The following is a 120082-nucleotide window of genomic DNA, read 5'->3' on the forward strand; positions in this document are numbered from 1 at the left end:
ATTATTATCGTTATTATATGGATGTGCATATATTATTATTATTGCTTGTTTTATTTTCTACGTGTTTATGCTGTTATCAAATGTAGCTAGTGGACTGATTTAGAACTTTTCCAATTCAGAATGGTAAGTCCCAAAAAAACTAACCAATAACTTTTCAAAATACTTCAGTAATATGTCTAGATTATTGCACATATTTCTTGGATTTTCAATTATCGATGCAGCTGCAATTTTAGCAACACGCTTCATATAATCTTACCTGCAGCGAGACAAACTGGCAGCAGCAGCCTGAAGATCAGTCCGCACACCACCTGGGAAGCCATTCCTTAAGATGTATCAAATATAAACAGGCAGCTAGCTGTCTTATTGTGATACGCTGCTATCTGGCATTGGGGAATCTTAATGCACCCGTCCAGCTCTCTCCAAAGTCCAGGTGAGAGGGCATTGTCCCGTTGGTGTCTCCAACATCCTTTTTAGAAGTCCAAGTCCAAAACAGCGCTTTTGGTAAGTCATAGCCAACAGCGGAGAAAAGTTTAGGTACAGCTGCTTCCTCTGCCCTTAGTTTCGACACCCCATATCCAAGACCCTAAACATCTGGGCCAGTTGGATAACAAACGTTACACGGAGTTTCACACCATTTCTAACAGGGGAAAAATGTGGTTGTAACAACGATGTTGCAGTTTATCCACACTAAACTTGCTACCTGTTGATAACGGTTGGACCACGCTTATAGTAAATAAATACTTCACCGTGCTTAAAACAGAAAACAATTATGAAATACGGGCAGCAAGTTGCAAATTCATAATCTCGGTCTTGGATAGTTAACGGAGTTAGTCAAGCGTCCTGTTTCTTAATTCTCCTTTAGTTTGGTAAGAGAAGACACTTGGAAATGCGTAAAAGCGTGACTATAATTTCTTTCGGAGTAGCCTTAACAGACATCGCGCACGACCCAGCCCCGCACAGCTCTATGCTTTACCTCATATGATTACACTTTTCTCCTCCTCAATGAAAACTTCACAAGACCACCCTGTAACTGACAAATGACTCCACCATTCAGAAATCAGGCAAGAATTAGGGAAGGATGTCTAGTCCCCAATGAGGAGGAGCGGGAGGCAGACGCAGGGCAGGGCTGTGAGCGTGTGGCCTAGCCTAACATGTTGCTCGCCCCTCCTCTGAGAGAGCCGCAGGCGTGGCTACCGCATTCCAAGCCCTCCTCTGGGTCAGGTAACTCCAACCCTCACAGATTCCAAGCTGGCCGATTTTACGCGACTAACGGGAAAAGGGGAATAAGTGTTGAGCCTTGCACAGGTACAGGTCATGGACTAGCAGTTCACTATTATATAATTTTGATATGATCTACACAATCTATATAATGTTGTTATAACCATAGAGATAGAGCTTGTTCACACACACACACACGTATACATTACCAGTCCAAAGTTTGGACACACTTACTCATTACAGGGTTTTTCTTTATTTTTTACTATTTTCTACATTGTAGAATAATAGAGAAGACATCAAAGCTATGAAATAACAGTTATGGAATCATCTAGTAACCAAAAAAGTGTAAAACAAATCAAAATATATTTTGTATTTGAGATTCTTCAAAGTAGCCACCCTTTCACTTGATGACAGCTTTGCACACTCTTGGCATTCTCTCAACCAGCTTCATGAGGTACAGTAGTCACCTGGAATGCATTTCAATTAACTGGTGTGCCGTGTTAAAAGTTCATTTGTGGAATTTCTTTCCTTCTTAATGCGTTTGAGCCAATCAGTTGTGTTGTGACACAGTAGGGTGGTATACAGAAGCTAGCCCTATTTGGAAAAAGATCATATTATGGCAAGAACAGACATGATGGTCAGTCAATGTGGAAAATGTCAAGAACCTTGAAAGTTTCTTCAAGTGCAGTGTCAAAAACCATCAAGCAACATGATGAAACTGGCTCTCATGAGGACCGCCACAGGAATTGAAGACCCAGAGTTACCTCTGCTGCAGAAGAGAAGTTCATTACAGTTACCAGCCTCAGATTGCAATCCAAAACTATGCTCCACCTAGTTCAAGTTACAGACATATCTCAACATCAACTGTTCAGAGGAGACTGTGTGAATCAGGCCTTCATGGTCGAATTGCTGCAAAGAAACCACTAATAAAGTACACCAATAAGAAGAAGAGACTTGCATGGGCCAAGAAATACGCACAATGGACATTAGACCGGTGGAAATCTGTCCAAATTTGAGATTTTTTCTAACCGCATTGTCTTTGCGAGACGCAAAGTAGTTGAACGGATGATCTCCGCATGTGTGGTTCCCACAGGGAAGCATGGAGGAGGAGGTGTGATTGTGAGGGAGTGATTCGCTGGTGACACTGTCTGTGATTTATTTAGATTTCAAGGCACACTTAACCAGCATGGTTACCACAGCATTCTGCAATACGCCATCCCACCTGGTTCAAGACAAAGGAGATGATTGTGGACTACAGGAAAAGGAAGACCGAGCATACCCCCATTCTCATTGACGGTGCTGCAGAGGAGCAGGTTAAGCGCTTCAAGTTCCTTGGTGTCCACATCACCAACAAACAGACATGATCCAAGCACACCAAGACAGTCATGAAGAGGGCACAATAAAACCTTTTCCCCCTCTGGATACTGAAAAGATTTGGAATGGGTCCTCAGGTCCTCAAAAGGTTCTACAGCTGCACCATCGAGAACATCCTGACTGGTTGCATTACTGCCTGGTATGGCAAATGCTCGGCCTCCGACCATGAGGCACTACAGAGGGTAGTGCGAACGGCCCAGTACATCACTGGGGCCAAGCATCCTGCCATCCAGGACCTCTATACCAGGCGGTGTCAGAGGAAGGCCCTAATAATTGTCTAAGACTCCAGCCACCCTAGTCATAGAATGTTCTCTCTGCCACCGCATGGCAAGCTGTACCGGAGTGCCAAGTCTAGGCCCAAGAGGCTTCTAAACAGCTTCTACCCCCAAGCCATAAGACTCCTGAACATCTAGTCAAATGGCTACCCAGACTATTTGCATTTCCCCCCTCTTTTACACAGCTTACTCTCTGTTGTTATCATCTATGCATAGTCACTTTAATAACTCTGCCTACATGTACATATTACCTCAAGTAACCGGTGCCCCGTAAGCATTTCACTGTAAGGTCTACACCTGTTGTATTCGGCGCATGTGACTAATACCATTTGATTTGATTTGCGCTTAGTGGGACAATCATTTGTTTTTCAACAGGACAATGACCCAAAACACACCTCCAGACTGTGTAAGAGCTATTTGACCAAGGAGTTCTGCATCAGAAGACGAGTATACCCTTGCAGGGCAATGGGCGAGGGAGAAAGGAATTATTTTTAAATGGACAGCCCTTGCCCGGAAATTCGTCACTAGTTCATCCCGCGATGATTGTGTTTTCAGCCACCAGTACCTTGTGGGTGCTTTATATGCATTACAGTCAATTATGATTGCATGTATACTTAAATTAACTATGTAAATATTAAGATACGCCTAATGATAGCTAGTAAATTAATTAGCTAACTAACGTTAGCCTGCCTAGCTACTTCTGAAGAAGGATTTTTTTTTATTTCTACAATTTCCAAAAGCGAACTAAACAAAAACATAATTACTTTATGAGACGTGTTTGTGCATTAGTAGCGCATTAGTGGCACAATTTCTAACTTATTTACATTTGTTTTTACTTTAACTTGTACGTCCATACTGACGTTGAGGTTTTAAGTTTTGGCTGACTTTTCTTAGCGGATGTACAATCCTCACAAATTTAATTATGGGGCGTTTCAGGCCCCAAAGTGAACTTAATTGTACACTCACAAACAACGTTAAAAGCAAGGGCTCAGGGGCTTACGTTGCAAACTTCCCTTGCTTGGCTAATCTTTTGGACCGACGACAAATATGGCGACGTGGATTCCCCCAAGGACATAGGGCTGAGGGTTTACGGCCAAGGGCTGTCTACTTTGAATTTGAAACGCAGCCCCGGTGTCACGTTTACTCCCGTCCCCCTCTCCGGTGCTTGACGTCGCCCATTGTCTCATCATTACTTACACCTACCACCATCGTTACGCGCACCTGCGCCTCATGACACTCACCTGGACTCTATCACCTTTCTGATTACCTCCCCTATATCTGTCACTTCCCTTGGTTCTGTTTCTCTTTCCTGTCTCTTTGTGTTTTGTACTATGTTCTATTTATTATAAAATTTGTACTCCCTGTACTCCCTGTACTTCCCGACTCCCAGCGTACACGTTACACACGGCCTACACAATCACCTGACATCAACTCAGAGATGGTTCCGGATGAGTTGGACCGCAGAGTGAAGTAAAAGCAGCCAACAAGTGCTCAGCATATGTGGGAACTCCTTCAAGACTGTTGGAAAAGCATTCCTCATGAAGCTACTTGAGAGAATGCCAAGAGTCTGCAAAGCTGTCATCAAGGTAAAGGGTGGATACTCGGAAGAATTTCAAATATAAAATGTATTTTTTCATTTGTTTAACACATTTGTGGTTACTACATGATTCCATATGTGTTATTTCATAGTTTTGATGACTTCAATATTATTCTACAGTGTAGAAAATAGTAAAAACAAAGAAAAACCCTTGAATGAGTAAGTGTGCCCAAACTTTTGACTGGATTTGTGTATTGTATATTAAATATTGTCACGGATCCTCCAAAAATGCTGCTAACAGATCCCAGGTACTACTTCTCGTCCCGTGTATTGTTATTACGGGTCTCGTCCCGTGTATTTATTAGAAGTTTAACCTCCCTCTTTTGTTTGGGTTACATCCCTGTGTTTTTGTATATGTGTTTATTTTGAACTTCGTCCCCGTGCCTTTTCGTAGCATGTTGTATTTTTTGGGGTGGAGTATTAAAACCGCATATTATTCCTGCGCCTGTCTCCAATCATTTATACAGCGTGACAGAATAATCGACCGAAAATGGCCCGTCCAACACCGCTGCGTCCAACACCGCTGCAACTTCGGCAGCTGCAACTGGCCCGTCCGACGCCGCCACAACTCCGGCAGTAGCAACTGGCCCGTCCGGCGCCGCCACAACTTCGGCAGTAGCAACTGGCCCGTCCGACGCCGCCACAACTTCGGCAGTAGCAACTGGCCCTTCCGACGCCGCCACAACTTCGGCAGTAGCAACTGGCCCGTCTGTCTGACGCCACCGCAACTTCGGCAGCTGCAACCGGCCCATCTGTCTGACACCGCCGCAACTTCGGCAGTAGCAACTGGCCCGTCCGACACCGCCGCAACTTCGGCAGTAGCAACTGGCCCGTCCGACGCCGCCACAACTTCGGCAGCTGCAACCGGCCCATCTGTCTGACACCGCCGCAACTTCGGCAGTAGCAACTGGCCCGTCCGACGCCGCCGCAACTTCGGCAGTGGCAACTGGCCCGTCCGACGCCGCCGCAACTTCGGCAGTGGCAACTGGCCCGTCCGACGCCGCCGCAACTTCGGCAGTGGCAACTGGCCCGTCCGACGCCGCCGCAACTTCGGCAGTAGCAACTGGCCCGTCCGACGCCGCCGCAACTTCGGCAGTAGCAACTGGCCCGTCCGACACCGCCGCAACTTCGGAAGTAGCAACCGGCCCGTCCGACGCCGCCGCAACTTCGGCAGTAGCAACCGGCCCGTCCGACGCCGCCGCAACTTCGGCAGTAGCAACTGGCCCGTCCGACGCCGCCGCAACTTCGGCAGTAGCAACTGGCCCGTCCGACGCCGCCGCAACTTCGGCAGTAGCAACTGGCCCGTCCGACGCCGCCGCAACTTCGGCAGTAGCAACTGGCCCGTTCGACGCCGCCGCAACTTCGGCAGCTGCAACTGGCCCGTCCGACGCCGCCGCAACTTCGGCAGTAGCAACTGGCCCGTCCGACGCCGCCGCAACTTCGGCAGCTGCAACTGGCCCGTCCGACGCCGCCGCAACTTCGGCAGCTGCAACCGGCCCGTCTGTCTGACGCCGCCACAACTTCGGCAGTAGCAACTGGCCCGTTCGACGCCGCCGCAACTTCGGCAGTAGCAACTGGCCCGTCCGACGCCGCCGCAACTTCGGCAGCTGCAACTGGCCCGTCCGACGCCGCCGCAACTTCGGCAGCTGCAACCGGCCCGTCTGTCTGACGCCGCCACAACTTCGGCAGCTGCAACCGTCCCGTCTGTCTGACGCCACCGCAACTTCGGCAGCTGCAACCGGCCCATCTGTCTGACACCGCCGCAGCTTCGGCAGCTGCAACTGACCAGCACAGCATCCCTGTGGTCGTCCCCGAGGCCTGTGTCATTCCGCTGCTAGTGCAGTGCATCTGTCACGGATCCCCCCAGTACTGCTGCTCATTCCGCGCACCAGTTCCGGAGGCCTACGTCACCAGCCTCTAGGCTTCCCTAAACTGTTTAATTACGCACTCCTGGTTCCCATTTCCCCTGATTAGTAATTGTATATATGTGCCCTCTGTATCCCATTGTCCTGGTTGTTATTGTTCCCATGTCCGTTGGTCTTGTGAGTACCTGTGCTTTGTTGTTTTGGCTTTCGTGCTGCATGTATTGTGTTCTCGTTATTACGGTCCCGTGTATTGTTGTGCACTTGTTATTACAGGTCTCGTCCCGTGTATTTGTTAGAGGTTTAACCTCACTCTTTTGTTTGGGTTACATCCCTGTTTTTGTATATGTTTGTTTTGGGCTTCGTCCCTGTGCCTTTCATGGCATGTTGTATTTTTGGATGGAGTATTAAAACCCCCTATTATGTATTCCTGCGCCTGTCTCCAATCATTTATACAACTTGACATAGATAGATATTTATTAAGACTCCGACATTGCTCGACGTAAATGTTCTATAATTTTCTTAATTCCATTCTTTTACTTTTTAGATTTGTGTGTGAGATATTACTGCACGGTTATTGCTATGAACACAAGCATTTCGCTACACCCACAATAACATCTGCTAAATATGTGTATGCGACCAATAAAATTTGATTCATATTATCTATGGTTATTGCATATACAGACATTTCTCATTAATTGTTAGGTCTACACTAATTGTGTAAAAATAGGCTAGTTGAGGATTATATTAGGAATAGGCTTTCATGCATATGGTTATGATTTTGTACTTCACTTATTGTATGAAAATAACATGTAGGCCCATGTAGGCTACACCTACATACAATAAATCATAGCCTAACCTATGGCTCAGCAACAATAATATAGGTGAGGTATTCATAGGCTACAAAACAGTTTGTGTAACAATTTATTTGAAGTAGAGTACAGATATAGGTTCAAACGCTTTTGCTTTGTTGTTGCACAACTTAAAACCAATAGCACAGTAGCAGGCCTATTTGGTTTTAGAAGAATGGTTACGTATAGTGAAAGTCATGTATAGGCTACAACAGCGACATCTATCGGGATTTGAGTGGTGCAACATGAGCGCTTTAGAGCCTTGCTACAGTATCTGTGTTCCTTGGGACATCCCTACATCGTTGAATTTGCATTTTAAAATGGTTAAAAGTAATGAACTGTCATGAAATGTGATATTTGGATGAAACCAGATCAAAGTATGAAAAATGACAGTTGCTTCTACATTGATAAAGTTTGATCATAAAGTTACTGGTCCCCGCCCCCATGTCAAAGACTTGGATTCAGGAGGCGGAATTATTAAGGGGATAGTGACATCACCCTAACTCTCGTTTTAATACACCAATGGTAACATGAAGTTCTCTTACCTAATTTAAATAAGTACCTTCTTGTAACCAACATCTGAGAAGGTGTGCTTGCAGAGGGGCGTGGTTTATATGTACAGTGCCTTGCGAAAGTATTCGGCCCCCTTGAACTTTGCGACCTTTTGCCACATTTCAGGCTTCAAACATAAAGATATAAAACTGTATTTTTTTGTGAAGAATCAACAACAAGTGGGACACAATCATGAAGTGGAACAACATTTATTGGATATTTCAAACTTTTTTAACAAATCAAAAACTGAAAGATTGGGCGTGCAAAATGATTCAGCCCCCTTAAGTTAATACTTTGTAGCGCCACCTTTTGCTGTGATTACAGCTGTAAGTCGCTTGGGGTATGTCTCTATCAGTTTTGCACATCGAGAGACTGAATTTTTTTCCCATTCCTCCTTGCAAAACAGCTCGAGCTCAGTGAGGTTGGATGGAGAGCATTTGTGAACAGCAGTTTTCAGTTCTTTCCACAGATTCTCGATTGGATTCAGGTCTGGACTTTGACTTGGCCATTCTAACACCTGGATATGTTTATTTTTGAACCATTCCATTGTAGATTTTGCTTTATGTTTTGGATCACTGTCTTGTTGGAAGACAAATCTCCGTCCCAGTCTCAGGTCTTTTGCAGACTCCATCAGGTTTTCTTCCAGAATGGTCCTGTATTTGGCTCCATCTTCCCATCAATTTTAACCATCTTCCCTGTCCCTGCTGAAGAAAAGCAGGCCCAAACCATGATGCTGCCACCACCATGTTTGACAGTGGGGATGGTGTGTTCAGCTGTGTTGCTTTTACGCCAAACATAACGTTTTGCATTGTTGCCAAAAAGTTCCATTTTGGTTTTATCTGACCAGAGCACCTTCTTCCACATGTTTGGTGTGTCTCCCAGGTAGCTTGTGGCAAACTTTAAACAACACTTTTTATGGATATCTTTAAGAAATGGCTTTCTTGCCACTCTTCCATAAAGGCCAGATTTGTGCAATATACGACTGATTGTTGTCCTATGGACAGAGTCTCCCACCTCAGCTGTAGATCTCTGCAGTTCATCCAGAGTGATCATGGGCCTCTTGGCTGCATCTATGATCAGTCTTCTCCTTGTATGAGCTGAAAGTTTAGAGGGACGGCCAGGTCTTGGTAGATTTGCAGTGGTCTGATACTCCTTCCATTTCAATATTATCGCTTGCACAGTGCTCCTTGGGATGTTTAAAGCTTGGGAAATCTTTTTGTATCCAAATCCGGCTTTAAACTTCTTCACAACAGTATCTCGGACCTGCCTGGTGTGTTCCTTGTTCTTCATGATGCTCTCTGCGCTTTTAACGGATCTCTGAGACTATCACAGTGCAGGTGCATTTATACGGAGACTTGATTACACACAGGTGGATTGTATTTATCATCATTAGTCATTTAGGTCAACATTGGATCATTCAGAGATCCTCACTGAACTTCTGGAGAGAGTTTGCTGCACTGAAAGTAAAGGGGCTGAATAATTTTGCACGCCCAATTTTTCAGTTTTTGATTTGTTAAAAAAGTTTGAAATATCCAATAAATGTCGTTCCACTTCATGATTGTGTCCCACTTGTTGTTGATTCTTCACAAAATACAGTTTTATATCTTTATGTTTGAAGCCTGAAATGTGGCAAAAGGTCGCAAAGTTCAAGGGGGCCGAATACTTTCGCAAGGCACTGTAAATAGCTACTCTACTCGTGCCAAAATGTGACTGTAGGGTTTGAGCAAATATAATTAAAAATGTACACTATTGATCTATGGCAAAGATACTTATGTTTCCCTTTTCATCTATGTCTGGTGTTAGCTAGTTACTGACCAGCATGGAACAAATAGGGGGGAAGGGTTGTTCAAAACTCTGACGCAGTTGTCATGTCAACACATCTGTCAGAGCTGCTGTGAATTGCATAACAAGAGACAGGCCAAACGGGAGATGTATATTAAAAGAAAGTACATAATTGATTCAGTTTCAAGGTCTGGGTTTCTTTAAGTAATTTTTCTAAACTTTTGGGCATTTCTATCTCCCAAAAAGACTATGGGTGTTCCAGGGACAGGATTGGAGAGCCCTGGGGGCAAGGGCTAAGGTTAGGGTTTAGGGTAGGGACGTCACAAGGATTCGAGACAGCAGTAACCTTTCTACCTGTCACTGTCATCTGAGATATTCTCTTTCCAGAAGGCCTATAGGCCTATCCAGTTGTTTTTATTTATTTTACCTTTATTTAACTAGGCAAGTCAGTTAAGAACAAATTATTATTTACAATGACGGCCTACCCCGGCCAAACCCTAACCCGGACGACGCTGGGCCAATTGTGCGCCCCCCTATGGGTTGTACCTAGTGTTATGAAATCTATATCAGTTGTATTTTCTTGGAATGTAATTTGGTGAGAGAACAGGGATTGTTAGTAGCATAGCCACATTGCTTAGCAATATTAGACTAAGCAATGCTACTGTACCACTTCTTGACCATCTAAAAGTGGAACGCCCGAGTGGCACAGCGGTCTAAGGCACTGCATCTCAGTGCTTGAGGCGTCACAACAGTCACCCTGTATCATGTTTTAGGGAAGACCCAGATGCAGACAGTGTCAAAGTAATACGTTTATTACTAGAACAGGGGGCAGGCAGTCTCAGGTTCAGAGCAGGCAGAGGTCAGTAATCCAGTGTTGTGGGACAAGGTACAGGATGTCAGGGCAGGCAGAATGGTAAAAACCAGGAAAACTAGAAACAGACAGGAGCAAGGGGGAAAACCGCTGGTAGGCTTGACAAACAAAACAAACTGGCAACAGACAGAACAAAGGTATAAATACACAGGGGATAATGAGGGGAGATGGGAGACACAGGTGAAACAGATCAGGGTGTGACACCCTGGTTCGAATCCAGGCGGTATCACAATAACTGGCTGTGATTGGGAGTCCCATAGGGTGGCACACAATTGGCCCAGCGTCGTCCGGGTTTGGCCAGAGTAGGCCGTCATTGTAAATAAAAATTGGTTGTTAACTGGCTTGCCTAGTTAAATAAAGGAAACAAAATAAAATAATGTCATACAGCTTGTGAGAGCAAGGCAAGACCTACCTTTAAACTCAGTGTCTCTTTGCTTGACATCATGGGAAAATCAAAATAAATCAGTTAAGACCGCAGAAAATAAATTGTAGACCTCCACAAGTCTGGTACATCCTTGGGAGCAATTTCCAAACGCCTGAAGGTACCATGTTCATCTGTACAAACAATAGTACGCAAGTAAAAACACCATGGGACCACGCAGCCGTCATACCGCTCAGGAAGGAGACGCGTTCTGTCTTCTAGAGATGAATGTACTTTGGTGTGAAAAGAGCAAATCAATCCCAGAACAACAGCAAAGGACCTTGTGAAGATGCTGGAGGAAACCGGTACAAAAGTATCTATATCCACAGTAGAACGAGTCCTATATTGACATAACCTGAAAGGCCGCTCAGCAAGGAAGAAGCCACTGCTCCAAAATCGCCATAAAAAAGACAGACTACGGTTTGCATCTGCACATGGGGACAAAGATGGTACTTTTTGGAGAAATGTCCCCTGGTCTGATGAAACAAAAATAGAACTGTTTGGCCATAATGACCATCGTTACGTTTGGAGGAAAAAGGGGGAGGCTTGCAAGCCAAAAAACACCATCCCAACCATGAAGCACGGGGGTGGCAGCATCATGTTGTGGGGGTGCTTTGCTGCAGGAGGGACTGGTGCACTTCACAAAATAAATGGCTTCATGAGGAAAGAAAATTATTGGGATATATTGAAGCAACATCTCAAGACATCAGTCAGGAAGTTAAAGCTTGGACACAAATAGATCTTCCAAATGGACAATGACCCCAAGCATACTTCCAAAGATGTGTCAAAATGGCTTAAGGACAACAAAGTCAAGGTATTGGAGTGGCCATCACAAAGCACTGACCTCAAACCTATAGAAAATGTGTGGGCAGAACTGAAAAAGCGTGTGCGAGCAAGGAGGCCTATAGACCTGACTCAGTTACACCAGCTCTGTCAGGAGGAATGGGCCAAAATTCACCCAACTTATTGTGGGAAGCCTGTGAAAGGCTACCCGAAACATTTGACCCAAGTTAAATAATTTAAAGGCAATGCTACTAAATACTAATTAAACGTATGTAAACTTCTGACCCACTGGGAATGTGATGAAAGAAATAAAAGCTGAAAGAAATCATTCTCTCTACTATTATTCTGACATTTCACATTCTTAAAATAAAGTGCTGATCCTAACTGACCTAAGACAGGGAATTATTACTAGGATTAAATGTCAGGAATTGTAAGAAACTGAGTTTAAATGTATTTGGTTAAGGTGTATGTAAACTTCCAACTTCAACTGTATGTTAGCTGACACGGGCTAATTGATTGACTGTCAGAAGAGAAAAACTACTGATGCACTAACTTACACCTTGTATAAGTTACCTGCTCTCAACAGTAAAATGAGACCCCGACTGAGTTCCTTATGTTCGCTTATGCCTTGGACCGGCCCTGTGCGAGGAGCCATGTGAGTGTGAAGTGAATTAGATACGGCCATCATCACAAGGATAAGGCATCACACACCAATCCAGTGAAAACAGAACCAAACAGCTACCTACTGTAGAACCAAAGAGCTGCCTACTGTAGAACCAAAGAGCAGCCTACTGTAGAACCAAAGAGCAACCTACTGTAGAACCAAAGAGCTACCTACTGTAGAACCAAAGAGCTACCTACTGTAGAACCAAAGAGCTGCCTACTGTAGAACCAAAGAGCTACCTACTGTAGAACCAAAGAGCTGCCTACTGTAGAACCAAAGAGCTACCTACTGTAGAACCAAAGAGCTACCTACTGTAGAACCAAAGAGCTACCTACTGTAGAACCAAAGAGCTACCTACTGTAGAACCAAAGGACACATATGTGGATCCATATTTGTACAGGCACACAGTACCAAGAAAAACATGTTTCCCAGTGATAACTACCGTACATCACAGTGATATTCTATCAAATAAAAACACGTGTCAAACATATGAAAGGAACCACTAAATTCATTAGACAATGTGTAAAATGAATATCCAACTTTCTTGTGAAAATGCTTGTGGAAAAAAACACTATGAAAAAGGTGCTGTGCTAACAGCACAGACAATGAGAAACAGGTGAATACAACTTACAAAAACAAAACATACATACTGTAATTGTTTATTTATTCATTTAAGATGACATATTGAATAAGTAAAGGTGCTGAAAATAACAGTGATTTTAGTGGCAGTGATTTAGGTCTTAAAAACATGAACAACCATCACTACAAGCCAAATCTCTAGCTCCCATACAAACCTGCTTCATCTACAGTATTTTCATTGCATCATTGAAAAGACTTCTACATTTTCCACCATTTTCCTGTCTGTATGAGGATCCATATTTAGAAAAAGTTGTTTAAAAAAAGAAGGTGAAACATGGTTAACTTCAGTCAGTGTATAAACAGCAAGAAATGAGCGATAAATCATACAAAACCGTTTCATTGAGTTTCAGTAGTTTTAACGCAATGTAACAGTGTGTGTATCATAATTAAAGGGACATTTGACTCACAAATAAATTAATACCTAGAACTTTACTGTAGATATATGCGTCGGATGAGGTCCAATTTGGAATATGACTGATCTACTCCTTTAATTTCCTATAATACATTTCTATCATGGTCTGGTACCACGTATGGCAAAGACTGTCAAACAATCTAGGTAATAACTACTGTAAATGTAGTCAAAAATGTCTAACTTTCCTGTGTGTATATTATTACATATACACACATGTTAAACTGTAACAAGAGTTTGCATATTGGAGGAGGAAAATGGTGTTTCTTGCAGAGCACACCGCAGACGATGTGAACAGGACAGTGTGCTGCAGGATTTCATGATTTGAGGTAAAAGGCGGAGGAGAATCCACTAGAGAGATGGAGGTTGACTTTCACTTTTGCACATCGGGGTCACTGTCGTCCCGCTCGTAGCTGATTGGCTGCAGTTGCTGGACGATGTAATTGGCCATCTCGTGGGTTCCCGCGGCGACCACTCTTCGGGACATGAGGTCAAGTGGACCCCCTGGAAAAGAAAAACACATACATATGTTATGTAACAAACACACTCATATAACCACATATTAAAAGAAACTATACAAAATACAACTATAGATAAATACATTAATCAGTCCTAACCGTCAGCACCAAAAGCCTGGCCTCAGAGGGCCCTTGTTCTCTCTTTGCTGCCAGAGACTGAACTGCAGCACACCCAGCAGCTGACCACATGATCCTGACCTCACGCCCAGACCAGTCCCTCACACTCTCAACAGTGGTCCTTTTGTGCAACACCCCGGAACTGGGGAAGAAGAGATGAACGAGGCGGGCAGCCAGTCACTTCTTCAGCCGGATATCAAGCGTCACAAAGGCTTCGGAAGTCCATTCACTCATACAGTATCACTCAGGGGATAGCAGCCATCGTGTCAAATACAATACATTTTGGATTCTCTTTTTAAAAGTCAGCGTGTCCATCACAATAATGACAGCCTATGAGAACTGCTTTAATCATACTCTAGGGACTTTTCCATTATAACAGCATGCATTGTGGGGCCTCAATAGTTATTTTCTCAAGTGAAAGCTCAAGTTAATATATCCATCTCATCTCTGCCTCCTCCAGGAGAACTGTACAGCTGAGAGCTAAGTTTGAGACCAGATAACAGAGGACAGACAGGACAAATTATTTAAACAAACATTGACTGCTTGTGAAACCGGTCCCTATCACCTATCAACCATCATTGACTAGCAGTAACATATTGTATTCTAGAACCCCCACCTGAGGTGTCTATGACGATCCCCCCGGCCTCTCGGATGATGACAGCTGCGGCGGCGATGTCCCAGCAGTGCAGGCCGTACTGATAGTAGGCCTCAGCCGCCCCCGTGGCTATCAGACACAGGGCCAGGGTGGAGCTGCCGATGATCCTCACCCTGGAACACAAGGAGTAGCCTAGGGCCGTGTGTATCAACCGTCTCAGAATAAGAGTGCTGATCTAGGGTCAGGTCCCACCTGTCCATGTAATCTTGTTCATTGTTATCTAAAAGGCAAAACTGATCCTAAACCAGCACTCCTACTCTGAGACATTTTAAATGTACGGCCCCTGGTCCCAGATCTGTTTGTGCCAATGGCCATATGAGTTGGCGAGAAAGATCAAACAGATCTGGTACCAGGCTATTCAAGGAAAGTCTAGGGCTAAAATACATCACTGTATTGAGATTTGGAGCGCGCCACATATACCCTGATGTGAGGCCCATTAGACCAGGCTCATGTTCATTAGGGAACACAACGGAAAATGAGTGTCCAGGTAATCCCTCCCTGTTTCAGTCTGTTTTCTTCCGTTTGGTGCCTAATGAAGATGACCCAGAATGACCACTGAAAGTATTGGAGAACAAACGGTCAGTTCGTACCCATGAGTTGGAGCACTCAGTAACTTCATGATGTTCCCAGAGAAAATGTTCAGTGTTGCTGGGTCCCGCTTGGCTCCGATCTCGGTCAAAATGAGCGCCTTGGAGACATCTAACAGTCGTTGGGAATAGAAAAACAGCTCTAGATTAGGATAATGGATACAGTACAGGTGTGAGAACTTAATTTGATCACTCTTTTGTTGCTGAGAATTTTCCTGCACCGCAGGAGACAGATCTTTGTGATTTACATACATTTACTGAAAACCCACAGTTATATTAACAGTATTGCACATTTCATGTAGTCTAATTTTGGCAAAGTAAATAGCCTAACCACAAATGTTTGAGTCCTATTGCTGCAGGATTCTTTTTCTATGACAATATAGGTCAAATTCTATATCTGTACATTTTGGTAAACCAATATATTTTTTAACATAAATGAATCAATCAAGCTTTTGATAATTCTACATTGTACAATGTTTTTAGTTGCTTGCCTTGGTAGTTTAACACATTTCAATCCAAGGAGAAGTTGACTTACCTTTTTCCTTTGATACTTGGATCCGTACACCATTGCAAAATGCCCCATGGCCTTTTCTAGCTGTGTATAATGTTCCATCGAAGCAGTGGTAGATCACTCCAAACTCAAGCTACATTTGAAAAAAAATGAATAATAATAATAATGAGAAGATTTTCAACTTGATAACTTCTGTTTACCCACATTTCTCGTGCTTACCTCTTTCTTTACAGCGAAACCAATGCTAACTGCAACCATGGGGAAACTGAGAAAATCAAGTACATCATCAGTAAATCATCTGTGGTGATAGTATTCTATCGACGACTGAGCATTCATCTTTTATTTTTATTAACAGCTATGTTCTCCTGACTTCAACATGTATAGTTCCAAATCTCTAATCTGAGGAAATGGCTGTTGTGTATACATTTCTGAAGGAATCTGTATTGTACCTGTGAACAAAGTTGCAGGTCCCATCGATAGGGTCTATGATCCAGGAAGGGTTGTCTGTGAGGATGCATTTCTCTCCAGCTGCAGACGATTCCTCTCCAATGAACCTGTCGGGTCACAATTTACAGTGACCTTGATTCACGTAACAATAACGTATTTGCATACCCCATGGCTGTAAGGAAGCACCATTCACTACCACTCAGAAGTGTCAAAATGAGATGCCTGATTCAGTTTACAATCACTCGCTTGTGAAGAGAGAGGCCAACGCTTACTATTTTTGACTCATTCCATTTAATTGCCTAGACAATTCCCCTCGACCCTATTTCTTTAGAATCCACAGATCTGAATGGACTGTAAAGGACGTTGTCAATATAGGGATGGCTACATGGCTGTGGCTCCACCTAGCCCTCCAATACAGCTAACACGTATTCAGTTAACACAAGAGATCTTTCAGATCTGGAAACGCAAAGGAACTAGGTTAAGGGGCTAGCTAAGGGCCAAAATGAAACCACCCCTGTGTTGGGAAGATACCATTGGCATACATGTTTGAGTAGACAATTGGAATTCTTATTTACAATGACGGGCTACACCAGCCAAACCCAGACACCCTGGTTCGAACGTGATTGGGTGTCCCATATGGCGGTGCACAATTGGCCCAGCGTCATCTGGGTTTGGCCGGTGTAGCCCGTCATTGTAAATAAGAATTTGTTCTTAACGGACTTGCCAGGTTAAATAAAGGTTCAATATTTTGGGGGGGGAGATACCATTGCATACCTGTGTGAGGGGAACTTGTCCCTGAGGGTGGAGATGATGAGCTCTTCCACCTGCTGGTCTGCCTCCGTCACCAGGTCAGTTGGAGTGCTCTTCGTGCTCACACTCTTCTCATGTTTCACTGCCTCCTGTACTACCTGGAGGGAGAGGGAACAAGTAACATATAACACACACCACCAACATTCAAGACTGGGAATCAGGACATGGGCTTTCCAAGCTATTTTTTAGGGTAAACCCGGTTTATACAGTATCAATATATTAATGAATAGGCCTATTTTGAAGATTCTAATCTATGCAACAAGCTTTACTGGTCCCACTTTTTAAACAGGTATCATATACATAACAATGTGTACCTACACTGTAATTACATTGTATCTGTACCTATAACTGCAGTACCACAAAAACGTGGTCTTAGAGTCACTTCACATAAAGCGAGCCCGGTTATCTTGTCCACTGTTACAATGTCTGCTTTGGTCTGCCTGATTAAACAGGATAGGAAGATCGGAGTGGCAAGTTCTGCCAACCTCAATGTGTCAACACGGTGAGGCATAGCAGGTCATGAACATGCGCTATGTCTAAAGTATAGGCCAAACGAACGTCAATTGAATAATACCGCCATCTGCCGGCCAATTGGGCGATCTAAAGTAAAGTGCAATTGGTAAACTTACAAGTATGCATCAGTGTGCTATTATAAATAGTCTGCACTGTATTGAAATGATTAAACACTTGTTGAAATACAGTGTTACCATGTAGCTTATATATATATATATATATATATGTTTGTGGGGTAAAATAACCCCTGCAGGTCCTCAATACAAAATAAAATAAGAATATGTTCTTAACTGACCTGCCTAGTTAAATAAAGGTAACAATAAAACATACATTGTAGCCTTCTAAATGTAGCCAGGTTAAAAACATTTTAACCAGGTTCGAAACCTTGTAGCCAGGTTTGCAAAAATATAAAATGTCGTTAGCAACATTAAAAAAAACGTTACAAAGAGCAACACAGAGACATCATGGAATTGATGGATTACGGCGCCCTTGATTTACCTTGCCAGCTCTACATGCAACTTCTACAGCAACATCCATGCACTCCCGCCAGCACTTGTCGCTTTCCGAGGTTGCCATTTTATAATGAGGAACAGATGCTATTGTTTTGCCGTTTACATCACCTTATTCTAGACATCCAAGAGCAATTTATAACCTATTATGTGGTTTGCGTGCGGTGTAGGCTACGGTCTCTGGTATGGTCCCGTAATGGCCGTTGTCCTCTGTCGACTTACTCGGTGCTGCAGACGGGTGCTCTCGCCTCCACTGTCCTGTTATTGAGTGGATTTGTGCGGCCTATATCTCCGACCTTCGATACAACAACATTTGTAAATAATGTACGATTCTACATCGGATGCGAAGGGCCTTGATAGGCGCAAAACAAATCTCTAAAATAGTCCCGTCAACGCTGATGAGACATGACCAGTCTGTTCGGAACTAAATAAAAGCAACTCCATGTTATTGACAGCCATTGTCAACCTGTAGCCTATAAATAAATCCAAGAAATAACATTTGGCGAGGAGATCTTTTGATTAAACAATATTGTATTTTACGTATTTAACTCAAGTTAGCTCGGCACGTAGAATGAAATATATTGCAGATGTATCCAGAAGAGGATGCTAGACGCATTTTCTCCAGTAATAACAAAAGAGATGCCGCAGTGAGAAAGGTAAGCGGAACTACCACTGCACCACGTGATCATGTCTGGCATGCTGTTGCCGCGGTCACCAATGGTTGTCACACCCTTTTGCTAGAGGGATAGCCTACAATTGTATCCACGACCAAGAATGTATCCTAGCCTAGTAGACTGCATTACATTTGTGCTTGCAGATCAAAGTGATGTCTCTCAATGCATCGAAAATATTTAGTCTATGTACAGTGCATTCGAAAGTATTCAGACCCCTTGACTTTTGTTACATTACAGCCTTATTTTAAAATTGATCAATCTACACACAATACCCCATAATGACAAAGCAAAAACAGATTTTTACGGAAATATACAATTTACATAAGTATTCAGACCCTTTACTCAGTACTTTGTTGAAGCACCTTACGCAGTACAGCCTCAAGTCTTCTTGGGTATGGCGCTAAAAGCTTGGCACACCTCTATTTGGGGAGTTTTTCCCATTATTCTCTGCCGATCCTCTCAAGCTCTGTCAGGTTGGATGGGGAGCATCGCTGCACAGCTATTCTCAGGTCTCTCCAGAAATGGTAGATCGGGTTCAAGTCCGGGCTCTGGCTGGGTCACTCAAGGACATTCAGAGACTTGTCCTGAAGCCACTCCTGCGTTGTCTTGGCTGTGTGCTTAGAGTCGTTGTCCTGTTGGAATGTGAACCTTCACCCCAGTCTGAGGTCCTGAGTGCTCTGGAGCAGGTTTTCATCAAGGATCTCGCTGTATTTTGCTCCGTTCATCTTTCCCTCAATCCTGATTTGTCTCCCAATCCCTGCCACTGAAAAACATCTCCACAGCATGATTCTGCCACATACAGACAAAGCAAAAACAGGTTATTTTTTAAATGTTTGCAAATTTATTACAAATAAAAACCAGAATTATCTTATTTAATAGGTATTCAGACCCTTTGCTATGAGACTTGAAATTATGCTCAGATGCATCCTGTTCCCATTGATCATCCTTTAGATGTTTCCACAACTTGATTGGAGTCCACCGGTGGTAAATTGAATTGAATGGACAAGATTTGGAAAGGCACACACCTGCCTATATAAGGTCCTACAGTTGACAGTGCATGTCAGAGCAAAAACCAAGCCATGAGGTCAAAGGAATTGTCTGTAGAGCTCCGTGACAGTATTGTGTTGAGGTACCAATCTGGGGCAGGGTACCAAAACATTTATGCAGCACATGATAGCCTTTTACTGAGGAGTGGCTTCCATCTGGCCATTGCACCATAAAGGCCTGATTGGTGGAGTGATGCAGAGATGGTTGTCCTTCTGAAAGGTTATCCCATTTCCACAGAGGAACTCTGCAGCTCTGTCAAGAGTGACCATCGGGTTCTTCGTCACCTCCCTGACTAAGGGCCTTCTCCCCCGATTGCTTAGTTTGGCGGGCGGCCAGCTCTAGGAAGAGTCTTGGTGGTTCCAAACTTCTTCCATTTAAGAATGATGGAGGCCACTGTGTTCTTGGGGACCTTCAATGCTGCAGAAATGTTTTGGTACCCTTCCCCAGATCTGTGCCTCGACACAATCCTGTCACGGAGCTCTACGGACAACTCCTTCAACCTCATTGCTTGGTTTTTGCTCTGACATGCACTGGTGTGTGCCTTTCCAAATCTTGTCCATTCAATTGAATTTACCACCGGTTGACTCCTATCAAGTTGAGGAAACATCTCAAGGATGATCAATGGAAACAGGATGCATCTGAGCTCAATTTCGAGTCTCATAGCAAAGGATCTGAATACTTATTAAATAAGGTTTTTTATTTGTAATACATTTGCAATCAAAAATAATATGCTTTCGCTTTGTCTATATGGGGTATTGTGTGTAGATTGTCTATATGGGGTATTGTGTGTAGATTGTCTATATGGGGTATTGTGTGTAGATTGTCTATATGGGGTATTGTGTGTAGATTGTCTATATGGGGTATTGTGTGTAGATTGTCTATATGGGGTATTGTGTGTAGATTGTCTATATGGGGTATTGTGTGTAGATTGTCTATATGGGGTATTGTGTGTAGATTGTCTATATGGGGTATTGTGTGTAGATTGTCTAAATGGGGTATTGTGTGTAGATTGTCTATATGGGGTATTGTGTGTAGATTGTCTATATGGGGTATTGTGTGTAGATTGTCTATATGGGGTATTGTGTGTAGATTGTATATGGGGTATTGTGTGTAGATTGTCTATATGGGGTATTGTGTGTAGATTGTCTATATGGGGTATTGTGTGTAGATTGTCTATATGGGGTATTGTGTGTAGATTGTCTATATGGGGTATTGTGTGTAGATTGTCTATATGGGGTATTGTGTGTAGATTGTCTATATGGGGTATTGTGTGTAGATTGTCTGTCTATATGGGGTATTGTGTGTGGATTGTGTATATGGGGTATTGTGTGTAGATTGTCTATATGGGGTATTGTGTGTAGATTGTCTATATGGGGTATTGTGTGTAGATTGTCTATATGGGGTATTGTGTGTAGATTGTCTATATGGGGTATTGTGTGTAGATTGTCTATATGGGGTATTGTGTGTAGATTGTCTATATGGGGTATTGTGTGTAGATTGTCTATATGGGGTATTGTGTGTAGATTGTCTATATGGGGTATTGTGTGTAGATTGTCTATATGGGGTATTGTGTGTAGATTGTCTATATGGGGTATTGTGTGTAGATTGTCTATATGGGGTATTGTGTGTAGATTGTCTATATGGGGTATTGTGTGTAGACTGTCTATATGGGGTATTGTGTGTAGATTGTCTATATGGGGTATTGTGTGTAGATTGTCTATATGGGGTATTGTGTGTAGATTGTCTATATGGGGTATTGTGTGTAGATTGTCTATATGGGGTATTGTGTGTAGATTGTCTATATGGGGTATTGTGTGTAGATTGTCTATATGGGGTATTGTGTGTAGATTGTCTATATGGGGTATTGTGTGTAGATTGTCTATATGGGGTATTGTGTGTAGATTGTCTATATGGGGTATTGTGTGTAGATTGTCTATATGGGGTATTGTGTGTAGATTGTCTATATGGGGTATTGTGTGTAGATTGTCTATATGGGGTATTGTGTGTAGATTGTCTATATGGGGTATTGTGTGTAGATTGTCTATATGGGGTATTGTGTGTAGATTGATGAGGAAAACAATGTATTTAATACATTTTAGAATAAGGCAACAATGTGGAGAAGTCAAGGGGTCTGAATACTTTCCGAATGCACTGTAAATATGACAAATAAAATGTTTTTCTTGCATGAATGATTGTAGAGGATGTCTTCATTGATCACACCTTTGATTACACATTGGATAGATATTATGGAAATGGTAGATCTTCTGTCAATTTTGTTGGGTAATGTAAGTGTATTGATTAATGTGATTAATTGTAATCTACTGTCATTTACAGTACTGTAGCATATTACTTTCGGCACTTCTATGGGTGATTTTAAATGTGTATCTTGCATTGTTTGCCTTTGGATTAACTGGTAGATAAAACAACTAAATTGAAAAGATATCATTATGTTGTGTTTTAGTGATTAAACCAATGTTCTCATTACACTTCACAATAAACTTAGATTTTGAATCAATGGTTATGTGGCAAAATATGTTTACAATCCAAATGAATGCACAATGACAGGTTTTGAATAAAAGACTGGCTGCGTTACAAGTGTGACCAGTTTGCAGTTTTATATAATTTCTTTAACCTTTATTTAACTAGGCAAGTCAGTTAAGAACAAATTCTTATTTACAATGACGGCCTACCGGGGAACAGTGAGTTAACTGCCTTGTTCACTGCCTTGTTACCGTGTCAGCTCGGGGATTCAATCCAACAACCTCTTGATTGCTGGCCCAACACTCTAACCACTAGGCTACCTGCCGCCCCCAAAAGAGAATTAAGAGTTGTGAAAATGTGCAACATACTTATAAAAATAGTACCAAAGCGATATTTTTTGTGGTTGTAATATTCCTAATAGGAAGAAAAGAACATCAGCCAAGCTTCTGATTAATGAAATGCTACTCAAATAGGTTCTGACAATTCCTAGAGAAGGATCTTGTCAGGGTGAGCATGCTTGTAAACTATTCTCTCCATAATCCCAATGCATTGCTGGATAGTGTTGAAGATTTAAGAAAGGACGATTAAAGAGATGGATTTAGAGCAATTTTATTAATTTACTTACAGATCTATGGGTAATATAGGCATATATGATAGATATTCCCCAAGGGTTAGAATTAGGTGGAAACACATGCAGAAATGCATTCTACAATATATTTTTAAAGCAGCAGTGGCTATAGTGGGGTGCCTCAATAGACTAATCCTCCCATTGTGCACCTAGTACATGGTGGGTTAACTGGCGTGACTGGATCTGAAACAATACAGATAGGTTTCTGTCGGAGATTACATAATAGGACTCATGAAACAGCATACCACTCTTCATCCCACTGCTGGCTTGCAGTGGGATGGTCCCTGGATGGGAGGCCAGATGCTGCTGGAAGTGGTGTTGGAGGGCCAGTAGGAGGCACTCTTTACTCTGGTCTAAAAAAAAAATATGAACTATGTAGGGGGCCCTGTAGGGTGCCTAAAGATCCCAATGCACTTATCGTAAGAGCAGTGGTGTTAACCCTAGTGTCCTGGCTAAATGTCCAATCTGGTCCTCATACCATCATGGTCACTTAATCATGCCCAGATTCCAATTGTCTCATTCATCCCCCTCCTCTCCTCTGTTTATTTTATTTTATTGAACCTTTGTTTAACTAGGAAAGTCCGTTTAGAACAAATTCATATTTCCAATGACGGCCTACCAAAAGGCAAAAGGCCTTCTGCCGGGACGGGGGCTGGGATTAAAAATAAAAGTATAAGACAAAACACACATCACGACAAGAGTGACACCACAACACTACATAAAGAGAGACCTAAGACAACAACATAGCATGGCAGCAACACATAACAACAAGAGATGGAAATAAAACTAACTATTCCCCAGGTCGTTGCTGTAAATGAGAATGTGTTCTCAGTCAACTTACCTGGTAAAATAAGGTTTAAATATGAAAATATAAAATATAAAAAAATGAAATTACATGAAATCACATAAAAATAATAGGCCTATTAATATCTCACATCTTGGATTTCCAAAACCTTAAAGAGAATTCTTGCTAATCATGTCACTATGTGTGTCCGACGTGTATAAGGTCGTTTTTGTCTTTCAAGGATTAGTGTACTCTCTAGTATGCATTGAAATACAATGTAATTTGCACTTCAGTGAGATAAAAGATAGAAAGACTCCAGTGGTGGCTGAAACAAGACAGGTCACTTTGGGTCTTCAGGTCACTTTAGGTCTCTTTCAGTAAGCTATATATCATCAGGAGGATAGATGATAGAATGGTTGAAAAATACAAACCTTATCATGTTGAAATTAAAACGATGTAGCTAGTCACAAATTAAGGGAAATGCACGTAACAGAGTAACGTTCCAGTCAGGCTTGCACCATTGGGAATGAGATCGATCTCTGAGGAATGTTGCTCGTCCTGCCTTTTTTAGAGGTCAAAACAGCTCTCTCCCTCACACACACACACACACACACACTACACAGTCTTTTTGTTGTTGACCAGGCTAAACAGTCTATCTCACTCATGCTTTGAATAATTTGTAGTCACATTATGCACGCAACAACAACAATTCAGCGTCCGCATTCTCTCGACTAGGGTGCGCACATCGCACGCGAGTCGAATTTGGGAGATTGCTGTCGCATGACAATCCTAAACTGACCAAAAAAACTATTAACACCGACGAATATGCGTATTTCTTTGCCAGGGATACGGTTATCTAAGGCACGTTTTTTTCGTGATTTAGCAGGGTTTAGTTCGCCTCGTGCCGGTGTGGAACAGATTCACATTTCGTTCTCAGACATGCACGGACTGAGTGGCAAATGTAAATGGAGCGTAATTTTCACTCTGTTCTTATCTGTCATTTGCGTGTTAATTTTCTGTGAATATTTGATATATTACCCTGCAATTTTGCATTGTTCGTGGTCGGAGTTGAATGGGAACAGCGGCAAAGGACTCTCCAACCGCCCCAGTTTCGCGCTTTGTTTCTCTCGTGTACCCACCTGCTAAGGTAGGCTGTGCACTCCTGTTCCAATTTCATGGTTTATGCGTTTATTACTTAGTTATCATACTGATAAGTGATAAAGAAGAGAGTTTACATAACCCTCATATTATTTGTGTGTTTTACATTAATTTAGGCCTGTCATTTGTTGAATGTTTTAATGGAAGTGCATTTAAAACGTTTCATTGGTCAAAGCTCTAATGATCTCAGATCATGTGACAGGAAAAATAAAACTCTGAAATAATGAACAGACACAGACTGCACAAATCAAGTCCTTGAAAACAAAAAGCATAAATCACACATTTTGTTCATAGCTGATTGAGTCAGGACTATTGGAATTTGCATATCGTGGGAAAACATCATTTTGATCCTGTGTGCACTGAACACTTTGGGTTGGATAGTGGGCATTATTAGTGTTTTTAGGACAGGAATATAATTAATTGTCTTAATATCAGATTCTATGAATTCACCATGACATCCACTTCACCAGCTAGGGCAACCAGATGCCCCGCTGTGACTCCAATGTCTCATGTTCACATGGTCCACAAAATAAGTTATAGTGGTCAGTCTCAATAGTTTTCTTCATTGAGAAAGGATGCTACCAGGACATTGTTGGTAGGACATGGCCTAAAGATCATTATTAGGGCCAGGGGATATTCCTTATGTGGCCTGACCAAGGACAACACTGGGTTGTTATTGTAGGCTATGACTATAGTCAGGACCCATAGTTTCTCCTACTTGTCCTTCTTAGTGGTCTTTCCACATGGGCAATAAAACTCCCTGCCCTAATCATAATGTACTGTACATTCATTCCTGATAGAGAAGGGCAGATGGAGAGGGCTTTCCGGACAGCCCTGGGGCTCCTACAGCCAGAGGTGGTCTTCATTTTGGGAGACATCGTTGACTGAGGGGAAAAGGAGCTCCTCAAAGGTTTGTTGATAGAAACTGACGGTTATTAGACCACACACAGCCCCACCAGCTGGACTATTCAGGATAGTATGTGATCATGTCGTGTGTGGTCTTATTACCAACAGTGTCCATCATTTATTCTAATTCCTAATTATATTATATCTCCCACTTATGACACAATGGTATGATTTAACCCCAATCCAACTGATTGAGGAAGTAAATAACAGTAGAGGCCCAAATGGTTTGTGTTGGGAGGAGATGGAGACATCCTACTGTGTGTAGTGCTGAGGGGTTAAGGCAGATGTTGATACCCCAGCTCAAACTTCTCTGTAACACTTTACTTGACACTGAGTGTCATAACATGTTATGACAGTCAGAACCATGTCATAATATGTCATAACAGCTAACATAACTTTTTTGTAACCTGTAGGCAGGTAGCCTAGTGGTTAGAGCGTTGGACTAGTAACCGAAAAGTTTCAAGATCGAATCCCTGTGCTGACAAGGTAAAAATCTGTCGTTCTGCCCCTGAACTGTTCCTAGGCCATCATTGAAAATAAGAATTTGTTCTTAACTGACTTGCCTGGTTAAGTAAAGGTCAAATGAAATATTTAAAAAATAATAATAATATGATCATAACACAGTCATGACCCAAATTTCCACCTGTTGTGACATATATTGCATTATTTTATGACACCTACAGTGTCAAAACCCACACGTATTAAAATTATATTTTTTTCTGCCATGAAGTTTCCTTTGTTGTTGTTGTAATGAATTCTTTACAGTCATCATTTTTTAATCATATTTTAAATAACATGTAGAAAATACACTTTATGTCATGAAGCATTATGACCATCCTGTGTCACTTTACTTGGACTAAGAAAATACACTTTATGTCATGAAGCATTATGACCATCCTGTGTCACTTTACTTGGACTAAGAAAATACACTTTATGACACTGTCAAGAAGTATTATGACCATATTAATCATATAAGCCACATTGGCCTAATACATACAGTTGAAGTCGGAAGTTTACATACTTATGTTGGAGTCATTAAAACTTGTTTTTCAACCACTCCACAAATTTCTTGTTAACGAACTTTAGTTTTGGCAAGTCGGTTAGGACGTCTACTTTGTGCATGACACAAGTAATTTTTCCAACAATTGTTTACAGACAAATTATTTCACTTATAATTCACTGTATCACAATTCCAGTGGGTTAGAAGTTTACATACACTAAGTTGACTGTGCCATTACAGCTTGGAAAATTCCAGAAAATGATGTCATGGCTTTAGAAGCTTCCGATAGGCTAATTGACATAATTTGAGTCAATTGGAGGTGTACCTGTGGATGTATTTCAAGGCCTACCTTCAAACTCAGTGCCTCTTTGTTTGACATGGGAAAATACAAAGAAATCAGCTGGTCTGGTCTGATGAAATCATCTGGTCTGATGAAACAGAAATATAACTATTTGGCAATAATGACCATTGTTATGTTTGGAGGAAAAAGGGGGAGGCTTGCAAGCCAAAGAACACCATCCCAACCATGAAGCACGGGGGTGGCAGCGTTATGTTGTGGGGGTGCTTTGATGCAGAAGGGACTGGTACACGTAACAAAATAGATGGCATCACGAGGGAGGACAATTATGTGGATATATTGAAGCAGCATCTCAAGACATCAGTCAGGAAGTTAAAGCTTGGTCGCAAATGGGTCTTCCAAATGGGCAATGACCCCAAGCATACTTCCAAAGTTGTGGCAAAATGGCTTAAGGACAACAAAGTCAAGGTATTGGAGGGGCCATCACAACGCTCTTACCTCAATCCCATAGAAAATTTGTGGGCAGAACTGAAAAAGCGTGAGCGAGCAAGGAGGTCAACAAACCTGACTCAGTTACACCAGCTCTGTCAGGAGGAATGGGCCAAAATTCATCCAACTTACTGTGGGAAGCTTATGGAAGGCTACCCAAAATGTTTGACCCAAGATAAACAATTTAAAGGCAATGCTACCAAATACTAATTGAGTGTATGTAAACTTCTGACCCACTGGGACTGTGATGAAATAAATGAAAGATGAAATAAATCAATCTCTCTACTATTATTCTGACATTTCACATTCTTAAAGTAAAGTGGTGATCCTGACTGACCCAAGACAGGGAATTTTTACTATGATTAAATGTCAGTAATTGTGGAAATACTGAGTTTAAATGTATTTGGCTAAGGTGTATGTAAACTTCCGACTTCAACTGTACATGCCCTTATGTCAGTCATCAGTCAAAAAGAGGGTGTCTTGTCCTGCTTCTGAAATCTGCTCCTGCATTCATCAGCAACAGATCATTGGGTGGGTCTGATATTGATGTGTACACAATTACAATGGACATTTTTTGGTCAGTTAAAAACATATACAGTGCCAGTAAAAGGTTTGGACACACCTACTACTTCCAGGATTCTTCTTAATTTTTTTACTATTTTCTACATTGTATAATAATAGTGAAGACATCAAAACTATGAAATAACACATGGAATCATGTAGTAACCAAAAAAAGTGTTAAACAAATAAAATAAAAAATTTATATTTGAGATTCTTCAAAGTAGCCACCCTTTGCCTTGACGACAGCTTTGCACACTCTTGGCATTCTCTCAACCAGCTTCATGAGGTAGTCACCTGGAATGCATTTCAATGAAGTATTCTGCAGCAATACACCATCCCATCTGGTTTGCACTTAGTAGGACTATCATTTGGTGATAACATCCCCACAGCATGGTGATGGCAGTATCATGCTGTGGGGATGTTTTTCCAGCAGCAGAGACAGGGAGACTAGTCAGAAACGAGTGAAAAATTAACGGAGCAAAGTACAGAGGACCTCAGACTTGGGTGAAGTTTCACCTTCCAAACAGGACAACAACTCTAAGCACACAGCCAAGACAACGTAGGAGTGTCTTCTGAATGTCCTTGAGTGGCCCAGCCAGAACCCAGAACATCTCTGGAGAAGCCTGAAAATAGCTGTGTAGTAACGCTCCCCATCCAACCTGACAGTGCTTGAGAGGATCTGCAGAAAATAACGTGAGCAATGCATCACACCCAAGAAGACCTAAGGCTGTAATCACTGTAATCACTGTAATCACTGCCAAAGGTGCTTCAACAAAGTACTGAGTAAAGGGTCTAAATACTTAGGTAAATTTGATATCAGTTTTTTATTTTTAAGACATTTGCAAAAATGTCTAAAAACCTGCTTTTGCTTTGTCATTATTGGGTATTGTGTGTAGATTGATGAGGGGAAAAAACGATTTACTACATTTTTTAATAAAGCTGTATCGTAACAAAATGTGGAAAAAGTGAAGGGGTCTGAATACTTTCTGAATGCACTGTAAAGCAGGCAGACAGGCAGAGGCATTCAGTTACTGTTCTATTGTACATTAGAATGGGCAAAACAAGTGACCTAAGGGACTTTGAGCATGGTATGATCGTCGGTGCCAGGCGCGCCAGATTCATAATCCCTCCTGGGCTTTTTACGCACAACAGTGTCTAGGCTTTTTCGAGAATGGAGCTACAAAAATAAAAAATCCGGGTGGCGGCAGTCCTGTTGGCGAAAATAGTTTTTTGATGAGAGAGGTCGAACGAGAATGGCAAGAATCGTGCAAGATAACTAGCGGGCCTCAAACAGACAAATTACGGCACAGTACTATGGTAGTGTGGCTATTGGAACGCACAACTCGTCGATCCTTGTCATGGATGGGCTATTGCAGCAGACGACCACACCGGGTTACATTCCTATCAGCTACAAGCAAAAAGAAGCTGCTCCAGCACAGGAGGATGGTGGGACCTTAATTGGGGAGGACGGGCTCGTGGTAATGGCTGGAGCGGAATAGGTGGAATGGTATCAAATGCATCAAACATGGTTTCTATGTGTTTGGGGCATGGATTCTACAAGGTGTCGGAAACATTCCACAGGGATGTTGGTCCATATTGACTCAATGGCATCACACAGTTTCTGCAGATTGGACAGCAGTACATTCATGCTGCAAACAGCCCATTCCATCTCATCCTAAATATACTTTATTGGGAATCCCAGTTCCTATTGCATATTCTGAGGGATGAGTCAGGAGTCAACGGTACAGGCTGGTGGCATAATGGTGTGGGGAATGTTTTCCTGGCACACTTTAGGTCCCTTGATATCAATCGAGCAACGATTGAACGCCACAGGGTATCTGAACATTGTTGCTGACCAAACCCAATAAAGTATATTTAGGATGAGATGGAATGGGCTGTTTGCAGCATGAATGTACTGCTGTCCAATCTGCAGAAACTGTGTGATGCCATTGAGTCAATATGGACCAACATCCCTGTGGAATGTTTCCGACACCTTGTAGAATCCATGCCCCGAAGAAATCAGTCTGTTCTGGAGGCAAGGGCCAGTACTAAATGGGTGTACATAATACAGTGGCCACAGTGTATTTGACCACATCTGTATCGTTAGCATTCATTAGCATAGTTCACTCATGTAATGTTCTAAGTGTGGCAGGTAGCCTAGAGGTTAGAGCTTTGGGCCAATGACTAAAAGGTTGCTGGTTCGAATACATGAGCCAACTAGGTGAAAATCTGTCGATGTGCCCTTGAGCAAGGCATTTAATCCTAATTTTCTCCAAGGGTGCGTACTTGGTCCAAACACACCAAACAGTCGTGAAGAGGGCACAACAAAACCTTTTCCCCTCAGAACACTGAAAAGATTTGGCATGGGTCCCCAGATCCTCAAAAAGTTATACAGCTGCACGATCGAGAGCATCCTGACCAGTTGTATCACCGCCTGGTATGGCAACTGCTCTGCATCTGACCGTAAGGCGCTACAGAGGGTAGTGCGTACGGCCCAGTACATCACTGGGGCCAAGCTTCCTGCAATCCTAGACCTATGTAATAGGCGGTGTCAGAAGAAAGCCCATAAAATTGTCAGAGACTCGTCACCCAAGTCATAGACTGTTTTCTCTGCTACCGCACGGCAAGCGGTACCGGAGCACCAAGTCTAGGACCAAAAAGTCTCCTTAACAGCTTCTACCCCCAAGCCATAAGACTGCTGAACAATTCATCAAATGGCCACCGGACTCTTACATTGCCCCCCCCCCCATTTGTTTTGAACACTGCTGCTACTCGCTGTTTATTATCTATGCATAGTCACTTCACCCCTACCTACATGTACATATTACCTCTAACCTGTGCCCCCGCACACTGACTCGGTACCGGTGCCCCATATTTTCTTAACTCTTCTTGAACTGCACCTTTGGTTAAGGGCTTGTAAGTAAGCATTTCACAGTAAGGTCTACACTTGTTGTATTCGGAGCATGTGACAAATAAAGTTTGATTTGACTACTATGGCCAACTCTTTGAACAACACGTTTCACTGCATCTATCTGGTGTATGTGACAATAAACATCTATTTACTGTTTGTTGACCTTTTCTGTGGGCAGCACTACCCTGTGTACCACCTGAACGATGCAGAGTGCACTGGGAAGGATGTCGCCTCTCCTGAAGAGTGCCACCAGGTGTTCCATGAGCAATATGACATGCTATACCAGGAAACTTCTCAAAGGGTGAGTTTAAATACACAGAACTATCACTCACACATGGGATTCATCTCTATTGTCTGAAGTGGCCTCTGCTTGCTTTCATAAGTCGTTTTTTCCAGATCAGTGCAGATGAAGGAAAGGTCCCGACAGAGGAAGCCACTTCAGACTGAGATAAATCCCTAAGAATCATTCTGAAGGGTATCTTTCTGACTGAAAACAATAATAGGTTGTCACTTACAAGCTTGTGATTGGAGAAATATGATGTATTCTTTTGGTTTCACTCTACAGTTACTTTGCTAGATTCAGCTCCCCCTTATCCTGAGTGGCCACACCCACAGTGCCTGTAAGGTGGTTCATGACAACAAGCACCCAGAGATCAGCGTTCCTTCCTTCAGCTGGAGAAACTGCAACAACCCCAGCTTCATCCTAGTAACTGTCAGGGTTGGGGTCAATTCCATTTCAATTTAAGTTTACTTCATGAATTTAAATAGTGTTAGAAGGGTAGAGAATCGGGACACAACCTCCCACTCCCTGCAGGGCACCTTCTTTCCTGCTAGAGGAGAGCAGCGTGATGGCCATCTACTGCGCCACAGGCATGGTAGTCTCCCTCATGCTCATGGCCCACCTCCACTTCTCAAAGAGCTTCATGCTCCTAGCCACCAGCCTCATGGGCAAGCACAAGGGCCTGTGACTGTTATAGTGAGTGTTTCCCCTAGATCAAATAATTATTTCCTTGGCAGGCCACATAAGAAAAGGGCAGCATTCAGGTTAGCAAATACACCAAAAGTGTGATTGAAATCAAAGTAACGGTAGGGGACGTCTCATCTGTGTGACCGACCACCTTTGACCTCCTCACCCTGACCATGTTCATCCCTGAGACCAAAGAGACAGTAATAGGGTTGACACTCCTGACATCCAAACCAACAGCACCTTTTAAAGGCCTCGGTCACTCTTTGTTGGTGCATTTTAATAGCGTGCAATGATATGTTATCCGTTCATTCTCTTTATAAATTATTGGCAACTGAATGTTTATTTTTTTTTATCCCGGTGAGTAAGCTAATGCAGGGCCATCATTGACCTTTAAATGTGACCCGGAAGAAAACAGTCGAGGGAAGACGGCAGAACTGGGTTTCTTGCAACTGTAATTTATGCATATACAAAGTGTACATAAGTATCATTTTCCCACATATTCAGTTTAGACAAACCAAAAAAAACAAAGGTCTTCTGATGTGCCTCTTTATTAAAATAAAAATACTTTTTGTATTCCTTAAAGGCCTGAAAACACAAACGTTATCACATCTACCTCCTCGCTCTCAGAATAGACTTGCACATTGAAAGCTTCTGTTCAGTCTAAAGAATATCCTGTCTAACTGTGCCCACACGCTCACAATGCCTGTGCCATTGTGAAGGGATCTCTATGACCGAAGGATCACTACTTTATCATCTCGTCTCATTCTATATAAGTTGATGCCTATACATCTGTATGCATACATACGTTCTAGACATTCATAAATATGTATACGCATAGGTACACACATTACTATGTATAATTGTACATATAGATTTATAGAATATATGTATATCTTTATAAATGTATATGTACATATATATTAATACAAAATGCACATGTACAATGTAGATATACAATGCATGAGTACATGTGTGTATATATGTTTTACAGTACATGCATGCTTTGAAGCACACATACACACACATTTACTGGCACGCGCATGTATACATCTCATACACACTTCATATCTAAAAAGATGCTTCCTACTGTAGTAAAACAACGCCAGGTTGTGATTTGGACACGTCAATGGATCTTCCAATGTATTAAAGCTGAGAATCAGAAATAAAAATATACATTTTCACCGTCGAAATGAAAGAGGATGAAGGCATGTCTCTGGCTGCGACCTGCGGTCACTGCGGTAGGTAAGTGGTTAATTTGCATAATGTATACAGGATTTGAGTTTTTTTTTTTTTTTACACCGCACAAATATTTCCGCCGTTTTCTACTAAAGAACATTTTCTTTTTTTATAAACCAGAAAAACTAACCGAGAGAGAGCGAGAGCGAGAAACTCCCTGCCTGCAGTCTCTACTGTCAGATAGAGTTTGACATCAAGCTGTACAGCGCAGTCAAAAACATACATCAGAGCTCAATTTACAGGTACAGCCATTATCAAGGCACAAAGATATTCTACAAGAAGTTTTTTCTCTCAATAAAGTTGTACAAAATAACATTACATTTTGCAGTCTGTACAAGATAATCAACCTTGCACAGTGTGCAAGATAACAAAAACAAAAATATATTATATATATTTATATATATATATATATAGAACTATTGCCCAAGAGGATCTAAGTCAAAAAGGACTGTCTGTGGGCAAATCAAAGTGAGTGTGGTATTTCTCTTTCCATCTAGACACGTGGCAGAATGCTGCTGCCCTACGACAGGAGGTGCATTGGACTCAAACTCCCAGCACCCTCCTGGTCCTCCCACAAGCCCCACCCCCTCTATGCTAATTCTAGAGCTCTCAGCATCCACACAAAAGCAGTCTGAAAGCCTCTCTCTCCATGTTGCAATAAAAACAAACAAACCCAAATAAAAAGTGACAGAGTAATAAATATCTCGGTGCTACATCATGTGTATACTTCCTTGACGGCGTTAAGTTACCTGATGCAAAGTGCATTACATCTCCTGCCCGCCCCACCGCCCCACTCCTTCATCAAGTACTCAGAGCAGAATAGAGAGAGGGAGGGAGAGAGCGAGCAAAGCGGAGTAATCCATGCAAAGGAGTGTCGGAAGGTTGATTCCAACTCTGGAACCAACACACACAGGAGTTACCTCATTAGATACCTCAACTCTCTCACGCACAAACGTACACACACACGCACACACCCTCTGACAACATCAGCTGGTCCAGGTCCAACCACAACAGAAACTACAGAAGACTAGTTCAAATCAAAAACCACAAAACAAGATGTCTAAAAAGGCTTAGTGGAATGAGCAGAATAAAGGCATTTGAAATAAAAGACTGAGGCACACACACATCCTTTCCCATCCCCACTTATACCTACAAAATAACAGTAAAAGAAAATGGGCCAAAATTAAAGAACAAAATAAAACCAAAAATGGCAAACAAAATGACAGCATTGTGATGCTTCAGTAGTTCTCCTGGTCCCTGTGGTGAAAGGAACTTGTGTTTTGGGAGTGGAAACAAACTGCACCGGGATTGGCCCAGAGCCGACTGGATGGTGGGCTACGACCAATCACAAGAGTTCGTACTGGCGCAGGTGCATCCTCTGGATGATGTCTCGGCAGTCGTTGAAGACACGGCGGATGTTCTCCGTGTCCACGGCGCAGGTGAAGTGGGGGTAGCAGTAGTGCTTTCCGTCGCCGCTCGCCGTGCTGATCCTCTGTGGAGAGACACATTTCTGTTAACTTCCTGAATTGGAACGAAAATGACCCCAAACCTGAAATGGTTAACACTACAATACAAGCATCTACAGTCAGTACATAGAATGAAAACTGTACGTACAAGGAACTCATCTCGGATGAAAAACTTGGCCCGGGTCACTTTAGGGTCCTCTCCGGGGTCTGGAACGGCTGTTCAGAAAGAGACAAACAGAAGAAATCCAGGTTTATCAGTACAAGGATACCATATCATTAGGACTGGATGTAGTGCAGTGCCTGATGACGGTATCTGCAATCAAATGTTTATGGAGCATCTCTAACTAGTGCTCTCCGTGCTCCAAACTATTCTGTGATTTCATTTGACGATGGGGAAGAAAGGCATGTTTATGCTATTACATCCTGCAATTGAGTACCTGGGATATCTATAAGTTAGAGGGTCATATGAGGGCTAAATAAAGGTTTATTCCAGGGCCTGCGCAAATGACTCCATTTGAGTCACAAATTTCAAAAGTGTGAGTCGCCAAAATGGGTTAACCTTTGTATACATCTTGTGGATCGGTTTGGAGGTCCTTCACTGTGAAGCAACAACGATTTGGTGCACGCTTCGTTGCTGGAAGAGCGTAATGTGTGGGTCTCTTAGGTTAGTAGATCTTCTTAATTATTATGATCAAGTTTTATTTAAAGAAACAGTGTTTTCCGCACATCTCAGCACCCACCTTCGGCCGGCACAGTATAGCGAGCGTACTCAGGGAAGTAGTCTTCAAGTTTGGATTTCCCTGCTAAGATCTTGTCAGCCAGCATGTCCTGCTTGTTCAAGAACAGGATGACTGAAATGGTCCGTAAAAATCTGAAAAGATAGATTGTAAAGAATGACGTGACTAGACAGGCATTTAAACAATGACACTGTGTCAGAGTTATTGGAATGTGAATGGATGGGTTTAAAAATAAAATATCTCTATCCAACTCATGTTTTGCTTCCGTTTGACCGATTCCCACTGATACCACCACGTTGACTGATTAAAACTAAAATGGGAAGCATGCTTCATTCAGTCTGTTACCATTATTACTGTCAATCGCTAAAAGTACATCCTCTTACAATAATATATACTCCAGAAGTCATATTAGTATACATGTAGTGTTGCAATGTACAGTAAAACACATTTTCACCAAGAATTTGCTACAGAAAATAAACAAAGCTGGTTTAAAATTAATTCAGTTTGCAAATGTATTGCAAGTATATTGAAATCACAACAAAATGGAATGCAAACGTTACATTCGCCTATTACTAAATCTGATGTGAAATTTTAAGTAGGGCATAATTGAGTCGGGAGAGGGCAGAGAGCCTGATTAGGTGACCATGACCAACCTGTTATTCCAGATGCTCTTGAAGAGATCCAGGGATTCCCGGAGTCTGTTGGTGCTGTTGTCTTCCCTTATGACCATGTTATAACTGCTGCTTGCCGCCACAAAGATGATCGCCGTCACGTCTAAAAGAAATAAGAGCACATTAAATGGGTTGTTTTAGCATGAAATGGTGCATAATGGTGCATAATGGTGTGCATTATGAGGATCAGACACAGTGACATCGTAAACCATGTAATGTTAAAGGAAAATTCCACTAAAAGACTATCTTTAGTCATTTGTTTCATTAGTCCACTGTTGATACAGTCCATCATACTATGACACCTTCTGTATTTGTTGTTACTTGGTAGCAACTAGCTACAGACCCTGTATTGCGGATCATTTACAACTATTTTGGATTGTCCAAGCTGTAACATTAACGTTAATCTCAGGCTTCACTAACTAACGTTACGGTTTTAAGTGGAGATATTTTTTGCTACTTTTCAAACGAAGACCAAGTAGTAACAAGTTGCTATATATGCCTTTTGTTTTGTTCATGAGGAGTAATGGCCGAGAGAAGGCAGGAGACACTGTTTTGTTGAGCGTCACATTGGTTAGACTGCTCCATGTAACGGATCAGTCGTCCACCAGACTACACTCTACGATTAGAGGGAGGTGGGAGAGGAAGCGTTGGGTGTCTCGGTTAGGGAGACAAGGGAATGGTGTTCAGTGTTTTCCGGTTAGGATAGATTCATGTTTGTTTCAACAGATCTTTACATATTTTCCTCACTACAAAGTATTAATGCGGTCCTTGTGGTTACTAAACATACACTATCACCCCTGTTAACCAACCCGTTCACACACCCCAATATCCCAGACCTGTGCTATATCCCAGACCTGTGCTATATCCCAGACCTGCGCTATATCTCTGAGATTACTTCTACCCCAATACCATTAATCCCTAAACTTTGCGACCTAAATCTTTACCCAGAGAATATCTCTTTACATAGGAGAGAGAGAAGAAAATAGTTGACCTCTGTCTATTACAAGCTAGGCGTTCAATTTCTCTCCTTTGGAAGTATGTCAGTTTCCCCTCACTTGGTCATTGGTTAAAATAATTAACGTCAAGCCTAGCTCTTTAAAAATTCACTTATATAGTAAAAAAAAGCAAGAAAAAAAGCCTGTCACTGTTTCATCTGTCCTTGTGATGGTCTCCACCCCCTCCAGGTGTCGCTTATTTTCCCCGGTGTATTTATCCCTGTGTTTCCTGTCTCTGTGCCAGTTCATCTTGTATGTTTAGTCAAGTCAACCAGTGTTTTAGCATGAAATGGTGCATAATGGTGCATAATGGTGTGCATTATGAGGATCAGACACAGTGACATCGTAAACCATGTAATGTTAAAGGAAAATTCCACTAAAAGACTATCTTTAGTCATTTGTTTCATTAGTCCACTGTTGATACAGTCCATCATACTATGACACCTTCTGTATTTGTTGTTACTTGGTAGCAACTAGCTACAGACCCTGTATTGCGGATCATTTACAACTATTTTGGATTGTCCAAGCTGTAACATTAACGTTAATCTCAGGCTTCACTAACTAACGTTACGGTTTTAAGTGGAGATATTTTTTGCTACTTTTCAAACGAAGACCAAGTAGTAACAAGTTGCTATATATGCCTTTTGTTTTGTTCATGAGGAGTAATGGCCGAGAGAAGGCAGGAGACACTGTTTTGTTGAGCGTCACATTGGTTAGACTGCTCCATGTAACGGATCAGTCGTCCACCAGACTACACTCTACGATTAGAGGGAGGTGGGAGAGGAAGCGTTGGGTGTCTCGGTTAGGGAGACAAGGGAATGGTGTTCAGTGTTTTCCGGTTAGGATAGATTTATGTTTGTTTCAACAGATCTTTACATATTTTCCTCACTACAAAGTATTAATGCGGTCCTTGTGGTTACTAAACATACACTATCACCCCTGTTAACCAACCCGTTCACACACCCCAATATCCCAGACCTGTGTGTTAATTGTAACACACATCTAGGCACCTTGTATCATTGCCTATGGGAGTGTGCCGAGATAAACATTTTGGAGCTCAGTGCTGCGCTATATCTCTGAGATTACTTCTACCCCAATACCATTAATCCCTAAACTTTGCGACCTAAATCTTTACCCAGAGAATATCTCTTTACATAGGAGAGAGAGAAGAAAATAGTTGACCTCTGTCTATTACAAGCTAGGCGTTCAATTTCTCTCCTTTGGAAGTATGTCAGTTTCCCCTCACTTGGTCATTGGTTAAAATAATTAACGTCAAGCCTAGCTCTTTAAAAATTCACTTATATAGTAAAAAAAAGCAAGAAAAAAAGCCTGTCACTGTTTCATCTGTCCTTGTGATGGTCTCCACCCCCTCCAGGTGTCGCTTATTTTCCCCGGTGTATTTATCCCTGTGTTTCCTGTCTCTCTGTGCCAGTTCATCTTGTATGTTTAGTCAAGTCAACCAGTGTGTTTTTCCCCATACTTCTTTTCCATTCTCTTTTGCTAGTTTTCACGGTTTTGACCCCTGACTACTTTCCCGCCTGCCTGATCATCCTGCCTACCCTGACCTTGAATCTGCCTGCCCTTCAGTACCTATTGGACTCTGAACTGGTTTTGACCTTTTTCCTGTACATGACCACTCTCTTGCCTACCCCTTTGGATTAATAAACATTGTAAGACTCCAACCATCTGCCTCCTGTGTCTACATCTGGGTGTCGCCTTGTGCCTTGATAGCCCCAGAGTTTAATGTTACTTGGGATCTGTTGATTTTCTACAATTTTATTTTACCTTTGTTTAACTAGGCATGTCAGTTAAGAACAAATTCTTATTTACAATGACGGCCTAGGAACAGTGGGTTAACTGCCTTGTTCAAGGGCAGAACAACAGATTTTTACCTTGTCCAACGCTCTAACCACTAGGCTACCTGCCACCTATAAACCGGTGATATTGTAGAAGAATTGGAACTGTATATCTGTATATTCTAAAGAAATGTATATGAATATTGGCTATAGTTCAAGCGTAATCCGCATGATAATGTGAGTACTTTTTTTCTCTTCCGTTTATCTGTTGTTAATGTTGGATTGTTAAGTTTTTGTCTTTGGGTTGGGTGAAAAAGAATTGTATTTCTGTAACTGTTATTTGGAACTAATACATAAGTGTAAAATTATAAATATTTTTAAATTGACTAATTAAACAAATACCAAAAGATATATTTTTTTTTAGTGGAAGTGGATCCAGATGGTATACAATGCTAAGCTACTGTGACACAGTCCCTGTTCCACCACAAGACGGTCAGGAGTTAACGCAGGTCTTCCGGTTTCAGGTAAGGTTACTCATTAAGCAAGCATGGTTCACTGAACCACCAATAGGACACTTGCAAAACAACATTGTGGGCAGCAAAATTGTCTACATAATCCAAACTTACCATTGAAGCACTGAATCCATTTTCTCCTCTCGTCTCTCTGGCCACCTACATCAAACATACTGGGAGAGAAGAGAAAAAAAACGTTTTAACAGACTTCTTTCTGTATGATCCAATGTGTGAAGGTGCCTATTTAACTCAAACATGTCTTGATCTCAAAACACATCTTATTTGTCACATGCGCTGTAGACTATAGACTACCTGCGCTGTAGACTATATTGTGAAAAGCCCTTAACCAATAATGCAGTTTGAAGAAAATATTTACAAAATAAACATTTTAACAAAATAACAATAACAAGACTATATACAGGGGGTACCTGTACCGAGTCAATGTGCGGGGTACAGGTTAGTCAAGGTACACATCATGGACAAATTGAAATGGACAGCGTGGTGACAGCGTGGTGAAGGCGGCGCAATAGCGCATCTTCAACCTCAGGAGGCTGAAGAAATTTGGCTTGTCACCTAAATCACACAAACTTTACAGATGCACAATCGAGAGCATCCTGTCGGGCTGTATTGCCGCCTGGTACGGCAACTGCACCGCCCTTAACCGCACCGCCCTTAACCGCAAGGCTCTCCAGAGGGTAGTGCAGTCTGCACAACACATCACCGGGGACAAACTACCTGCCCTCCATGACACCTACAGCACCCGATGTCACAGGGAGGCCAAAAAGATCATCAAGGACAATAACCACCCGAGCCACTGCCTGTTCACCCCGCTATAATTCAGAAGGCGAGGTCAGTACAGGTGCATCAAAGCTGGGACCGAGAGACTGAAAAACAGCTTCTATCTCAAGGCTATCAGACTGTTATACAGCCATCACTAACAGAGTGGCTGCTGCCCACATACAGACTCAAATCTCTGGCCACTTTAATAAAAAGGACTTAATAAAAAGGTATCACTTAGTCACTTTAAATAACGCCACTTTATTAATGTGTACATATACTACATTACTCATCTCATAACTAAAACTGTATTCTTTACCATCTACTGCATCTTGCCTATGCCGCAGAGCAATATATTTATATGTACAGTTGAAGTCGGAAGTTTACATACACTTAGGTTGGAGTCATTAAAACTGGTTTTTCAACCACTCCACACATATCCACACATTTCTTGTTAACAAACTATAGTTTTGGCAAACTATAGTTTTGGCATCTACTTTGTGCATGACACAAGTCATTTTTCCAACAATTGTTTACAGACTAATTATTTCACTTATAATTCACTGTATCACAATTCCAGTGGGTCAGAAGTTTACATACACTAAGTTGACTGTGCCTTTAAACAGCTTGGAAAATTCCAGAAAATGATGTCATGGCTTTAGAAGCTTCTGATAGGCTAATTGACATCATTTGAGTCAATTGGAGGTGTACCTGTGGATGTATTTCAAGGCCTACCTTCAAACTCAGTGCCTCTTTGCTTGACATCATGGGGAAATCAAAAGAAATCGGCCAAGACCTCCACAAGTCTGGTTCATCCTTGGGAGAAATTTCCAAACGCCTGAAGGTACCACGTTCATCACTACAAACAACAGTACGCAAGTATAAACACCATGGGACCACGCAGCCGTCATACCGCTCAGGAAGGAGACGCGTTCTGTCTCCTAGAGATGAACGTACTTTGGTATGAAAACTGCAAATCAATCCCAGAACAACAGCAAAGGACCTTGTGAAGATGCTGGAGGAAACCGGTACAAAAGTATCTATATCCACAATAAAACAAGTCCTATATCAACATAACCTGAAAGGCCGCTCAGCAAGGAAGAAGCCACTGCTCCAAAACTGCCATAAAAAAGCCAGACTACGGTTTGCAACTGCACATTTTTGATTTTTTTTTTTAACCTTTATTTAACTAGGCAAGTCAGTTAAGAACAAATTCTTATTTACAATGACGGCCTAGGAACAGTGGGTTAACTGCCTGTTCAGGGGCAGAACGACAGATTTGTACCTTGTCAGCTCGGGGGTTTGAACTTGCAACCTTCCGGTTACTAGTCCAACGCTCTAACCACTAGGCTACCCTGCCGCACATGGGGACAAAGATCGTGCTTTTTGGAGAAATGTCCTCTGGTCTGATGAAACAAAAATAGAACTGTTTGGCCAAAATGACCATCGTTACGTTTGGAGGAAAAAGGGGGATGCTTGCAAGCCGAATAACCCCATCACACCCGTGAAGCACGCGGATGGCAGCATCATGTTGTGGGGGTGCTCTGCTGCAGGAGAGACTGGTGCACACAACAATAGATGGCATCATGAGGAAGGAAAAAATATGTGGATATATTGAAGTAACATCTCAAGACACCAAGTTAAAGCTTGGTCGCAAATAGGTCTTCCAAATGGACAATCGCCCCAAGCATACTTCTAAAGTTGTGGCAAAATGGCTTAAGGACAACAAAATCAAGGTATTAGAGTGGCCATCACAAAGCCTTGATCTCAATCCTATAGAAAATGTGTGTGCAGAACTGAAAAAGCGTGTGCGAGCAAGGAGGCCTACAGACCTGACTCAGTTACACTAGCTCTGTCAGGAGGAATGGGCTAAAATTCACCCAATTTATTGTGGGAAGCTTGTGGAAGGCTACCCGAAATGTTTGACCCAAGTTAAACAATTTAAAAAAGGCAATGCTACCAAATACTAATTGAGTGTATGTAAACTTCTGACCCACTGGGAATGTGATGAAAGAAATGAAAGCTGAAATAAATCATTCTCTCTACTATTATTCTGACATTTCACATTCTTAAAATAAAGTGGTGATAAACTGACCTAAAACAGGGATTCATTACTAGGATTAAATGTCAGGAATTGTGAAAAACGGAGTTTAAATGTATTTGGCTAAGGTGTAAGTAAACTTCAGACTTCAACTGTACATATTCCTATTCATCCCTTTACGTGTGTGTATATAAGGTAGTTGTTGTGAATTTGTTAGATATTACTGCATTGTCGGAACAAGAAGCACAAGCATTTCGCTACACTCGCATTAACATCTGCTAACACATAATGTGTATGTGACCATTAACATCTGCTAACACATAATGTGTATGTAACCATTAACATCTGCTAACACATAATGTGTATGTGACCATTAACATCTGCTAACACATAATGTGTATGTGACCATTAACATCTGCTAACACATAATGTGTATGTGACCATTAACATCTGCTAACACATAATGTGTATGTGACCAATACAATTTGCCTTGATTGGACTTGAATATAGTGCCTTCAGAAAGTATTCAGATCCCTTGACTTTTTCTAACTTTTGTTACGGTACAGTCTTATTCTAAAATTGATGAAAAAAACATCTCATCAATCTACACATAATACCCCATAAAGACAAAGCTATTTTTTTGTTGACATTTTAGCTCATTTAAAGCGTTGAGCCTTCATGGGTAAGATGATACAAGCTTGACACACCTGTATTTGGTGAGTGTCTCCCATTCTACTCTGCAGTTCCTCTCGCGCTCGGTCAGGTAGAATGGTGAGAGTCACTGCACAGCTATTTTCAAGTCTCTCCAGAGATGTTTGATCGGGTTCAGGTCCGGGCTCTGGCTGGACCACTCAAGGACATTCAGAGACTTGTTACAAAGCCACTCCAGCGTTGTCTTGGCTGTGTGCTTAGGGTCATCGCCCTGTTGGAAGGTGAACCTTTGCCCCTGTCTGAGCTCCTGAGAGCTCCGGAGCAGTTTTTTTTAATCATGATCTCTCTGTACTTTACACCATTCATCTTTACCACGATCCTGATTAGTCTCCCAGTCCCTGCCGTTGAAAAACATCCCCACAGCATTATGCTGACACCACCATGCTTCACCGTAGGGATGGTGCCAGGTTTCCTCCAGACGTGACACTTGGCATTCAGGCTAAAGTGTTCAATTTTGGTTTCATCAGGCCAGACAATCTTGTTTCTCATGGTCTGAGAGTCTTTAGATGCCTTTTGGCAAACTCCAAGTGGGATGTCATGTGCCTTTTACTGAGGAGTGGCTACCGTCTGGCCACTCTACCATAAAGGCTTGTTTTGTGCAGTGCTGCAGAGATGGTTGTCCTTCTGGAAGGTTCTCCCATCTCCACAGAAGAACTCTGTCAGTGACCATTGGGTTCTTGGTCACCTCCCTGACCAAGGCCCTTCTCCCTCGATTTCTCAGTTTGGCTGGGCGGCCAGCTCTAGGAAGAGTCTTGGTGGTTCCAAACATCTTCCATTTAAGAATGATGGAGGCATCTGTTCTTGGGGACCTTCAATGCTGCAGAAATGTTTTAGTACCCTTCCCCAGATCTGTGCCTTGACACAATCCTGTCTCAGAGCTCTACGGAGAATTCCTTCGACCTCATGGGTTGGTTTTTGCTCTGAAATGCACTGTCAACTGTGGGACTTTACATAGACATGTATGCACCATTCCCAATCATGTCCAATCAATTGATTTTACCACAGGTGGACTCCAATCAAGTTGTAGAAACACCTCAAGGACAATCAGTGGAAACAGGGTGCACCTGAGCTCAATTTCGAGTCTCATAGCAAAGGGTCTGACTATTTATGTAAATAAGGTTTCTGTTTTTAATACATTTGATTTTTTTTCGAGAAAGAGACTTGTTTTCGCTTTGCCATTATGGGGTATTGTGTGTAGATTGATGCGGAAAACATTTAATTTAATCAATTTTAGAATAAGACTGTAACGTAACAAAAGGTGGAAAAAGTCAAGGGTTCGAATTCTCCCCGAATGCACTGTAGGTGACTTATAGTATAGGGATTTCTCAATAAAGCCCCTGCAATACAGTTGATTAGACTAGTTTTCTACATGGAGTGATGATGGAAACAGAGCTCCTGTGGGTAAAGTTAACCACTACAGTAAACCACTTGGCAGTATGTTGAGTTCCTGTGTCGTGGTGTTCTAGAGCAGATACTGCTTTCCTATTTAGTGCGCATACGTTAGACAAAATGGTAATCTAATCAAGGAGCAACGGTCTGACCCCACATTAGAAGAGTTGGGTGACCAAATTGTGCTTGTGGAACAGTTTGGAGATGTCGCCCATGGATGATGTCCTGATGAGAAAGTGGGTACCTCATAGTAGTTTTGTGGGGGAGGCTATTAGTCAGGTTGTTGTACCAGTTAAGTTGTGTGAGTTGGTGCTGAAAACTTCCCTCGAGGATGTAGCTGGTCATCTGGGTGTGAGGAAAACCTACAATCGCATACTGAGAATTGTATTTTGGCCTAGGTTAAAGAGGGATGTTTCTGCGTTCATCAAAACCTGTCAATTAACGGGTAAACCTACTCAAGCTATTTAGCCGGTACTGCTGTTTCCTATTCCCGTAGTCAGCCAGCCTTTTGAGTATCTGATTGTTGACTGTGTTGGCCCTCTGCCTCGCTCTAAGGTAGTAGTTACCTGTTCACTGTGATGTGTGTCAGACCACTAGGTTTCCTGTTGCCTATCCGGTCTATCACAACTAAGTCCGTGCTAAAAGCTTTGACTCAGTTTCTCGCTGTTTGAAATCCATAAGTTTATTCAGAGTGACCAAGGTTCTAATTTCACTTCTAATATGTTTGGTCAGGTTCTCCAACAGCTCCATATTAAAACAATTTGTCTAGTGCCTGTCCCGCGCAGAGTCAAAGAGCGCTGGAACGTTTCCATTAAACACTTTGTTGAGAGCTTATTGTACGGAGATGGATAAGGATTGGGATGAGGGGTTGCCATGGTTACCGTTAGCCACCAGGGAGGTTTCACAGGAGTGCACAGGTTTCAGTCCAAAGGACCTAGTGTTCGGACAGTGTACGTGGGCTTCTAGCAGTGCTCCAGGATGAATGGAAGTCTCCTAAGCCACCTCAGTCCCTGTTATCCTATGAGTGTGATTTCCGGCGCCGCCTGTAAGCCGCTGGTGAGATGGCCAAAGAGAAGCTATCATCTTCACAGGGGAGGATGAAAGGAATATTTGATTGGCGAGCTGAGCCTCGTCACCTGGACTAAAGTGACCAGGTTCTTGCTCTGCTGCCAATAGTTGGTTCTCCTTTTCAAGCCAAGTTTAAGGTCCATATACGGTTGTGCGCCAGTGCACTGAGCAAAACTATCTAGTTGCCACTCCGGGAACGGAGGGAAAAAAAGCACCATCTGTGTCATGTCAATGTGCTAAAACCCTACTACACACGTTCCTCTGGGGACGAAGAGTGGGAGTTCGCAGAGGACGGTAAACCTGTTATTTTGGCCAGTACTGTTACATTGCTGGGTCCTTTCTGTCATGCTATGTCCGTGCATGGTGAGGAGGATGTCCTTGGTCCTGACTATTGTGTACTGTCTATTGTGTACTGACTATTGTGTACTGCAGGGTACAGAAAAATACAGAGTCACAGGATGTTTTGGATAGCCTTCTTGCTCATCTACCTGCTGATAGGCGAGACAAATTGGTCAGTCTGAGTTTTCCAGTTTTGTTTTCTGATACACCAACATGTACAAACGTAATAGAACACGATATTGATGGTGGGGATGCTGACCCCATCTGTCAGCGGTTCTATAGTTTCTTCAGAGAAACGGCGTTATCTGGACGCTGAGATCGGGTACATGCTGGAGAATGAAATTGCAGAGCCTTCTTTCTCCAGCTGGGCTTCTCCCTGTATCTTGGTCAGTAAACCGGATGGGACAAACAGATTTTGTACGGACTACCATAAGGTAAACAGTGTCACTAAGCCAGATTCATTGCGCTGTTTATCTGGACGATGTAGTGGTTTATGCAGATATTTGGGAGGAGCATCTGGCCTGTATTCAAGCCTTGTTCGACCGCCTGGCTGCGGATTCCCTAAAATCTGGCAAAATGCAAGTTTGTACCTTGGTAAGGTGGTTGGGCAGGGTGAAGTGTGTCCTGTTTGGTGGTAGCTACTGATACTTTTCCACCGCCAACCACTAAAAAGGAACTGATGCGTTTCTTGGGAATGATAGGTTATTACCGTAGATTTTGTAGGAACTTCTCTACCGTAGTCGAAAGATTTTCTGAAAGCTATGGTGGTTTACGTCAGGTCTCCTCTCTGTCAACAGGCTTTTGAAGATGCAAAGAGGTTACTTACCTCAACTCCAGTGCTGGCTGCTCCTCGTTTGGATTTGTAATTTACCTTGCAGGTGGATGCAAGTCACATGGGGGCAGGTGCAAGCAGATGTGTCCGGTGTTGAGAGGCGTGTTAGTTAAGTTTCCAACAAGTTTAATTGTTATCAGTTCAACTTCTCCGTGTTGGAAAAACAATCGCTAGCACTCATATGGGCACTACGACACTTCGAGGTGTAGGTCGGGTTGGGTGTAGTACCTATTGTGGTCTACATTGACCATAACCCTCTCACCTTCTTGAGGTCTATGATGTGTGCTAACCTGAGGATAATGAGATGGTGTTTGTTTTTACAGGCATTCCATCTCGATGTGCGCCACATGTCGTTGCTGACACACTCTCTCGTGCGCCCTGTTCCTATTGATCGGTGGACAAGCGTTCTCATACGCGTTGTCCCCGTGTGTATGCGTGTCGTCCACGTGACCGGCCACTGTTTATTTTGTGTTGTCCTGTTGTGCCTGTCTTCTGTTCCCTGCTGTCTTCATTTTTTTATTTCCTTTGTAAAGGTTGCTTCCTGTGCACAAAGGTTGCTGAGGTCTGGGGAGGCTGAGGTGGGCTGTGGCAGTGGGGTAGCGTTTACCTGGGCTAGGGTCTGTCCCGGGGATAAATACACCTTTCCCCTCATACATTGAGGAGACTCTCTCCACGCAGACGCGCTGTTGTTTTTGGCATTTTGGAGCTTCTTTGTGTTCATTTGTTTTGGCACCTCTCAACACCCCTCATTATCACCATCTATGCAGTCATCCACTCACTTACACTACACACAATTTTTTTTTTATTTGTATATAGTTTACTTTTTAAAATATATTTTTGTTACTTCTTTATCTCTGCGTTGTCTCCCTCTTTGTTACGTAATACAAGCCGGTTCATAACAAACTGAAATTAAAAACAACCCTAAGGTGGGGACATTTCCAATATAATATGAAACCACAATGGCCATTTACAGTACACTGTTTATACAGTTAATAAAACAGACAACAATGGGCACCATAACATCACAATGAAGGGGACACTTACTGAAAGTTCACTTTGTCGACTTGAAATCTTGTTTCGAAAATCCCTGAAGTCAAAACTCGGCAGCGAAGCAAGTCCTGGGGTTTAAAACAAGAGGAGCATAGAGATGAAGATATGCACTAAAGGAATGAGTAGAAAAGAAAGGTAGAGAGAGATTGAAAGAGAGAGCGAGAGACAGAGAGACTAAAAGTGTATGATGTTTTCCTACACAGTGCTTATTGATTAAGCAATACAGTTACAGCTATGGTTGGTAACATTTGGCATGTCATTTTATCACTACATTTTTAGCCATGCTCTAGAGCGTTGAAAAGTAATCTTACCTGATCTGTTGGTGTGTAGTCATTCGACCTCACCGACTCAATTCTGTCCAAGAAGCTGCAAAACACAAAACATCATTATATGACACTGGCCTGGATCTTAAGAACAGTAAATATCACTGTCATTACAGTAGATATAGCTTAAGATCTGATTCTACACATTTAAACTAAGAAAAGGAACTAATGCAGGCACTAGCATAGAACAATCATATCCAGAATATATCTCATCACATAGAGCAGAACTATATTGTAAGATATAGAATGGAGCCCAATCTATCCACTGCATTTCTATCTATAGCCTTTTGAATGTTTCACCTCAGTACATAGCTAAATCCCTATGACAACGGACTAGAATACAACTGTAGGGGTGATCCCAGCACTGCACCATCCTTCCCCAGCAGAGGGCATCAGAGTACATCCCCCGCCTATTTATGTCCCCCTTTTCCTGTCCCATTACATAAGACCGCAATTAGTTCCTGCCAGAGCTAGACGAGAGCCTCTCGCTCTGGTGTGCACTGTGCATGAGCTGTATGTTCCCTGGGTGTGTGTGAGTGTGTGTCCCCGCGGTAGAAGAGACGGGGGGGAAAAGACACACACACAGAGCAGCCTGTAACCACTGAACAGCATGGTGATATCACCAGCACTGTCACCAGTCTAAACCAGCAGATACCACACTACAAATCCCTATTCTGTTCTGTTCTATTCCGTTCCGTTCTATTCTGTTCTATTGTATTCTAGGAAGCAGCCACAACACAGAGCAGTTCTGTACAGGTTTATTTGACGTTGTGTTTTTACCTCAGAATTCAGTTCTAGGAACTGACTGATATGTAGGTCTTTGTGTGATGACAATGATCACACTATGAGCCTTAGGGAAGTCCAACTGACTCAGTCCTCATCTCTAAGTACCTAGAAAAGAGCCAATCGGGTATATTATAAAGTTATTTAACCAGTCACTGTTCACAGACAGTTGGATCCAATAAAAGCTTTATTTTACTGTAAAGAAAGAACCAGTTAGTTACTGAGGTTCAGAATGTACAGCGTATGATATAAAAAGGTAATAACCTTTACTTTTTGGTTTATATTGGAATTATTCAAACTAGCACCCGTCTGCATCATTTGGTACAAGGCAGTTACCAATAGAATTCTTTAGCAAGTACCATAGTTAATAAAGTGTTAACAAACCTGATACAAGTGCCAGATTGTTTACACAAAAAACACTGAAACAAAAAAGTGCCCTCCTCTGGAGTTTGGGCCTGTAAACGCTACAGCAACACAGCCAAGTTTCATAATGAATTATCCATGACTGTAAGTGACCCGCCCCCCCCCCCCATCATCCCCTGCTACCAACACTCCGCTAGGTTGACCTGTTAATCCACAAACAGACCAATGCTGCCCTGCTTTTTTGACTCAGACTTGTCCATAGCCTAGATCTACTGGACTGATGCTATTAATTGGTTGAATGGAAAGATGGAATCAATAGTTTCCACATTTTGAGTGGCTATTGGGGTTGATGTGAAAATGTGGTCAGTCACCAAAACAACAACACAACGTACAGGGAATGTCTTTATCAGAGGAGCCTGACAGTTCCAAATAACAGGCAAAGAAATATAGATCTTTTCCCAATGGATCTGGACGGCCTATACTGTAGTCTTTTCTACTTCTATTAATCAATTGAAGAAAATGGCTGTATTTTATGCCACAAGTTATAGTATAAAGGCAAATATGTAAGCTTGAGGAGTTTGAACCCATTTCACACTAGGAACACTAGGATGCTGAAATGTTACATTTGTACTTTGTCATTTAGTAGATGCTATTATCCACAGCAACTTAGAGTAGTGAGTTCATACATTTTCATACTTTTTGCATACTGGTCCCCCATGGGAATAGAACCCACAACCCTGGCGTTGCAAGCACCATGCTCTACCAACTGAGCCCCCCCCCCCCACACATTCTCAGTTACACACCAGAGCAGTACACTAAAATAGCTCTGTCTGGTTCTAGTGTTACATGTCTGAATAGCTGCTGGGTGTTTATGTGTGTGAGTCTGGTCTGCTTATCTCTGGCTCTGCCAGAAAACGACAGGAATTTACACAACTCCTATATTCCTGGTAGCAGCAGTCGTTTAACATTACGAACTCTATCTCCATCCAGGTCTGTGTCTGAAATTAAACCCTATTCCCTATATAGTGTACTACTTTTCACCAAAGCCCAGCTCTGGTCCAAATTAATGCTAGTCTGAAATTATAGACCCTATTTTCCTAAAGTGTGCACTATCTTTGACCTATATGGGCTCTGGTCAAAAGTAGTGCGCTATATAGGAAATAGGTTGCCATTGATGTCTAGGGGGGAAATGAGGGAAGAACATGAAGATTTAGTTGACAAGATTGATGTTAGGAGTCTTAGTGCTACTAGAAGCTATGATAGGCGCTCTCGTTCTCCCTGGCAATAGAGAGAGTTTATACGAGGAAAGACGGGGCCATTTTGCATCCTAACAGATACCACACAGACAGAGACACACACACACCCACCCAGCTGCAGGGGAGCTGGGGCTAAAAATATCCCTGGGAATGGATCCGCTCCGAAAAAGACAGATTATACAAGCCCCGAGCGGGCATATAAACACACACACACACACACACACACACACACTAGAGCTGGGACGATAAACTGAACATTTTCGACACGAACCATCACTTATCACAGGCATTTTGCTGATATTGTTCATTACGATAAGTAGCTCTATGCTAGGGAAATTGTTAATGGGACAATTGATGGAGAAAACCATCAAACTAGTAGTAGTAGTAGTAGTAGTAGATCTTGCTACCATGGAAAGGTAAATCTGTCTATTTGTGGAAAAATCGCCCTTATTAATTCTTTAGTCATATCCCAGTTTACTAATTTACTCATGGACCTGCCTACATGGAACAACTTTTTAAAATTATATAAAATAATATCCCACTTTATTTGAAACGGCAAACCTGACAAAATTAAAACGACCTATTTATATAATGCATATGAGGGCCAAAATGATTAAATATTAAAGCATTAAACCTCTCACTAAAAGCTTCAGTCATGCAAAAGTTAATCTGAACTGGTTCTCCAGCAGATTAGTAAGAATGGCTCACCTAAGGTTCAAAAATAGCCTCTTTCCCTTCATTCAGATTACAACCTCTAACTTAATTTGACAATTAAATAATCTCCAAAATATAGCTATTTTTTTTTTAAAAAGCCATAGAAAAGCTGATTGCAATTTCAGTTTAATCCACTAGAAAATACTAAAACACTGCAACAATTATTATGGTTAAACTCAAATATACCAATCGTTTTTTTTATCAAACATTATTTTTAGATATGATTTTTGTTACTGTAAGAAGCTAGTGAACTTGTCAGCCCTGCATTAAAGACTAAAATTGGTGAAATGTTTTTGTTGAGATAAATAACAAACCAAACCAGTTCCACATAAAGCCCAGGAAAGTGACAGCTACGCCATACAAGTTGCTAAATAGTTTGAAAGAGATTTGCGATGTGCCGATTCCATCGCCCATGGTTTATAAACTGATACACAAATACGTTTTTCAATTTCAATTATAAAAAATGAATCTAACCAATAGAATGTTCTGTATATGGAGGATACAACACAACAATTACCTAATGCTAACTCTGCAAATACTACAGCTGGGTGACTTGAAAAGCCATATTGATTTGATCACTAATATAATAACTCTTTGTAAAAATGGTCATCTTTAATTTACAATCTGTAGAAACTATGAGAATAGAAAGGTTTGGAACTTTTGTGAAACATCACAGAACATTTGAAAAGATATATGGCAAATAGAAATCAACTCTGGATGGTTTTCAGAGATAGATGGTAGGGGTTGAGGGTAGCTGAAGGGTGGGACCAAAAAATGGATTACTAGTGTAATATGTACTGTGTCTGTAAAATGTATATAGTATGTATAAGCTGGAAGTAGAAGCCTAAGTGTTGTTGTCCATTAGTTTACGCCAATTAGGGGAGGAGTGGTAGGGTTAGGGGAAAATAATAAAGACAGACAACATTTTTAAAAAATAAGAAAAAAATAAATTATATAGGGGATTGGAAATACAGACAATTACATTGATAGAAACCACAATTGATCTGCAATTTTAAAGCTGACTACCCCCCCCCAAAAATGGTAAAATAAAAAGTAGTAGTAGTTTAAAGGATAATTTGTGCACTGCATATTAATGTTATAAAACTTTCTATTTAGGGAAGTACAGCTCAGCACATACACTGCGCAGGCCCCACCAGTTTGACACACATACACACAAACGACTAGATTTATAGACACACTTTTGAGAAACTGCTCATGGAGAGAGAGAAAAAGCGAGAGAGAAGGAGAGAGAGGTCTGTATCTCTACAGTTGGTCCAATCACTAACTTCCATAAATAAAACAGGGACGGAAATAGAAGCAGAGCCGTGATAGGATGTTTGATTTATCCAAAAGGAACAGGGCCAGCTTCTTGACTCTTAACTGACCGAACTCAGCAGACGGCTAGGCTCTGTTTGTGTTATTCCTCTAGTGGCCACTGGGTGGCACACCCTCTGACTGAGATGGGTGAAGCCAGAGCACCTCCTTTAGTGACTGACTGTGCCTGCTCTGAGCTGCAGCTGGGTTGCCATGGCAACCTCTGTCAGCTGGGTCGATAGAGAGCGCTCCTCCTCTTCCTTAGCTGGCTTGCGCTCACTCACACACACAACCATAGGCAATGAAACAATCACAAACAAACCCACACGTCTACAATAGCCTAGATCAGAATAAAATGTAAACAAAGACACACTCGCGAGTACACACACACACACATCTCTTGCCCTGCACCACACTCTCCTACTCAACCTCGGGAGGAATGCAAGTATGTCAAAATTCAGTCCAACAATATGAGAAAAGAAGCCATAACAGCTGGGCCTAGCTGACTGGGGAGAGAAGTCATAAACTAGCCAAAGAATCACAGTGTACATCACACACACGGTCTTCAGATTTTATCTGGCTACAAACATCTGCACATGGACAAACAATGACCAAAAGATATGTAGGGAATGATGAAGGTAAACTAGAGAAGGAATGAACTGACGATGACCAAGTGGTAGAGAAGAAGGACGGGCCTACTCTATCTTCCATTTTAGATGAATTACCAGCAGTGAATTTCAAACACAGATTCAACCAAAAAGACCAGGGAGGTTTTCCAATACCTTGCAGGGCACCTATTGGTAGATGGGGGAAAAATTTTAAAAAATACACCTGACATTGAATATCCCTTTGAAGTTATTAATTACACTTTGGATGGTGTATCAATACACAGAGTCACTACAAAGATACAGGTGTCCCTCCTAATTCGGTTGCCGGAGAGGGAGGAAAACGCTCAGGGATTTCACCATGAGGCCAATAGTGACTTTAAAACAGTTAGAGTTTAATTGCTGGGATTGGAGAAAACTGAGGATGGATCAACAACATTGTAGTTACACCACATTACTAAATAATTTACAGAGTCAAAAGAAGCTATATAGTATAGTTGCCATTTGGGGCCTATATACAGAAGTTGCTGTACACATTAGTCAAACCAGAGTCAAATATATATATGTATATAATCCTTCTGAGCATGCAGTAGGTGTGTGTGTGTGTGTTTGCCTGTGCTATATGACTATAGAAAATGCTCTGTGTATGTAGCCTGTGTGGGGCCGTCCCCTCCACTTTCCTAAAACAGCTAGCTTTCAAGCTTTCCTTCACACACCACACACACACACACACACACCCTGTCGCACTCCTGAGTGACAGAGGAGGGGGTGGAAGGCACTGGGGGCTCCCTATCACTGATGAGGCTTCACACAGGGATGAGCAGACTGAGCACACACACGCGCACCTCAAAAGGCCTACCGATCCCTCTTCACGACCATCACAAATGTGCGTGTGCCTGTGCTGCTATAATCAGAGACGGTGTCACAATGAGATCCTCTCAAGGCCTTCTGCCCGTGAACAGAAGAAGGTTCCTTGAACCGTAGGGTTGGAGTGTTTGGCAGGACTGTGTGAGTGCACAAGCCAAGCTATGTGTATGTGCACGTCTCTCGGTCTGAGTGTAGGTGTGTGTGTGTTTATGCTAGTGTGTGCACTGCAGACCACCTCATATGTGTAAGTAGTACAGTCTGTGTCTGTTAATCTGCCCAAACACCATGGAATACTATCTAGTATGTGTGCAGACCACCTCGGTGGCATAGTCCCTCCCTCCCTCCTCTCTCTCTCTCTCTCTCTCCTTCTGTGGCTGACCTTCCTTTGTTTAGAGCCTATTGGTGGGTTTCTCCCTTTGATTTGGCCATGCAGCCATGTGACCCTGTAGCCAGTTTGTGCTCGGCAGCACCGAGTGGCTAAAAATAGCTCCAGCTTGCCCCGGCTCCACGGCTCGTTTACATAAGCTCTGAGGAAGGGGGAGGAGAGACCCCGTGGAGAAGAGGGGAGAAGGGGATGAGGGAGGACAGGAGCATTGTACAGAAGTCCACAGGCGCTGGCTGGGGCCTAAAATGCAGCCCTGCTGCTCTGCCCTTCTCTTCCTTCCTTAAGATCTCCCTCTTTTTCACTCTCTCCAGTCTTCTCTCTGTACTCGTGGGCTGGGGCCTGGTGCACGCACACGTACAGACTGACACAGAAACACACACACAAACACACTCTAGATGAAGACACCCTGCTGCCTGTGCCTCTGTACCTTGTGCTAGCTAGCGCTATAGGGAGGTGCTCTACTTGACCTCATTTAACATAGCTGCTTTGAAACAGGAGGCATTACCTAGGCCTAGATTCAATCAGATCAAGCTTTCACCGGCGATAGCAGACACCCGCATAGCGGATGTTGTGGCTGCGTCGGAGGTGGTGTTGGAGCCGACAAATCAGAGAGCAGCTACTCCTGATCATTGTCACAGCCACACCCGTCCCACTTGCGTTAGAAGTTCAGAACGAGAAAGTATAGGCTATATATTGTAGACATAATTATGCTAAAATGTAATATTAATTCAACAAAACAATGAGAATTTCTATCATCCTAATCAAGGTATAGATTACATCTCACATTCCAGTTTTCAAACTTGTAAAGAACGCTGCATGGGATTTCTGTTAATGCGACTGCGTACAGCCAATGGCAATTTCCGCTTTAGGTATAATGCCGGGAGCCACTTGTGGATTTCTCAGCTCTAACTCAGTTCCTCCTCAGACACCTCCAAAACCAGCGCTATGCGGATGTTGGCTAAAGCTGATCTTATTGAATCGAGCCCTTAGTCTGTCCTTATGGTGATATGTTCCTCTGCTGCTAAGCACAACCAATTACACACCACAGATGTGTCAAAGTACCAAATCAACCAAACTACAGGTGTAGGATCTTAATTTGATCACTTTTGTTGCTGAGAATTTTCCTGCAATGCAGGAAATGCAGATGAGCATCGTGATTAACATAAAAATCACTGAAAACCCACACTAACAGTATTGCACTTTTCATGTAGCCTAATTTTTGGCCAGCTAATATCCTAACCACTGATCAAGCAACATTATGAACTAAAATGTTCAAATCCTGTTGCTTCAGGATTATTTTGCTGTGACAATATTGGTCAAATTAAGGTCTTACACCTGTAGCTTGTATCGTGCCGGAGTAACGTCTGTAGTCCTAAACTGTCATAAGTTGATACAGTAAGCATTCACTTGTGAAAAAAGGATCCATATCAGGGGATATCTTTACATGACATGTTTTTGATATTCTAGAAAATACAGACCATTTCCAAATGCATATTTAGAGTTTTGTGGATTTGCACCCTATCCTTACAAATTATGAATCCAGATGTGTCTTATACATGTAACAATTTCGAAAGGTACAGTACATTCTAAAATGTTTTAATTGATTAAATTGAGATTTTTAATGTCACTGGCCTACACACAATAGCCCATAATGTCAAAGTGATGTTTTTCACAAGTTTAACTAATTAATTAAAAATTAAAAGCTTAAAATGTCTCGAGTCAATAAGTATTCAACTATACTTTTTATATGGCAAGCCTAAATAAGTTCAGGAGTAAAAAAAATGTGCTTAACAAGTCACATGGACTCGGTGTGCAATAAAAGTGTTCAACAGGATTTTTAAACGACTACCTCATCTCTGTACCTCACACATACAATTATCTGTAAGATCAAGCAGTGAATTTCAAACACAGATTCAACCAAAAAGACCAGGGAGGTTTTCCAATACCTTGTAAAGAAAGGCACCTATTGGTAGATGGGGGGAAAAAAACAACCTGGCATTGAATATCCCTTTGAGCATGGTGAAGTTATTAATTACACTTTGGATGGTGTGTCAATACACCCAGTCATTACAAAGATACAGGTGTCCTTCCTAACTCAGTTGCCGGAGAGGAAGGAAAACGCTCAGGGATTTCATCCCGAGGCCAATGGTGACTTTAAAACAATTACATAGTTTTCTCCAATCACAGCAATTAAACTGAGGATGGATCAACAACATTGTAGTTACTCCACAATACTAAAGAATTGACAGAGTGAAAAGAAGGAAGCTTGTACAGAAAAATATTCCAAAACATGCATCCTGTTTGCAACAAGGCACTAACGTAATACTGCAAAAAACATGGCAAAGCAAAAGTGTTGTATTGGATTTGCACCAAACATATTAGAGTACCACTCTACATATTTTCAAGCATAGTGGTGGCTGCATCATGTTATGTGTATGCTTGTAATCATTAAGGACTGGGGAGTTAAGGATAAAAAAGAAAACCTTGTTCAGTCTGCTTTCCACCTGACACTGGAAGATTAAGTCACCTTTCAGCAGGACAATAACCTAAAACACAAGGCCAAATCTACACTGGAGTTGCTTACCAAGAAGACAGGTGAATGTTCCTGAGTAGGCGAGTTACAGTTTCACTAAAAATCTGCTTGAAAAGCTATGGTAAGACCTAAAAAATGGCTGTCTAGCAACGCTCAACAACCAATTTTTTAAATAATATTGTGCAAATACTGTGCAATCCAGGTGTGCAAAGCTCTTAGACTTACCCAGAAAGACACAGCTGAAATTGCTGCTGCTGGTGATTCTAACATGTATTGACTCAGGGCTGTGAATACTTATGTAAATGAAATATTTCTGTATTTCATATTAAAACACAGTTGCAAAAATGTCTAAAAACATGTTTTCACTGTCAGTATGGGGTATTGTGTGTAGATGTCAACAAAACATATATTTAATCCATTTTGAATTCAGGCTGTAAATAAGTCAAGGGGAATGAATACTTTCTGAAGGCACTGTATGATATTGGGATTACTCAGAATATTACACATGGACATTTCCTATGGCCGGATATTGACTCATTCCATATCCTGAGATATGTGACATCCTATTTTCTCTCTTCATGTTGACAAAAACTGACTGTATACATCACATATGTTTTCTCAGCCCATTCAAGATATGAAGCTATTTTGATTTCAGATATGCTTCTCTTGGCTGAGGTCCATATCCGGATCTTGATAGGATTTTCGATATGCTGAAAATAAGGATCATTTCTGAGTTTTCAGCACATACTCAATAATTTGTCAAAAATAAAATCCATATTTATTATTCACAAATCATTTTTGGATTCCGTCTGGATATCATACATGGTATGCCTGGATATTGACTCATTAGATATCCTGAGATAGAGAACATACAATGTCCAGATAGGCCTATATGAGGAATGACACTGACACTCAGCCTACACAGTATATTTTCTCAGCACATACAATGCATAGGCTCGACTGAGGTCCATATCCGGATCTGGATATGCTAAATAAGGACAATTTCTGATGCTTATGAGTTGAGCACATACCCAATAATTGGACAAATATGAAATCCATATAATTGTTTTTGTTACTCAAATTTCACATTAATACACATAGACATGGCAAAATTACTAGAATTGCAAAAAAAAATGCTTTAAAACTGCTAAATTCTCTCCACCAACAAGAGGGGTGGGAACAGTTTGTCATGAACAGTATTATCATGACATATGGTCATTTTCATGTATTTAACTGTATATCCAATATGTGGCCTATGCAGGAGTCAGTACCACCCAGCTGTTGCAAGCACCATGGTCCAATCATAATTAAACATAACAACTGCAACTCAATGGTCTTTAAAACAAGTCAGGCAGTCTGCCATTTTGCAGATGCTTTTATCTAAAGTGACTTACAGTCATGTGTACATACACTTCTTGCGTATGGGTGGTCCCAGGAATCGAACCCACTATCCTGGCATTTCACACCTCCGGTGTGTAGGCTACATACTTGTGTGAGTGCCACCTCTTTGTATAATCTGGAATAAGTCCAGTGCAACGGCAGAACCACATGAACAGTATGGTAGAACAATGACATAGTGTGATTGACTTCAACTGTACTGAGTAATTGGGCTGCATTGCACATGGTAGGGAGCCCTTGTATCACGGCTGGCCCGCTCATTAGGCAGGATTAGGTGGCCGTCTATGGTGGCAGATTGACACATTTTCTGGGCTAAACTGACCAAGATGCACCTCAAACAACACATAAAACCTCACAAAATTCTGCCAATGACAATTTCTCTCAAGCAGTGGCATGTGGGCTTTTTAGGTGAGCGCTGATGCCGCCCTTTGATAAGCTGTGCCCACTTTGTCAAAGACAGGGGGGGAAATGATTTAGCTTGTCTATTCCCAGTGCGTCCTTCCAGGGTGCTGTTGGAGAGATGCATATTTTTATTTAACTAGGCAAGTCAGTTAAGAATACATTCTTATTTACAATGACAGCCTACCCCCGGCCAAACCCTAACCCGGGCGACACTGGGCCAATTGCGCGCCGCCCTATGGGACTCCCAATCACAGCCGGTTGTGATACAGCCTGGAATCTAACCAGGGTCTGTAGTGACGCCTCTAGCACTGCGACGCTGCGCCAGCATTCCGCCAAAAATGATAATCAAACATAAATCATGTAGCAGATCTAGGATATGGTAGAAAGAGTATGTAACCTTTTCTGTAGCCTACAGGCTGGAGATACATTGTATGAATTACGCTTTTTACATCATGCAGGTTTCTCTGATCAAATAGCCTAACCTTAAATGGCGCTCAATCAAATAAAAAAAAATGTGCTGTCATGTTAACAAACATATCCTAAAAACAGGACAGGTCAAAGTTGAATGGACAATCAACTTTTGTCCAGACGTTTCACCTCATTGTTATGATCAGTGGTTTTAAGTTTGTATCTGTACATTTTTTGACAAGCTGATCATCGTGAAAAAGAAAATACTCTTGCATTTCCCGCTGTGTAAACACATTGCAAATGTGCTCGTGATAACTCCTGATAAAGTTAGGTAGATGATATTCAGAGCTTATTTAGCCAAATTGATTAGTCACAGGAATCAGGATTAATAAAGTCAATTCAATGGCCAGTTTTAAAAACGGTGTGCCTACCACATGGATGGGCATTCATAAAATGATATTGCGGTCCAACGTGGTAGGCTACACCCCAGTAAGCACGAGCCAACGTCTTTTTTTGGTCTTGTCCGGAAGTCGTTTTTTGGTGTTTTACAACCGGTAGGCTTACCACATACAGTAGATATATGGTTATTCCTAAAATTCAATTTCAGGCAACACTGTAGGCTACACCTCAGTAAGCACGGGCCGATGCCTTTGACATATTTTTTTGGTGCAGCTCAGGACCGGCCTTGATATCCACATCCACTGATATTTGTTTTTGGTCCGTTTAAGTTCGGTTCAGATTTTGTCCGGTCTAGACCAGCCTTGATTTGGTCCAATCATAGATGTCTATAAATTACTTATTTTCAACTTTCATTCAAAACCAAAATTGTCCAGGAAATACGTATTTTTTAACATTCGTTTAAGATGCCTTTTCAACGTACTGTAAAATGTGTTTTTTAACATCCGTTTAAGATGCCTTTTCAACGTACTGTAAAATGTGTATTTAAAACAATAGGGAAAATACCTTGAATTCAGAACTGAAATTGAACCCAACTTCAACGTCTGTAAAATCTGTCTTTTTAACGCCTGGGACTTACTGGGACTATTCCGGCCCTGCCTTGTACGGCAAATATTTGCATAGGAAACCTGATATTCCTGAGTTCATTGAGAAAACAAGCAATCGCACCCACTTCAACAAAATAAATATTTGATCTGAAGTTGAAATCTCAAGGCTGTGTTTTGATATTTTTCTTTTGTACAATGTAGGCTATACGTGTTTACCCAAAGTTCATACCAAACTCCCTGGATTACCAGAATTAAGGGTGAAATACAGCTGAGACAGAAACCTTAACTCAACTAAAGGCCTTATACCAACCTGGTTTAGGCAAGGAAAAACAAACTAGATTAACTAGGCTAGCCGGGAGAGCGAGCGACAGAGCGAGCGACAGCGAGAGAGGACAGAAAGAAAGTGAGAGAGGACAGAAAGAAAGCGAGAGAGGACAGAAAGAAAGCGAGAAAGGACAGAAAGAAAGCGAGAGAGGACAGAAAGAAAGCGAGAGAGGACAGAAAGAAAGCGAGAAAGGACAGAAAGAAAGCGAGAAAGGACAGAAAGAAAGAGAGAGAGGACAGAAAGAAAGCGAGAAAGGACAGAAAGAAAGAGAGAGAGGACAGAAAGAAAGCGAGAAAGGACAGAAAGAAAGCGAGAGAGGACAGAAAGAAAGCGAGAAAGGACAGAAAGAAAGAGAGAGAGGACAGAAAGAAAGCGAGAGAGGACAGAAAGAAAGAGAGAGAGAGGACAGAAAGAAAGCGAGAGAGGACAGAAAGAAAGCGAGAAAGGACAGAAAGAAAGCGAGAAAGGACAGAAAGAAAGCGAGAAAGGACAGAAAGAAAGCGAGAGAGGACAGAAAGAAAGAGAGAGAGGACAGAAAGAAAGCGAGAAAGGACAGAAAGAAAGCGAGAGAGGACAGAAAGAAAGAGACAGCGAGCGAGAGCGTGCGTGAGCGAGCGTTTGTGTATGCACAATGCTCTCCCCAGCTAGGAACAGAACAAGCAGTCAGAACAGGATTCCTATTGTGCTCCCACAGGACTATATTAAGGCCTTATCAGCCTGCAACATCAACAGTGTCCTCTGCTTGCTACTGCCCACTGAGCACACAAACCAGGATATGCAGCTAGCGCACACAGCTTTAGCGTGCTAGGCTAACGCTAACGTTTATCGTGCTAACGCTAAAGTTTTTGAGGTGGCGATGCTGTTGCTATTGTGGCGATGGTAGCTATTAAATACATAGCTACTTGAGCATCAGTGACATACTCGAGGGGAGTTGCTGTGTAGCTTTGAGAGTACACCATACGGTTGCTATGTGTATATTTGTATACATGTTGTTGTGGAAATTATGTTTTTATTTAGGAAAAACAAGGTTCAGACACACATGACATTTTCACACCAATCCATAGATCAGCAATAGTCCATAAGCAAGTCCAGTTATGAAACACAGCCCTCAGGGCCACCCCACCAAATCCATGCATAGAATGTACATAGTTGCCACCACTAATTAACAGTGCGAATATGCAAGATGTCTACAATGAAAAGTAAAAGAGCACAGTAAAAGTTGAAAGCATGAAACAAAAAGTTAAGAAGTTCAGTGAGTGTCAGGAATTCAATGTGCCATAAAGCACAAAAGTCTTAATAATTCTGCATATGCCAATTCTTATTTCTTTGTCTTACATTAACTATTGTGCTAGGTTGTTTTTATGCAAATTCAAACCTGAAGTCAGACGGGGTCCATTTCGACGAGCTTAAATCTCAGAGTTTTGTATATTAGGCTAAAGTAATCGACTAGCCTGAAGCTAACATTACCAGAGAGTAAGAGGAAGAGGACCCTCTGTGTACTTATGCTGCTATGATATCAGTTACTGAAATATACAGCAAGCTAATGGATAAACTCAATGGTACACAAACGACGGTGTGTCTAGATGCTAGCCTTCAAGCTACGGTACAGTATGCTCACAAATTACATAGTAATATCAGTTGTTTGGTGGTCGTTTTGTAAATGGCATTTAGGTCACTGTAGTTTCAATGCAGTGTGATACGCCTACAAACTGACCGTTTTCTGGGATTGATATACTAGGAAGTAAAGTAAATACGTAACACGATTGTTACTAAACAAGACACTTCCCAACATGTTGAGTCAATCTCCTGACAACACTCCAATGGATAAACAAAGTGGAATGAAACAAACTAGCCATTCCATGACATTTATGGGCTTTCAAAGGCACACAACGATGCATCAATGCACGGCCCAACGGCTTCGAACTGTACAACAGAACAGAACATTGAAATCAATTTAAATGAAACAGAAAACGGATCTCCCCCACCTCCCAAAAAAACCCTAGATGCACTATGTACAGTCTAAATGTACAATGTACAGTCGGTATTGATTGGCTTATAGGATTGTGGAATGTCAATATGGGCCTCCTCTTTGACACAAGCACTTGGATCTGCCGACTTGTCTATCTGCCCATAATCATTTAGAGTTTAAATTGGGGTTGAGAGATAGCAGCGGCTAACTGAAAAAAAAAAAAAAAAAACTGATGTGATATTGCTAAATCTACCTTTAAAGCTAAACAAAGTGAGCGGACTAGAAGAAACACGCTATCATGCTAGCTACGGCTAAATGGACAGGAACAGGAAGTTGAAATGCCAGCTTGTGCTAACTTAGCGCTAACCATCAGTTATGGGCCCTCACAGATGGCAGTTTCCTCCTCCTAGCCCAATGGGTGTCAATGGAAACGAGATAGCCGGTGAGCAGTTGAACATGGATACAGTGGAGCTACTGTGCGTCATGGCATTGAGCGATATGTGCGTGCGCACACACAGACACACACTCAGCCAGAGCAAACACTCAGATGGGTGTGTGTCTGCCTTCAGTAAGGCTCAGCATAATGGGTGACTTCCTGGGAGAGGAACAACAAGGGGGTCTGACGTCACATATTTCACTCCACTCGACACAACCCGCTGCCATGTACAGAATGACTGGAGATTAGAAGGAGGACAACTTGTTTGTATTTCACAGTATTTGCCAGGGGTATAATACACTGCTTCACAGCAAAGAGGGGAGCACAAACAGAGACTAGACCGTGGTAAGCCAAGTGGCGTCCGTAGCGCTTTTCCTAACCAAAGGAGTGCTTCTCATTCAAGCACATCATCGACAACAACATGTATGTTGCATAATATGTATGTTGCATAATGGGCTGTACCGTCGCCTATGGAAATGGTATGGTTATTAATGAGGGTCAAATAAACACCAAATAAGGGGTCGTGTTCTGCGAAGTGCACACAAAAAAAGTGTATACACATATAGTACCAGTCAAATGTTTGGACACACCTACTCATTAAAGGGTTTCTTTATTGTTAATATTTTCTACATTGTAGAATAATAGTAAAGACATCAAAACTATGAAATAACACATTTGGAATCATGTAGTAACCAAAAAAATGTTAAATCAAAATATATTTTATATTTTGATTATTCAAAAGTAGCCACCCTTTGCCTTGATGATAGCTTTGCACACTCTTGGCATTCTCTCAACCAGCTTCACATAGAATGCTTTTCCAACAGTCTTGAAGGAGTTCCCACACATGCTGAGCACTTGTTGGCTGCTTTTCCTTCAATCTGCAGTCCAACTCATCCCAAACCATCTCAATTGGGTTGAGGTTGGGTGATTGTGAAGGCCAGGTCATCTGATACAGCACTCCATCACTCTCATTCTTGGTCAAATCGCCCTTACACAGCATGGCCGTGTGTGTTGGGGCATTGTCCTGTTGAAAAACAAATGATAGTCCCACTAAGCGCAAACCAGATGGGATGGCATATCGCTGCAGAATGCTGTAGTGGTTTCTTTGCAGCAATTCGACCATGAGGCCTGATTCAAGCAGTCTCCTCTGAACAGTTGATGTTGTGATGTGTCTGCTACTTCAACTCTGTGGAGCATTTATTTGGGATGCAATTTCTGAGGCTGGTAACTCTAATGAACTTATCCTCTGCAGCAGAGGTAACTCTGGGTCTTCCTTTCCTGTGGCGGTCCTCATGAGAACCAGTTTCATCATAGCGCTTGATGGTTTATGTGACTGCACTTGTAGAAACTTTCAAAGTTCTTGAAATGTTCCAGATTAAGACATGAAGGTCGGTCAAAGTAATGATGGACTGTTGTTTCTCTTTACTTATTTGAACTGTTTTTGTCATAATATGGACTTGGTCTTTTACCAAATAGGGCCATCTTCTCACAACACAACTGATTGGCTCAAAAGTATTGGGAAGGAAAGAAATCCCACGAATTAACTTAAGGCACACCTGTTAATTGAAATGCATTCCAGGTGACTACCTCATGAAGCTGGTTGAGAGAATGCCAAGAATGTGCAAAGCTGTCATCAAGGCAAAGGGTGGCTACTTTGAAGAATCTCAAATAAAATCTATTTTGATTGGTTTACTACATGATTACTACATGATTCCATATGTGTTATTTCATAGTTTTGATGTCTTATTCTACAATGTAGAAAATAGTACAATAAAGAAAAACCCTGAAATGAGTAAGTGTGTCCAAACTTTTGACTGGTAGTGTATACACACCCGCGCTCAAACACACACACACAGACACAAACGCCTAAAACATAAATCTCTATTAAATCTCTAAGGAGCACCTCTGAGGACTTGGGTGCTTATGTGAGGTCTAAAAGGACAAATCAAAATGCCGTGAGGGTCCAGGACACATGAGGAGAGTCAACGGAGACACGTCATTGGCTGAGAAAGCAACCAGGGCTGTGATTGGATGGAAACCACAGAACTCTTCTAGCGCTGTATGATCTTAATTGGATCAACGTTGAGAACTTTCCCTTACTAAATATGTATCAACTCCTACAAAAAGATCCATTAATTATAATCCACATTTCCTGTTGCTGCAGGATTATTTTCCTGCTGAAGAAAAATAGCTCAAATTAAGTTACTACATCTTTCATTAAAGAGGATGCTTGAGTAACACTCATGCACACACACACAATGGATATTCTCACCCGTAACACAACTGGACAGGCTTAATTGAAGTTGCACTATGTAGAAATCGCTTCTCCATTTCCTGGTTGATAAAATTTTAATAGTTTGCATGCAACGTCAGTGGAGAGATGGGGAGTCCACAGGGACAAGAGAGAGGGGAGATAGGATGAGGACTGGGGGAGAATGATTGGGATGGAGGATGAAAGAGGCAACGAGGGATGGATGGAGAAAGAAGGATGAGATGGGAGAAAGGGAGGGCACGAGGGATGGGGGGGAGGTTACTCACTACTGTGCGCAGTCGATGAGCTGGTACTCGTTGGAGCGCTCGAAGCACGCCTTCACGCCTTCATCGTCCCAGAGCTGCTTGGCATGTTCGAAGAACTCCTGTTTTTCCACCAATGAAAATAAGAGTGAAGAACAGAGAGGGTTAGGAGGAGGAGAGACACGTGACAGCCCAGGGAGAAACCTGTGTTGTCAAAGCAGAGTGTCTTCAACAGGGAATTTTGTTTAAGACAAGAGAGCCAACTTATCGTCACTTTTGAGTTCCATGTATATTTGCATGATAGATTTAAGTACATTTCATGTAAGTGCCCTCTGTAGCAGCAGGTTAGATGATCACAAGTGTCTTCCATCATATATTATTCACGTGTTGCACCACGTGAAAAGTGAAAAGATTGGTCGTAAGGGATGAAATAAAATAAAACCAAGGTGGAAAACGTCTGATCCATTCACAGCGTGAACACAAAAACAAGAAAAAGGGGGGTAAAAATGATACCGCTCGCAGAAAAAGAGCATCCCCATAATTACCAATTCAATGAGGGGCTAGTGAGTGGAGGAGCAGTCTATGGCTTGTAAGGACAGAAGGTGTGTGGTGGAGGAGGTTGGGAAGGGAACTTGTAATATGAGGACAGGGCTAATCTCACATGATACCGGTGGCTTTTAGAGAGCCAGAGAGACATACTGTATAAAGATTAACTTTTAATATCCAAACCGAGAAAGACAAGACAATAAAATGCTGAACTTTTAGGGAGAAACCAGCGCTAAAATCCAAAACACTTTTTTGGACAACACAAACACACTGTTCGCTGTCTTCTGCCTCAGAAGTATACCAATAGGAAAGAGGGAGGGAGGGAGAAGGGAGGGATGATTGGAGGCAGGAAGACGAACAGAGGAGAGGGAGGTTCTGAGAAACAGGCTCGTTCCTTAGAGAGTCGAGAGATGGGTATAAAATAATTAGTCCCCTGGTGGGGTCATCACATAATAACCACAACACAGGCAAACAAATGGCAACAGACACTCAAAACAAACTCAAATGCTAAACAGGGCTTGACATTAACTTTTTTATCTACTTGTCCATCGAACAAGTTAGGACCGATTTATCACTTTCGAAAGTCCCTTGTCCCAACAAGCTCACTTGTCCCAATCACCCCAAAGGTTTGCTAAAATGGTGACATTACTTCTCAACACCCAATTTTGAGAGACGGTTTTACAACCGGAGTATGAAGCATTGGTTTCATCAACTCTCTCCCCCTCCCCGGCAACAGCACACTGGCTCGTACGCAGTTGATGCCAACACCATGACTTTTCCAGGATTTTCTTTGCTGACCTAAAATTTGTTATAACTGGGTAAATAACTCACTAACTAGCAATGAAAATCAACAAATGTGCACACGTGGCTCGCTTTGATCTCAAAAACGTATGTCAGACTAGAGGTTGACCGATTAATTGGAATGGCCTATTAATTAGGGCCGATTTCAAGTTTTCATAACAATTGGAAATCTGTATTTTTGGACACCGATTTGGCCAATTTAAAAAATAGATATATTTTTTTTACACCTTTATTTAATCTTTATTTAACTAGGCAAGTCAGTTAAGAACACATTCTTATTTTCAATGACGGACTAGGAACAGTGGGTTAACTGCCTCGTTCAGGGGCAGAACGACAGATTTTTACCTTGTCAGCTCAGGGATTCAATCTTGCAAACTTACAGTTAACTAGTCCAACGCTCTAACCACCTGATTACATTGCACTCCACGAGGAGATTGCCTGTTATGCGACTGCAGTAAGCCAAGGTAAGTTGCTAGCTAGCATTAAACTTATCTTATAAAAAACAATCAATCAATCATAATCACTAGTTAAACTAGTAATATCATCAACCATGTGTAGTTATCAATACACAGAAGTATATATTTTTTAAACCTAAAAATAAAAGAAATCCAGGTCACCAGGTGAAATTGTGTCACTTATCTTGTGTTCATTGCACGTAGAGTCAGTGTATATGCAACAGTTTGGGCCGCCTAATTTGCCAGAATGTTACTTAATTATGACATAACATTGAAGGTTGTGCAATGTAACAGGAATATTTAGACTTAGGGATGCCACCCATTAAGATAAAATACGGAACGGTTCCGTATTTCACTGAAAGAATAAACGTATTGTTTTCGAGATGATAGTTTCCGGATTCGACTATATTAATGACCTAAGGCTAGTATTTCTGTGTGTCATTATTTTATAATTAAGTCTATGATTTGATATTTGATAGCGCAGTCTGACTGAGCGATGGTAGGCACCAGCAGGCTCGTAAGCATTCATTCAAACAGCACGTTCGTGCGTTTGCCAGCAGCTGTTTATGACTTCAAGCATTGAGCTGTTTATGACTTCAAGCCTATCAACTCCCGAGATTAGGCTGGTGTAACCGAAGTGAAATGGCTAGCTAGTTAGCGGGGTGCGCGCTAATAGTGTTTCAAACGTCACTCACTCAGACTTGGAGTGGTTATTTCCCTTGCTCTGCATAGGTAACGCTGCTTTGAGGGTGGCTGTTGTCGTTGTGTTCCTGGTTCGAGCCCAGGTAGGAGCGAGGAGAGGAACGGAAGCTATACTGTTACACTGGCAATGCTATAGTGCCTATGAGAACATCCAATAGTCAAAGGTTAATGAAATACAAATGGTATAGAGAGAAATAGTCCTATAATTCCTATAATAACTACAACCTAAAACTTCTTACCTGGGAATATTGAAGACTCATGTTAAAAGGAACCACCAGCTTTCATATGTTCTCATGTTCTGAGCAAGGAACTTAAAACGTTAGCTTTCTTACATGACACATATTGCACATTTACTTTCTTCTCCAACACTTTGTTTTTGCATTATTTAAACCAAATTGAACATGTTTCATTATTTATTTGAGGCTAAATTGATTTTATTGATGTATTATATTAAGTTAAAATAAGTGTTCATTCAGTATTGTTGTAATTGCCATTATTACAAATAAATAAATAAATAAATAAATAAATAAATAAAGTCGATTAATCGGTATCGGCTTTTTTTGGTCCTCCAATAAATCGGTATCGGCGTTGAAAAATCATAATCGATCGACCTCTAGTCACGAATTCATGATTGAACGTGACTGCATGATTGAAAGACTGCTCGTGCCTGTCAATGAAGGCCTACAATAAATTTTACTGCGATGCGCTCTGCAAAGATTGGGAGGACAAATGGCGCTGGAGAACGTAGAGGTTTTACGTGCCCCCAGCCGATTGTTTTTTGTTTGTTTATTTGCAGCTTATTTTTTACTTATTTTGTGCATAATGTTGCCACTACCATCTCTTATGACCGAAAATAACTTCTAGACATCAGGACTGCGATTACTCAGCACAGACTAGAAAATCATTTTTTTCCTTTCATGACTCTGACGAGCCCGACGAAGGATACACTGCTTTCTCGGAACAGGCCACGATCCCTGTGATCTGTGTGAAGAGGAGGCAGAGAAAGAGGGGCCGAAGGTCAGGCTGCTATTTGAGAATTAATAGGCGATTGAATAAACCCCCACTTCCCTGCAATCTGCTAGCAAACGTGCAGTCTTTGGAGAATAAAATCGACGAGTTACGCGGAAAATTAAACTACCAACTGGACATTAAAAACTGTAACATCTTATGCTTCATCGAGTCGTGGCTGAATGATGACAATATCAACATACAGCTGGCTGGTTATATGATGTACCGGCAGGATAGAACAGAAAAATGCGAAAGGCCCAGTACATCACTGGGGCCAAGCTTCCTGCCATCCAGGATCTCTATACCAGGCGGTGTCAGAGGAAGGCCCTAAAAATTGTCAAAGACTCCAGCCATCCTAGTCATAGACTATTCTCTCTACTACCGCACGGCAAGCGGGTACCGGAGCGCCAAGTCTAGGTCCAAGAGGCTTCTTAACAGCTTCTACCTCCAAGCCATAGGACTCCTGAACATCTAGTCAAATAGCTCCCCAGACTATTTGCAGTGCCCCCCCGCACCTCAACTAACCAGTGCCCCCGCACATTGACACTGTATCGGTACCCCCCTGTATATAGTCTCACTATTGTACTGCTGCTCTTTAATTACTTGTTACTTTTATCTCTTATTCTTATCCGTAATTTTTTGAAACTGCATTGTTCATTAGGGGCTCGTAAGTAAGCATTACACCTGTTGTATTTGGCGCATGTGACTAATAGAATTTGATTTGAACATGTCGCACTTTGATCCGATTCTGACCGGGGTAGCCACATTTTTGATATTGTGATGTGTTTTTTTTACTTGTCCATTCAGACATCTTAAATATATAATCTGCTATAAGGTCAATTTTGATAAAAGCAAAATCTTACCGTTGTCGGTCTTTGACCATCATACCATCAAGCACAAGTTTCCTTTTAGATGGTCGCCTATGGGCTTCACATATTTGGGCATAATGGTGGATGGTAATCTGAACAACCTCTATAAACTCAATCTGGCCAGTTTGTTGCAAAAGGTGGAGGGTGACCTTTGTAAATGGATGGACTTACCTCTCACTCTACTGGGTAGAATCAATGTAATTAAAATGAATGTCCTGCCCAGATTTCTATATCTGTTTCAATCTCTCCCTATCCCTGTTCCCGCAGCATTTTTTTTCCTCTCTCGACAAGCTGACCAGACGGTTTATCTGGCACGGCAAAACCCCTAGGGTTGGCCTGGATAAACTGACTCTTGATTACAGTCAAGGGGGCTTAAACCTCCCCAATTTTAGAATGTACTACTGGGCTGCACAGTCTAGGTTTCTGGCTCAGAGGTTTGACAATGGTCCCTCTCCCTCATGGTTGAACATTGAAAAGCTTGAGGTAAATGATGACACTGGGGCAGAATTGTTTTACAAATGGGACAGAAAATCTATAAAAGCCATCACAGGCAACCCTTTAATCATACATTCTGTCCTGGCATGGTGCAAACTACCTGAGCTGTTCGGACGAGGGGGATTCCTTTCCCCTAAAACCCCTTTATGGAACAATAGATTGATCCCTATGTTTTTCCAGAATAGTAACTTTAGACCATGGTCTGATAAGTGGATCACTCTTCTGGAACATTGTTACGAGGAGGGAGTTCTTATGTCTTTTGATCAGCTGAAACAGAAATACCACTTGCCTAACAGGGACTTCTTTAGCTACCTACAACTACGAAACTTTATTAGGGTGACTCTCAAGGGACAATGGAACCTACCTAAGATGTCACCTATTGAACAACTCTGCCACGCAGACCAACCACTGTTCAAGACCATTTCCCGTGTATACGATGCTCTTATGTCAGGACTAACACTGCCTGGGCTAGATAAACCCCGACTTAGATGGGAAAAAGATCTGGATATTGATCTTGATGAGGATCTATGGAGTGACCTATGCAGGGATGGTGTTACATCCACATTGAACTCCAGATACAGACTGATCCAGTTTAATTTCCTCCATCAGCTCTATATCACCCCATCTAGACTGCACAAGTTCAACCCATATATCTCCTCCCTATGTTTTAGATGTGGCTCAGATGAAGGAACGTTCCTCCATTCCACTTGGCAGTGGTCAAAACTACACGGTTTCTGGCAGGGGGTATGGGATACCATATCCTCAATTCACGGGGTTGCATTCCCTTTAGACCCGGAGGTCTGTCTACTGGGCAACTTTACTAACACCAATCTTAGGCAAAGCCATACTATAAAGCGAACAGAAATATTGCTAGCGATTGCCAAGAAATGTATTGCCTTGAAATGGAAATTGGATTCCTCCCTGCCAGTTGCAATGTGGCTATCGGAAGTTAATAGTTGTATCCCTTTGGAGAAAATCACTTACTGCTTGAGGAATAAGTTAAAGACATTTTACAGAATTTGGCAACCTTTTATTGACCATATGGAGATTCTCCCCCCACATCTCATTGATCGAATCTCTATATAATCCTCACATAATGTTTCACACGTAATGTATAATATGCAGCCTACGGCAGGTGATCCAATGTCTCATTTTTTTCTTTCTTATATATATATAAATAAATAAATAAATAAATAAATAATCTGCTTGTCCAACAATTTGTTTTAATTGACCCAGACAAGTGCTAATGTCAAGGCCTGCTAAAGTCGCTGACGCCGATGCAACCGATCCAACCGATGCAACCGATCCAAATGTAGCATGCAATTCACTCACATTTTTTCCTCATATTACATTCTTTCTATCGTCCAATTGTTATTTTTTTATTTTATTTTGTGACAACTGATGCTTTCTCTCCTTTAGTGTTGAACTGCATGTATCTGTTGATAGTCATTAATCTACAAGTAATTCTGCATGCTGAACAACCCAAAGCAATTTTCACTGTTCAGTAGCCTAGTCAAACTGCGCACTGTGCCCAGCTTCGCAGGCTGAACAGCGCAAGATAGGTGGCCTGTTCCTGATCTTGCACATCTGTGTTGCACCCCAAAATGGCTTGTGTGATATTAGGCTTTATTAGTTGAGTGACAACCTATATTATTTGCTAGGTTATTATTATCTATGTGTCGTTGAAAATGATATTTTACTGTAATTAAAAGTAAGCTATCGAAGACAACTCATCTGGCTATACCTGCTGATCAGGACTTACAATATATTTTATTTTGATTGTTCAGGTTTACCATAGGCAATAGTTTTGGTAGTTTTGCTTTAAACAAATCAGTGTATATGCTATATCAGTGTAAAGCTTATAATTTCATAATGGGGAACACAATCACTTTTGCAAGGGCACACTGCATGGCCGAAGGGAGAGAAGATCACTTCATTAAAAATTCCAAACAGTCAAAACAATTAGATTTTGAGATGGGGGTGTGCTATATATTCATATGTCATAGCTCATTTGTAAACAAATATTTACATATAGTGGGTGATGGTGATTTCAGAACCAAAGTAGGGGGGACAAGAAAAACATTGCCCCCCCCTAATCTTATTGGTAGTGGGTTGGTAGATCCCTAGTCTACCTTATAGCTCAGATCAGTTGCCTACATAGTACATACACCATAGACATTGTTTTCCCAATTCATAGACACACACACACACAGCTCAGAGAGGCCTAGCTCATGAGCTCCATCAGAAGCAGATGTTAATGTACAATGGAAAATGTGTTTATGCAACAAATGTTAGTGCATCGAATCATATCGCATCGATTCGTTCTCTAATCAAAACGAATTGCACAAAATATAAATGCAACCATAAAGGTTTTACTGAGTTAGTTACTATAAGGAAATCAGTTAATTGAAATAAAATGTATTAGGCCCTAATTTGTGGATTTCACATAACTGGGCAGGGGCGCAGCCATGGGTGGGCATAGGCCCACCCACTTGGGAGCCAGGCCAAGCCAATCAAATGTACTTTTTCCCCACAAAAGGGATTCATTACAAACAGAAATACTCCTCAGTTTTATCAGCTGTCCAGGTGACTGGTCTCAGACGATCCCACAGGTGAAGAAGTCATATGTGGATGTCATGGCTGGAATGGTTACACGTTGTCTGCGGTTGTGATGCCGGCTGGACATACTGTCAAATTCTCTAAAATGACATTGGTAGAGAAATTAACATTCAATTCTCTGGCAACAGCTCTGGTGCAACAGCTCTGGTGGACATTCCTGCAGTCACCATGCCAATTGTGCGCTCCCTCAAAACTTGAGACATCTGTAGCATTGTGTTGTGTAACACATTTTAGAGTGGCCTTTTATTGTCCCCCGCACAAGGTGCACCTATATAATGATCATGCTGTTTAATCCGCTTATTGATGTGCCACAGCTGTCAGGTGGATGGATTAGCTTGTCAAAGGAGAAATGCTCATGAACAGCGATGTGAACAAATGTGTGCACAACATTTGAGAGAAATAAGCTTTTTGTGCTTATGGAACATTTCTGGGATATTTTATTTCTTGCTCATGAAACATGGGACCAACAATTTACATGTTGTGTTTATATGTTTTGTTCAGTATAAAACGTATCGTTCCTGTATCATATCAGAGCCCATCTATCTAGAAACTTATCGATTGGTCTTAAAAGGAAAAGATGGACATCCCTACTATCTACCATGTGTCAACCATTCCCCAGAAACCCAACACAGTAGGAGGGCATTTAGTCATATTGTCATAGTTTACTTTCATCGGTGGTAGAGAAAGGTTTTCAACACGCACGCCTCAAAGCTGCCATCAGAGGGAAAACAAAACATCCTTCCACACACTGGAATGTGCAAATTGCAAGAAAAAATTCCTACATAGTTCCTATGATATTTCATAAATAAAAAAACGCTCCAAAAACGGCTTACTAAGCGTCACTTATCAGGTTTAATGTCTCCACTGAAATATAGCTCTGTATATGACCACAACCGCACCTCTCGGACTTCCTCTTTGCCTCCATTAGTCCCAGGTGACATTTTGATGTACTGACCCAGCAGAGTCGCTCTCTCCACAAAGCAGAGTCTGGATGTCTCGCTCTCTCCACAAAGCAGAGTGTGGATCTCTTTCTCCACATGCAAAGCAGAGTCAGGATCTCTCGTTCTCCACAAAGCAGAGTGCGTCTGCCAGGGCAGTTTCCTAGTCAAGGCTGATGATCTTACCGCGGGAACAGGAAGTTGATAAGCGGAGAGGAGGAAAGAAGCGGGAGGACACAGAGCCAGTTCATATGCAATGCTGCCTGTATCAGAAGATACAGGGATGTTGCTTTAATGTGTGCCATGTAATTATGTTACAGCAACACTAAGCCAGGTTCTATCAGTCTTGTGACTGAGGAAAATTATATGTTTTTTCCCAAATTAATGAGTTATTACTTGCACTGGACCAAAACAGGGAGCACAATGAGGGTGCTCTAAAATGTTTTAGAACTACTAATTCCAAGTGACAAACACCCAGCCCATCTGTTTCTAAAATTTTGTCAAATTGTTTTTGACATAGCAAGTGAATGATCAAGCATTGTGGAGTGTAGAAATGAGGGGGTACCCAGCCTAGTTAGATCCATCTAAAAACTAAATGACTTTGGTCTGCGTTTAGACAGGCAGCCCAATTCTGATATTTTTTTCACGAAAATATCTTTTGACCAATCAGATCAGCTCTGAAAAAGATCTGATGTGAAAAGATCTAATGCGATTGATTGGTCAAAAGACCAATTAGTAGAAAAAATATCAGAATTGTGCTGCCTGTCTAAACACTGTTTATGAAATCCAAATTTACACCAGTTTAAATTGCTGGAAAAAAACCTGAGCTAAAAACAAAGGAACTGTAAAGAACGTATGTAGCCTGTGGCAGGCAGCATATCACAGGGCTGGGGATCACTAAAGCGGCTCTGTGGGTCCCCACAGTCAAAACTCACAAGGCCCAACACTGAGCCCTGGGGAACATCTGGTGACACAAAAACACATTAACAAAACCCTGATGCCCATTTAACCAGTATGTCCTTCACTGTACCTAGGCCTTCATTAGCGATGAAGCAATGGCAAAAAGAGTAATTAGGAGTGTGTTAAACAGAGCTAGTCCTGTGCCAAGGAGCTTTGGCTAATGGCGTCCCTGGCTACTTTGGGGCTTCCTCCAGTCCCTCCACACCGCTACCCTAGTTATCAACACTCCCCCTTGTATACCCTCCAGTGGATCAGTGAGGGAGATTGTGCTAGGATACCACTGTCTTTAGTGCCACAACATTTGAGCTCCCAGGGCAGGGTCTCAATCTATGGCGTGTTTGTTCATTTTTAGGGCCACAGTTCTGTCCAGGTGGGTGCTAAGTGATGGGTTAGGCAGGGTTCAGGCAGTGTCTGTGGTCTGGTACCTGACCTAGAACCCAGGAAGGCTGTTTTCACTGGAGATGTTCCATTCAAAACAAGTGTGTGTGGGGGTGGTTGGAGGGAGGGGGGGGGGGGTTACTAGCCGTGTCTTCTGCAACACTTTAACAATGTTATGGTAACTTTCACAGACAAATCTAAATTCTGGTGAGACGACATCCTCAGCCATGTATAACAAGTAATGAGCACACTTACAATGAAATAAAAAGCCTTTTTGGAAGCCTGCCTGTCAGCTACGGTTTGCTGTCACTAAACGCTCAATTAAATGTTCAAGTTTTTCAGTTGTTTGTGCGTATGGATGCAGGGTTGAATACAATTGTATGCATGTTCCATAAAACTCACATTGCAATTTCCACATTGTTAGTCATGGCCATCCTTTTTTGAATGAGATGGTTCATCAACTTTATGAAAACAACATCAAAACAAGAAGTCCCAAGAACAACTCCCTTGAATGAATTTCTGCTCAGAAACCAAATTTCAGAGTACATTCAGACAAAGAATTCTTAGATATATTTGTCAACCCACAGCTATGCATTATGCAATTTCTCAGGAATCCCACTCTATCACAGAGCCTGCTTTTCTGCCCCAGGTTTAGCTTTCCTGTCACACATAAAGCTACGATGAGTCATCAACAAAATGAAGAGGATATTTTTAGCTCCTAATAGTTCTCGAACACAACACACACCCTCAGACAAAACCGTCAGGGGAGACATAATGCTGGTCAAAACGCCAGCAAGGCATGATCCTGCGTCTCTCAGATACGTCCTGTTACACTTCAAAACACCCCTTCCTGTCAAACACACACACACACACGCCTCTCTGCTCTTTTGCCTGTCTGTCAGTCTGTCACTAAAATAATCTGGTGTAAATGGCTGCCGTCAGGAAATGGTGATGCAGGCCAGAGCAAAGGAGCCCCAGACAAAGGATTAACAGGAAGAGATCTAGAGAGAAGGGGAGCGTGCGAGAGAAGGGGAGCGCGAGAGAGAGCGAAAACAAGAGAGCGCGCGAGAGAAGGGGAGCCCGAGAGAGAAAACGAGAGAAGAGAGTAAGAGAAAGAGAACATCTGGTCCTGTTACCAACTCTTCTTGATGTATGAATTTTTCACTGGCAGACAAAGAGAAGAATAGCACTGAAATGGATCTGTCGGTGACAATGTGTTGAAATGCTAGCCTGACATACACACCCCTTAGACCAAAAAAGCCCTATGAGGTAACATTTTACTAACATGTCACACAGCACTTCAGGATTAATCCACAATTAGCAATGGTCGCTTTTAATCGAGTTTCAGAAAGTTCGGAGGGCACACAATTATACAGTAGTATTCAGTGTCTTCAACAAGCATTACAAAACGCCATTGCTGAGGCATGTCTGAAGACGAGAGGTCTGTCTCTCATATGATCATTTTATTTGGATTTTAAAGCATATCGGTCTTCAACTTGCCATCATTGGCCTACTAAAGAACGTAGGACTGATCTGACGGTTTACACATACTATAGGTAACTGCCCCAAAATAATGGAAACACATGAGTTTACAAAGTATATTGAAAGCAGGTGCTTCCACACAGGTGTTGTTTCTGAGTTAATTAAGCAAATAACATCATGCTTAGGGTCATGTAATATGATAGTGGGCAGGCCATTATTTTGCTACCATGGCTAAGCCCCCATAGGATGACAATGCCCCTATTCACAGGGCAGGAGTGGTCACTGGATGGTTTGATGAGTATGAATACGATGTAAACCATATGCCATCTCAGTCACCAGATCTCAACCCAATTAATTGAATACTTATGGGAGATTCTGGAGTGGTGCCTCAGACAGCGTTTTCAACCACCATCAACAAAACACCAAATAATGGAGTTTCTCGTGGAACAATGGTGTTGCATCCCTCCAATAGACTTTCAGACACTTGTAGAATCTATGCCAAGGTGCATTGAAGCTATTCTGGTTCGTGGTGACCAATGCCCAATATACTGTATATATACTATGTAGGGTTAATGAGGTTAGAGAGAGGCAGTTTACTCCATATCATACTGTATGGTATCAATCCCGTTCACCATTCCAACCCTGTCGTCCATTACACTCTGGAGCGTCCCTCCAGCCGACAATCTAAAAACCCACTGGCGCTTCTCTCTCCTCTTCCGATGGCTTAACAAAGGAGGCCTAATATGATCAAGCTGTTTGTGTGTGTGTAGAGAAGCAGGAGACACTCCTCAGGGCTCGGGTTTAGGGAGGCTCGTGACACAGCCTGAATAAACGCAGTGTGCAGTTTACAGTCTCTAATGGAGGGGCCCATGAAAGACAGCAAACGGGACAATGTGTACTTAGCTTACGTCTCCTTAACTGTTTCATACCTATGGCCGGGTACCGCACTCTCACCATATTGGGCAAGCCCATTCCTATGTTTTGTATTGACAATTCTGTCGTTGTCTCAAATAAATGTATTCATTGGTAGATTCCGCAATTTACAGGAGATATTAACGAGCGTTTTATATCATTGATAGTTTCCGCTTAACACCTGCATCTGCCATCAATATTTCCCCTAAATAGAATAGATAGACAAGTAGATAAAGTGTAGTCGTGATGTTGCATAATGAAGTATCACATGTCAACTTTAGGCAAATGCAAAAAGCAGAGCAAACTGAACACGAGAATGCATTGGAGCCAAGTCGCAGGCCCCAAATTCTATCTACGATTATTCTAGTCTAGCCGCTACTGGCACCATGTCAAGAAATCTTGGAATGGATGAAAAAATTAATGCTCTTCAATTATGTAACCACAATCAAATGCTCAACTGCTGAGGCGTTATTTTAAAAAAAAGGGGCAATCTGTAGTTGCTACATCCATTTTTAAACTTATAAATGAATTATATATTCTTCAAGAATCAATGGGTATATATAACTTATATAAAATCACTTAAATTCCTCATGAACTTAGTTCAACTGTGGCACCTGGTCAGAACCCAAGGTATAAGATTGTTCTACTCCAATGTTTGATATCATGGATGGTCAGTCCATAGTGCTATCTATGAATTTGAGAGTAATTACATTTCTCCAGGACCATCCTTCAGCTTTTTACCAAAACAGATGTGGGGTGATCCACTTTATTATTGTTTCAACTGTTGATTGGGCCTTTAAAGCAGTGGTTTTTAACCAAGGTTGTATGTCTCCTGCTGCCAAAATAATCAAGCCATATATTTTGCTATATTCTTTTTTTGCCTAAATAATCACTGAACAATCTATGAAAAAAAGAAACACGTCTATTTGCGGTTTCATATTGAATTATGAAAAAATGGACTACTGTGATTCTCAATTATCAACGAATGCGGGTGGGTAGAGATTAAAGAGTATGGTATGCAGACTCTGCATTTTATTGTTTTAATAATCTGAAGGGAACCATTTTGAAAGTGCGTGCTTGCGGGCATGGTGAATGAAGTTGAAGGCATCATTTTATTAATTCAGGTTTAAATGAGAGAAAACGTGGTTAAACCCATTTATTTCTCAACTTAAACACTGGACAACTGCTCTTTTTAAAGTCTGTTTTTTATTAAAAATTAAATAAACATTAAAAAGCTAATTGGATGATATGATTTACCTAAATATATTTACCTATATAGCCTAGCATGAAAGTAAAGACATCACATCAAATGTCAAATCTTCAGCAGAGGCCAATGCTGAAATTTATTTTTGTAATTTAAAAAAATATTTTTTTTTTTATTTGAGGAAAAATTGCATTTTGAATCTCTGCTGTGGTAGACAAAGGAGGTTTTGAGTCCCAGCAGAAACAGGGCCGTACATGTGACATGGGAGGCCAGACATAAAACACAGACCTGCTTTAGAGGGAAATTATTAAGTTGTTTGGTTGCTGGGAGGGCCTCTCTTTGTCTCAGCCTCTAGCCAGCATGTTTACTAAGAGAAATCGATGCGCCATTACATAATAGGCCTAATTAATGAAGCCTGTGTGTTGCAGCCAAAACATCTACTGTTTCTACTGTCCATGTTTTGACAGACTAGTATAGAGTATGCATCTCCACTAGTATAAATACACAGACGGACGGACCGACACCTCCAACAACTGGGCAACATGAGAGAATAGGACTGAAATGGCGTTCTAATCAGCTTTAGTTTGAACACCAAAGCAAAAGCACTCGGTTGAAATATACGATCCAACTCAAAATGTCTGACTTGAACAAAGTGGACATGTTTGAGACGCAATGCAATAAACTTGATGTACCCCCTCTTCTTACAACGTCCCATTATAAAAACAAATAGAAAACACTAAACAGAGGAAACGTAAGCTCTTAACAAATATCCTCATCTTGAAGGTCAAATAAACTTTTGAAAGTCCCATATTTCTAGTTTGTCGGCCAATCACAACCAGTGCATATCATTAGCAAGCCAATGTCAAATTCACAACGGCCTTCATCAGGGCTCGTACAGTACACAGTTAAAAGCATTAGATAACTCAGCATCAACACATCCTGGAGCAGAACCATACTCTCGTCATCCGTTTCATGTCGTCTGCAACGTCTCAGAACCAACACAGGGAATCTAAAACAACTAAAAGAAACTACTGTTTGGATTCTTTCGTAACACCTCGGCACCAACAGACCAACGCTTTGTCTGCCTTGCCTTGACCCAGTGAACGCAGAGAAGGCATCAAACAATTCCTTGTGAGGAAGAAGGGACGCTTTAATTTAAATGTCTAACGATGCGCTCCCCCAAACTCACCCCTCCTCCAAAAAAGGCAAATTAGGTTACTAAAAGCTTTTTCTAGGAAGCAGACTCATCATGTAACAGTTGATTAGTATTTATCTAGTCCAACAGATGTGTTCAGATTGCACACTGGGCCAGCCTCCCCTTACGCACTGTCTGAAAAAACAAGATTACTGATTGGAGCAAACTTTTGGACCCGTCCTATTTTGTGGACATTCCATTGGGAGGACGAAACAACAAATATCACAGCCAATAGTAAATCTTGTTTTAGTTAAATCATGTCATGTTACCTGTTTTTATTTATTTCAAGCCTTTCCAGAAATGAGAATTACCAAAAAATAACATTTACATTTAGCAGATGCTCTTATCCAGAGCGACATATTTTTTTAATGAAAGCAATAGTGAACAGTTTGATGAAAAAGCTTTAAAGAAAAGGGTAAGCTCAAGGTCATGTGACATGATCAAACAAAACCCCTGGGCCCTACGTTATAGGCTATATACTGTGTAGAAGGCGGCAGGTAGCCTTGTGGTTAAGAATATTGGACCAGTAACTGATAGGTTGCTGGTTTGAATCCCAGAGCTGACAAGGTGATTTTTACCCCCTCCATGTGCCCTTGAGTAATGTACATAACCCCTCATCGCTCTGGATAACAGCATCTTCTAAAATTACACGTCTAAAATATCATAGGTCAAATACAGGTCTATCTATTTTCTTGGGTACGCATACAAAGTACTGTTAACTTCATACAACAATTCAATTCATAGCTGGGAGATATCATTGAAAGCAAACACCAGGAGTGATGTCATCTATTTGCCCACATCAGGCCATTTCATTCAAATCCAAAGTAAAGAAGACATCCAAGGTATCCACCGTAGCCTACTACTGGGCATTTGCAGAACCTGTTGCAGAGCTCAGGTAGTCATACATATTACACAATTTAGTAAAGCATTTACAACTTTTTTTTTTTGTTTAAATGATTAAACCCTGCAATGGTTCATACATTTATAAATGACCAAATCATGTAGCTTATGGCTCAGAAGTTTGTGGTTTTGACTGGAATCTGATCCTTTATGAGTAGGATCTGAACACTTCTCTGAACAAACTTGAATAACTCGCTTCTCGTTGTTTCCTCAAGGAAGTAATTGCAAATAGTGCTGTGGTTGATTGTTTGAAGCAAATGACTCCTCCCCATTGGCAAAAATGTCCATCCACCAGGCCTACTAAACTAGTCTGATTACAGCTTTAAAAAAGGACACTAGTGAATGTGGCTAATTTAGATGACTGCTCTTGGAGTATAGGCCTACATAACCGCTTTTTCATGGTGACCGTATATTTGGCATCAGCATTTAGACTCCACATTGAACAACTTGACTATAAATAAACTTAGAAAACGTTTGTATTAGAGTGTCCACTGAATGAGTAAATTCAATCAGTTGGATAGTGTATCAATAGCAGGCCTGATCAATGCCTTAAAGTTGCTTCTCAGGGCATAACTAACAGGCTGTAGAGTGACAAAGACAGAAATCAGCTTCAAAGACTATAAAGCATTAATGACAGTGTTTGGTCAGTCGCCCTTACCTCTGTGTAGTCAAAGTCCGAGAGAGGTGCTATACTTTTGATGTAGTCAATTCTGGACTCGTTCGATGGGTTGCCTATTGGAACTGGGGGTATTAACGTGCTCATCGCCGAAACTACCGTCTAAAAAGCAGATAAAAACAAAAACATTAGACATTAAGCTGGATAAATGTGGGATAAGCCAGTCTAATCAGTAAAATGGGATTGCAGGAAACAATCTCATAGGGTGTGACCATATTCTATCATACAAATCTCAGCACATCAACTTACCACAATGGCATCCTTCACATTTTTCCGAATATCCAGGACTTTCTGTTTCTTTTCTCTGGATGGGGAAACAACATATACAAATGGGTCTGTTAAACATGGATTAAATACCTTAAAAATGATCATTGGATTCATTAAATTAATCTTTATGCTGCCCCACAGAAAGGAAAGGTTGTCTCATATCACCACTAATGCAAACCATCATAGGCCTAATAGCCTATTTAGTAATACTCACTATTTGTAAATTAACAGTAAGGATGTATTGTGCTAAAATGTTATTTGAAAGTTTACTTTTTAAGCTATTACATTAGGCTAGCCTATGCTACAACAATGTGTCTCATTTAGAACTAAAGGTGGACAGAAATTAAGCATAGCCTATATTTACTTGGTCCATTTCCTCAAATAATATCAAATGTATTATTAAAGATATAAATATTGAGGACAGTTTAGGATTGGGTATCATTCATTCATTCATTTCCTAAAAAACGTATTCAGTATACTACAGTCTATACAGAAGCATATATTACAGTGCACAATGTAACCAAATCAAACTACAATGTAACCAAGTCTAGATTGAATATAGTAGGATATCATAAACCATAGAAAGATCCCACTGGGCACACACTGGTTGAATCAACATTGTTCCCACGTCATTTCAATGAAATTACGTTGAGCCAACGTGGAATAGACCTTGAATTGACGCTTGTGCCCAGTGGGATACATTGACACATACATATAAAGATACGTCGTTTAAGCACCGTTTTAAAATACCACTGCACACATTACTGTCGCAAAACAGTTTTTTTTTTTAAAAACACATTAATTCAGTTGAGATTTTGTTTGTTTATTGGGTCCACATTATAATGCAATAGCAACTGTAAATACAGCGTAACATGTATCTGTAAGTGTTTTGACACACATAATCTCGACCACAAGTAGGCCTAAATCTGCTACTATGTCGTCTTTATCACTGTGACAGCTATTTGAAATCAGTTGGACATAGCAGGCTTGTTGCCATGCTGTTGTTAAACCATTGGGCCCGATGGACACTGCAGTGCTACAGAGCAAAGACACGTCTACCCAACCCTCGGTCCTTTTCTTATCCTACATCAAACTAATCAAAATGACAACAAGAAAATATATTTTAATACTCAACACTATCAAAATAGAACAGGAATACGTCCAATTTTGCACGTAAATAATTTAAAATAAATGAAATAACGGGTACTTACTCCGCATTAAAGCCATTGACGTGCAGAATCCGCATCTGCTTGACAATCGTACTTTTCCCAGACTCTCCGGCCCCTTCGAAATAAAACACAGATGAAGCATAAGGAAATGGAGCCATCGCTAAAATATAAGAATGTACTTGGGTGCCGCATATGCTGGTGTTTAAAATCCATGCCAATTGTACAATCCATCTGACGATTCAGTCAGCGCTCGCCTGCGAGACCTGTCAACATATGTGGGCTGGGGGCGAATCTGAAAACATACATGATACCTATCCGTTATCATATCCACCTTCTGGACCTTACCCAATAAAAGCAGTCGATGTGTGGCTTTATATGCTTGTCTTTCCTTTTGTAATTGTTTCTCGATTTTTTTATTCGCTTCTCTTTGTGCCTTTTCATCGATGCGTTGATCTTCAGTCTTGCTGTTGCCCAAACACCCCATCTTCCGCTGAGCTCTTCTCGTAAAAAGAAAGTATAAAATAACAGCTAATGCAATTCCTACTTTCAATATAAAAGGAGAAGAAATAGGGCGAAAAATCCGTGCGCCACTTCTCCGTCGCTCAGAAAAAAATCTTCCCCGTTACAATTTCGTTTTAACCCCTTGTCAAACCCAACCCAGTGGATTCAGTCGATTCTAATAAATATGTGCATCATAAATAGAACAAAAAGATACATTGACTTCATAAATATGCAAAGAGTGGAGCGGGGCTGAATCTGGAAGCCAGCCAACTGCTCTTCTCTCTCGCTCCTGCTTCCCACTCTCTATTTTTCCGGTCTAAAATTCTGTTTGTGTTTCGGTCCCTTTAACTCAGCACTGCCTCTCTCTGTAGCACCAGGAAGTCACACTGCACCGAAAGAGAAACACCTCACAGAGCGCGCGCCACCTTACCACTGTTTGAATACCCAGTTTAAAACAACATTTCTTAATTTAACAAGTACAACAAACAAAAAAGATAGGCTGCGTTTATCTAATAAAATGTGTGCCGAAAAGTTTCGTTTCAATATGCTGTTCAGTGTAAAATAATTGGTGAATTATATAGTACAATTGTTTCCAAAAACGGGTATATGTTTGATCCAGACAAACACTTTAATCACGTTTCCTACACAAATCATTTCCCAATCCACATTGCGCGCGTAAATCATTTCACAGGTGCTTGCAAACACCGGTAAATGGAGGGTAACCAGAGAGCGCGACCGTAGACAATCAGGGCCGCGCACCAGCGTATAATCACACAAACCATATGGATCATATTACAAAACCAAATAATAACACTGTTAAACTCGATACAAAAGATAATGGAACAAGTAGTTTGCTGCTATTCAAATTTCTCTGAAGTAGCCTATTAACTTAACTTAACTATTAACTTAACAGCTCGGGGCGGCAGGGTAGCCTAGTGGTTAGAGCGTTGGACTAGTAACCGGAAGGTTGCGAGTTCAAACCCCCGAGCTGACAAGGTACAAATCTGTCGTTCTGCCCCTGAACAGGCAGTTAACCCACTGTTCCCAGGCCGTCATTGAAAATAAGAATTTGTTCTTAACTGACTTGCCTGGTTAAATAAAGGTAAAAAAAAAAAAAATAAAAAAAAAAAAAAAAAAAATAAAAACTTGACATAGGCCTACTCTATAGCCTAGTAGGTTCTCTTTCATCTGTAGCAATACAAAATTACACACTACAATAATAAACTCAGCAAAAAAATAAACGTCCTCTCACTGTCAACTACTTATATTTTCAGCAAACTTAACATGTGTAAATATGAACATAAGGTTCAACAACTGAGACATGAACTGAACAAGTTCCACAGACATGTGACAAACAGAAATGGAATCATGTGTCTATGAACAGGGGGGGGGGGGTCCAAATCAAAAGTAACAGTCAGTATCTGGTGTGGCCATCAGCTGCATTAAGTACTGCAGTGCCTCTCCTCCTCATGGACCAGATTTGCCAGTTCTTGCTGTGAGATATTACCCCACTCTTCCACCAAGGCACCTGCAAGTTCCCAGACATTTCTGGGGGGAATGGCCCTAGCCCTCACCCTCCGATCCAACAGGTCCCAGACGTGCTCAATGGGATTGAGATCCGTGCTCTTCACTGGCCATGGCAGAACACTGACATTCCTGTCTTGCAGGAAATCACACACAGAACGAGCAGTCTGGCTGGTGGCATTGTCATGCTGGAGGGTCATGTCAGGATGAGCCTGCAAGAAGGGTACCACATGAGGGAAGTGGATGTCTTCCCTGTTACGCACAGGGTTGAGATTACCTGCAATGACGACAATGATGCTGTGACACACCGCCCCAGACCATGACGGAACCTCCACCTCCAAATCGATCCCGCTCCAGAGTACAGACCTCTGTGTAACACCCATTCCTTCGATGATAAACACGAATCTGACCATCACCCCAGGTGAGACAAAACCGCGACTCGTCAGTGAAGAGCACTTTTTGCCAGTCCTGTTTGGTCCAGTGATGGTGGGTTTGTGCCCCTAGGCGACGTTGTTGCCGGTGATGTCTGGTGAGGACCTGCCTTACAACAGGCCTACAAGCCCTCAGTCCAGCCTCTCTCAGCCTATCGCAGACAGTCTGAGCACTGATGGAAGGATTGTGCATTCCTGGATTAACTCAGGCAGTTGTTGTTGCCATCCTGTACCTGTCCCGCAGGTGTGATGTTCGGATGTACCGATCCTGTGCAGATGTTGTTACCCATGGTCTGCCACTGCGAGGACGATCAGCTGTTCGTAATGTCTCCATGTAGCGCTGTCTTAGGTGTCTCACAGTACGGACATTGCAATGTATTGCCCTGGCCACATCTGCAGTCTTCATGCCTCCTTGCATCATGCCTAAGGCACGTTCACGCAGATGAACATGGACCCTGGGCATCTTTCTTTTGGTGTTTTTCAGTCAGTAGAAAGGCCTCTTCAGTGTCCTAAGTGTTCATAACTGTGACCTTAATTACATACCGTCTGTAAGCTGTTATTGTCTTAATGACCGTTCCACATGTGCATGTTCATTAATTGTTTATGGTTCATTGAACAAGCATGGGAAACAGTGTTTAAACCCTTTACAATGAAGATCTGTGAAGTTATTTGGATTTTTACAAATTATCTTTGAAAGACAGGGTCCTAAAAAAGGGACGTTTCTTTTTTTGCTGAGGTTAGTAGAGAATCCAAAGGTGTGAATATAACATCACCTCAAGCTTTGAGAAAAAAAAGTCACAATGCAAATGCAATGGAATATGCAAACGAGTTCATGTGTTTGCATATCAGCATCCATGTTCTAGCAGTGCTCCCATCAACAGTGGAGAGTATATCCATGTAGTGAGCGAGAGCCAAAGACAATCTCCCAATATGATAGGATGGAGGTGGTGTCTGGGTCATTTTAAGGTTAGTGTGGATGAACATGCCCTGACAACCAATAAAAGCCATCCTCAAAGTAAAGCATTGTTGGGAAAATGAATCATTAATGAAGTCCTTTCAAACCCCAATAAAATGTAGTCAACTAATTCAAAGATGACAGATACAATGACTAAAGTAGTACTTTGTGATCTAAAGTAAGTGAGGTAGATGTGTTTGACCATTTCAGTGGCAAACCAGACTCGGAAGGACTAGAATTAATTACATCAATTGAACGATTGATTGATTTCAAAACATTTAAAAAATAAATCAGACATATCAAAACATGGATTATATCAAAAGTAGTGAGAGGCAAACTGGCAACTGAGGGGCCATATGTGATGGTTATCTGTCGTGATGTGTCACAGTTCAGAACATTAGCAGCCTCCAGAACAATGGAAAGATTTTCCAGTACAAAAAAAATATGAAAACAAGATGCAAATGTGATGTTATAGGTCGAGTTGGCCAGTGTGTGGCTCCTCTGGATGCAAATTTAGCCCGCGGAGCTTACTAACTGTTAATGTTGTGTGTTGGTTGAGAGTGTCGGCTCTACCTACCGCTAGCCTCGTTCAAACCATCCTGATCTCATGAGCTTACGCTCTGTTACAGAATGTAAACTCACAAGATCAGGATGGTTCGTACGAGGCTAACCTACCGCTCTACTATTCAGAAATGAGTAATTTACTGTATGTCTCCCTACAATGCCATGGGGAGTTAAGACAATCTTTGCTTTCACTTGTTTTGGTTTTTGTCACCTGTTTGCATCGCGCCCAGTCACAACTATGTGAACTACAGAGCCAAAGTTCTTTCCCTGTTTGGCACAAGGAGTTAAGTAACAAACATATTTTTAAAGTCACTAGAAATGATCACCATCATCTTATCTAATTCTCTCTATAGTGTCAACGTCGAGCAGCCCATTGACTATCGTCTTACATTGCCTTTTGTCTCCCTCTTGTGGTTTAGATTAATACTATACACTTCAGTGTGTGTGTGTGTGTGTGTGTGTGTGTGTGTGTGTGTGTGTGTGTGTGTGTGTGTGTGTGTGTGTGTGTGTGTGTGTGTGTGTGCTTGATGACAATATGCATGTACAACAAAGGACTGGTCAAGAATACATGCATCCTTTACTAGAAAGCTATGACTGTATGACTTTCACCCTTCCTCCTTGTACCCTGTTGCCTGGATAAAAATAGCTTGTGTATGATAAGTTAGTATATAGCTCAGGTCATACCTTAGGCTGGAAAACTGGTATTCTAGTTTCTCATTCCAGTGAGTACACAGAGAAGGTTAGAGATTAAGAGGATACCTGGAATGGTAGCTAGCTTTCTAAAAGCTCTCCGTAGTCATAACATGGCATTCCCAAAGGCCCAGTGCAGGGTCATGTTCATTAGGCACTAAATGGAATAAAACGGCTTGACAAGGGGAGGGACAACCTGGACTTAATAACAAACAGTAATTTTTGTTTTCGGTTTTCAAAACGCTTTGCTATGGTGTGCCCTACTGAACATGACCGAGGAGATCTGCAGGTTAGTATTGACCAGATAAACTTGCAAATTGCAAAAGCAACTGCTTTCGGTCAACTGAGTTGAGAGTGCATCTAAGACAATCATTCCTTTTTTATAGTAGGGTAGTCTGTCAGCAGGCTGGTGGCCAAATGAGTGAATTTGGGATATTACTGTCCTTTGTCACACATTCCTGGTGCGTGATCTTTTGATTTGTTTTGGTTCGGGTTGAACTTTCAACCCCGCTGGACAGCCCCGGGTTAGTTTCCGTAGGACGTGGGGCCCGATTTAGAAAGCGAGAGTAAAAAAAAAAACAGGATGCACATTTTCTCCCCAGAGAACGGGAGGTGTAAGAGAGGTCTGATGAGGTCAAGATGAGGTCATAGCTGCTGGTTGGTGGGTTGGATGGTAGGTTCACCACCACTGTCTGTCTGACAAGAGTGGCACAGGACTGAGAAAGTGAAACCATTTCCAGGGAAGACATAACTTTACAAAAACATCCACCCAGAATTAAGTCACCTTAACTTGAACCCTTCATAGAAAGGGCTACATATCACTGACATAGTAATTATGTAACGGATGTCATAAATATATCTGTCTGCTGGATTGCTGTCAGCTTGCAAACAGAACTCATTTTATGTCACGAGTAAAGTCAGTTGACATAAGCACCCCTTAAGGAACAACACATGAATTTCACGTGAACACATGTGAAGTGTTCCAAAAACACACTTTCATGTGATCACAATGTGACAACATGTAAAGCAAAATGTGATAACATGAAGCTACATGTATAAACGTGAATTGTTGTTTTTCTGTAAGGGACAGCTATATGTAACCCTTGTGACTTAGATTTCCAGCAGAAGTGTAACCAGCAGACGTTTCAATATAGAGACAGAGAATAACATTTAACTGTGTGCATGTCTGTCAGCCTTGATAATTAGCCTAAATAGCTGACTAAATTATCTTAGAACATTTTTGGATCCCAGGTCAGGTCTACTGGTCTAGTGACTGAGGGTGAAAACTGATTAGGGACGTTGACGTCAAAGAACATTAAAGGACGTTAGAAGAAGTCAGCAGTGAGAAGGAGGCTTTTGTCCCAATGACCAGACCGGCAGTACATGCCGATAAAAATGTAAATAAAATGACAGTGCTATTTTTCCTATTACCAAACAAACAGAGAAGGCATGAACAATAGATAAAACCGTTTGGAGACATATTTTGCCTTTTCACATGGCAAGTTCTTAGCTCAGAACTATCCTTAATGAATATTGCAATTAAGTGACGCCGGGAAACACGGAACTGATTAGCTAGCCTAGCCCTGACAATGTGGTGTTAAGAGCTCTCAATTGTTGATTACTTTCTCACTTAGAAGGTTGAATGTATATGACTTTAATGTTACTTTTTCAAAAATGGCTGCTATATCCATTCAGGTAAATCACAGCTACTTGAGGGGATAGGATCTTTCCCAACTGATCTCCGAACATTTGCATATTTGGATGGAACCTGAACCTGCTTGAGAGCATCTCTGTTCCATATCTTGAAATTCCGTAACCCAGATTCCATCTGGGCTAAAAATAGCCCCCACAGAGAGCGTCTCTCTCTGCAGCTCTGATATGGAATGATAACAGAGCCAACCTGCCCCTTAGCGTGTAGAAACACACATGCATGCAGATAGACATGTTACACTGCAGACAGACGTGTTACACTGCAGACAGACGTGTTACACAGCACACAGACGTGTTACACTAGAGACAGACGTGTTACCCTGTACACATACGTGTTACACAGCACAGAGACGTGTTACACAGCACAGAGACGTGTTACACAGCACAGAGACGTGTTACACAGCACAGAGACGTGTTACACAGCACAGAGACGTGTTACACAGCACAGAGACGTGTTACACTGCAGACAGACGTGTTACACTGCAGACAGACGTGTTACACTGCAGACAGACGTGTTACACTGCAGACAGACGTGTTACAAAGCACACAGACGTGTTACAAAGCACAGACGTGTTACACTGCACAGACATGTTAAACTACACTCAGACGCATTTACTCTTCCCTTTGTTGCCTCACAAACATCTTCCACCACACACATACACACACACCACACTTGAACTCAAACTCCATATTAATAACGAAGGAAAATGTATTGTATGAATGATCAATGAACATGCACTATGGCGCTCTGAGGCCAAGCCTTTCCCCTCAATCTCTTATCATTGGCCATTGGTCATCCCAGATATGAAAGATTACAATAGCTGAAAACGTGGCAGCTATGTTCAGGTCATGAGACTGAGAAAGCAAGGTGGGGAAGGGTTTATGGGATGGGCCAGCAGCAAAAATAGCACAGACTTTGGACTATTCCCACTTGAGTTTATATATGGCATCATGACACAAGGATGGACCCCACTCTCAATAAACACAATATCATAAGAATGACACGTGCATTACAAAATGAGAGTTTGGAGTTCTTAGTCAAGGAAAGAATAGGGCTAATCATAATAATTTCAGACCTTATTTGGTTACAGACAGACCTGCATGCCAGCAGTAAAGTATGCTAGCAGTAGCAAGGTAAAGTAGCAATATTTGTAAAACTTTGATACATACCCGCCAGGACAAGTGTACTGTATGCAGTGAAGGGTACATATGTTGGATCTTAATTTGAGCCAGTTTGCTACAGCAGGAAAATAATCCTGCAGCAACGGGAATTGTAAATTATTATGTGGATTATAATTCATGGACATTTTTGTAGGGTTTGATAAATGTTTCACTATGGCAAAATCAAATCTGACATTTAAGAGGAAATGACTAACTTTAGAAGGATTTTTAAACCTCTAATACACTACAAGTTTGCATTTCCTGCAATCTCAGCAACCAAATAGTGATCAAATTAAGATCCTACATCTGTAATGCCTAAATACACAATCATAGAGTTTTTCAGAGTAGTAGAATGGGGACAGGGCGATGTGTGAGAGAAAGACAGAGAGAGAGAGTGGGAGATAATGTGTAACATACACTAACAGTTAATGTCACTTACCCACATAGGATAAAATTGCTAGCTGTTCAAATAAAGGATAAAATGAAGTGTTAAGCATTTCAGTCAGTTTTCCTAGAGGCTGCATTTGTGGCCTTGTTCCCCCACCTGAAAGAACATGTGGGGTGAGAAATTGGTTTAGATGCACACAGGCAACCCAGAGATATGAGTACCAACAGGTCTCACCATTTTTTAACTATTACGAGACAAAGCTGATATTTTCTTTTCACATTTCCCTTCTCACCACAGTTCCAGCAATATGGTGGATGAGTAACCAGGCTAGCGCAGTACAACTCTGTTTGGGGTTAGCTCAGTAGTGTGGAAAGGGTCATGTATCCAGAGCAACTAACAGTAGTGAGTGGATACATATAAATTGGCACTGGTCGCCCATGGGAATCGAACCCACAACCCTGGTGCCAATTGAGCCACACAAGAACGCCGACCACTCTCAACGTTAAATTCCATATGCTAACGTCCTGACACCCATGGTTGCTAGGCGCCAGTCATATAAACCCAGCTGAAGTTATGTCAACTTCCTGCATTCTGCATAAAAAGCAGAGGAATGGTGTCATTTCTAGTGTCCTTATAGTCTCAGCAATAAAATGCTACAGCCTGCACTGTATAACAAAATGAACTACAATATATATGTTTTTTTTTTTTAAATAACACACACACACACACACACACACACACACAATGCATTCGGAAAGTACTCACCCCTTGACTTTTTCCACATTTTGTTACGTTACAGCCTGTCTAAAATGTATTAACTTGTTTTTTTCCTCATCAATCTAAACACAATACCTCATAATGACAAAGCAAAAAAAGGTTTAGACATTTTTGCAAATGTATTAAAAAATAAAAAACTGAAATATGACATTTACATAAGCATTCAGACCCTTTGCGCAGTACTTTGTTGAAGCACCTTTGGCAGCGATTACAGCCTTGAGTCTTGTTGGGTATGATACAAGCTTGGCACACCTGTATTTGGGGAGTTTTTCCCATTCTTCTCTGCAGATCCTCTCAAGCTCTGTCAGGTTGGATGGGGAGTGTCGTTGCACAGCTATTTTCACATCTCTCCAGAGATGTTTTATTGGGTTCAAGTCCGGGCTCTGGCTGGGTCATTCAAGGACATTCAGAGACTTGTCCCGAAGCCACTCCTGCATTGTCTTGGCTGTGTGCTTAGAGTCGTTGTCCTATTGGAAGGTGAACATTCACCCCAGTCTGAGGTCCTGAGTGCTCTGGAGCAGGTTTTCATCAAGGATCTCTCTGTACTTTACTCTGTTCATCTTTCCCTCGATCCTGACGAGTCTCTCAGTCCCTGCCGCTGAAAAACATCCCCACAACACAATGATGTCACCACTATGCTTCATTATAGGGATGGTGTGAGGTTTCCTCCAGACGTGACACTTGGCATTCAGGCCAAAGATTTCAATCTTGGTTTCATCAAACCAGAGAATCTTGTCTCTCATGATCTGAGTCTTTAGGTGCCTTTTGGCAAACTCCAACCGGGCTGTCATGTGCCTTTTACTGAGGAGTGGCTTCCATCTGGCCATGCTACCATAAAGGCCTGATTGGTGGAGTGCTCCAGAGATGGGAGAAACTTCTAGAAGGACAACCATCTCTCCATTAGGAACTCTGGAGCTCTGTCAGAGTGACCATCAGGTTCTTGGTCACCTAACTGACCAAGGATCTTCTCCCCCGATAGCACAGTTTGGCCGGGCGGCCAGCTCTAGGAAGAGTCTTGGTGGTTCCAAACTGCTTCCATTTAAGAATTATGGATGCCATTGTGTTCTTGGGGACCTTCATTGCTGCAAAAAATGTTGCTACCCTTCCCCAGATCTGTGCCACAACACAATCCTGTCTCGGAGCTCTACGGACAATTCCTTCGTCCTCATGGCTCGGTTTTTGCTCTGACATGCACTGTCAAATGTGGGACCTTATATAGACAGGTGCGTGCCTTTCCAAATCATGTCCAGTCAATTGCATTTACCACAGCTGGACTCCAATCAAGTTGTAGAAACATCTCAAGGATGCACCGGAGCTCAATTTTGAGTCTCATAGCAAAGGGTCTGAATACTTATGTAAATAAGGTGTTTCTGTTTATTTTTAATAAATCTGGAAACATTTCTAAAAACCTGTTTTCTCTTTGTCATTATGGGATATTGTGAGTAGACTGGTGTGTCCAAAAAATGTTTTAATCCATTTTAGAATTGTTTGCTTTATTTAACTAGGCATGTCAGTTAAGAACCAATTCTTATTTTCAATGACGGCTAGGAACAGTGGGTTAGCTGCCTGTTCAGGGGCAGAACGACAGATTTGTACCTTGTCAGCTGGGGGATTCGAACTTGCAACTTTTAAGTTACTAGTCCAACGCTCTAACCACTTTGGCTACCCTGCCGCTGTAAAGCTATAAAATGTGGAAAAATGTGATTGATTTCAGAACAGAAACTATACCATGAAGTCCAAGGAACTGTCTGTGTGGAAAAAGTCACTCCACCAATCAGGCCTTTATGGCCAGATGGAAGCCACTTTCCTGTATAATATATATACCGTTTATAATAATATAAACCATTTAGCAGATCCAAAGCAACTTACAGCAGCAAACATATGGGTGATTCAAGGATTTTTTTTATTTAACTAGGCAATTGAGTTAAGAACAGGAACAGTGCCTGCCTGTTCAGGGGCAGAATGACAGAGGGGATTTGAACTTGCAACCTTTCGGTTACTAGTTCAACACTCTAACCACTAGGCTACCCTGCCACCCCAAATTAAACCCACAACCCTGGCATAACAAGCACCATGCTTGGTATATGCACTGCCAACTAAGCTTCAGATATATAGTATCATGGTATAGGTCATTTCTCAATATCCCATGTGAGTTTATTAGTCAGCAATGTATTTTCTGATATTCACTGCCAGCTCTCAATACATTTTTTATTCAAAAACAGTAAATACAGATTGCTACCCTAATTTAAAATGTTAGACCTCATGTTATATCAGAGGTTTCATGATGAATTGGGATGTGAGGTAGGCTATAACTGTCACTAACGAATGACTAGTGACTGCATATTGCCATTGGTGTGCTTCACGCCTGTGTGCCACAACTTCAGGATAGCATGTAGTGCTTTCAGAAAGTATTCATACCCGTTGACTTATTCCACATTTTGTTGTGTTCTGCCTGAATTCAAAATGGTTAACATTTTTGTTTTTCTAATCCAGCTACACACAATACCCCATAATGACAAAGTGAAAGCTGACTTTTAGAAATTTTAGCACATTTATTGAAAATGAAATACAGAAATATCTCATTTACAGTATTCACACAGGTGCATCCAATTTCCTTTGATCATCCTTGAGATGTCGCTACAACTTGATTGGAATCAACCTGTGGCTAATTCAATTATTTGGACACGATTTAGAAAGAAACACACCTGTCTACATAAGGTTCATCTGCATTGCCAGCTGTTTGGGGTTTAAGGCTGGGTTTCTGTACAGCACTTTGTGACATCGGCTGATGTAAAAAGAAAAAAGACAAAAGGGCTTTATAAATACATTTGATTGATTGATTGATTTCAGAACAGAAACTATACCATGAAGTCCAAGGAACTGCATGTAGATCTCTGAGATAGAACTGTGATGAGGCATATACACTGACAGTAAAAACATAAGGAGCACCTTCCTAATATTGAGTTGTACCTCCTTTTGCCCTCAGCACAGCCTCAATTCGTTAGGGCATGGACTCTACAAGGTGTCAAAAGCGTTCCACAGGGACACTGGTCCATGTTGACACCGATTCTTCCCACTGTTGTGCGAAGTTGGCTGGTAGTGGATCTCTACTCCGAATTGCTCGTTCCATGTCATCCCATAGACGCTCAATTAGACTGAGACCTGGTGACTGGGTAGGCCACTGCAGTAAGCGGAATTTACTGTCATGTTCGTGGAACCATTCCTGGACAATCCTCGTCTTGTGGCATGGGGCATTATTCTGCTGAAATAAATATATTTGCAAATGGATACTGTCATGATGGGATGCACCTGATTGGTAATGATGTTCAGATATACTGTGGCACTCAAACGTTGCTCCAATTTGAACACACCATCACAAGCCTTCAATGTTGACACGCTGCATGATTGATGCATGTACTCATGTGTTTTTCTCCCATCAGCGTGAAACAGCAGGAACCAGGATTCACCAGACCAGGCAATGTTTTTCCAATTCTCCAGTGTCCAGAGTTTTCAATCATTAGCCCACTATAACCACAGTTTATTGTATTTTTCTGCAAGAAGTGGAACTCTTAGGTCGTTGGCTGCCATACCCCATTTGTGTCAAGGCACGACAGGTTGTGCATTCTTTTATGGGTCTTTGGGCATCAATGTTGTACTGGAGTGTCAGTTGACTAACTGTAGCCGTCTGTAGCTTTGCACAATTCGTGTCAGCCTCCTTTGTCATCTTTCATCAATTACCTGTTTTTGTCTACTGATCTGTTGTTTGCTGGACATCCTTTGGGTGGTGGACCATTCTTGATACACATGGGAAACTGTTGAGCATGAAAAACCCAGCAGTGTTGCAGTTCTTGACACACTCACACCAGTGTGCCGGCACCTACTACCGACACCTACTACCATAACCCGTTCAAAGGCACTAAAATCTTTTGTCTGGCCCATTCGCCCTCAATGGAATACATACACAATCCATGTCTCAATTGTCTCAAGGCTTAAAAATCCTTCTTTAACCTGTCTCTTCCCTGTCATCTACACTGATTTAACAGGTGCCATCAATAAGGGATCATAGCTTTCACCTGGATTCACCTGGTCAGTCTATGTCATGGAAGAACGGGTGTACTTAATGTTTTGTACACTCAGTGTATCTGGGAAAGGGTATAAACCAATCTCTAGAATGCTGAAAGTTTCCAAGAGAACAGTCTCCATCATTGGGAAATGGAAATAATATGGAACTGCCCAGACTCTGGCCTTCCGATCAAACTGAGCAACTGGGCAAGAAGAACCTTGGTCAGGGAGGTGACCAAGAACCCAATGACCTCTCTGGCAAAACTACAGAGTTCCTTGGCTGAGATGGGAGAATCTACCAGAAGGACAACAGTCTCTATAGCACTAAACCAATCTGGACTTCATGGGACAGTGGCCAAACGGAAGCCACTCCTGAGAAAAAGGCACGAGAGCACACCTAGAGTTTTCACAAAGGCACGTGAAAGATTTTGAGATCAGACCACATCATCTTTTGCCTTATGATGAGACAAAAATGTTGCCCCTTTGCATGAATGCAAAGCATTGTCTGGAGAAAACCAGACACAGCTCATCACCTGTCTAACACCATCCGTACCGTGAAGCATGGTGGTGGCAGCATCATGCTATGGAGATACTTTTCAGTGGCAGGGACTGGGAGACTGGTAAAGATAGAAGGAACAATGAATGGCGCAAGACACATACAAATCCTTGATGGGAACAAACAACCTTAGACGGGGGTGAAGATTTACATTCAAACAGGACAATGACCCCAAGCATACAGTCAAATCAATGCTGGAATGGCTTCAGAACAAGAATGTGAAAGTCCTTGAGTGGCCCAGCCAAAGCCCAGACTTGAATCCCATTGAAAATCTGTAGAAAGACTTGAAGATTGCTGTTCACAACTGCTCCCCATCTAACTTAACAGAGCTTGAGAAAATCTCCAAGGAAGAATAAGAGAAAATCCCCAAATCCAGACGTGCAAAGCTGATAGACATACCCAAGATGACTCAAAGCTGTAATCGCTGCCAAAGGTCCTTCTACAAAGTATTGCCACAGGGGTTTTAATAATTATGTAAATTAGATATCAGTATTTAATTTTCAATACATTTGCAAAAATGTCTAAAAACATGTTTTAACTTTGTCATTATGAGGCACTATGTGTAGATGGGTGAGAGAAAACAATATATTTAATCAATTTTGAATTCAGGCTGTAACACAACAAAATGTGGAATACATATGTTAGCATACATGCATTAGCCTAGGGTAGAATTTCCTTTAGTAACTGAAAATATCATTTGAAGGTTTGGGGTGAAGTGTCCCTTTAAAATCTTCTGTGTGTCTTGTACGGCATTGTGCTATAATGATTAACCCATCGCTTATCTGTTGTCCTATAGTCCAAGTGCATTTTCAAGGACATTTTGCACGTATAATGCTTCAACCTGGAATGAGAACCAGTAGCCTACTTAATATTCTGTTATCAATGCATTACTGTCCATACTCCTGTGACTGTATTAATCACTGGTAGGCTATATTGTCAGGCCTAATGAAAAATGTCCATTCATTAATGCAAATATATATGAAATATTACAGCTGAATTAATTGGTAGAGGAGAACTAGACCATAGGCCTCAGGGACCATCATGACGCGTGTTGGAGGTATGCCGTGCATTAGCCCTCTACTGCACATCATCGCCCTCAGGCAACACAAAACCCTTTTTCCCCCTCACCCGCCCATCATATTAAAACAATCCTATACATGACAATATGTGATGACATGTCTGTAAACAATCTAATGAGGTGCAGAAGTTGGTATGATGTATCGATTGGGGCAGGAACCTTCTTTCAGGGAAAGCAGAGTGATGTTAGTGCATGATGTGAGTGAAGGGTACAACACATTTCATTATTTTACATGTTTAAATAGAGAAGTACACATTGTCTATTGTCAAGTTGTGTAGTAACCTCTAAAGAAGCATATTTGATAGGTTTTTAACACACACACACATATATATATATATATTCAGAGCAACATTGTGCAGTTAGGCTACATTTCAGGGAAATATCATGCTCGGTGAAATAGCATTTGATGTAAAATTATGGCCTTGGTCAATGTTTTTGCCAACATATCCACTGACATTCACAGGCAGTGGACACGGGGACATTATATAGTTGATAGGACCCTAATCAAGCAGTTAGGAGGCTCATATCCTCTGATAGTAAGAACAGTGAGCTTGACTACAGTGGCAGCAAGGAAGAATGGGCCCCAGAATCAGGATTGAGAGGAAGTGAAATACTAGTTTATGCCCAATTCGAATTTATATATTAAAATATCAAGATGTTCTTTTTGTTTTTTAGTACCCTAATGGCACATCATTGCCCTGAGGCAACAAAAGGGGGGGGGGGGGGGGGGTAAAAGTATTTTATTACTTTTGATACATCAAATTAAAATAGGATGGAATATTTATTTTCCCAGAAGAAAAAAAAATGTGCGCAGTAGAGGGTTAATTACACTGGCCGTTTATTTTCATAGCGTGGAAATACAAGATTGAGGGGTTCTCGAACCTGGTGGACATAGCCTATTCCATTTAATGTATTTATTTTGATAAAGCTAGTGTATAGATTAAATAAGTTAGCCTATAGCCTATTCATGACCTGACATACATGTCATTGGTTTGTAGAAGGATAACATAGCCTGGGCTGGTCAATGTATTAGCCCCAGCCATCTATCTCACACACCTACCGAGTAAAAGCAGACGATGCGTCTGCTCGTATTCCCGTTTCTGCTCCTTCAGAGTTCGGTCAATATGTTTACTGACTTTCTTCGCCTGTTTTTTGACCTCCTTCTCCTCCGATAACTTTTTGTCCAAGGTTTTCTGTTTCTGTTTGCTGAGCTTCTTCTGCAGCAAATGTTGCCGCTGGCTGCGGTCAGCTCCAACATTGTCCCCATTCTGTATGGGCACGCCTTTAGTCGTGTCCCCTCTACCGGCATCTCGTGCATTCGGCTTGCCTTTGCTAGGGCCCCCGCTGCGACACCAACAACCACGGAGCAGTGTCATGTCATTATATGCCTCTGTATCCTCGTGGTCAAGGTCCTTGGAGCGTAACGATACAGAGCAGTCCGCCGGTTTCTCGGTGTCACTGGATTCGTCAAGACTAAGACGCAGGCTGTAGCACAGTCCCATTGTGGGGTTTGTTCCGTTAGTAAAATGGAAGGGAAATGTTCAAGTGAAAAGCGCAAAATTCCTCGAGAGATGTTAGGCCTACCTGCTCGCCTATACTCATTGTGGCATTTCCCCTGTCCTGGGATGCTTGTTGAATTCAAACTGCAGAGATGATCTAATCACGGTCTTGGACTTGCCACCATGTGAGCCATTTTGCATTTTGTCCCGTCTGTCAATGCCAGCCTGTAGTTGGTGGATAACCTGATTGTGACAGTGGCCACCGCAGGTCCACCTTACCGTAAATAAATCTAAAGTACAACCCAAAAAATACGCAAGGTAGTGTGCGCCCAGGACTGGCTCTCGAATTATAATACTCTCTAGGGGCGCCAGTAGTATGTGCATCCCCCTCATTGTGTGAGGCGTCAGCGTTAAATTCACTACTGGTGTAGTCATGGACTTTAACTATTCGTGTGCCAGGACAAAGTAAAATCTCAGTTGTTAGAATTGTTTTTTTCAATTCTCTCCTACAATAGCCTAACCTAAATATTTTGGTAACACTTTATCAAGAGATATGATTTATTACTTGTTATTTGTATGAGCCCATATGATCTTATTATATACCGAAATAATAGGTCATTTATAATAAAACAGAATATATATACACTTTACTGCATATTTTTCTATGGAAATATATAATTTTGCTGTCACAATACCCAACCACACACATATTTCAGGATAAAGTGTAGGGTGCCTTGCTCAAGGGCACAATGGCAGCGATTGGTAGGCTATCTTGGATGAGGGTCCTACAATCAGCTCTCTGGTTGCTGGTTTAGTTTCCATTTGTACCTTGCCCAAAGATAGAAATATGAAAATAGATGTTATTTAACACATTATGAGGTGATATTTAAGACATTATGGGGATCATACATGCTTATGACAAGTCTTACAATGCAGATAACAGCATCCCAATGCATTATACATGTCAGCTTAAAGTAAAATGTTACCAGAAAACTAAAATGGCACTTCTCACTACACGTACGAGTGTAGATTCCTGTGTAGGTCTACACCATTCCTACTGTAGCAATGACCAAAGGTTCCAGCTCAGCACAGGCTGTCAGCCTTGAATGGTGATCTCAACATTTATTGGGCAGTTCACCAATAAAGCCTATTTGATACCACAGGGCTGAAGTAGACTGTACAATGCAGGGGTAATAAAACATTGTGTCAGCACCAAATACTGATAGGTGTTGATTGCCTGAATTGTCTGTGAACTTTCCCCAAAGGAGATATCCAGAATGTTCTGTCTACAGGTGCAGGATCTTAATCTGATCACACTTTTGTTGCTGAGAATTTTCCTGCACCTAAAGTAGCCTACAATTTTTGCCAGCTATTAGCTTAACCACCAATAAAGCAATATTATGGACTAAATATTAAAATCCTCTTGCTGCAGGATTATTTTGCTGTGACAATATAGGTCAAATTATGATACCACATATGTACTACCTTGACTTTTTACAGTGTGAGCAACTAGTTGTGTAATGCAGGGCAGTAGACTCTTGAACAGATAAGAAGAGCAACTTGGAGCCAAAGAGATTGGTATTGCCTGGTAGAGGTGTGACACCCACAGCTCTGAGAATAGATGTTCTACTCAGTCGGTCTGTGGATTAATGGGGAAAGTATACTGCCTCTACCTCACAGTCCAACAAAGGTGTATGAATTGAAGAATAAACTGAATGTTCCAAAAATTGGACAATTTCAATTAAATATAAAGTCCTTCTTTATTAACTTAAAAAACATTTTGGTATTAAAGCCTTCATCGGGGTGATTGATCTCTTTTAATATGAAATTTAAGCACTCAGAAAATAAGTGAGAGGTTGGCACCAATGCATTTTCCTCATAAGACCATACATTTATCAGGGGTGTTTTATAAGACTATGATGACATCATATCACTAAGAAAAATAAATGTCATCTTTCTAGATATCTTGAGTTACTTCAGAAAGAATAATCATCTGAGTCCATAGGGCCATCACACACATTTTGTTGTGTTACAGCATGAATACAAAATGGAGGAAATGTAGATTTGTCACTGGCCTACAAACAATAAGTCATCATGTTAAAGCGGAATTATGTTTTTCCATTTTTTTTTTTTTACAAATGAATTAAAAATTTAAAACCAAAATGTATTGAGTCAATAAATATTCAACCCCTTTGTTATGGTAAGCATAACTAAGTTCAGGAGTAAAATAATTCTGAAGAAGTCACAGCTGCATGGACTCACTCTGTGTGCAATAAGAGTGTTTAGCACAATTGTTTAATGACTGCCTCATCTTTATACCCCACACATATAATTATCTGTAAGGTCTCTCAGTCAAGCAGTGAATTTCAAACACAGATTCAACCACAAAGACCAGGGAGGTTTTCCCTTGCCTCGCATAGAAGGGCACACAAAAAAGCAGACATTGAATATCCCTTTGAGCACAACAAAATTTGGAATAAGTCAATGGGTATGAATACCTCCTGAAGGCACTGTAGCTTCCTTATCGAAACAGTTCCATGACTAGACAGTATATAGTCTTGTTGATTGGTAACCATAACTCATATCTAAACAATGTTGTGTGAATGGGCCAGTGCAGTGCAGAGAGTGAGGTGTGTCACAGTACAAAGGTCATAAAGGGATTCCCATGGAATGGCTATTCTGTGTCTGTGGTGAGGCCATCACAGGTGCATGCTCTAAAACGATCCATTGTTGTCACCTTGTGGAGAAATGTTGTACATGTTGTACATGCAAGCCTAGTTTCTGCATGTCAAGGCACACTTCTTCTTGTAACCAACACATTGAACACAATGGAGGACAATAATTGTCCAAAGTAAACAAAAATGAATTACTCATGAGGGTTTACATTAGCCTGGGTGCCAGTCTGTTTCTGCTCTCCTGCCAACTTAAATAAAATAAAATTGTATTTGTCACATGAAATGCTTACTTGGGGGCCCTTTTCAACAATGCAGAGAATAATGGAAAAATAATAAAACCTAATAATAATAAATACACAATGAGTAATGATTGGATGCCAAGCAGATGCCATACCAAGCGGTGATGCACCCAGCCAAAATATTCTCAATGGTGCAGCTATCTGAGGGCACATGCCAAATCTTTTCAGCCTCTTGAGGGGAAATATGCCATGTCATGCCCTCTTCACGACTATGTTGGTGTGTGTGGACCATGATAGATCCTAAGTGATGTAGACACCAAGGAACTTGAAGCTCTCGACAAGCTCCACTATAGCCCCATCGATGTGAATGGAGACATTCTCGGCCCTCCGTTTCCTGTAATTCACGATCGGCTGCTAATCTTGTCGTCGTTGCGGGAAAGGTTTTTGTCCTGGCACCACACTGCCTACCACCGCTGTGCTGTCAACAAACTTAATGATGGTGTTGGAGTCGTGCGCTGCCATGCAGTCGTGGGTCAACAGGGAGTACAGGGGGCACGCACCTCTGAGAGGCCCCATGTTCAGGGTCAGCGTGGTGGATGTGTTGTTGCCTACCCATACCACTTGAGAGCGGCCCATCATGAAGTCCAGGATCCAGTTGCAGAGGGAGGCGTTCAGTCCCAGGGGCCTTAGCTTAGTGATTAGCTTGGAGGGCACTGTGTTGTTGAAGGCTGAGCTGTAGTCGATTAACATGTTTGGTTTGACAATGACAGCGGAGTAGACAAAAGCACAAACGGACCAGGGACCAGGCTAAGTTGACCGACAACTGAGTTTCATTCCAAACACATCACTTCCAATGCATGTGACTGTCAACTGGTAACCACCACAAGACCTTCAGCTGCATATCCACAGGGTGGCAGCACCATCAAAGCTACAGATCATATACTCCTCCCAGATCATTCAGATCATTCCAATCAGCTCGCACACATTATGATCAGCCCAGCCTGCACTGCAGCATTTACAGGTGTAGGATCTTAATTTGACCTATATTTTCACAGCAAAATAATCCTACACCAACAGGATTTGAACGTTTAGTCCATAATGTTGCTTTTTTTGGTGGTTAGGCTATTAGCCGGCCAAAAGTAGACTACATGAACAGTGCAATAGTGTTAATACAACACGTGTGAGTGCGGGTTTTCAGTTCATTTATGTAAATCACAAAGCTCACCTGCATTTCCTGCAGTGCAGTGTCATTTTCAGCAACAAATGACAGCCAATTAAGATCTTACCTCCGTGCATAGGCCCTAGGGCAGGTTTCTCCAACCCTATTCTTGGAGAGCTACCACCCCAATTTCGCTCTACCCCAATTTGTAACTAACCTGAATCAGTTTTTCAACCAGCTACATATTAGAATCAGGTGTGGTAGATTAGGCTTGGAGTAAAAACCTACAGGAAGTTAGTTATCCCTGACCAGGGCTGGAGAGCCCTGCCCTAGTGGAACATACTTTCTTGTAAATATTTTCTTATGCACTCTCCATTATGTTTAGTCTTGTATTTCATAAATAAATCATAAACTCTAAACATATATACTAATACCAATCATATTAGGATAATATATTATAAACGTTGGTAATTGTCTTGTCGGGGTAGAACTACACTGACTGACAGCATTGAGAATGGGTTTATGGCAACACTTGGCACTATGCAAAGTGTTTTCAAATCAACAACCACACCTTGAAGTTCGATTCATTGGTCAATGGACATTTTGTGTGTCATGGGTAAAGATTCCATGTTTGGGAAGTTTGCCTATTCAAATGAATCCTAAAGGACGATATTAATCTATGCAATGTGTGTGTAAGAGAATTTAGAAAAAATATTCATATTGCAAAAATAGCCCACATCATCATCATGTTTTCTCCATTAATTTTTTATATTCCACTCATTCCCCGAGCAGTCGAAAACAGTCTGAAATGCATTTGGAGGTATGAACGCTAAGCTGCCTGAATGCACTGGAAAATATAGTATATTACATTGCTGGATAAGGGCATCTGAATGCACTAGTTGCATTACAGGGGAGATACAGCCGTTCACATCCCACATTGCAGAAAATGAGCATAGTAGGTTTATCCCGCAAAGTGTCCTGTCTTTGTCGGGTCAATAACGTTGCCTTTTTCCTGCCCGCAGCCTATGCTCAGGTGTCATCCATTCAGTGGTTCTCTCTCGCACGTGAATACCCGATTCAGTAGCTTCATCGACGTCAATACAAAAACAATGCCGTCCCATCCATCCCTTCTGTTCCGTCATGTCCAACCCCGGCAGCCTCCAATGTATGATTAGATTGCCTTGCCGCCACTGCTGGAACCGCGCCCACGCTGGCGTGCGCCTTGATTGGTCCCTGTCGGTCATTTCAGCATCCCCAACCGCCCAGTCGTGGGTTCACAGACCGGCATATGACGGGCCATACTTCGTAGGGTCTGTGGAAGCATGCCACAGCGAGCTATAATGGCGGATCCCGAGATACCCCGGACAGCACACCTTCTGTTTCCTTTAGTTTATCTGTCTCTCTTCAGGGTAACGTGCCTCACAATCTTAACACTATTTGACCTCCGCTGTACCAAATACTCGTCTTCACCCAGCAAAAAGAGATGGTAAGCACACTGGCCTATAGGCTATAGCCTACTGTCGGCATCTATTGGAAATGTTTGGGCGTAAAGTGATGTTTGGCACAGACTTCCCACATATTCTAGGGAAGATACACTCTCACATCAACAAGGGGTACTGTAAGGGATTTGATTGCTCTGGATTCTTGTGCTTGTCTAAATGTGCGTTGAATAGGTGGAAGTATTGTCTGACTTGAACCAGAGTCAGTATCTCTTTTTAACACTTTGAAAAGTTGAATGTCACAGCAAGGAATGTGGACCTCCCATTTGACTTGAAAGAGGGTCAGGGCAATGGGAAGCAGGTAATAGGAAGTGCAAATTGCAAACTCGAATCAATACTTAGCTACATGTTTATTACATTGGCACTGATTTTGTTTACTGTAGAAGGCTGAACATATAAAACATATATTAATTAACATATTCATATTTGATTTAAAAGACGTGTACGTTGTAGCCTGCTATTATTGCATGGAGCCTATTAATCTGTGCAGTGTGCTCACTGTCAATTTAAAATAATTTAAAATACTAAAATACTACTATTTAAAATACTAGGTATGATGAAAACATTTAATACGGTATTTAAAAAAAAAATCATGCCTTGCAATGTATTGCTTGTTGGTCACTTTTAGTTGAGTGCTTCTATCAGCAAGAACCAATTACATTGTTTAAAGGAATCAACATTTTTGTTGGTTATTGCCTGGTTGACCATTGACAACAAACTCTGTTCAAACACAACAATACTTCCAAATCCATCTGAGTGAGTTATTAAACACCTTAAACAAGAGCCAGAGTGACTTCATACTGTAGATGCTGTCAGCCAGGAGCTGGGAAATCAGGAATTACAAAGCTGCTCTGGGCTACTGAGATGCACACTGTCCTTCCAGTCACAGCTAATCCTAAATCCTGGCCCTTCAGATGTGACCACCAATTCAGGTTCTTACCAATACATACCACCATTTCATTCCTTGATTAAAAATACAAAGGAAAACAATTGGGCTAACTATTACCTTGTCGATGCCCATGGGGGAATTCTTACGGAAACACTGCACTTCGTGTAGGGAGAGACACTGACAATCTGAACCAAATTTGAGTAGTTATAGCTTAGAGTACATGCTAGAAGCTAAACCAGGTTAAAAAAAGACAAAGAGTAGACAAGACAGCCAGGTAACAATGTAAAGAATCTGAGAACAAAAGAGAACACCATATGGCAAAGTTTCATACCTAGACCCACTTCACAACAAGCTATGTATTTCAGGCCAATACCACAGGCATGTGTACCAAAATGTATCTCCTCGTGACTGCACAGCTGATTTGTTTCTGGGTGCTGAGATGATATTTCTCATTGATATATTATTTGAATAACCCAGTTGTTTTCTTCACAAAATGCTCTATAGTTCTTGCTGAACTGTGTTATGGCTTATCAACAATATGAAATTTGGTTATTCGGAGAAAGTAAAATGAATGGTGTGCTCTGACTCTCATTGATGGCTCTCTATCGAAGTGGCCAGTCCTGCCTGCCTGTAGGCCTAAGGGATAGTTTAACCTCTCAGCTTAGTTTAATGAGATAAGTGACACTAAGGGCTGCTGGACAGGACAGGACAGGAGTTGTCAATATGGTGACACCAAAGAGCCGAGGACAGGCCACAAGTTGTACTCCTCACCTCTGTATCAGAAATCCATCACCCCATAACAGGTTTGGTCGGTTGGGTCATCTCTCCACAGGAGGTGGAATGCATTGTTCTGATAACACTTCACTTACACGTGGGAGATCGTTTTCATGGAAATAAGCAGGTGTTTTAACCTGATTATGCTCATGTCAGCGCTGGGGGCCATAGATCAATGGATAATTGAAGGTCACTTGTCCAGAGTGTAGGCCTAGTCTGGCCAGCTCCCTGGACCAGAGGAAAGAGGAGTAGACAAGAATGGAGTAGAGAAAAGCATAGGAGTGCAGAGGGGTGGCAAGGAGAGGATAGAAAAGGGTAGGCGAGGAAAGGAGAGGGTAGGAAAGGAGAGGGTAGAAGAGGAAAGGAGAGGAGAGGGTAGGAGAGGAAAAGAGAGGGTAGGAGGGGAAAGGTAAGGAGAGGGTAGGAGACGAAAGGTAAGGAGAGGAGAGTAGAGCAGAGGGTAGAAGAGGAAAGGAGAGGGTAGGAAAGGTAAGGAGAGGAGAGTGGAGGAGAGGGTAGGAGAGGAAAGGAGAGTGGAGAAGGTAGGAGAGGAAAGGTAAGGAGAGGAGAGTGGAGTGGAGGAGAGGGTAGGAGAGGAAAGGAGAGGGTAGGAAAGGTAAGGAGAGGAGAGCGGAGGAGAGGGTAGGAGAAGAAAGGGGAGGAGAGCGGAGGAGAGGAGTGGGAGGTCAGACAGGAAGGAAGGACTTCCTTCTCTTGCATGGCTAGAGTCCATGTTGTCCATTGCTTAATAATACATAGCATTTATATAGTGCTTTGCTAAAACCCAAAGACGCTTAAAGAACAGGAGTCATCATTGAATGTGACATAGACCACTTTTTAGGCGTTTATCCCATGCATTTGAGGACCTTGATGCGTTTGTAATCCAATGCATAATGGCATCTAAAATCAGACTGTTTACATGAAAATGGGTTCTATGATGTAATGTGCATTATTTTGATAAATGCCATAGAAACAGACACACGGTGGCACATACGCACTCATTTATTGCAAGTGACTTCATTTTTCTTTTGCTTTCCGAACCATTTAGAAAGTTTGGACAAGCGGTTAAACACGTTTTTGTACTACGTGTTTGGAGCGAGAGGTATGTACTTCCCAATGAAGAGTGCAAATATGGCTGTTGAAAAACTACAAATATGTTTTTTGAAAAAATAAGTCTGCTCAGACTACAGCGTAGCATCAGCTGATGTGTGACTGACATTAGAGAGTCCTTCAAGGCTCACCTCATGCAGGAGAGTAGCAGTCTAGATCCAGGAAACTGTATGTCATCAGACTGACCCTTCTGAATACTAGGAATCTCCACAGCGGTGTCTTATCACCTTGTTAAGTAAACCTATTAGGATTTACACCTGTGTAATTAAGGTGTAATAGCCTATGTCATAACTCTAATAGAGGAGTAAATACATACACTTATGGAATACTTACTTTTGATAAAGACGTAATATGTAACTACCTATCTGCACATAACAGGTTCAAGGTAAGTTCCAATAGAAGTGCTGCCCGAAAGTTGTGATGGTAATTAGTTTATAGTCGTAGCCCCTCTACCTCCTCATAGTATACCTGGGACCAAAATACACGAGGAACAGACCTTTGTACTCACTCAAGGGTGTTTTACTAGTGTACAACTTCTCTGTATCCATGCTCTCCCTCTACATGCTGGTTGAGGTAAGTTGTTCTAAGACAAACCGCATGAAGAGAGAATTCTGTGGATGAGTTGGGGCTATTGAGTGCCTTGATACCCTGGGTCATGTTAATTAGGGATCAAACGGAAGAAAAAGACTGAAACAGGAATTACCTAGACTTCTCCAATAAGAAAGACTAATTTAAATGTTACATTGCAAAATGTTTTAAAGGGTTTTCCATGGCATGCCCTAATGAACAATACCCTGAGAATGGATATCTGGTGGTAGAGTGTGTCTTACTGAGAAACTGTAGGTATAAAAGAGCCTTTGACTGTCAGACAAGTCGGAAGACATCTATATTAAAAACATCCTAGTATTATACAGTGGGCAAAAGTGATGCTGATGCTTCGATAAATGATTCACTCTGAAAACAAAGAGATGATGCCTCAAAGTGATGTTTCCTCACCCCTCCAAACGTGTGTGTGTGAAAAGGCCCTCTGGCAATAAAGGAATCTACAGTGTGGAGAGGTCATAGAAATCCTATTAGATTTATTATATTAATTTATTTATATACAGTACCAGTCAAAGGTTTGGACACACCTACTCAATCCAGGGTTTTACTTTATTTTTTACAATTAGTGAAGACATCAAACTATGAAATAACACATAGGGAATCATGTAGTAACCAAAAAAGTGTTTGTGTGTATATATATATATATATATACATTTTTTTTCTTATTTTTTCTTCATATTTTAGATTCTTCAAAGTAGCCACCCTTTGCCTTGATGACAGCTTTGCACAATCTTGGCATTCTCTCAACTAGCTTCACCTGGAATGCTTTTCCAACAGTCTTGAAGGAGTTCTCACATATGCTGAGCACTTGTTGGCTGCTTTAAACTTGTTTAACACTTTTTTGGTTGCTAATGATTCCATGTGTGTTATTTAATAGTTTTTATGTCTTCACCATTATTCTACAATGTAGAAAATATTAAAAATAAAGAAAAACCCTTGCATGAGTAGGTGTGTCCAAACTTTTAACAGGTACTGTAGATATTTACTGTATTCTAATTCTATAGTTGAGGTCATGTTACACTTTTGCCTTCCGGGAAGAGAGAAAGGGAGGGATGGAGGGAGGGATAGAGAAAGGGAGGGCTAGAGAAAGGGAGGGATAGAGAAAGATAAGAGGGATGAGGAGGAACGCTTGGTACCATCTCATGTTCAGGTCCCCCCTAGCTTTCTCCCGCCCTCTGTCCCCCACCTCCCAACTCTATCTCCTTCTCTCTCTCACTCCTTTCTCTGTCTCCCGCCCCCCATCTCTCTCTCTGTCTCCCGCCCCCCCCATCTCTATCTCCTTCTCTCTCTCACTCCTTTCTCTGTCTCCCACCCCCATCTCTATTTACTTCTCTCTCCCACTCCTCTCCCTGTCTCCCTCTCTCACTGTGGCCTCTGGGCATGGGCCCGTCTGCGGTCTAATATGACATGTTGTGCAGTGGGCCAGAGGCCAAATCAGCTCTGATTCCAGGCTAGGTGAAGGACCATACAGACTACTGTCACTGGCAGGCTGCCACTCTCACACAACACAGATTTGACTATTAATGTTGATAGAAAGATGATAATGTTTTGCAATAATATAAATCCAAATTAAGATCCTATGTATTGTGGAAGGACCACCAGAGGGCAGGCTGGGCTCATGGATAGTAGCCCAACAAGGCATGGGAGACAAGGTAACCAGAGGCAATTAAGCACAGCTGACGGTACTAATGACATACTCTCCTTCCCCTATAAGAGAGAGAATGGAACCAGCAGAGAGGAGGGGAAACTATCTCTGGAAGATGACCACCGAGAGAGAGGAGCTATCCAGGAAGAACCACTAAGACGGTGACAATCCCGTGACTTTTTGTTGTAGTTTAAAGATAATCCTATTATGTTCTTGTTTCATCTGGAGAAGAAGATGTATGTTTTTCCTTGGAAGATTTTCATTGATTATGTTGGAGTGTTTGTGTTGACCCAATGCCCTCAATAGAGAACTGTGTTCAATCAAGAAAACTTACTCCTGACTCGTTTATTCCACCTTCCCGCTTTAGAGTGACGCCCAATTACTTGGTCCGCTCACAGTATTATGTATATCTTTTTGATAGTGTGAAATAAGGTTTGAGGTGGGGTTTTTTGTCACTTGTATTGTTAGCTTCCGGGCCCCGGCATCTTGCCTATGGATGAGCCCAGTTGAAAAGGCCTGAAGAGGAGTTTGTACTGCATTACGTGCTTCTAACATATCCTCCAGTTAAACTGTTGGTGTCCACCCCTTTTTCATTTGACTTAATGTATATTCTGTATGTTTCACTGCATAAAACCCTCAGTTATCTCACATCACAATCTTATACCCCTATGAAATAGTACGTTTATAAACCAGTTGTCCTAAAGACATACTGTATAGGGATGGTTTCCCCGACACAGATTAAGCCTCGTCCTAGACTAAAAAGTGAGCTCAATTGCGAATCGCCATTGTGTGGGGCAGGGTGGTGTTTGTGTGTTACAGGGAAATGGTGCACAACTGTGTGTTTGGTGAGAGAAACTGTGACGTTGACGTGGTGTTTTGGTTGCAGCTCATCTGTGCATCGTGGTCGGGGAGGCTACCGGCTACAGTGTCAGGGACTCCATGAAGCAGGGGAAGCGGATGTCAGGGTTAGTGAGACGATGGCCGTGTGTGTGTGCTGACTCACCCCCTAATCCTTTGCACCATCCTTCCTTCGTCTCTCAGTAACACTTCTGTGGAGTTCTGCTGTCTACTCCTTGACTGGCCAATGAAAACCACTGAAATAGACATGTAGAAATATATTTAGCTAACACACATCCACTATTCACATTTTATTTAATTTTTAGAATTTTACCCCGTTTTCTTCCCAATTTCATGGTATCCAATTGTTTTTAGTAGCTACTATCTTGTCTCACCGCTACAACTCCTGTACGGGCTCGGGAGAGACGAAGGTTGAAAGTCATGGGTCCTCCGATACACAACCCAACCAGCCGCACTGCTTCTTAACACAGCGCGCATCCAACCCGGAAGCCAGCCACACCAATGTGTAGGAGGAAACACAGTGCACCTGGCAACCTTGGTTAGTGCGCACTGCGCCCGGCCCGCCACAGGAGTCGCTGGTGCACGATGAGACAAGGACATCCCTACCGGCTAACCCGGGCGACGCTAGGCCAATTGTGCGTCGCCCTACGGACCTCCTGGTCGCGGCCGGTTCCGACAGAGCCTGGGCGCGAACTATTCACATTTTTAAGCAAGGAACCATGTAGTGTTAACTGTTGTGCCCTTACTACTTATTATAAACGTTATACATTCTATATATTCTTAGAAAAAAAGGGTTCCGAAATGGTTCTTCAGCTGTCCCCATAGGAGAACCCTTGTCACAGGTTCTACATGGAACCAGAAAAGGGTTCTTACTTGTAACCAAAAAGGGTTTTCCTATGGGGACAGCCAAATAACCCTTTTAGGTTCTAGATAGAAAAAAGGTGCTAAGAGTGTAGTTAAGAAATGCAATATGTTGTACCCACTGTGACTATTAAAACCTACCCTAACCAGAAACCGTGGATGTATGATGGCATTCGTGCAAAACTGAAAATGTGATCCACCGCATTTAACCATGGAAAGAAGTCTGGAAATATGGCTGAATTTAAACAGCGTAGTTATTCCCTCCGCAAGGAAATCAAACAAGCGAAATGCAGGGTCTACAGGAAATCACAGAATAGAAATCAGCCACGTCACGCTTCCAGGCAAACTAAACATCTTCTTTGCCCGCTTTGAGGATAATACAGTGCCACCGGCAGGGCTCGCTAACAAAGACAGTGTCCACCCCTCTCCTTCTCAGTGGCTGACAGGAGGAAAACATTTTAACTTGCTAACCCTTGCAAGGCCGCTGGCCCGTGCGGCATCCCTAGTCGCGTACTCAGAGAATGCACAGACCAGCTGGCTGGTGTGTTTACGGACATATTAAATCGTTCTCTATCAGTCTGTTGTCCCCACATGCTTCAAGATGGCTACCATTGACTATCACCCCGTAGCACTAACTTCTGTAATCATGAAGTGCTTTGAGAGGCTAGTCAAGGATCATATCACCGCCACCTTACCGGCCACCCTAGACCCACTTCAGTTTGCATACTGCACCAACAGGTCCACAGATGACGCGTATCGCCATCACACTGCCCACTGACCTATCCCATCTGGAAAAAAATAATACCTATGTAAGAATGCTGTTCATTGACTACAGCTCAGCATTCAACACCATAGTACCCTCCAAGCTCATCATCAAGCTGGATGCCCTGGGTCTCAACACTGCCCTGTGCAACTGGGTCCTGGACTTTGACGGGCCGCCCCCAGGTGGTGAAGGTAGGAAATAACATCTCCACTTCAAAGCTGGGACCGAGAGATTGTAAAACAGCTTCTATCTCAAGACCATCAGACTGCTAAACAGCAATCACTAACTCTGAGAGACTGCTGCCTACATTGAGACCCAATCACTGGACACTTTAATAAATGGATCACTAGTCACTTTAAACAATGCCACTTTAATAATGTTTACATATCTTACATTACTCATGTCACATGTATATATTGTATTTTATACCACCTACTGCATCTTGCCTCGCTCATCCATATGTTTATAGGTACATACTCATTCACCCCTTTAGATTTGTGTGTATTAGGTAGTTGTTGGGATTACTGCACTATCGGAACTAGAAGCACATGCATTTCGCTACACTCGCATTAACATCTGCTTACCATGTGTATGCGACCAATAAAATTTGATTTGATGTCGCTTGCACTCACATATAAAGCGTCTTATATACGAGTTCAATATGAGGTGAAACTATGGAGCTTGCATGAACCAATTCTCCATGACTCAAGTAAATTATGTTAAAGCCCTTTCTGTTTTGCCTCGTACAACCAGCCTGGTCTTGCAAGCAATATAGCAAATCATTTATGTAAGCTGGCGATATCAGACTTGCCGATTCTGGAGTGGCGCCTGACACAGCGTTTTCCACCATAACCAAATTATGACATTTCCAAGAGTGTGCAAATCTGTCATCAAGGCAAAGGGTGGCTATTTGAAGAATCTCAAATATATTTTGTTGTTTAACCCTTTTTTTGGTTATTACGTAATTCTATGTGTGTTATGTCATAGTTTTGATGTCTCCACTATTATTATACAATGTAGAAAACAGAAAAAATTAAGTAAAAACCCGTGAATGAGTAGGTGTTCTAAAACTTTTGAACAGTAGTGTATGCCAGGGCCACCCAAGTGGTGCAGCGGTCTAATGTACTGCATCACAATGTTGCAGAATCACTAGTTGTGTCACAACCGGCCGTGACCGATAGTCCCATAGGGCGGCGCACAATTGGCCCAGCATGGTCCGGGTTAGGGGAGAGTTTGGCCGGGAGGGCTTTACAAAGACCAGGCGGTTGGAATCAAAGACCAGGCGGTTGGAATCAAGCTCGAGACCCTGGGTCTCGACCCCGCCCTGTGCAACTGGGTACTGGACTTCCTGACGGGCCGCCCCCAGGTGGTGAGGGTAGGCAACAACATCTCCACCCCGCTGATCCTCAACACTGGGGCCCCACAAGGGTGCGTTCTGAGCCCTCTCCTGTACTCCCTGTTCACCCACGACTGCGTGTCCACGCACGCCTCCAACTCAATCATCAAGTTTGCGGACGACACAACAGTGGTAGGCTTCATTACCAACAGTAGTGTCGGAGTGTGGTGTCAGGAAAATAACCTCACACTCAACGTCAACAAAACTAAGGAGATGATTGTGGACTTCAGGAAACAGCAGAGGGAACACCCCCCTATCCACATCGATGGAACAGTAGTGGAGAGGGTAGTAAGTTTTAAGTTCCTCGGCGTACACATCACAGACAAACTGAATTGGTCCACCCACACAGACAGCATCGTGAAGAAGGCGCAGCAGCGCCTCTTCAACCTCAGGAGGCTGAAGAAATTCGGCTTGTCACCAAAAGCACTCACAAACTTCTACAGATGCACAATCGAGAGCATCCTGTCGGGCTGTATCACCGCCTGGTACGGCAACTGCTCCGCCCACAACCGTAAGGCTCTCCAGAGGGTAGTGAGGTCTGCACAACGCATCACCGGGGGCAAACTACCTGCCCTCCAGGACACCTACACCACCCGATGTCACAGGAAGGCCATAAAGATCATCAAGGACAACAACCACCCGAGCCACTGCCTGTTCACCCCGCTATCATCCAGAAGGCAAGGTCAGTACAGGTGCATCAAAGCTGGGACGAGAGCCTGAAAAACAGCTTCTATCTCAAGGCCATCAGACTGTTAAACAGCCACCACTAACATTGAGTGGCTGCTGCCAACACACTGACTCAACTCCAGGCACTTTAATAATGGGAATTGATGGGAAATTATGTAAAATATATCACTAGCCACTTTAAACAATGCTACCTAATATAATGTTTGCATACCCTACATTATTCATCTCATATGTATACGTATATACTGTACTCTATATCATCTACTGCATCTTTATGTAATACATGTATCACTAGCCACTTTAACTATGGCACTTTGTTCACATACTCATCTCATATGTATGTACTGCACTCAATACCATCTACTGTATCTTGCCTATGCCGCTCTGTACCATCACTCATTCATATATCTTTATGTACATATTCTTTATCCCCTTACACTTGTGTCTATAAGGTAGTAGTTTTGGAATTGTTAGCTAGATTACTTGTTGGTTATTACTGCATTGTCGGAACTAGAAGCAAAAGCATTTCGCTACACTCGCATTAACATCTGCTAACCATGTGTATGTGACAAATAAAATTTGATTTGATTTGGAACCAAAAACTTCAAATTTGGACTCATCAGAACAAAGGACATATTTCCACCTGTCTAATGCCTTCATGTTTCTTGGACCAAGCAAGTCTCTTCTTATTATTGGTGTCCTTTTAGTAGTGGTTTCTTTGCAGCAATTTGACCATGAAGGCCTGATTCATACAGTCTCCTCTGAACAGTTGATGTTGAGATGTGTCTGTTACTTGAACTCTTATTTGGGCTGCAATTTCTGAGGCTGGTAACTCCAAATAACTTATCCTCTGTGGCAGAGGTAACTCTGGGTTTTTCTTTCCTGTGGCGGCCCCCATAAGACTCAGTTTCTTCATAGCGCTTGACGGTTTTTGCGAATGCACTTGAAGAACCTTTCAAAGTTCTTGAAATTTTCCGGTATGACTGATCAGGTCTTAAAGTAATGATGGACTGTCATTCTCTTTGCTTTATTTGAACTGTTCTTGGCATAATATGGACTTGGTCTTTTACCAACCTCTACCTTGTCACAACACAAATGATTGGCTGAAACACATTAAGAAGGAAAGAAATTCCACAAATTAACTTTTAACAAGGCACACCTGTTAACTGAAATGCATTCCAGGTGACTACCTCATGAAGCTGGTTGAGAGAATGCCAAGAGTGTGCAAAGCTGTCATTAAGGCAAAGGGTTGCTACTTTGAAATATATTTAGATTTTTTAACACTTCTTGGTAACTTCAAAATTCCCTATGTGTTATTTCAAAGTTTTGATGTCTTCACTACTATTTTACAATGTAAGAAAAGTACAAATAAAGAAAAAAAACACTTGAATGAGTACAGTTGAAGTCGGAAGTTTACATACACCTTAGCCAAATACATTTAAACTCAGTTTTTCACAATTCCTGACATTTAATCCTAGGAAAAATTCCCTGTCTTAGGTTAGTTAGGATCACCATTTTATTTTAAGAATGTGAAATATTAGAATAATAGTAGAGAGAAGGATTTATTTCAGCTTTTATTTCTTTCATCACATTCCCAGTTGTTCAGAAGTTTACATGCACTCAATTAGTATTTGGTAGCAATGCCTTTAAATTGTTTAACTTGGGTCAAACGTTTTGGGTAGCCTTCCACAAGCTTCCCACAATAAATGGGGTTAATTTTGGCCCATTCCTCCTGACAGAGCTGGTGTAACTGAATCAGGTTTGTAGGCCTCCTTGCTCGCACAAGCTTTTTCAGTTCTGCCCACAAATTTTCTATAGGTTTGAGGTCAGGGCTTTGTGATGGCCACTCCAATATCTTGACTTTGTTGTCCTTAAGCCATTTTGCCACAACTTTGGAAGTATGCTTGGGGTCATTGTCCATTTAGAAGACAAATTTGCGACCAAGCTTTAACTTCTTGACTGATGTCTTTAGATGTTGCTTCAATATATCCACATAATTTTCCTCCCTTATGATGCCATGAGGGAGCAAAGCACCCCGACAACATAATGCTGCCACCTCCGTGCTTCACGGTTGGGATGGTGTTCTTCGGCTTGCAAGCATCCCCCTTTTTCCTCAAAACGTAACGATGGTCATTATGGCCAAACAGTTCTATTTTTGTTTCATCAGACCAGAGAACATTTCTCCAAAAAGTACGATATTTGTCCCCATGTGCAGTTGCAAACCATAGTCTGGCTTTTTTATGGCGGTTTTGGAGCAGTAGCATCTTCCTTGCTGAGCAGCCTTTCAGGTTATGTCGATTTAGGACATAGATATAGATACTTTTGTACCGGTTTCCTCCAGCATCTTCACAAGGTCCTTTGCTGTTGTTCTGGGATTGATTTGCACTTTTGGCACCAAAGTACGTTCATCTCTAGGAGACAGAACGCGTCTCCTTCCTGAGCGGTATGATGGCTGCGTGGTCCCATGGTGTTTATACTTGCGTACTATTGTTTGTACAGATGAATGTGGTACCTTTAGGCATGTGGATATTGCTCTCAAGGATGAACCAGACTTGTGGAGGTCTACAATTTTTTTCTGAGGTCTTGGCTGATATATTTTGATTTCCCCGTGATGTCAAGCAAAGAGGCACTGAGTTTGAAGGTAGGCCTTGAAATAAATCCACAGGAACACCTCCAATTGACTCAAATTATGTCAATTATCCTATCAAAAGCTTGTAAATCCATGACATAACTTTCTGGAATTTTCCAAGCTGTTTAAAGGCACAGTCAACTTAGTGTATGTAAACTTCTGACCCACTGGAATTGTGATACAGTGAGTTATAAGTGAAATAATCTGTCTGTAAACAATTGTTGGAAAAAATATGTGTCATGCACAAAGTAGATGTCCTAACTGACTTTAAAAACTATAGTTTGTTAACATGAAATTTGTGGAGTAGTAAAACAAGATTTAATGACTCCAACCTAAGTGTATGTACATTTACAACTTCAACTGTAGCTGTGTCCAAACTTTTGACTGTGTCACGGCCGTCCTCCTCTTCATCTGAAGAGGAGAGACGAGATGGATCTGAGGACCAATACGCGGCGTGGTAAGTGTCCATGGCAAATCTTTAATCAAGAAAGACTGAACACTATACAAACGAGTAACAAAAACAATAAACCAAATTCGACCGTGAAGCTACAAAATGAGACCTGTGCTGAAACAAGCCATCAACATAGACAATCACCCACAAACAAACAGTGCAACCCAGGCTACCTAAGTATGATTCTCAATCAGAGACAACTAATCACACCTGCCTCTGATTGAGAACCATACTAGGCCGAAAACATAGAACTGCCCCAAAACATAGAAAAACAAACAGACTGCCCACCCAACTCACGCCCTGACCATACTAAATAAATACAAAACAGAAATAAAGGTCAGAACGTGACAGTACCCCCCCCCAAAGGTGCGGACTCCGGCCGCAAAACCTTGACCTATAGGGGAGGGTCTGGGTGGGCGTCTGTCCGCGGTGGCGGCTCTGGCGCGGGACGCGGACCCCACCTCATCATTGTCTTAGTCCGCCTTATTGTCCGCCTCCGTGGCTTTCTCAGCATGACCACCCCTCTCAATGACCCCACTGGACAGAGGGGCAGCTCGGGACAGAGGGACAGCTGCTCGGGACAGAGAGACAGCTGCTCGGGACAGAGAGACAGCTGCTCGGGACAGAGAGACAGCTGCTCGGGACAGAGAGGCAGCTGCTCGGGACAGAGGGGCAGCTGCTCGGGACAGAGGGGCAGCTGCTCGGGACAGAGGGGCAGCTGCTCGGGACAGAGGGGCAGCAGCAGCTCTGGGCAGAGGGGCTCCGGCAGCGGCGCCGGACAGGCGGGGGGCTCCGGCAGCGGCGCCGGGCAGGCGGGAGGCTCCGGCAGCGGCGCCGGGCAGGCGGGAGGCTCCGGCAGCGGCGCCGGACAGGCGGGAGGCTCCGGCAGAGGCGCCGGACAGGCGGGAGGCTCCGGCAGAGGCGCCGGACAGGCGGGAGGCTCCGGCAGAGGCGCCGGACAGGCGGGAGGCTCCGGCAGAGGCGCCGGACAGGCGGGAGGCTCCGGCAGAGGCGCCGGACAGGCGGGAGGCTCCGGCAGAAGAGCCGGACAGGCGGGAGACTCCGGCAGCGGCGCCGGACAGACAGGACCACCTGCAGGGAGGAGACAGAGAGACAGCCTGGTGCGTGGGGCTGCCACAGGAACCACCAGGCTGGGAAGACCTTCAGGAGGCTTGGGGTTAAGAGGAGGCACCTGAAAGACCGGGCTGTGGGGGAGCACTGGAGCTCTGGTGCGCAACCTTGGCACCACTTCCCCAGGCTGGATAACCACTCTAGCCCAGACCGTCCAGAGTGCAGGCACAGGTTGAACCGGGCTGTGGGTAAGCACGGGAGATCTAGTGCTTACTACACGCACCTCTCCCTTCGGCTCCATTCCCACATTCGCCCGGCACGAGCGGAGAGCGGGCAGAGGACGCACTGCACCCTCCCAGCGCCCCGGAGACACAGCACGCAGAGCCGGCGCAGGATACCCTGGGCCAAAACTGCGTACCGGCGACCAGACCCGCTGAGCAGGCACCATACGCCCTGGCTCGATGCCCGCACTCGCATGACACTCTCGGGGGGCTGTCCCATAGCGCACCGGGCTATGGGCACGTACTGGCGACACCGTGCGCTTAACCGCATAACACGGTGCCTGCCCAGTATCTCGCTGCTTATAATAAGCACGAGGAGTGAGCGCAGGTCTGCTACCTGGCTTAGCTCCACCCCTCGTGTGCCCCCCCAAAAATTTTTTTTGGGGCTGTCTCTCGTACCTGTCGCACTGCCGTGCTGCCTCCTCATATCGCCGCCGCTCAGCTTTCGCTGCCTCCAGCTCTGCTTTGGGGCGGCGATATTCCCCAGCCTGTGCCCAGGGTCCCTCTCCGTTCAGTATCTCCTCCCATGTCCAGGAGTCCTGTGATACCGGCCGCTGTTGTTGCTGCTGCTGCTGCTGTCGTCGCTGTTTTCTACCACGCCGCTTGGTCCTTGGTTGGTGGGTGATTCTGTCTATGTTGATGGCTTGTTTCAGCACAGGTCTCATTTTGTAGCTTCACGGTCGAATTTGGTTTATTGTTTTTGTTACTCGTTTGTATAGTGTTCAGTCTTTCATGATTAAAGATTTGCCATGGACACTTACCACGCCGCGTATTGGTCCTCAGATCCATCTCGTCTCTCCTCTTCAGATGAAGAGGAGGACGGCCGTGACAGACTGGTACTGTACATTTTCTTTTATATTTTAATTGTTGGACATAAAAGACTAAAAACACCAGGAAATCAAGGTTTGAAATGAGTATGTTTAGTCAAATATTAAATCTGTTAGGTATTCTTGCGGTCAATTTGCAGTCTACAATTGATCTGTAATTATGTTCCTGACGCCCGACCATCCACTCACGAAAAATGATCGTCCCACAGCTAAATCTATACAGTTGACGAGCCTTGATCGATGGCAAGGCGCATTGACACTGTTCTGCCGGCTCGTAGTGGCCCCACAATGGACACACAATACAATGGACACACAATACAATAATTTATCGTCAGAGATCATGTCATAAGTGAATTAAAATAATACATGTTTAATGTTTATTGCTGCACTAAAACATTGAAATTAGATTATGGTCAAATGTTTTGTATATAACAATTCTTAAAACATCTTTGGGCTACTAGCACGTCTAGCCCTCGACAACATCCAGTGAAATTGCAGAGAGCGAAATTCAAAATACAAGTATCGTAATATCAAACATTCATGAAAATACAAGTGTCTTACATCGTTTAAAAGCTTAACTTCTTGTTAATCTAGCCGCTTTGTCAGATTTTACGGCGAAAGCATACCATGTAATGATCTGAGGACAGCACCCTGTCAAAAAAAAGCATTAAAAACATTTTCCAAACCAGCAAAGGCGTCACGAAAGTCAGAAGTAGCGATAAAATAAATCACTTACCTTTGAAGATCTTCCTCTGTTTGCAATCCCAAGGGTCCTAGCTACATAACAAATGGTTGTTTGGTCGAAATGGTTGTTTGGTTCGCTCCTTTATATCCCCAAAAAGTATGTTTAGTTGGCGCACTTGATTCAGTAATCCACCTGTTCCCCTCGTTCAAAATGCATACAAAGGAATCCCAAAAGTTACCAATAAACTTTGTCCAAATAAGTCAAACAAAGTTTCTAGGCAATCCTCAGGTACTCTAATATGTAAATAAATAATCAAATTTAAAACAGCAAATAGTGTGTTTAATACCGGAGATAAATAACGAAGTGCGCGCCCTCAACCACGCGTGCCACAACACTACAGTCAAAATGAGAGCCACCTAG

General features: G+C 42.1%; 4 protein-coding genes across 9 annotated transcripts in view; 1 reads left to right on the forward strand and 3 right to left on the reverse strand.

Annotated features, from left to right (window-relative positions):
• Window positions 1-1138, reverse strand: part of LOC110490939 (piezo-type mechanosensitive ion channel component 2) — a 159616-nt gene extending 158478 nt beyond the window's left edge. Inside the window, exon 1 of the mRNA XM_036944026.2 lies at window positions 257-1138. Coding sequence (XP_036799921.1) covers window positions 257-320 — 64 coding nt within the window. The 5' untranslated portion in view covers window positions 321-1138. The remainder of the gene's footprint in view (window positions 1-256) is intronic.
• A 3815-nt stretch (window positions 1139-4953) lies between these two features.
• Window positions 4954-5973, forward strand: LOC149977416 (uncharacterized; the record flags this gene model as incomplete). Its single annotated transcript, XM_090201540.1, has 2 exons — window positions 4954-5152; window positions 5348-5973. Coding segments are annotated over 2 exons (825 nt in total), but the record flags the coding sequence as incomplete, so codon positions are not given.
• A 6922-nt stretch (window positions 5974-12895) lies between these two features.
• Window positions 12896-18736, reverse strand: impa2 (inositol monophosphatase 2). 5 transcript variants are annotated; one of them, XR_016486590.1, is made up of 8 exons: window positions 17955-18662; window positions 16908-17041; window positions 16136-16240; window positions 15906-15951; window positions 15711-15819; window positions 15179-15287; window positions 14550-14720; window positions 12896-13802 (listed from the first exon to the last, which is right to left on the reverse strand). XR_016486590.1 is itself a non-coding variant. In XM_090199530.1 (8 exons), the coding sequence occupies exons 4-8, from the start codon at window positions 15942-15944 to the stop codon at window positions 13672-13674; spliced, it is 540 nt and encodes a 179-aa protein (XP_090055656.1). In that variant the 5' UTR covers window positions 15945-15951; window positions 16136-16240; window positions 16908-17041; window positions 18188-18736; the 3' UTR covers window positions 12896-13671. The 5 variants fall into 5 exon arrangements, 4 of the variants coding, with proteins under 4 accessions (XP_090055656.1, XP_021418297.1, XP_090055654.1 ...); XM_090199530.1 differs by having other exon boundaries at window positions 14550-14701; window positions 18188-18736; XM_021562622.3 differs by having other exon boundaries at window positions 14550-14701; window positions 17955-18674.
• Window positions 18737-32304: 13568 nt separating this feature from the next.
• Window positions 32305-98989, reverse strand: gnal (G protein subunit alpha L). 2 transcript variants are annotated; one of them, XM_021562623.3, is made up of 12 exons: window positions 98122-98989; window positions 82707-82779; window positions 81478-81532; window positions 81211-81330; window positions 65113-65210; window positions 47801-47855; window positions 47484-47557; window positions 39397-39455; window positions 35962-36082; window positions 35312-35442; window positions 34720-34787; window positions 32305-34597 (listed from the first exon to the last, which is right to left on the reverse strand). In XM_021562623.3, exons 1-12 carry the CDS (start codon window positions 98561-98563, stop codon window positions 34451-34453), a joined length of 1443 nt encoding a protein of 480 aa, XP_021418298.1. In that variant the 5' UTR covers window positions 98564-98989; the 3' UTR covers window positions 32305-34450. The 2 variants fall into 2 exon arrangements, with proteins under 2 accessions (XP_021418298.1, XP_021418299.1); XM_021562624.3 differs by lacking the exon at window positions 98122-98989 and adding an exon at window positions 83010-83908.
• Window positions 98990-120082: the final 21093 nt, after the last annotated feature.

Source organism: Oncorhynchus mykiss, chromosome 15 (assembly GCF_057628025.1).
Source record: "Oncorhynchus mykiss isolate SJ-2025 chromosome 15, ASM5762802v1, whole genome shotgun sequence".
Lineage (NCBI taxonomy): Eukaryota > Metazoa > Chordata > Actinopteri > Salmoniformes > Salmonidae > Oncorhynchus > Oncorhynchus mykiss.

Bases quoted from the DNA above. Each gene is read 5' to 3' on its own strand.
- impa2 (XM_021562622.3), bottom strand. From the start codon at position 18,032: ATGGCAACCTCGGAAAGCGACAAGTGCTGGCGGGAGTGCATGGATGTT. The intron at 17,042-17,954 runs GTAAATCAAGGG...CTCTCCCTCCAG, and splicing joins TTGCATGTAGAGCTGGCAAG to GTAGTACAGGAGGCAGTGAA. The intron at 14,702-15,178 runs GTACGAACTGAC...CTTGTGTTCCAG, and splicing joins CTGAGTGCTCCAACTCATGG to GGTGAGGATCATCGGCAGCT.
- gnal (XM_021562623.3), bottom strand. From the start codon at position 98,563: ATGGGACTGTGCTACAGCCTGCGTCTTAGTCTTGACGAATCCAGTGAC. The intron at 65,211-81,210 runs GTAAGGGCGACT...GTGGAAAAACAG, and splicing joins CGGACTTTGACTACACAGAG to GAGTTCTTCGAACATGCCAA. The intron at 36,083-39,396 runs GTAAGTTTGGAT...TATTTCTTTTAG, and splicing joins ATGGATTCAGTGCTTCAATG to ACGTGACGGCGATCATCTTT.